Source organism: Manduca sexta, chromosome 28, assembly GCF_014839805.1.
Source record: "Manduca sexta isolate Smith_Timp_Sample1 chromosome 28, JHU_Msex_v1.0, whole genome shotgun sequence".
Taxonomy (NCBI): Eukaryota; Metazoa; Arthropoda; class Insecta; order Lepidoptera; family Sphingidae; genus Manduca; species Manduca sexta.
The window spans coordinates 6,048,907-6,193,085 of NC_051142.1; the positions used below are offsets into that span (position 1 = coordinate 6,048,907).

Sequence of the window (144,179 nt, forward strand, 5' to 3'; positions counted from 1 at the left end):
ACAATTAATATGTTATACTGAAGGTAATGTTTATAGAGCTATTGTTTTAATTTAAAATACTTGATATGAGTAGTGTATGATATGATTTAGTTAAAATATAAATGTAAGGAGGCATGTTGAATGGGTACATTTATATTTGTTTAGGGTAACATTTGTTAATATGTAATTTAATTTGTTTTTGTGGCAACACGCCTCCACTTCCTTCTTCCTGTCACGGGCTGCCGGCGAGCAGCCACAATAATGTAGTTCTTTAAGTTTATGTTTAAGATATCAAATTAAATAACAGTGATCCGTCATAGTGGTTTTATTAACAACTTGCAAAATGTGGAGCGATCCATGATACAGTTTCTCATAAAACTATTTTAACGACGCCCCGTGCTGAATTCATGTAGCAATATTACGGCCATAAAAGATGGCGGCCGTTTTGCGTAATAAGTTTCTATGAATATAAGGCGTTAATGAATGGCGTCATAATTTAACTGCCCATAAGCTAGAGTATACCCAGGTACCCAGGTGTTATATGTGTTGCAGGTGGAAATAACACCAGATCGTGAAGTGGGCGCCATATTGTTTGGGGCGGTCGGAGCAGTGGGCACAGCGGCGGCAGCGACGATGTGCGCGCGGGACAGCTAGCGGCGGGGCTCGGCGCAGCTCGGCGCCCGCTCGCCGCTCTGGGCCGCGCTCACCAGCCAGCCGCTGGACGAGGACGACGCTGATGATGATATTACCGTCGACGATAGCTAACAGCTCGACGAGCGCTCCGTCACCGACATCGGCGAGCGCATGAAGTTATTCTTGGACATTCCCCTTAGATTTTAGTTGTGTCACGACTGTGTTTTCATTACCTACGAATTTTGAGACGATCGTTAGTAAAGTTAAGGCAATTTTATTGCCTTGTAAATAGTGTCGCTATAAAAATGTAGCTATTTACATTTAAAAGCCAAAATTAGGTTAAATAATGCATTGTCGTTTGTACCTTTAGGTACCCATTAAATTGTTACCTAGATAATTGTTCATATAAGATTTAGACCTGCACATAGAATGATCTCAGCATAACATCATTATATATTAGATTACTTTTAAATCACTCGAATTTATACTTACTTATTTTGTTCTATGATTAACTACAATAGAAAACTCATAATTACACGGGGACAGTTAAATATTTCTTTAAGTTACTTCAAATTACAGAAATTGGTAAAATATAAAAGTTATTTTTTTTACGTGTTTCTATGACTGTATATTAGAATTTGTATACAATGTAAATAAATTTCCTAAAATTATCACCTACCTACTATAAATGTAAAATATGAGTCTGTGTTTTATGACACTATAACGTACTCCAAGTAAAGACAAAAGTATTCAATCTTACGTGGTCTTCATGTTATTTATTATTAAATGACTTATATAAGAATAATATAAAATTAAGGAGTAAAAAAGACCAACTTCATATAGGTAATTTGCATGTTATGTAGAAAGGTGTGTATATAATATTAATGCACTGTATCTAAAAATAAATACTTTAGAAATGTTTTTATAACAATTGCTGGCTGATATCAATTTACATACTCGTAATTACCATCGAGCTTTAACAACCTAGGATAGGTAGGGAGATTAATTTAGATCAAATTATTCTTACGCTGTCTTTACTGTTTAGTGTAAAAATAAATAATTATTTGTAAACAATATATTATGCAAATTAATAAATATAGTTTATTATTAATTCCTAAACCTATTATTGGAACTGTTTGCGGCAAAATGTGAAAAACACAATGAGCATAATGGTCGGTGATTGCCTCGGTGGTATAGCTGTGTCATGGTACTACACTGTTGCATGAGATCTCGGGTTCGATACCCGGGTCGGACAATGATATTGAGTTTTTCTACTCTGTATCAGCCTGGAAGGTAAAATTTGTACCCAATATGGCTATAGGCTCACCGCCTATCACATCATGGGACGGAATATACACGGCGGATAAAGGATGCATTAGTTGCGCCTCTGCCTACACCTCCGGGGATAAAAGTCATATGTGTGTATATAATAAGCATAATATATTTATTTATTTCTCTTTATTGTACAAAATACACACAAAAAAAACGATGCAAAGAAGAAAAGAGAGACAAAAGGCACATGTACAAATGGCGGTCTTATCGCTCTAGGCAATGTCTTCCAGACAACCATGGGATGGATATAAAAACGAGAAATAGAATATAATCTAGATAGATTATACTTTGCTTATTATATACCGTTATACTATAGTAAAAAATCAGAATCCGGTGTTTCCGTACCTACATTGAAAGAAAAGTAATAAAAAAACATAGGAAGTGACTAAAGAAGAGTAACGGAAAACAAATCAACGATTTTTATTACAATTTATTTTCTGTCTGTCTGTTTGGCCGTGTTTCTTTTTGTTTGTTAGCGCACCACAGAAATACTAATGTTTTTTATATAGTTTCCACAGGTGGACTGAGTATAATTGGGAGCAGAATATAGGCTTTGTTTCATTAAAACCCCTTATCGCATAATTATTGTCATTTGAAAATATTTGCAAGTTCTAAGTCCACGCAGACGAAGTTTGGGAACAGCTAGTAATTAAATAAACGACAGGCCCATCTAGCTAGAGCAGCGTCAAATGATTGTTTAATTTATTTGGTCTCGTAATTATAGTCAGTGTCACGTATTTGTTGTAAAGCAAAAAATAAATTATGTGAATCCACTGAATGCTTTATTGTTTTGCATCCTCTACGTGATATGTATTTATTTCTTGGTATCCGATATCATTTCTTATAGTGATTTAAGTTATATCATGATTCTTCTGGTATTAAATAGAACAAGAAATATTACTGACAGTTACTTAATTTTGGAAAGAGTTTTGATGTATATTTTTTTTTATATAGAAATGTGTTGTTGTGGCTTTCTTTTTAATAAGGAATTTATACTTCTGTTTGTAGAAGATGATTCCCTTATATATGTTTTATTTATAACGACATATTTTATTAATTTCCTATTGACTCAAGTTATTCCTGACTACATTCACGAACTACTTATTAACAGTGTCATGTGAGAATCGCTTATACCTGTATACACATTTACATGTTTTTGAACATATTATGACATAAATATTTTGTCGCCTTGACCCGCGTGTCCAGTTCTCAGGCAAGGTTATATTTTGAAATGATTTCAATTTGAACTACTACGACCAATCGTAAAAGTTACATCGCAATATTAATTCAGATTATTTATGAATTGGTAGAGCCATCGTTTAATACAATATGTTAGATAATATTATGTACGTATAAATAGGCTCTAATACATAATGCATTTATTTCAAATAATTTTATTTATATTTAATTTTAATTCCAATGCTTATCTATATGATACATGATTTTTTTTTTGTGAAACAGATAAATAAATAAAAGAAAAACAGCTTTGAATCAGCAAATAACAACTGCAGGATTAATTCGATTTTGTTTGTATTGGCCATTTACTTCGTCATTTTTGTCTTGTTTATTTCGTTACGATAAAATAGGAAGGGTAAAATAGACCAAGGCTCAATATATTATATACCATTACAAAGTATTAACAAAAAAAACTTTATACGAAGTGACTTGAATCAATGAAGCTACGTCTAATGCACCATACTCCCTATGCGTCCATAAATCTCAAGAAAAATGTCTGTACGACACGTTACTTTGTCTCATACAATATGAATATCGTCGAGAAAAGTCTGAATTCTTCAGAAATACTTTAAAATGTAGAGTGTTCAAAAGGTATGAACTCTATTACCCATTATGTATGTATTAATATATTATACATGCTTTTTTTAATTGTTTGTAAACTAAACCCTCACATTTACTTCAATTCAACAAAATCCTTACTTACAACCAAAAACGCGGATAATTAATATAACATTAAGTGTCTAATTTGTTGGTCTAAAATAATTTTGCAGTTATTAAATCGAACCCATACCTATCATCTCAACAATAAAAAATTGTTAAAAAAATACACTACGGGCACGAGATACCTTTCATAACTCCCATGTAAGTAGGACGCTCAATTTTTTCTCACGACATAACCACTTATTAAAACTTGTGGAGAGTCCATTTTTAAACCCTATCCGTTCGGTGGCCTTGCTCAGCCATTGAGAATTCAATATGGTATGTGGACTCCACGTTGCGACACACATATTGATTATCTTATTTATAAAAATTACACGCAGAATTTTTGTTTGCATGCATTTTTAAGGGCCCGTATTGCAAAGTAATTTCAAAATAAAACAAAACATGTTACTTCTCATTCCAAAGAACACATTTACCTTGCCCGGGATAATTCTTGTGCTTTATATGGAGATAAGCTCGCTTTCTTTGACATCTTGGGTCAGATATAAATTTTTCAAAGTAGATGCATTTGTAGTGCTTTCGCCTCCCCCATGGAGAAAAAGCGTGAGTATATATCTATTAATTTTATTAATAGATTAATATTAAAAGTAGTATTAATATTATTATCATTCGTTTTATGTTTATGTATCATTCCGTTTTCTCTTATATCCATCTCATGGTTGTCTGTAAGAGATTGCCTTGTGCGATAAGACTACCATACATACATACATAACATCACGCATTTATCCTCGAAGGGGTATGCAGAGGCGCAACTAGGGCACCCACTTTTCGCCAAGTATGTTCCGTCCCATGATGTGATAGGGGGCGAGCCTATCGCCATATCGGGCACAAATTCCAGACTCCGGGCTGATACTGAGCAGAAAAACCCAAATATCACTTTGCCCGACCCGGGATTCGAACCCAGGACCTCAGAGCGCTATTGTACCGGACATGCAATACAACTACGCCACCGAGCAGTCACCACCCAGACCACCATTTGTACTTTTTTCTCTTTTCTTGTTCTATTATTTTTATCCTTGGTGTACAATACAGTGTAATAAATAAATAAATATTAAATGTTAAAAAATATTATTCTATACAATGTCTAGTCTATTGATATCAAGAAATAGAGACCGATACTACTCAATGGCAGGATATGTTCTCACGGAATTTAATCACGTGTTTACTTTGATGTGCAAATTTTGAAATTCCAATCACCTACTACAGTATTAAATTGAAGGTCGCCGTAGTATATTAGCATATTTTTTATGTTTATTTCTTGAATAGCAAATAAATGGACAGTAACTTGATTTATCTAAGAATTTTCCACGAGGATGTCGAATATACATGTCTGATGGCTAACAAGCCGCATAAGGACAGCTTGCGTTGAAAAACTTAACTAAAATTAGCCGACGAGGCTCAACAATAATTAAACAATAAATCCTGATGCGGTAATGTCACCGGACAGAGACTGTCACTTAAATAATATTCTTTGATCCTTAAATGGTTCATAATCTTTAAACTTTCAAAAAAGAAATATCATATTTGATAACTTAAGAATAAATTCTTTATTAACATTGTAATAGTTAAATGTTTGAGAATTATATGAAACACAATACTTACAAAATCGAGTAAATTATTGGGTGAAGCATTAGCAAATATCAAAGTAATTAAAGTTTCTTGCAACTGATTGGACTCGTGAGTCGGGTAATCTATCTGGATCTAAAGAGCTGGTACATACAAAAGTTCTCAATGAATAGATCGATTGATATCACGGATGATAACAAACGAGCTACATTTAGAAATGAACGGTTAAGTCAAACCCGCATTGCTCAATCGAAAGACATATACCATACTACGTCTTAAAGCCTGCTAAATGAATTCAGTTAGCTTAACGGTATTACTCAACAAATAAATAATACAAAGATGAAATCTGTATAATTTATATTATATGGTTGTCATCCTTCCAAACCGGTCCTTGTACTAGTTGAGCTATGGACGTTTGCTGCACCTGAAATACGCAATCAATTTAGTACTCCCTGCTAATGTGTAGACGGAGGACGTTCACATACGCGTTAGAGTTATGTACACGTAACATCTGACTATAACATTAATTGCGTTTACGATTCGAAGACAGCACGTAATCAAGTGTAAGGCCTGATTTGTTTTGATTACATGAATAAAATTAATTGATAAATAGTTTCGAAACTTACCCAAGTGTAGAAAATAAGGAACTTAAAAAATATAAAATGTAGGCTCCAAAAACAAGTATCGAATTAAATATTTGAAATTTAAAACGACATGAAAAATATATGTTTTTGCAAGTATAATCTGTTTTATTATGTTCCGTGTGTATATCCAGTTCTTGCGAAATATTTTCGAGATACGTATCAAATTATTTATTATCTATACCTAAATCAAATTATACACGGGTGCATGGATCAATTCTCAATTAATAATAGTATTAAATTCCCTTTCTAAATATCTAAAGTAAATAGTAGTAATATATGTAGCCATTAACATACATAAATCACTGATAGACTCTACATAGCGCTTAAATTAACTCTACACTCAGAAGGTTTAGCTATTACCTTTGAATATCAAAATGGGGTAAAGGCTAAATTATTATGAATGATAAAATCTTAACAAATGCCTTTATACAAATTAAGAATATTTGACAAGATTCATGTCTGCGTGATACTACAATATAATCTACAAAATATACACATATAACTATATACAAACTACATGTATGTGTATTCTTTTATAACCAACAAGAATTAGCACAGATCTATCACTATTCGGCTAGCCTTATATACGCCTAAAACAGGTAAATCGATATTTTTACTTTACTGGAAAACCTAACTTATTCCTTTTTAATATTTTTCTGTTTTCTCTAAACTATATGTATGACACTTTTTAGTACCTTTTACCTTTAAATTTTTGTTTCTTTTCACGTCTACTTTAAAAAGTAGTAAAAGTAGTTATTTGTACAGTATTATAAAAAAAGAATCATCAAAATTATAATATTATAGTTCACCCAGTCAAAAGTTCTGAGGTAACAATAATGAAAATTGAGAAATTTTACTGTATTTTTTTTCATGATTACTCTCAACCTACTCCTTTTTTTGAAGTCGGTTAAAAAAAGATACCAAGCCTTAACAAGATAGAATAATTATGAAATTAGTCGATAGGTAAACCAAATATGAATAATCAAACAGATCTCATTCAAATGCATAGGTACTTAATGATAGATAAAAAATTACGATAAAATCAATACAACAGAAAATACTATAAAAGAAGTAAATCTTTTACCCATTCATTATATTTTTACACAAATATAGTGGCTTATATCATTTCAATGAGTCCACATTATATGTCACTATTACAAAATTTTGGTGCGTTCAATGAAATGATTCATGAACAAGGCCGTTTACTGGTTGGAGCTTAAAATGCGTGTGTCAACGTGCGCTCGGGTCTATGATATTCCACGCGTGTGCGTATTGTGTGCGCTATCATACCGTGCTAAAGTATTTCAACAAATAATGCGAAAATAATAGCATAATTACAAGTGTAATTGCATTGTTCGAGAATTATTATTTATTCAGTGGTTTCTAATAGTTGATTGTAGAGGTGTTTGTTGATAAAAATCAGGTTAAGGTAAGTTATTGTTACAATCCGATTAATCTGTGCTATATAATTTGGGTATAACATTATTGTAACAACAGTGAATAAAATAAATGGTAAAATAATTCAAAAAACCATATTAGCTAAAATTATAATTCAGACTCACTTTTGTCAACATTCGATTTATTATGAAATATCTGTTCAATCAATATTATTATTAAACGTACACTATTACCTACGTACCTATTTTAAAAGAACATATTTGTAATATTATTTCTTATATACCTAACTATTTAATATTTATCATTTATATAAACGACATTTTATCAAGTTTTTAGCCTCCACGGACAAAAAATTCTAAAATCCAATTTCACAACACATGCACGAATAACAATAGATTTTTGTTTCAAATGAAGTGTTTCAATCTCGTTACGCACACATTGCGCCAAAAAATGTAACATCCTCCACTATACCGCATTCAACACACTGGCGAATCAGCTTTTCCCATTAAATCCGCTACTTCACTGACATGTTAGCATTATTTCTTCTTAGCTTAGGAGTTGGTAGGTACATGTTTGACGCTAAGGTTTGCCTAGATCATTTTGTACCGTATACATTTACATAAAGATAAGACATAGCAAAATTGTATTTAAACAAAGTAATATCCATTTCTAAATAAAGCTAATAACCAAAGTCCAAACGGCAGTTAATACGCACGATAAAGTGTCTCCCCTGCACCTGATGTACATACATACATACATAACATCACGCATTTTATCCCCGAAGGGGTATGCAGAGGCGCAACTAGGGCACCCACTTTTCGCCAAGTATGTTCCGTCCCATGATGTGATAGGGGGCGAGCCTATCGCCATATCGGGCACAAATTCCAGACTCCGGGCTGATACTGAGCAGAAAAACCCAAATATCACTTTGCCCGACCCGGGATTCGAACCCAGGACCTCAGAGCGCTATTGTACCGGACGTGCAATACAACTACGCCACCGAGGCAGTCATGCACCTGATGTGGTGTAATAAACCGCAGTAAGAACTGATTGCTTCCAGGAGAACAATCCCAGTTTTTCATTTACTTAAAATCCATCTTGCGAATAGATAGCCTGCACCAATAAATGTTTACATACTTGTCTTAAATTCTAATGTAATTATAATGATATAGACTGTATGCCTAAACAATTCAAGGTGCACCAAGCTAATGCGATGCAATCTCAAAATTTAAGTAACATGAAATGCCTTGACATAAGCAATAATTATATACAATATAATATGCACGAGTTGTTAATGTATATTATATGATGAATGATATACGAATATACATCGTGGATACATTAACATAAAACCTTGTTGCTAAATTTGATGTAGGTACTAAGGCCTAAACACTATCTCTAGTTCAGGAAGTCCGTGTCTGGCTTGTGGTATAACGTATAACTATAACTAGTCAACTAAAACTCTCAATCACAATTTATAAATTGTATAAAAAAACCTCTGCATTATTATCTACTAAGACTAAATAGTCCTCTACTGAGTTCTAACAATAATGCAGCCGACACTTGAGACAGTTTATCATTGTAGCAGTGTTATTACAGTTTCGAAGTGTTTGATACCATCGCGTTTTGCAAAGAATCACAGCCTTTTAAAAACTTTAGTTTGCGAAATGCTGTAATTACCTATTTATTACAAACAAATTGTTTGAATAGATTAGGTAAGTAGATATTACTTATTGAAAGAATTTTATAACTTTTGATAGATTTTAATTTTGTTAGTAAATTTATGCATCCAATAACAACATTGGAACAAATCCACAATTTCAATCGGTCTCCATAAAATCTTATGCATCTATACACCTACCTACCTACCTATAATCAATAGTAACCTTGGGTATGGAATTTATCCCAACATAATTGTTGACAAATAATAAACGGTATATTATACTGACCGCATCGACCTTCATCTATTATGCAACGACATTATTTAATTTAAATTTTATATTACCATAATAATAGTAATTCTGCAGCATTGAATTCAAACTTCCAATTAAAAAAAATATGTATATTGTGTTTATTTCATACCTACCATTAAGTTCGTTTACTTAAAATTCACTTCCTTTGTATCATACAACCTTTCTGTAGAAATTTATTTGCAGCATAGGTATAAGTAGAACTTGATTATTCCTTAAGTAAGTAAATAAAAAATGTTTTTGAATCACAGATTAAATAAAGGGATTCTTGATTTTTGACTCAATAAAAAGGTGTCCGACAATTTCCTCGATTTACCCGCATCCGCTGCGGCAACTCACTATTAAGTCTAAAAATAGTCTGACTTAGCATTGTTCCCAAGAAACTCCTGTAGTACCTTTATTAGATAGGACTTCGGAGTTAGGAGTTAGGAGAACGAATCCGCAGTATCTAATAGGTATCTAAATGCATAAGCTGCTAATGGATTCTGATGAAATTTATACCACATATCATCCCACCCAACTGTTTGATAAATTTCGTTGAATTGGTCTCCACTGAAACCTGGATTGGTACATAGGTATTCTATCCCGTAAAAATACAGCAGGCAAGTGGAATACTTAGTTTTACACTAAATGGTAAAGTCCTATCTAAAGTTAGTGAAGAGAAATATCTGGGTTTGGTTCTTGACAGTCGGCTTTCCTGGAAGCCCCATATTGACAATATATGCATTAAGATTTCATCTCTCACTGGTGCCCTACGATCTGTCGCACAATCCCTACCACGGCATGTTAGATTTATTTTTATAATTCTTTAGTTAAACCACATATAGATTACTTAATTGAAATCTGGGGATCAGCAGCTAAAACAATATTACAAAAAATACAAATAGCACAAAAAAAAATATAAAGGCATTATTCCGATATACCTACCTAACTCCTACTGTCCAAATTTACAAAGATACGCAATTAATGAATATAACTCAATCATATAAATATAACACTAGTTTCCTTATCAGAAAGATATTAACGAAAGACATTCACTCAGAAATAGACTTTATTAAAAATACAGACCTACACAGACGTACTACAAGACAGGGAAATAACAACCATTTAACTTATCCAAGAACAAATTACGGAAAATACAGCATTTTATTTGAGGGAGCACAGGTGTACAATAAATTGCCAAAGAACATAAAAGATACCAAATCTATATGCACTTTTAAAAAACTATTGAAAAGCCACATCTTGAAGGATTTTTCGTTAATAAAACACTGAAATTAGTAAACAAATAACACTCAGACGTTGCCTTTGAACCTTAGACACCTTAGAATACCATAGCGTAGCTAAACTGGTTTAAATATTTCATTTCAATTTTTATATTTTCTCTACAAGCGATTTTTTTAATCTTTTGAGGAAATAAATGTCTATAAACAAAAAAATATTAACATTTTGTACAAAATCTGTGGTTGTATCTGAATATAAAATGATAAAAATATATAGAGTAAATAAAAAGTATTTTTATAGCTATTATCTTTAGTATACTTGTTCTTATTGCCAGATCTAGAAATGTAATCCGCTACGCATTAACCAAAAAATATGATTAAAAAGGCCCAATAACGAGCCAATTCGAACGGCATTAGTTATCTGATAAAATCCCTTTTTGTACTTTCATCCCCTATAAAAAGCATTCGTGTGCGTAATCGCATTAGAGCGCCGTGAGTCAATGTTTGGATGTGTGCGTGGAAGTGCGAGCATGTATTTATCCAAGAGACAAGAATAGAAAAATAAATAGTTTAATTTTTAATTGTATTTTGAGATTAGTTTATACCTACGGGCATAGTCAAATTTCATTAGGGATCTTCCGTCTCACGGGTATTATCGGATTTTCGAATACTGTTTAAAGCACGATGTTTAAACCATATTGAACTGTGTACTATAGTTACTAGTTTTATACTCGCTTATTTACTAAAATAAAATTCCTACTCCAATATTTCAAATCACGTCAGTATTGAAAGTCACCTAAAGCGACTATAATTTTATATGGATCGACAAATAATCTATAAAATATATGAACATAACAGAGAGCGTCCCCAAAAACGAGAAGGAGGCAGTTGTCCCTATTTACTTAAAAAGCAATCTCCTATATCTAATTATAATTCGAGCATAATTCATGCACGATATGGCGTAATATTGAAAACGAATTTATATTTCTTATATCTACACTTACATTATCTACAATATAAATCTTTAGACACTATTTGTTAAAGTGGTAGATCCTCTCTATAGCCAAAAATATTGTTCTAAGTACCTATTATAGACAAATGCATGCTCCTCATACATGCTATAGATTCTACAGCATGGGTCGGCTTGACCAGGGTCGATTTACTAGGAGGTGACAGTTGACTGTTTCATATTAGGTATATGACGATGAGTGATCATTTCGTAAGCCGAAACATTAATGGATAGGGCTTATACAGTGAATGTTTTGCGCGGTGGAAAATAGACATCGAACTGTAGATGATCTACTTGCATATTCACATTCACAAATACAAAATTCCAATAATTTATTAAATCAACAAATTTTGCCTTTTTGCATCTTATGAACGCGCTAAGGGACATTCTATAATCTATCTTAAGCACCACACTGAAGCGGGTAATAGATGTTCGAGTAAGTACACGTACATACTTATGTGTCGACGACCTTTTGGTCTATGTGTCACCATAAGTACGCGAGCTTAAAAATCACCAAAGAAGTTCGTAGACGATCAAACCGATTGGAAATTTTGCTCCTAGCTCGTCTAGGCTAGTGTCACAGCACTGCGAGCCGCGAGCCGCAATTTTGATATAATAAATAAGTAATCACATAGCTTCTCTCATACATGTATCGCCTTTACTTATATTAGGTGTATCTAATTTCAAGAGTTCTTCGTACAATGGCTCAGACATTCGTAAATAATTACGAAACTCTACTTCTTCTGACCTAAATCTTTAATTAAACTAATATGTGACTATCGCTTTCTTTTGGTTAAAGAATCCGTTACCAAGACTCTCCAATTACATCTTCATTCTTGTTTTTCACAAACTGTACCTACAAGCAAGTCTGTCGTTTGTCGCCGACGTCGAGCCGAGTCAGTACACGTTCTTGAAAACCGCGAGTTTGAGGCTCGTAAGTCTATCACCCACTTAAAATAAATTCTGCAATGTAGACATCCTAAAACAAACGCACGTGGGACATGTGTTTATGACGTAATACGAATTAGAGAGCTAAAGTGCATGTAGATAAGGACAGGTTACTTCTCCAGACTACAAGATGGATAAAGATAGAAAAGCAGACATTATTATAGTCCAGAGTAGAATTGTCAATATTGAATATTGTCACAGGACTGGAAAGAGTTGTGCACAGTAATGGATATAATAATATACATCTAGGTACAACTAATTTTGTAACACTGACCATCGAGCACTTAGCTTCAATGGGTTATCTCTACGTGCACAGGTATGTATTTTTTTGGATAGTAATTTTGTTATAACTAGTTAAATTTTTGCAACAAAAACCAGTTTTGGGAACGCTGAGTCAAACACACATAAATTAAAATCATTTTGCAACTTATACAGGTTGGCCAGGCTCGGCAACTTGTTACGTACGATAATGCAATATAACTTTATAGTTTATGTCGATATCCTCTATCATTTTACTTTATTTATGAAGCAATTACTAAAGCAAAAATCAAGACGTGTTGACTGATGTACGTAATTCGAAAGCAAAAATGTATGAAGTATGAACCACCCAGGTGCAGGGAATGATAAAGTAATTATTTCTCTGCTGCCGACATTTGAACTACTACCCTAAGTTCCGATATAATTACTTCAATTTATCAGATCACGTTACCGTAACGAAATGACTTTAAAAAAACTATACACATAACTTAAATTTTCAAAACCGACACAAGTCTACGAACATACTGAAATTACCATCATAAATTTGAGTATTTAATTTTGTGGTCACACAATAAAGGTTTTTAATAAAACTCATTTAATAATTGAGATATCTTAAACAATGAATAGGATTCTTATATTATTCTGAGAAGTTTCGCAGCCTCATGACGTCCCGAGAATTTTGTCGAGGGTTGCTTTATGTCCCGGGATTTTGAGACATCACAAATTAGGCATTATAGTAAAACATTTATCGAATCATCGGCGATCGCCGTGATCGCAATAAATCTATTTATTCCAGAGAGTATGATCTAACTAAATCACATTTAGTAGTGTTAGTGTACTCAATGCATTGGCATCTATATGTGAATGACTCGGAGTCTCGATTTTAACATAAACATATATATTAACCGCCAATGTCAATATGAATTGCAAATGTTGTATGAAGTGTGACTCAGCAAATTTATCGTGCACCGTCTGCGTAATCTGTATTTTTAATATTTTACTTACATACATAAACTTTAATTACATTTTATTACCAAAGAAAAATAGATACTTAACTTATAGAAACGACTGGGAAACCTTAATGGTCAATGAAAAATTTCCTTTGATAACTAATATCTACCGATATGTTTTTATTATATTAGGATGCTTTAACATTATCGTATCCATTGTACAGTATCAATAAAACACCCAAATCTAGTTTAAAGCTACCTAGTACCTACACCACCTACCTACAATGTCGTTATTGAATTCACACTTGGCTTTACTGGTTTTTTGATTGGATGTCGACCATTATGGTGCCGTAACTGATGATCACATCCTTGGCATATTAGGTGACGGTCAATCTCATTCTAATTCAACTTGACGACATCATAATGCCTAGATAATATTTTGCACTCGTAGTTCGTACGTCAGCGTACAGCCACACATTTCATGTTTTTATATGCTACCTATTTATATAAAAAGTTATATCTATAACAATTATAAAATAATATTGACTATTAGAACTATAAAGATACATATTAATCTACTGCCAAAAAGATGACCCTTAACATGAATGAAAGCTTACAATTTAAAGTATAACATGCGATTTATTATCGGTTTTATGTAGGTAACAATATTATAAAACAATAAAGAATTGAAATTGACATACTGACATAGCTATGTAGTACATAAAGTAGGTAAAGGGTAGGTAAAGTGATGAATTAATAATAAACAAACTTCTTAACTTTAACTAAATTATCTGAATTACTGAGGTGTCGGGGAAGATATTCTTTGGTTTCAAATTTCAACCAGGGACAACTTTTGATATTAATTTAACGTAGGCTCATAACTTTCTCTCTTATATTTTGCAGCAAACAAATCTCTAAAGACTGGGTAATCTGATATAAAAGTAATCAACTGCAAGAGAAACAAAAACGAATGAACTTAAATATTATATGATTTGCAATTTCAGGCTTAAACAATAAGAACAAAAATGCAATGGGCATTTTATTTTTTCTTTATCACATTTGCACAGGCTATAAACCCAAACAAAATATTGGATTTTTGGACTAACATTCTTCGTCCAATTCCACGAGATCCCAAAGAAGGTTTTATACCAGATTACACACCACGAGACCAGGAGCAGTTCGATTTTATAGTCGTTGGGGCCGGTTCTGCCGGGTGTGTATTAGCGAATAGATTAACCGAAGTGTCAAAATGGAATGTCTTACTTATAGAAGCGGGTGGAAATGAAAACTTTATGTCTGACATTCCAATTCTTGCCCCCTTGCTGTCTTTAACACCACTGAATTGGGGTTACACCTCGGAGCCGGAACCTAGAGCTTGCAAAGATTTAAGAGGACATGTTTGCTTTTTGCCTCGCGGTAAAGTTTTAGGAGGGAGCAGCGTTCTTAACTTTTTAATCTACCAACGAGGCCATCCCGAAGACTACAATGACTGGGCGCGAATGGGTAATGAAGGATGGAGCTACAAAGAAGTATTACCGTATTTCAAAAAGTCTGAAAACATTAGAATAAATGATTTAATGAACTCATCATATCATGGCACAGGCGGTTACATGGACATAGAACATGCACCATTTCATTCTCCCTTAGAGAATATATTTAAAAAAGCTGGTCTCGAGCTGGGCTACGAATGGAACGACCCAAATGGAGAAAATGTTATTGGTTTCTCAAAACCACAAGCTACTATGAGAAACGGAAGAAGATGCAGCACTTCAAAGGCATTTTTAGAACCGGTTCGTTTTCGAAGAAACTTGAAAGTCACCAAATATAGTACCGTTACGAAAATTCTAATAGATTCCCAGAATAAGAAGGTTTTAGGCGTCGAGTTTTTAAAAAATAATAAAAGGTGAGATGCTTTATATAAACTAAATAGCTTTTGCCCGCGGCTCCGCCCGCGTTATAAAGTTTTTCAGGGTAAAGTTTTCCGTTATAAAAGTAGTAGTTTCCCAGGAGCCTACGTTCTTCCCAGGGTCTCAAACTGTCTCCATACCAAATTTCATCTTAATACGTTGGGTAGTTTTTGAGTTTAACACGTTCAGACAGATGCAGCGGGGGACTTTGTTTTATAATATATTTTTTAGAACTTTTTAAGTGGAACAATCCCGTCATACATGATTGTTGCATAACTTTAACCGTTTACGCAGCGCAGGCAACGGAAGCTCTTAAAACTAATAATTTTCTCCGTTTTTGCAACATGTTTCATTACTGCTGCGCTCCTATTGGTCATAGCGTGATGATATATAGCCTATAACACTCCAGGAACAAAGGGCTATCCAACACAAAAAGATTTTTTCACTTCGAATCGGTAGTTCCTGAGATTAGCCATTACTGCTCCGCTCCTATTGAATATAGCGTGATGATATATATAGCCTATAGCACTCCACGAACAAAGGACTATCCAACGCAAAAAGATTTTTTCAGTTTGGACCGGTAGTTCCTGAGATTAGCCATTACGGCTCCGCTCCTATTGGGTATAGCGTGATGATATATAGCCTATAGCACGCCACGAACAAAGGGCTATCCAACGCAAAAAGAATTTTTCAGTTTGGACCGGTATTTCCTGAGATTAGCCATTACTGCTCCGCTCCTATTGGGTATAGCGTGATGATATATAGCCTATAGCACTCCACGAACAAAGGGCTATCCAACGCAAAAAGAATTTTTCGGTTTGGACCGGTAGTTCCTGAGATTAGCGCGTTCAAACAAACAAACAAACAAACAAACTCTTCAGCTTTATATAATAGTATAGATAAATATAGATAGGTACTACACCTTTTTATGTGTAGAGATTTCAGCCGTGTTGGTTTTCATCGCGAGAATATAACTCTTAACGATTTGTAAATAAAATGAAAGACGAAACTAAAATATTACTAAAAATACTCCACTAACTTTCCAGAGTACTAGTTCGAGCTCGGCGGGAGGTGATAATGGCAGCGGGAACCATCGGGACCGCACAGATACTGATGTTATCAGGGATTGGTCCTACAGACCATTTACAGGAAATGGACATTGAACCAATTGTTGACTTACCCGTAGGATATAACCTTCAAGACCACGTAACTTTTTCGGGGAATGCTTTTCTAGTCAATGAATCTGGTCTGTGTCTGAACGATGTAAGTAAATCAAATGAAAAAAACAATCGCGTCTCTCTCTCTCTCTCTCTCTCTCTCTCTCTCTCTCTCTCTCTCTCTCTCTCTCTCTCTCTCTCTCTCTCTCTCTCTCTCTCTCTCTCTCTCTCTCTCTCTCTCTCTCTCTCTCTCTCTCTCTCTCTCTCTCTCTCTCTCTCTCTCTCTCTCTCTCTCTCTCTCTCTCTCTCTCTCTCTCTCTCTCTCTCTCTCTCTCTCTCTCTCTCTCTCTCTCTCTCTCTCTCTCTCTCTCTCTCTCTCTCTCTCTCTCTCTCTCTCTCTCTCTCTCTCTCTCTCTCTCTCTCTCTCTCTCTCTCTCTCTCTCTCTCTCTCTCTCTCTCTCTCTCTCTCTCTCTCTCTCTCTCTCTCTCTCTCTCTCTCTCTCTCTCTCTCTCTCTCTCTCTCTTTCCTACTCTCCATTAACTACGTATTCCCATACTAATATAGACCTCTCGAAACGTTGCAGTATCACTTTTATATCGCGATAGATACCTCAGTACCGCCATCTACAGGCAAGTAACAAAATGAACACTATTACAATCATCAATACTTTCACACCATTATAATATGACAGCAGTGGCGAAAGGTCCATATAATCCAATTCGTACCGGCTTCCCTTTCGTAATTGATGTACAATCTAATTTTGAGAACGATTTCCAGAACACATTTATGCATATTATTGGTATCTATAAGGTGCGTCGGGTTCCCTTCCCGAAAATTGTTATCCTTCGTGTCACAGTATTATTATTAATCATAAACATGATGTGTTTTGAATAAATAGAGTTACTACTTTTATCTCACTAATATGCAAATACTATGTAGTAATATGTATATAATAGTAAAGCTATTTCCGTAGTATTTACCTATTATGTAGCCATTTAGTAGCCATATTAGCATATGGCTAGACAAAACTACTATATGTACCGAATTTGATAATAAATTAGATATTCGACTAGGTAGTATCTCACCAGTACCCAGCTACAAATCATCGGTTTTAACCTACTTGTGAATGACATTACTAATTCTTTTCGTATTATCTATTTCAGATTAGAGTCGGGTCACCAGAATCAGCGAAAGCGTATTTTTCAGGGAAAGGACCTTTGACACTCCCTGGCGGAGCAGCCGGCCTGGCTTTCGTTCGTACAAAGATAACCGAAGACCCTGACGAGAGTAGGCCCGACATGGAGATAGTGATGGGGGCTGGCTCCCTAGCTGGAGACATGCTTGGTATTTTGAGATCTCTTCTAGGTGCGTTTACTAAAAACATGGCGCTATAATTACATATTAGTACTTATTAGTAAATACTACATATAACTCGACATTAACGTATTTCAAATAACTTTTACTATTTTCGTACATTAGACAAATGAGCAAATGGCTTGGATGATGATGCCAAGGATCACAACGTAAATTCATTAGACTTCTAAAATGTCTCTAAATGTGATTAAAAATTAACTTTTCATATATTTTAATAAAAAGTAATCGTAATCAACACGATTTCATAATCAGTATAGATCTCAAGTAAGTATCTTAAAGTTTCTTTAGTTTTAGGATATTTTTTAAGTCAGGTGGGTCACTTGCGAAAACTCAACAGGCAGTTGGGTGACCAAGACAATTATAATATACCAACTTATTTTTTAGGTATAACCGATAAATGGTATTGGCAAGTCTATGGCTCACTGTCATCAAAAGCAAAACAAAATACTTTTGCCATGAACCCGGTTCTAATTAGACCGCGGAGCGTCGGTCGCTTGATGTTACGGTCTGGCCATTTCGCTGACCATCCCAAGATATACCCCAACTATTTCGACGACCTAAACGACTTACGGGCTATGGTAGACGGCGTACGTTTGGTAAGGAAAATTCCTTACAATACGTTAAGTATTCTTGGTCTTGATTGATCTCTGATTCCCTCATGTACAATACTTGGGCAGTTTAGTTTTAAAATTATTTTTACTATAAACTGTTTAATGTTTATAAGAAATCATGACATACTATTAAATTGCTTATTCGTCTTGTTATGAAGTTGCATTAAAAATATTTTGGTTCTCCTTGTATATAAATTGTTAAATATTTCAGGTACAACAAATTATCAACACGAAGGCATTTCAGAGTTATGACACGCGGCTTCATGACTCTCCTTTTCCTGGTTGTGAAGATCTGGTTTTCGATTCAGACGAGTACTGGAAATGTGCTATTATGCAAACATCAATAACGTTGGATCATCAAGTAAAATATATTATTTACTCTAATAGCAACTCAATTTCAATTCAGAAACACATAATTTAATTTTATAATGATACATGTAAATTTGTTTTGTAACTACTGCTGAAAAAATTGCGAATTTGGCATCGCTTTTTATTGTATCAGCATTGATTATATAAGGAAAAAAAATGTACTTATCCAATATTATAAACTAGCTTTTGCTCACGGCCCCGCCCGCGTTAATGGCCATTCCACGGATAAAAAGTAGCTTTAAGCGCTCAAGGGTAATTTTTCGTACTATATTATACTTCTTGTGGGTAACTACAAGTAAAATAATTTTAAAAGGCTGTGGGCCCGTAATATTCTCGGTTCGAACCCCAGATCGGAGAAATTTTAACATGGGGTTTTTCCAGGCTAAGGACCCTACAGGATTGCCGTCAAGCAATCGCCGGCCATAAAAATAAGGCAATCTTTCTTTTCTATAATAAATGGGATAACGACAAATAGTACCTATAAGACTACGTAGCAGATGTACCCAAGAACCATTTTTTTCACTATCAATTTTATGTTTTCAGGTAGGTACATGCAAAATGGCTTCGCCGGGCGATCCGACAGGCGTAGTGTCTCCAAGGCTACTTGTGTACGGTGTTACCGGACTAAGAATAGCTGACGCGTCTATAATTCCACGAATCCCAGCTTCCCACACCCACGCTCCCGTCGTCATGATCGCTGAAAAGGCCGCAGATCTGATCAAAGAAGACTGGGGCACAGATATAATCGAAAAAGGCTGGGGCACAGATATAATCAAAGAAGACTGGAGGAATTTCTAAATATATATACTAGAACTATCACAACATAAATAGTTAAATAAACCAAAGAATCTTTTTGCATAAAAAAATATCTCAAATAAATAACGGAACTAGTCATAAAAACCTAAACGTACCAAAACATAATTTCATTGCACTGTAAATATTAAACAGTAAATACATATTAAGGTTATAGCTTAAGGTCCATTTTTCATACATTTTGTTTCACCTTTAATCTGGGTAACTAAACAAGTATTGACAAGTAAAGAATTTAAATTCACGTCTAGTTAGTGATTAGTTCTCGCAGTTGAAAGAAAAACGTAAAAATAATTAATATGCATGGATATTTCGGCCTTTAAAATTTCGTCGTATTAAATTTTAAAGAAAGAACTAATCACTAACTAGACGTGAATTTAAATTCTTAACTTGTCAATACTTGTTTAGTTACCCAGATTAAAGGTGAAACAAAATGTATGAAAGATGGACCTTAAGCTATAACCTTAAGCAATATTTTCGTGTGTAAAGTTAATAAAAATATAAAAAGGTGATGTTATATTAAATTGTCTTTCAATAACTTTATCACACCAGCTATCCAAATATTATCATTGCTTTTTTTTTCACAGTTATAAAAATATAAAATATATTATACATATATTATATATAAATATATTATACAAATAACCCTGTACAGCAGAAAAAAAAGGCGAATGAATGTTCACTTTTTTATTACTCATCTAATTCATTGATTAAATTCTACCTAGAAATAACATAAATAAATAGTTTAATCAGGAGAGTGACCTGTCTTAGTTTTCCTATTCAGTTTTCTGTATAGAAATGATAATCTCTTTTCAATCTCCTTCCATTTTGTTGGACGGGCATAGGGTGTGGGTGTCTTAGCCCACATTTTCTTTTTTCGTAGCAAAATCTGAAAATAAAAATTATTTAACAAAGTTAATACTCTGAGAATTTCTTGCCAACTACATACATATCTTCCAATACTTAAAAAAAATATTCGAATAATATCCGTAAAATAATTAATAATGATTATTATTGGACACCTGATTTCATGCAACTTAAAAAGTCCGAAATATTCATGAAGACATGCATGAAAAATGCTTCAAATATTAATAAAAACCATTGAAACATGCAACTTTCATTAATGAAACTAACAAAATATTAGGTCCTTTCCTAAAAACAAGCATTAATTACATTACAAAGTCATAACATATAATTCCTATTAAATATATATTTTTTTTTTATCTTCATAATCGGACAGTATGGCCTAGGTGGTGTACATTTGGCTAACAAGCAAAATTTCAAATCCTGGATTATTTTTCATATAAGGCACTTTAATAAGCTTGGTCCGCGACAAGGCAATGTAATATTGCCTAATAATGCGAAAATATGCAGTAACCCATGATTTTAAGCATTATATGTAAAAACCAGTCAAAATGGCCAAAATATGCAAACGCATATAATTCAGTCTCTACTTATTATAAAACTATAATTATATCATAATTAAATGTTGTATATTATCTAGTATGTATGTTGAAAATTAAAATAAGGGTAAATAAAATCTGAGTGCTCCTGAGAAAAATGGTCTTAACGGGCAGATGGACAACAGAGTGATCCTATAAGAATTCCTTTTATAGCATTACACCCTAAAAATAGTTAACTTTTAATATAAGTTATTATAATACAAAAATTAAATCAACAAAAAACAGAAACTTACAGCACTTTTATTGTTGTTTCATAACTTATTAGTTTCATATCCAATGTAAATGAGTTAATTTGATCAGGATATTGCTATAGAGATCACTTCATAAAAAAGAAATATGTGCTAACTACTGCCCTGTTACATTATAAATCAGCAACCATAGTTGTGATACAACAGAACTCTATATAATACTCACATGATATTCATGTCCACTAACGCCTCTGATCCAGGAAGGCACATTGTACAATGTCTTAACTGGATGCAAATCACCTTTACCTAAGATGTCAATGTAATCATTCTGGCCAAATAGTGCCTTTCGCTCTGACCACGCATTAGCAGGCCTGCAAATGAAAAATATAAATCACTGCAAATTAACAAAAATAATCAAGAAGTCAGACAACAATCTACATGAATCTATTTGGTTTAAGAAAATTTGTTTGTATTTTATATTTATTTTATTTTTTTATAAAATGAAATACTTTATTTTATAACGATAAAATGTTAACCATTATTTAGATTCAGTAAATTTTTACAATACTTTATGTTTGGTGAGCAGTTTCCAACAGGTAAGAACAGGCAAGAAAATCTGCTCTTTTTCAAAATTAGTTCATAGTTTTAAAGTAGGTACAGTGATCCATAAAAAAATTACATTTCCCTATTAAAGTAGGTTTTGTTTAGAGTAGTTCATTTGTGTTGTTGCAATATAAAAAATATATAATTTTCAAGTGAGCAAAACATTCTTAGGTATCATAAAATAATTTAATGATCTGAAATGTTGGTAACATTAGTAGTAAGATATGGTGAGCAAAATGGACAAAGCAGTCCAAACAAGAACAGTTGCAGAACCCATTTACAAGTGTATTAAAGTATGAATACTGTAGAGTATACATAGCAGTCGCAGCCTAAGGGCATAGTGAATAGGTTAACCGTCCAGGACCACCTGCATGAGAGTGGCACAATGATAAAAACTTTACCCTTCTTTAGCAACCTGTTAAAAACCTTCACCAGGATTTATCGTCCAAAGCTTCACAACCGTCAAGGCCACTATTGCTGCATAGTTGTAACCTACATTCAGCAAATTAAGTTCTTGTAAATATTCAACTTGCTAAGAAAATCTACTTAATATGTATCCATCTACTTATATTTACTAAAATTTTCAGATATTTTAAAAATGTTACTTACCTATACTCCGGCATAGGCATTCTTCTTCCTTCGGATCTAGGTAACAATCCACCACTCCAAAGTTTTTCCTCGTAGCCATATCTTCTCACAAGTCTTGTTTTGTCAGCATGGTAACGAGTTCTATAATATAATTGTGTAGATGAGTATACAAACTACAAGAGTTGATATAATATTATGGTTATCATTTTGAATATCTTTAGATATAATAACTAACCTCACTATGTTTACTGTGGGTTTCCAAAAGGTATTTAAAATAGTAGACCTCAACAACTCCATAGCGTACAATTCATTAATAATCTTGTATCTTGTAATTTAAAAAACACTTGTTTTATTACATACTAATTATCTATCTATAAATTATATATCTACGATTTTATATAGGTAGATCCTAGGTTAGGTTGATTTTTTTTTTTTTTTTTTATAATTCGTCCTTAGAGGACAGGCTATAGTCTTACGACCATACTGCCTAGTCTTACGTATTTCTTTTCTTCAAATTTAAATTCTTAATATATTGTCTTTCGTAAGTATTCCAATTAGTAGTTTTCGTAAGTATAGTCAATTCCAGGTAAAGTATAATCCATTTTTCCAAATGTCAAATCCAGAGTAAATATCAATTCAGTACGATTTTCCTTGTCAGTGAATATGTTTTATACTATCCGTAAAATATGTTTTTACTATCCTCTTCTTAATTTAAAGCTTCATTGAAAGATATAGAATTTGCAATTCCACTATTTGCTCTTTGCTCCATGTATTGAGCGTGCTTCAAAATTTCAAAAACTTAGAGTAAGTTCTTCCTCTAAGTTCAAATATAATCAATGGCAGATATTATCTGTCAGACTCAGCTGTTAAAGAACTGATTATAATACATTTTATAATATATGTCTGAAACCAATATCCTGTAAAATAGTTAACAAGTAAGACTTAATAACAATATTTACAATATTACTACGTAATAGAAATTTCAACGAAACAAACAAAAAACAACTAAATATCATTTACAGTGTCTTTTATAAATTTATACAAGTAAACATAAGTTGAGGCATTCTTAAGCAACTCTTTTAAACATTGCGGGACCCGGTTAGGCTTCTTATAGATTTTTAAAAGCTCATCCGCCAACACAAGGCGCTGAATGTTGAAAGATGAACATTCGAAGAAAATGTGATGTAGTGATTGAATTTTTTGTGATTGACAATATTCGCAATAGGGAGAATTAGCCATTTTAATACGATGAAATTAAAATTTTCTATTGATAAAATTATTTTTCTTGCAAAACCAAGGAGTGGAGTTTATTTGGACATCCATACTAGCAAACCAGTTTCCTTTATTTTCATGGTGTGTGTATTGATATGAATGTCTCCCCCATGCTTGACACATACGCTGTTTTAAGAAACTAACAGCGTCTGTGTGTGGTATGGATACAGTCATATCAATATTGGAATTAGGAATTAATTCTTGTAACTCAACAATTTTTTTGGCCAGGTAATCTGCCCTTTCATTTCCTATGACGCCAATATGTGAAGGAACCCAAACAAAACGAACTACTGTATTTAATTTGGACAGTTCGACCCATAGTTCTTTTATTAAATAAATGACATAATTAGTGTTAGCATGAAATTGATTATTTGCAAGATTTTCTAATACACTCCTGCTATCACTAACTATTATCCATTTAGTATGGTCAGAATTACAATTTTTTATGTGTTTTAAAGCACTGAAAATGGCGACAGCTTCAGCTGTGAAGATACTAGCAGCTTTATTAATTTTTTTACCGATACCTATATTTGATGAGGGCTCATATATGGCAAAAGACACAGCCCTATCATTTTTGGAGCCATCAGTATATATAAATTTATGGTCTGAAAATTTTAAAAGCATATTGTTTACTTCTTCTTTCGAGGGCAGGTCCTTTTTTTGATTTAAAATTATATCAATAGATGGAAACTTACTAATGTAAGATCCTTCATAGCAAGGCAAAATGTGTTTTGATTGATAAATGTTCATGTTTTTAATAAAGCTCATGAACTCTTGAAGACCTTGTAAAATATAAATTGGTTTAACCCTTTTCTTGACAATGTATCTCGTCAGATACAGTCAACTTTAAAAAATGCTTGTCTCGAAAATAAACTGAATGAAATGAAACCTCACATAACAATTTATATTTTGCATGATTCCAAACGATTTTTTAGGAAAAAGCGCGGGAAACCTTTGAATTTGGCGGGTGTCTTTTTTCATCTTAAATTGAAAATAATTATTTTTATTCAGAAATTTAGTCAGTTAAGTTGTAAATTGTATATATTTTTTCATTATTTATTTAATTGTAGTGTAGTGTATATAGAAAACAACTATTGGTAAGTGTATATTTTATTAATATTTAGTTGGGGGTTGGGGATGGACGAGCCCCCAGATCCTGGGGTGATGTTCCCCAACCATCACATTTTGTAACAATAGAAACTGCTTCAAGCATAGACACAGATTGTTCAATTTCCAATACAAATAAAAGAAAGCGCATACGATTAAATAAGGTGTGCAAAACATGTAATAAAAAAAAACGCAAAAATGCAATGGCTGTAGATTCAGGTAGAAGTGGATGTCGTTGTGAAGACAGTGACGAAAAAATCACTGAAAATCCATCACCTCTTATAGCACCGCATACACAAGTTCTTCCATCTCAGGCCTCCCAGTTACCTCCCAATATATCTGATAGTATTAGAAAAGAATATACTGCATTGGATGCTTCACCATTTATCATTCATGTTGCTAGGTCTAGTACAGGAGAGGTAACACAGGATCTTAATTTGCATCCAATATGCTTTGGCAGATTTTTGTATAAAAACCAGGTGCCAAACATAGTACAAGGCAGTTTGAAGCGTATCGGTCGCAACAAAATTTCAATGGCATTCACAAGTCACTCAGCTGCAAATTCTTTCTTAAAACATCATGCCTTATTGGAAAAGGTTATGAAGCTTTTATTCCATCTTTTAATGTTACCAGGATGGGGCTCGTAAGAGGTGTACCGGTGGACATGTCTGTAGAAGAAATAAAAGAAAATATTAGGGTTCCATTAGGTTGTGGTGACATAATAAAAGTAAGACGCTTAAATTTTAAAACAATAGTGGATGGCTCTGCTACTTGGAAACCATCCCAGACTATAGTGCTTACTTTTGATGGTCAGGTCCTTCCCACAAGAGTATTTATGTGTTTTAATTCCCTCAAAGTAGAACTATACATTTATCCCGTCAATTCAATGCTACAATTGTTGCCGGTATGGACACACTAAAGATACATGCAGATCTAAACCAAGGTGCTATAAATGTGGGCAAGGGCATACTGGTACATCTTGTGATTGCGACCAAGATAATAGTTATTGTTGTCTTTGTGGCGGCCCCCATATTGCAATTAGCAAGGTTTGTCCAGAAGCCAGTAGGCAGACAAATATAAAAAAGTATATGGCCCAAAATTGCGTTTCATACTCAGAAGCATCAAAGATACATCCTCCGGTGACAAAATCATATGCTGACACATTAAAGTTTACACCCCCATCTTCTTTTGTAGCCAACAGCCAAGATATCAAAACTCCAGCCACTCAACCATTGCACAGTAACTCTTATAAAAAAACTGTTTTTCTGAAGCCCCGTTCTCCGCCTAAATCGATACAAGGTTATGATCGTGCAGCCCACCAAGCTCTTGTGGGTGATTTCAACTCTCACACTTATGCTGATGGGTGTGCACTTCCTAAAACTGGTACCCTGCCAGAACCACAATCGGTGGCTGATATTATTATAGCTTTAGTTTCATCACTGTCACAAACAATTTTACCGTCCAACGTTGCCCCTTTATTGAAAATAATAACTGACATATTTAACAATGGCTCACTTAGGCAAAGTACTACAATGGAACTGCAGAAGCGTAGTGAAGAACAAATCTGATTTAATTTATCTTATTAACAAATTTAACCCTTGTGTTATAGCTCTATGTGAGACGTGGTTAAAACCGGAATTTTGTTTTAAAATTCCTGGTTATTCCTGTCTCAGGGAAGATAGAGCCGATGGGTATGGCGGTGTTGCCATACTCATCAAAAAGTCCCTTAATTTTTCCCAGTTTGACTTACCATCTCACCATAATGATTTTTCCATAATAGCATCCATTGTTAATAATATTTGTTTTGTATCTATTTATATCCCGCGTCCGTGTCCTTCTATATTTAGAGAAATAAACAACATTATTTCTATTTTACCTAAACCATTTTTAATGTTAGGAGATTTTAATTCTCATCATGAGTCATGGGGTTGTTCTACAACTAAAACTTGTGGAAGAGACCTTGTTGATATTATCGATTCTCATAATCTTTGTATTATAAACTCAGGTTCTCCTACCCGCCGTACCAACCCTGATGAAGGTCAAAGTGCCGTAGATTTAGCCATTAGTTCACCGAGCCTAGCTTCTTCTCTTACTTGGGAAACTCTCTCTTATTCTTATGGGAGCGATCACCTACCAATTCTGATTAGCTTTCCTCATAGCAAAAGCCTTCTGTTTCGCGGTCACCACGTTTAAAATATATATTAAAAGATGTAGATTGGAATGAATATAAAAACGACTTGATAAAAAAATTTCAAATCTTCCTGACATAGAAAATAATAACGAAACAGTGTGTTCTGTGGCTCTCGCTAAAGTAATGACGGAGGTTGCGGATGAGATATTTCCCATTAAAAGCACCAAGAACAGTAGAATTCCTTCTCCACCATGGTGGGACCGAGAGTGTACAGAAGCTGCAAAGAAAAGGAGAGAAGCCGAAAGGGCTTACTGTCAAAACATGACTTCGATAATTTTGATTACTACATACTGATTTCTAAACAGACGAAAAATTTATTTCAAAAGAAAAAATCTGAAGGTTGGAAATCATTTTGTCATTCTATTTCCCCAGATACTCGTCCATCTATGGTTTGGCGAAATATTCGAAGATTTCGATCAGCTTTTAGTGATAATTCCGTCTGTTCACTCTCGCCTTCCCTAACAGAAGATATTTTAGATCATTTGGCTCCTCCTACTGTTCCACAACAACTTTGTCCATCCGCAGTCCTGAAAATAGATGATGACTTAAACTCCCCATTTTCACTATCAGAGCTAAAAGGTGTTTTAACTAGCGTCAAAGATTCTTCCCCAGGTGAAGATGGTATTCCCTACTCTTTTTTTTGTAATCTTAGTGAAACAGCATTACTTTATTTTTTAAACATTGTTAATTCTATTATGATAACTGGTAACATACCTGCCTCATGGCGATCACAAATTGTAATTACCTATTCTGAAACCTGGTAAAATTGCGTGCCAGGTCTCATCTTATCGTCCAATAGTTTTATCCTCCGTACTGTTAAAACTCGCTGAACATATGGTTAAAAACCGATTGGAATGGTATATCGAGGGTAACCGCCTTCTGTCAGATAGCCAATATGGATTCCGAAAAGGCAAAAGCACGATAGATAGTATTAGTATTTTTGTGTCCGATATCCGCCTAGCTTTTTCTGAGAGCAAATCAGTGGTTGCCACATTTTTAGATATTAATTCAGCATACGACAATGTCGTTCCCTCCATTCTAAGCAAAAAAATGCATGATCTTAACATCCCCGGTATGCTATCTAATTTTATTACAAATTTAATAAGAGAACGATGTATTCATATTTGTCCAGATGATGCTACCAAATTATCTAGAACCGTATGTAGGGGTCTACCCCAGGGGTCAGTGCTAAGTCCCTTACTATACAATATTTACACATATGACCTGGAATCAGCTTTAAAAGTTCCGTAAAAATCCTACAATATGCAGATGACCTCCTTCTTTATACATCAGAAAAAATTACTTCTAGTTCTTGTTCCTCTATGTCATCAGCTATGAGATATTTAGAGTCCTGGATGACTCTAAATGGATTAGATCTTTCAACCTCTAAAAGCTGTTTAGTTTTGTTTACCAGAAAACGCCAATGTCCTTTAATAGAAGTAAAATATAAACATGTTATGATTCCGGTAAAGACCGAAGTGAAATTTCTTGGTGTTTTATTAGACTCAAAACTTACAGGTTCTCAACATAGTGATTACTTAGTTACTAAATGTGAACGGAACTTGAATATTTTACGTTGTCTTACAGGTGTTTGGTGGGGGGCGCATCCGTTTTCTTTACGACTTATATATAATGCATTAATTAGAAGTCTTTTAGACTATGGTACATTTATCTTGGAACCGGCTAATTCAGCAGCGTTCAAAAAACTTGATGTAATTCAGAACAAGGCTCTTAGAATAATTGCTGGTGCGATGAAATCCAGTCCAATTAACGCCCTAGAAGTTGAGTGTGTAGAACCTCCTCTTAAATTGCGAAGACAGTACTTGTCAGACAGATTTTTGTTTAAAGCCTTGCAATTTTCTAATCACGCTCTTTTTCCAATTCTTCAATCTCTTTCTCAATATATTGCAACGTCTTCATCGTGGAAAGAAAAATCACTTCCTTGTTTAGTTATAAGTTTTCGTAAATTTATAAGTTTTCAAGCGCCCACTTATAGATCAGTTTCTCTCCCAATTTTTATGGTTGGGTTTAAATCACTTTTGCTTTCGCCGGTGATATGTTATTCCTTGGGCGTTGATAGAGACCACCCTAACACTAATACTCAGTTTAATGAATTAGTAAGCATTAAATGGCCTGATTCTCACCACATATTCACTGACGCATCAAAACACTCTTTGTCAGATTATACGGGCGTGGGCGTTTACCATACTCAGTATAACATTATACAAAAAATAAAGCTTCCTCCAGAAACTTCAGTCTTTACAGGGGAATGTTATGGAATATATAAAGCGTTAGAATTTATTCTTATTGCTAGACTTAGTAAAACTGTTATTTTTTCAGATTCATATAGTGCCCTTCAGGCCGTTGAAAAATTTCCTTTCAAATCAAAATCCCACTCAATTGTGATAATGAATATAAGAGAAAAGCTCATAGAATGCCTTTCCAAAAACGTAATTGTAGTTTTATGTTGGGTCCCTGGTCATGCTAATATAAAAGGAAATGTAAAAGCCGACCTTTTGGCTAATGAGGCGATAACAAGTGGTGATGTATATCCGTACATAAATTATTGCAACGATCTGGCTGCACTTCCGAGTACTTTTCTCAGGGAATCCTGTGAAAAATGCTGGGAAGAAAGCAGTCAGATAAAAGGCAAATTGTATTCGAAAGTCCAATTGGGTATACCGGAGAAGCCATGGTTTTGCAAATTAAATCTTGGTAAGCGATCTACTAGTATATTAATGAGAATGCGCTTGGTCATGTGTGTTCGCCAGCTCACCTTGCTAGACTTGGTATTATTGGTAGTAGAACTTGTGAATGCGGTGAAGAGGAGGGTGACCTCAATCATATCTTCTTCGCTTGTCCGCTTTTTGATAATGCTCATTTTATAAGTCAACTCATTTCCTTTGGTGTTCCTTTTCCTTGTTGTATTTCTTCCCTCCTCTTATTTAATGTAAATATTTATAAAGCTATTTCCTCATTTATTGTACATAATAACATAAAAATATAGTTTGTATATACTTATTAATATATTGTATTGACGAATATTATTATTAATATATTATATCTTGACAACTTTCCTGACTTAAGGTGGTAGCTCAAGGTCCATTTTCATACATTTTGTTTCGGCTTTAATCTGGGTAACTAAACAAGTATTGGCAAGTAAAGAATTTAAATTCGTCATATGAAATTTTAAAGGCCGAAATATCCATGATTATTAATTATTTTTACGTTTTTCTTTCAACTGCGAGAACTAATCACTAACTAGACGTGAATTTAAATTCTTTACTTGCCAATACTTGTTTAGTTACCCAGATTAAAGCCGAAACAAAATGTATGAAAATGGACCTTGAGCTACCACCTTAATCCTAATTCCGAAACCAATTTCCTTCCTGTAATATGTTTCCCTAGCTTTATTGACATTGGCGTAGCACAGCAACATAGTGCTTGTAGCCATAAAAAAAAAAAAAAAAAAAAAAAAACGATTTTTTATCTAGCATGATGATGTTGGTAGTACCGTTAAATTTTGAATCCAAAAACTGTTTACCGAATTGACACGATCCCATGCAAGGAGGTAAGTATATTGTTATTTTTTTTTTATTCTATGCGGATATTTATGGAGTGCGATTGTTTTCATATTCTCTACGAAGTAAACATGTGTATCAAATGTGTTTTCACACCATATGTTCATTATTGTATAAAAAAACGAATCTTATTATTGCATGTATCTCAAGGTGCACACCACCAAGTAATAACAGAATTAGGTGATGCATGTTATGTATCTCATGATGCACATTGCCATATATAGGGATATTCATGCATTAGCTTTGCACGTGTCTCCGCATGCATTGATGGTGTGAGTTATTGCTGTAAAAAAGTAGTTTATAGTCTTGCTCATTTTTCTAAACGTTTGCTCAATGGTCCTTTTAATCATATTTGTGTGAATACTAGAAGTGCAACTACCGGACCCCTATTTTTGCAAGGAAGATTATAACAGGCCGGTGTTTATGCTTAATGTTGGTGGTGAATGCATATTTTCTTCGCAGAATACCATGGAACAACCGACGTGGCGAAGGTACCGAGCGAAAAAAATTTTTGCTTTAGTACCTAAGTCCGGCCGAAAATCAGACTTAGATGAGATTTCAGATTCAGATAGTGAAATAGCCCCCGTCTTCATAGCAAGGTCGGAGAGTTATTCATCGCCTAATCTGCCTTTGTTACTGTCGTCGTTTGAAAATCTTAATTTATTGTCCGATGAAGAAATTACGCCTGTTCAAGCAGCAGTAACTGGGTCTCCACTTTTGCCATCGCCAATGATTCAACAGCCGTCACTAATTGTTACACAGCCATCGACATCCGTTTTATTTCCGTTCATTATATATGTGTAAATATAGCCTCTTCACATACACCAAACTAATCATCATCTGTAGCGTCGTCTTTTCGATCTAAACGACTAAGGCTTGTAATTACACGCCCAAAGCCTATCCGCTAAAACCTCTTATAATTAACGTGGACGAACAAAAGCTATCAACACTGTGCAGGTATATTTGACAAAAAGTTTTCAGAAGAAGCACCCAAAACCCCATAAGAATATTTTAAATGCTTTTATACCTATGATATCTTGGGTATGATATCTGTTCAAACCAATTTATATGAAGGCACAAAAAGGAGACTTCATTAGAGGAATTAGACGCGGCAGGGCCTACTCCAGGTAAAACAATTAAAGCCCCTGTTATACCACACCTTATGTCAGATTGGACATTTCCCAATATTCAGTACCAAGAGGGGGTGCAAGTTATGCATTAAAGGACAAACCACTGTTATGTGTTCAAAATGCGGCCTAAGACTTTGTCTTCTGCCCAATAGAAACTGCTTTTTATTTTTTCAAACCGGAACTGAATAGATGTATGTTTAAGTTTGCATTTTTTTTTTCATTCTGATTATAATTGTTTTTTAAGTAATTTGTCGTTTTATTTTATTTGAGCATTGTATCCACTCGGATACATTGGCTTATATGGGGAAAAGTACAGATACTTGGCAATGTATCTCGTGGGATACATTGTATATCTTCAAAACTAGATACCCAGGATTTTTTTTTCCATTTTTTATATCATTAATATTTATGCTCAAAACAGAATTAAACAAAAAAAAAAGATTTTCCATAGATTTTTTTTCTTGCCAAGAAAAGGGTTAAGGGAGAATTGAGTAACAGAATGCAACAAGTTGGCCAAAAGATTATTATTAGTTACACTAAAAAGTTTTAATATGAATCTTTCTTTCAAGTAATTAAATCGAATACTTAATGGTGGGACATTACATTCTATTTGCATTGCATTTATGGGAGTGCTTCTGAATGCCCCGGTAATAATACGCAAACACTTGTTTTGCAAAACATCTAAACTATTTACAATTCTAGCATCTGCAGCAAAGCAATAAAAACCATATTCAAAATGACTACGAACTAACGATTTGTACAATAACAACAAAATTTTGGGGTCAGAACCCCAATATGAACCAGACAAGGACTTTAAAATGTTACATGCTTTATTTGCCTTATTAATTATATGTTTTAAATAATTATTCCAGGATAAATTATATGAAATATGGACACCCAAAAATTTCACTTCAGATGTAGTGGGTAACAAACAATTATTATATTGCACAGCAGGTGTACTGTGACAATGTTTACCAAATACAATAACTTTAGACTTGGATGGATTCACACTGAGATCAAGGTAAGAAAAATAGTTGTACAGTTTTGCTAATGCATCATTAATTGTTGAAACCACTTGTGATACATTAGTTCCAGATGTATAAACAACCAAATCATCTGCGAATTGTAAATTTTTAACATAAGGGCCCAATGTTAGATTTAGTCTACGGATATACAATATGAATATTAAAGGCGACAATATACCCCCTTGACAAACTCCTTTTGACGAAAGTCTAGGACCATAAAGGTGTCTATTAAATTTAGTAAATACTTCTCTGTTCATTAAGAAATTTTTAATCCACTTTATAATTTTTTCAGGAATCCCTATTTGTAATAACTCAAGGCATAGAATATCTATATTTACACTATTAAAAGCACCTGCGATGTCAAAGAATACACCGACCAAGTTTTCATTTGCAGATATAGAGTTTTGTATATCCAGCTGTAACTGGCAAACGCTTTCTCTAGCAGAACGATTTCTACGAAAACCAAATTGATTGGAAGGTAATATATTATATTTTTCTACATAGAACTCTAAACGATGTTTAAGCAATTGTTCAAATAATTTACCAACACAAGAAGTAAGTGCTATAGGGCGATAAGAATCGGGGTGTAACTTTGGCTTATCAGGTTTTAAAATTGGTACAAGGCAATCCATTTTCCAGTCTTGTGGTATTATGTTATTATCCCAAAGAAGATTCAAGATTTGTAAAAATATCTCTAAACTTGTAACACTGAGCTTTTTGAATAAAATATATGACATTCCGTCGAGACCATAAGCAGAATCTCTACGAGATGAGATAGCTGATATGAGTTCTTTTATCGTAAAAGGATTGAGGAGAAAGCTATTGTTGGTATTTACATTATTGGTAAAAAGTAATTCTGAGTTATATTGTACAGAGTCCGGAGTATATTTCTTTAAAAAATCAGATACCCATAAGTCATCTTCATGATTATTAAAATTATAGGTTTTATTAAATTTTCGCATAAATTTCCATATGATAGACAATGGTGTGCATCTATTAAAGGTTTCACAAAGAGAGAACCAACTTTTTCGCCTTTCTATTTTTAAAGTTAGTTTTTAACTGCTCTAAGCCTTTTGAACTGTAAATAAGTTTCCTGTGTGGGATTATTCTTGAAAGATATATATGCAGTTTTGAAATTTGATACAGCCTGTGTACACTTTTGATTCCACCACGGAAGTGTAGGGCTTTTCCTATTGTTTCTCTGACATGAATGAGTTGTAATATTTGAGTTCTCATACAAATATGATCTATTACAATTGGGAATAGAATTCGCAGCTGCAGTGCGCAAAATTTTGCAAAAAGGAGATATGAGTCAAGAGGAGTTGTATCATCTATTACAAAATCTACTAATAAAACATCAACTTGTTTTTCTATACATTTGCCAATCCACCAGTTTGTAATTTGGGTAAATGGGCAAATGTACAGCATTAAAACAATTTCCTTGAGTGTGAATGTTGGGTTGACTAATCATTACTTTTATGATTATAGGAATATGATAACTAGTACCAAGAGGACAATCATGTACAGACCAGTCACAGTTGAGAGCCAGTGATGAAGATACCAATGATAAATCCAAAGCATTGGGTCGCCATGTTGGAGAACCGATAGTCGTTGCTTGCCCATCATTAAGGAGAACCAAATTATTATCCTCAATAACCTCTAGAATATTTCGACCACGCGGGCTGTCGGAACCACAGCCCCAGCAAGTGTGATGAGCGTTAAAATCGCCCGCAAATATGAAAGGACTAGGAATAGACTTAACCAATGTATCAAAATTGTTTTTGCTGAAGACTGGGTTAGAGTTTAAAGGACTATAGAAACTAACTATACATATATCTTTATTATTAACTGTTATTTTCACACATACATTTTGTAAGGAATTATCGAAATAGGTGTTAATTCTAGAATAAATAATGCTTTTATGTATTATAATTGCAACACCATTGTGTTTGTTACCACAATCATTCCTTTCAACATTGTAATTTTTAATTTTAAAATTTTGTTCAGGTTTTAACCAAGTTTCACTGATTATAGCAATATGAATATTGTGTGTATAAAGAAAATTAATAAATATATGTTTGTTACTATTCAGACTTTGGGCATTCCATTGTATTATATTTAAATACAAATCGAACATACTTCTGCATTACGGCAGAATTTAGCAATATGTCCATATTTCAAACATTTAAGGCATTGCTTAACGGGAGGAATATATTTACTTACCTCGTGTCGCCACGAGTCAAGATATATGTAGTTAGGGAGGATGGTGGAGGCGAAGGTTACAGCCACTGCCTGGGTCGGAATAAATTTTACCACACCGTCGTTCCCTTTCACCCTGCGCATAAAGCGCCTGACCTGCACTACGTTTTTGGAACTACCAATCAACGAAAAGACCTGTTTATTGGACATATCGATAGGAACCGAAGTGAGAACTCCAGTGACCTCTGTATCTCTAGCGGGTATAGTTGCGTTCAGAGACAGTTGGTCGAGCAATTTTTTATTTTGAATGAACATGTTAGCATTGTTAGGCAAATCAAATGTTATTCCAACCTTGTACTTATTGATGGAGCGCAAATGCATAACACCTGATACTCCATGCTCCCGTATACCTTTTGAAAGGGCCATGCGATCCCTATCACTGAATACTTTGTTCTCGTCCAGGTGGTTAAGGAAGACTATTAGTTCGGTTTGATTTGTATCCTCGGGATACTTACGTGTGTACCCTTTTACCTTGTATATTTTATATTTGTCTTTGGGATCTTTATGTTTTGATCCTGCAGCTCCAAGAGACTCCGACGAATCCGTGTCTGAAGATCCGAAGCTCGATAGGTCTGGATCCGGAGGTTCAAGTTCATCTTTTCTCCGTCTCTTCCTGCCCATTTTGATGGACTAACTATTTATGTAGACACTTATTTAATAAATATGTGAAGGCTAATGTACAAAATATACTAGAAAAGCTTTTTTAAAATAAATAATTCAAAAAGGGCGCCTTTGCTTATTCACAGTTTCCCGCCATTTTTTTCTAGGTTAGGTTGACAAAATATGACAAACGTTTCCATATCTCTTGGTCTCTCGTGGCTCGCCGGCGAGCCAAGACAGCTACATGACATTTGCGTGTGTCACGGGATTATAACCTTATATACTACATAATAAGGTTATTTTTCCGTCACACGCGTAGCTGTCAATGTTTGGCGGCAAACATTCAGCTACCTGTACATATATGAAAATAAAATTTTGACAAGTCATGACGGGATATATATTATAATCATGTTCTCTTTGGACAAACGTCAATATTTGATTTCTTTTTTTTTTTTTTTGGTTTGATTTACTCCTTAAGGAGAAGGCAAAGGCTCTTAGCCATACAGCCTAGTCTGTCTTCTTTTATACTTCTTCTTGTTTGATTTCTTATTAATTCGTCCAGAGAATAGGCTGTAGTCTATTGATCATACTGCCTAGTCTTAGGTATAAATGTAGATAATGTTTGATAAATTGACAATAACTTAGGATGGACTTATACATCCGGAATTGCATTAGAGAGTAAATGATATATTACATCTGACCTGAGAATCCGAAAGAAAGATGCCTCACATATTTATAAATAAATTCATTCGTATTCCCTTATTGTAAAAGAGAAAGAAAAAGAGATAAGCTTTTGTTAAAAATGATTAAGTACATTACAGATTTACCTCGCACTCTTTTTGCTTATGAATGAAGAAACGTACCTGATAGTACATAATTATTTGGTATTCATTCATTACACAATGATTACAAATTTACTAAAGTTAATATTAAAATGTTTTATCAATTGTAACCTTTTTTTAGTTTATTACTTAGTATATAACGTATTATAAAAATATAATAACTAATTATTCACCCAAGGGACAAATTATTATAGAATATACTTAGTTGATTGAAATTTGTGAGGTCCATTGAATCATTGCGGCGCAATGTGAATGACTCTTCTTTACTTTATATAGAAATAGTAGTTTACAATATACATATTTCTTACACTCGCTATAAATCATATATACCTACACATTGCGACGGTTCCACGAATGGTTTTAACGAGCTAATGATGCGCCAAATAAGAAAAAAAACAGTCTTATAAATCGGTAACTAATTCGCAAAATGATTCTACTCACGTATGAAGCAAGTATCCACTATCCTCTATTTATATGGACAAAATGTCCAGTCCGATCCGATAATCTAAACACCTAAAAAGGCCTAATGTCGCATAATGATTTAAAAGAAAAAAAAAGAAAATAATCAAACAAAATGGCTGGCTACCAATGAGTCCAATGAAATAATTTTGTAGAAATTATACGGAATATTCTATTTTAGTATGTATTACGACCATGCAATTAACATTCTTTTAATCATTTTATTATTAACTGAAACTTGTAAATGAGTTTATTAATACAAAAATTGTGACAGTGATATTCCAGCACAGTTGTTTGTTTATACTTATTAGAAAAAAATAAGAATTATTATTGCAACTTTCTATGTTATAAATGTAAAATGTTTTACCTAATTACCAAATAAATAAGATAGTTTAAGTGTATCCAAAGCATTCATATCGACAATGATTGGGAAAAATGTGTACAAACTATGGCGCTGTATTCAGGCGCGCAATTGTCGCGTTGTTTGTTTACTTTCGTACGATATTTGATTTCGCGTAGGGCTAAAATATTTGTATTTATTTTTCAGAGTTACACCTTAAAATATGTCTAAAAAAGAGCAAGGTGAGCGTAATGATAAAAAGTTAGACTCGAACGATTACGAAAATTTCATATCTCATCACAGTATATTCGAGTCAGCGCGATCGAAGCACCAGGAACTGCCCAGTTTTCCTGGCTACTCTAATGCGGAAACACAAACCAAACCGGCTGATATCAAAGGACAAAACGCACAGTCGGGCCTGGGGGCGTGGCACTATAATCCCTGGTGGATGCTTGCTAGCACTTCAAGATCTGTTCCCTCACAAGAAGATTTTCAAGAAGGTAGTGAGCACGCCAAAGTGAAACAAGAGCCTCCTGGGGCAGGAACCCCCGACCATGATCCTCTACAAACTGAGATTGACCATTTCCAAGCAGGTACATCCACTCCACCAGCTGGTATAGATTCTTTTTGTGATGATTGCTCGGATCCATTCTGTGACTCAAGTGTCTCTGTTTGCCGTAAATTGTTTCATTGTCCACACTGTAGGAAAAGCTATCCCACCATTTTAGAATTTAACACACACTTGACAGGTGTGCATCCGGCACAAAAACCGTTCAGATGTCAAATTTGCTTAGAGCCCTTTAACAAAAAATCGTATTTGAGAAGACATTTAGATGCTAACCACACACGCAAAGATGTAAATAAATGTTCAGTGTGTTCAAAATATATAAAAGATAAAAGTAATTTGCGTAAACATATGCAGGTGCACACGGGGCGTGTGCCTCAAAAACAATTCAAGTGTGATCTGTGTAACAACAAACGTTACATGTCTCTTGACAGGCTTAACAATCATAAAGTAGTGTGCACTGGAGAAAAGGTGTTGAAATATTGTGACATGTGCACTAAAGTTTTTGACAACTCAAGATCACTTAACAGCCATAAAAAAGTCCATGCTAGAGAACTGAAATGTGAAAACTGTGGGGAGCAATTACGTTCACTAGAACAATTCACAAATCATAAGATGATTTGTCAAGGAACAGTGACTGAAGCAAGCGGCAGCCAGACCGAAGCCATAACAGCCACTACAGGCACTTCTATGAACCGGTGCTGCCAACAACCAGGCCTATGTGGACATGATAAACCTGCATATCTTAATATACCAGGCTATGCAGCAGGCAGAGTACTTGATGCAACATTGTCTTCTTTAAAATCAGAGCTCAACTGATTACTCTGACCCAAATGACATATAATATTATTAAATTAAACTGTTTCTTTTTACAAGATTACCAAATAGATAAATGACAGTAATGATTTTCACAATTGAAGATTTCACAAGACTGATGCAAATATCCCGCCTCACGACTTGCTTTATTATTACCATTTAAATTTAGGCTTTAGTTTGTAGGTTAATATGTTAGAATAAGCAAAATGCATATTTGAACATATTCCAATATCTAGGGGACAATGTTTTAACACTCTGTGTATGTTCAAATTGTTTCATTTTTATGTTTTAACTGTGTTATAAGAACATTTAATAGCCTTATGTACCACACCACATAATATGCAAGAATTTATTGTACATTTGTGAAACAATGAATATTTTTTATTATTTGATTTATCTATAACAATATGTTGACTGATTTAGATTAAACATAAAAGTGCAGTATTACATATATTACACATTTTTTAAATATTTTTTTTTTTTGTATTTTCGAAAATTTTGTAAGAACTATATTATTTTTATAATTTTTAGAACATAAATTTTAGTTATAACTTTTGTAAGTTTTACATACAGGCTGAGGAGTGTACAGACAGCACCTAATATTTTCCAGTGCTGTGATGTACTTTATTCTCCAAAGACAACTGACTAACATGTTAACATTGCCTCATCCACACAATCATATTGAGTCATCAACTGTTGATGATACATCAGCAGTTCTTCATTATTACTTACATTACAACAAAATTATAACAAATGCTACAGTATGCTTAACTTATAATATATCCACATATTAAGATATTTGCAGAATATAAATTAATGAAAACTTGAATGATTGTGTGGATATGCCAGTATGAATACATTCATGTGTATTTCGAATATTTATTTTTAAATTTGTTTAACTGTGCATAAGTGAATTTGTTTGTGTTAAATTTATACTTGGATAGTATAAGTTACATTTATAAAGTGCAATCATCCATTGGCAAAGCCTTGAGCATGTTGTGGCTATGGAAATATTTGTTGTGTTCTTGTTTGTAATACTTATACATTTATACATGAGATGTGTTATACACAAAAAATAATGCTGCAATTTATGAAAGTAAATCAAAACGATGAAAGTTTTGTCATAAAAGATCATGCAAAAATAATGGATGTGGCAAAAATATATTTAAGGATAAACTTATATCTATGTATAATATTATCTATAACACTTTAATTTTAAAGTATAGAAGTTTTACATTTTAAAACCTGTTTTGTCTGTCATATTTTTTTATTTATTTTACATGTTATTTGAAATGAAAAATATTTGGAGGCTTTTTATTGATAAATTAGTTGTTGCTATTTAATACATACTATTATTGTTTTGTAACATTTCTAATGGTCTGGATTATTTTTTTATTTTATGGTTTAGGTAGCTTAGATAGATTAGAATATATTATATGATAAATAGATGTGTTAAATATTATACACTATATAAATAAGGGAATCCACCTTAAAAATTCCCAGAAGTTAGTATACCTGTTCTAATAAATGTATCCAACCAGGCTCATAAAATGTTATAGTGATTTGTATTCTGAATACCGTTTTTTGTTAAATATGTCTCTGCAATGGATATCAGGCTCTCTAAACGGCCTATGGCAATCTATCAAATAATAGGTGCTATAAAGAAAGTTAAAGTACTATATGTTTAATTAACACTTTGATACACAAACTGTTAACAACAATTGTATCAAAAATATGTTTTATGATTGCTGCAATATCCAGATTTACTGCCGACTTTTATGAACAACCCAATTGCTAACTTTAGATCAATAGCAAAAATTTACCAATTAGAAAAAATATATTTGACATGCTGGGCCCTTATTCTGTATGATAGTGTAAACGCGTAACGCGGCCGTGTCATGTTATATTCGAGAAATGTGCGTGGAATGGTATTCTGTAAGCCAAATTTCTATAGTCCTAAACATGATGCGTTGTTTTAAGTGCTTGTTACGCACTGTCAAAATAACGTGCGGGATAGAGAATAAGGCCCCTGACTGGTTTATGATTATACTCATTGATCTGAAGTGGGCAATTCGGTCGATGATATCGGCTGTTAATAAAGTGTCCATTTTTATAAATACTTAAGGGCCATAATTTTGGTCTTTCTTCCCACTCATATTCAATATACATATATTTTTTCTACACAGGTTTCGAAATTTCACAATATTCTCCTGAAAAGATTTGTTTGAATAATCTATTGTTGGAAATTCGTAGCCCAATATGGATATTGAATCGATTTTTAATAGCTACGGCAATACATAGGATTCAGTGTGTGTTTTTTTTTAAATAAACATATGGGGCATTCCACGTGAAGCGGGCACGAAAAAAAACTCGATGTCTCAGATTTTCGTAATATTTGATTATCTTATACCCGTATATGTCCTCGATCCAGATACAAAATATTATTAAAGTATAAAGCCTGGTTAGCGAGTAAAAGGACTTTGAAGTTTTGACTGGCCGGCTGGTATACGCCACTTCGAATCCAATTATCAAGTTTTTAAATGTTACAATAAAATAAATAAAGCAATGAAATAAATACTTCATTTAATGAGCTTTTTTATTGTATTTTTGGAAATTGAAAAATGATTTTTTTTCTTTGAAAAAAATGTATTTGAAAGTTTCAAACTTGAATTTCACAAAGTTGGCATATTTATATATTTCTTATTTTTTTTCTAAAAATAGCTACTATTGTATAGATAATCCCTGCGAAGTTTCATAATGGGCTGAGAAGTAGTTTAGGAGCTAGACCGATTACAGTGCCGAAGCGCGGCGGTCGCCAGAAAGAGCGAAGTAGTAAAAACTTTCAATTAAACTAAATACTTTCGATCAGAGTATGTTACCATGTTTTGCATCGCTCTAACGATTCAATTACATCTGATTATAATATTAAAAAACATATTTATATTACTGACGGTGCACAACAACATTTTAAAAAGATTTAATTGTATTAACTTGTTATATTTCAAACAGGATTGTGGTAAAGATGCAGAATTTCATTTTCATTTTGTGAAGTGGCACGAAAATGAAATTCTGCATCTTTACCACAATCCTGTTTGAAATATAACAAGTTAATACAATTAAATCTTTTTAAAATGTTGTTGTGCACCGTCAGTAATATAAATATATTTTTATATTATAATCAGATGTAATTGAATCGTTAGCGCGATGCAAAACATGATAAAATACTCTGATCGAAAGTATTTAGTTTAATTGAAAGTTTTACTACTTCGGCGACCGCCGCCCTAAACTACTTCTCAGCCCATTATGAAACTTCGCAGGATTATCTATACTTTTAGAAAAAAATAAAAATATATAAATATGCCAACTTTGTGAAATTCAAGTTTGAACTTTCAAACACATTTTTTCAAAGAAAAAAATCATTTTTCAATTTCCAAAAATACAATAAAAAAGCTCATTAAATGAAGTATTTATTTCATTGTTTTATTTATTTTATTGTAACATTTAAAAACTTGATAATTGCATGCGAAGTGGCGTATACCAGCCGGCCAGTCAAAACTTCAAAGTCCTTTTACTCGCTAACCAGGCTTTATACTTTAATAATATTTTGTATCTGGATCGAGGACATATACAGGTATAACATAATCAAATATTACGAAGATCTGAGACATCGAGTTTTTTTTCGTGCCCGCTTCACGTGGAATGCCCCATATGTCATGAAAATGACCAAATAACTTCGCATATTTCAAAAAGTTTTCAATCAGTGCAATAATTTCTGCCTTTTGTCTTTATTAAATACAGCAATGATTTATGTTTATGTGTAGAAATTGAAAATATTGTCGGTTCTTTTAAATATCCGGGTATATAAATGTAAATCACATGTATAGGCCGCAGTAAATTTCCATATTAATGTTATATTCGTATAACTAGATTTCAGTATTTTTTTGTATCAGAATGTACATTATTGATGGATTACGAAATTATAAGAAATGTTAAGAAATTATATTTGTACATATTACTTATAACCACTACTCAAGAAGTTACATTGAAATTCACGCAGCACGTCATTTCATAATCCTTCTGATATCCTTTCTAATGACTGGCCCTTTTCTAACCGACCGTACATTTGGTATGATATTATATTAAACAGAAAGTATATGTTAGTAAAATATATTATAATTTTGTCATCTTAGTTTTTACCATGGTGTGTAACTTTGGATGCACCTAGAATAAGAAAAAATGTGTTCATATAAATTTCTTTAGGTACGTAGAATATAGTTAATCTTTTAGAAATTAGACTGTAAAACAGTGTTTTCTACTCCTGATTCGAATAATGTATTATTTCGCCTTCCATTCCATTCCAAAACGTGTTTATATTTTATAAAAAATAAAAAAAAACTAAATTGGAAACTATTATCTTTCTGGCATTCAGCGTTTGCCAGAACATTATTTCGGAACATTTTTTGAATCAAATACAGTAGTGCCTAACATGACTTATTATCATCAATAAATTACATTTTCTGTTTATAGATGTTTCTTTTATAAACCTTTTTCATAAACCTATACTTACCTACTAAGCCTATTAAATGTGTCCCAGAAATAAATTCAGATATGAATAATTTCAATTAAAAGAGGTTCGAGAAAGAGACAAAAGAAGGGGAAGCCATCAATTATTGTGCAGTTGGCGGTGATGGAAAACATCGTAAGGAAACCTACACACCTAAGAATTTCCAAAAAAATATTTCGGACGTATTGGAAGTTTGCCTTCTTGCACCAGGCTCATCGTAGCGGACTAAGGCATTGAACCGTCCAGTAGAGCAGCTCTGATTTGGACTGTATTACGTAGCTAATGCATATTGCATAGACTGCCCCCCCCCCCCCCCGTGGCAATTCTTGTGCGCTCAGTGTCCACATGGAATGCACGCCCGTGCTTTGACATCTGTCGCGGCCCTAGGCCAATGACTAAATATAAAATTTTATCATTGCCCTAGGCACATAGTCAAATTTGTATAACTCATGGTGTCCCATTCCCTTTTTTTCCCCCGGCGTTGCCTGCGGGGTCTGTATCTATAAAAAAAAAACGCATAGACTAGGAACTAGAATGAACGGAAAATCCGCAAATGTTGTCTCGATGCCGAATGAATTGCGTGTCTTACCATCCATCGAGTGACATGTTTGTCTCAATATTCAATCATTCTTTATAATATGTACTTACATAAACGCAATTTTTAATAAAACAAGTTTATTTGTCCTTTTAATATGTCACATAGTATATTTGTTTATATTACTACACGCCCTCTCTTGACTGCTGCTTTGACTATTTTAGATTTCTTCTCCTTTTTCTTTTTCATGATGTTCTCTTTCCTCTTTTTCTGCCGATCCTCCTTCTTCTGCTCTACACTGCTGATTCTATTATCCCATTGTTTCTTACTTTGTTTCTTTTTTTGTTCCTGCAAAATAAAAATTTCAGTTATACACTTACACTCCAGCAATGTATAAAAAAAAATGTGATAATGGGTAGAAGTAACCAATGACTAGGAAAACTCAATCCTCTTTGATTTAATAGAACATTGAAATCCAAATACTAGGAAGATCATTAACAGAGGCACCTCACAACGCCGCGCCGATTTCAAATAAACTATCTCAATCAAATTTTTAACTAATCTCGAAAATAGACCAATCAGGAAATAGTTTTTAAGACATGCTTTATTGGCTTATTTCTTTTATTTATCTATCGAATCGAAGATCAGCAATTAGCGAAGGATATAACGAGTAGCAATCAATTTGGAAACCTTAAAGCTTGCCAGTGTACTCGTATTTGTCTACTGCACGTCTGTTATCCGCTGAGATTATTGCCAAGTTCAGCAAGAGATCTTAACCAAACACGTGAGTAGTTATGCTCTATAAACACGATTGCCAGGGCTGATGTTCCATTTATAATCTCCGACAGAAAAATATGGATGTTGTCTCTGTCTGGCAATCTTAGTTCAAAAACAAATTGACCGATATTAATGCTTTTTTTGTCTGAGAGCTAGCGTGTTTCGAGATGGTTTTGGCTATAAATTAGGAATATCTATTATTCAGGGGTTTCAAGATCATCTGCTCTTTTCCTACTATCTCAGTCTGATTAATTTTCTTTCTACTAATAGTTAAAAGATCATAAATAATTCAAATTTGTACATTTACATAACAAAAACTGATCTACTATTATTAATAAGAAACACAAGAAAAATAGTAAGTACCTATGTTATCATATTAAGTGAGCTAGGTTTTTCTTTCAACAAGGTAAGTAAAAATATAGGGCACTTGTATATTTTTTTGGATAGCAATATAAAATATGTACAAACCATTTTCTTTATAGACTTTTTCAACAATAGTGGATCGTCTTTGACTTTTTGTCCTTCAGCTTTCTGTAATATTGTTTTCCATGCCATTTTTTCTTTAATTTCCTTAACCTTTTCGCCATCTTCTTTTTCTTCTAGTTTTTGAAGTCTTTCTTTTTGTTGTTTTAGATTTTCTAGTATTTTTTTGGGATCTTTTTCTGTTTTATGTTCTTTACCTGATACAAATATATTACATTATTTAATAATTAATACACACATTTACTTCATCCAAGAATATGGTTTCTTAAATTATACCTTTTTTTTTATTATAAAAATGTTTACTACATAATTTTTATATATTGAAAATACTCAGCACCAAATAGATGGTTAAAATAACATATAATGTTAATGTCTATAAGAAAATATTTAAAGTTTAGTATGCCACTTTCAAACAATATAAGAAACATTTGTCATTAAAATTCACTAATAATAATGGACAATGGTTGACAAATGTTAGACATTGAATAAAACTATTTCTCAGATTTTATCACCTTATTATATTATAATTTTCTCAAAGCGTTTTGAAGACTTTGCAGCCTTCATGTTCAAGGAAGCGTAAAGCCAAAATTACAACATCTACCTATATTTTACAATTATATATATTTTCTCATTTTTCATTTTTGAGCTGTTGACGGTCCAGTCTATGGAGAATGAGCTTGCAGTGTCTAGAAGTCTGGAAGAAGCCAGTCTTTTGGGATCTGATTTAATATAGGAAATAAAGAACAGAACACCAGGCTTTTGCAAGCTTCCAGCCATGTTTTCTTTTAAATTTAGATGTTTTTAATGACAAGATAAGTCACAAACCTTTGCCAAAGAACACAGATTCTTGCCTAAGAGGATTTGTAAGGCTATTGAAATTAAAAAACATCCAAATAAATAATTATGGATCCTATGCTTACCTCTGTGTCCAATATTTGCAAAGTCAAATTTAGAGAATACCAGTTTACCATCATTATTGAAAATAGGCTTGGCATTGATAGCATTATTAACTTTAGGTTTCTCCTCAACATCCATTTCTTTTTTTTCTAGTTTTGTGTTAATGTTCATTGATTTTATTTTTGATTTATTCATTCTCTCCTTTTTCTTAATTTTTTTGTTTAATTTACTGCTCAAACTCTTTTTTACTAATTTGTTTTTCAAGTTGAATTTGTTCTGAGATTTCAGTTTTTCCAACTTTTCTTCCAGCTCAGCTATACTGCGGGCACGTTTTGGCAACTCTTTATCATCATTACTTTTTGTATCATCAGCTACAATTTCATAATCTACATTCTCCTCATCTGAAAAAAACAATTGAAAATTTTACCATTCACATCAAAGTTATTGATATGCAATTTTTAAATAGTCAAGATAAATTTCAGAGGTTTTATAAAACTTTTGAATATAATTGACACATAAGGTTCATAACTAACATGGTTAATTAAAAACATAGAGTTAAAATAATGTAATTGACTTTACATTCAAATAAAAAATGATATTTTATTGTAGGAATTTTTATCAACTCGTAATTGAATTAACACTTTTCCTTACTTCTTGACTGTGTAGGCAGATGCATTATAGAAAACAATCCTTTAAGAAAGTTTAGCTCTTTTGATAACTCTGCTTTTATCTGTTTATTTTTAACAGGTTTCTTTTGCTGCATCATGTTAACTTGATAAATTCTGGAAATAAAATCAAAGTTACTCAGATAAATTTATTTATTTATTGCACTTAATATACAAATGTATACAGGCGGACTTAATGCCATAGGCATTCTCTACTAGTCAACCTTAGGGTGGTGCAGAGATAATCAAGATAGGTGCATCACTGTAATATGACACTGAGAAGAAAAAAAATAAGTATATAAAAATATATATATATAAAAAAACTACCTATAATAAATATAAACACAATATAAGTATCATAGCAACTAACAGAATCCATATAATACATATTATAAAGAAATACATAATATATATATAATATATACATATATACAAAAGAATATAATGTAAAATTATAAGTTAAGGTAGTGACTCTTTCGCTTCATTCAGCAGTAACTGTCGAACTCTCTTCTTGAAGGCAAACCAAGTGGTAAACGATCTGATTTTGGTTGGGAGTGAATTCCATAAAAGAATAGATTGGATAGCGAAAGAAGAGTGAGTGAAGTCAGAGCTGGGAGGGGGCATTTGAGGAGAAGATTGCTAGATTAGCCAAGGTTCCTATTGTGACTATTGTAAAGGTATTGGAAATTTGAAGTTAAGTAAGTAGGAGTAGGGGAGTTAAGAAAAGAGAATAAAGTTGTAAGTGCTTGTAACGAACGGCGCTGACATATAGGCAGCCATTTTAGTTGTAGACGATAGGAAGAAATGTGATCATTTATCAAAACATTATAAAGTAAAATTGTTACAGGATAGCTGTAACGGTAAAGACAAGCATATAGTGCAGGTTGCAGAGAGCAAACTAGGTAAGCTACTTAAGCAAAGCTCCCAAACCTTAGATATTATTTTACACGTGTGTAGACCACAAAATATGTTCAGTAAGCTATGTTCAATGTGTAATTTTCTCAGTTATAGGAGTTGAACTAACATAACTTAGTTTGCAGTCTATAAATTTGGTTTACATATTCATTCATTAATCTATCACTGTCAATAGAATATCACTGTTAATTAACAGATTCAAATGAATCTATTTGTAAATATTTTCTTGTAATAGTTGTATTCTCTTTACACTTATTCATTTTGAGGTTATAATAATTCTGTTTAATTTATCTTGAGTGTGAATTTAAACATATTATGAAAGAACACTAAGATATCTGGCGAAAATTCTGCTATTTTTATTGTTTTTGGTTTTGAAACCGTACAATATGCGGTATATTGCAGCCTCTCAATATATATTCACGCAATCCGATTTGCTTAAATTTTTATATAAAAATTTTGGAATACTTACATTTTCTTATGTATAGTTGTGATTTAGTACTTTTAATCCCAATTTCTTTATGTTTATGTGCTCGCTATCTAGAAACCTATTTTAGTCAAAGTGTTTTATTATATGCGACTGAATACAAGCATGAAGCAAGAACAGGGGTATGTCACTCTCAAACAGTCACTCTATTTGTTTTTGGTCTAACCTCAAATTAATTTTGTTGTAAGATACTTTCAGTTAGATGACACTGGAGAATAAGTTTTCAAAACACTAATCATGCCTTTTATCCCTATTTATAAAATAATTATGTACGTAATTAAATTAGATAAGTAAAAACATAAAAACAAATGTCAGAGGCTATTTTAAAAAATATGCATATATATTATAATTCTCTTTGAGCAAGAATCAGGCAAGAATTATGTGACAAGCAGTGTTGCCAGGGCCCTTGAGTCGTAAGTTACGTTTCGTTTCCTGAAATGTTACATTTTTGCTGCAAAAGTTACATTATTGTTTTTTAATTTACGCATTTTTGGCAAGCATTTCTGTAGCTACGAAACCGCGGGGACTCATGAAGTAAAAAGTGCGCGCGCACACTCAAGCAAAATCAAGTTTTAGTATATGCAAGATACGTTTAATTTTGTCAAGGCGAGCCATCCTAAGTGTGATATGGAGTGAAATACTTTTTAGACCCGCCAGTTTTAGGTGCGTTCAATTTGGATGCGTTGAATAGAAATGCGTTCGTAAACTGATTATAATAAATAATTTATATTACAAATCTCGTTGTTCTCAAAAGTTACGAAAATTGTCTTAAATATAAAAATTACTTACATGTTACGCGAGAGGGTCAAAAGTAACGAAAAATGTAAGAAATGTAACCTTCTGGCAACACTGGTGACAAGTGTAATTTTTTTAATTCTTAGAGTACAGGCTATAGTCTTTTGACCATACTGCCTAATCTTGAGTATGACTTGTCACATAATGTGACAAATAATTTTATTTTTTATTCTTTCTACAGGGAACCTACTAAGGTAAAGACTACGCTGCCAAGTCATACGTAAAGAAGTGGCACAGTGATACCGACATCGAGTCTCCGAAACTTAGCTGATTCCCTGAGAAACGAATTAAAAAAATGTGAACTCACTTTCCGTTAGTTTATAGTATTTGACATCATGGCGGCATGGTCTCTGACTTTAGCCAATTCTCTGTGCAAATAATAAAAAAAAATATTTGACAGTCCATAACAAAGTTCTTTTTATGCAAATTTTCAATAAAAATATTTACGAAAATGCATTCCTTAATAATATTTCGACGGTGCTCTAGTCACATAATGCGAAATAGCAGTTTTTATGAAGAAATGCAAAGGAATTTTATCCCTACATCTACGTTTCAAAAAACTTTGTTATCATGGGGATCAGCTGCTGTAGCACTCTTAGATCCCTATCGGGGTGATATGATTGCCTGCATGGGTGAAGTCACAGGAGAAAGAGCAATCAAATACATGCGACAAAAAATGCTAGACACGACTGAAGGTGCGGAAATTCTAAAAGAAATGCCGCGCATAAATTCTCAAACAGTTTCTTTTGAAAAACTGTCACAGATGCCTATTAACACTTTAGGACGAGTGTATGCAGATTTTATGAAGGAGAATAACATAACTGCGGACTCAAGACTACCAGTCCAGTTCATTGCTGATCCTGAACTAGCATATGTTATGCAACGGTATAGGGAAGTTCATGATTTAGTACATGCTTCCCTATTTATGAAGACAAACATGCTGGGTGAAGTAAGATCAATTATACCGAAATACCTATGTAACTCATGTTCATTGTACATGTTATCATATACAATGAAAATGAGTTACAATGACAGTGCAGAGACCGCCTTATCATATTCCATCTTCCAATAATCTTTATAAGCTATACCTATTGCACATGAAACAGTTTGCAAACAAAATGCCAATAAAATCAAATACAAATAGTTTATTGTGAGAAAATCTTTAAATATGACAAGGGGCAAATAAATTGAGTAATTTTATAGATCATAATAAAATATATCCTTGTAATTATGGCTTCTTTCACTGCAAGAAGTGTTACATTAAAATTGGTTTTGTAATAAAATACGACAATTGCTTGTTATAGTCCATAAATTCTGACAATATTGGTCACTTTAAGCAATACATTGCTTTATTTGGTGTCATTATGTAGGTACTGTTTGTTCACATAGGTTTGTATATAAATATTTAAACAAGACCTGATACATTGTTCTAACCAATGTGAATGTTATTATAGCAATTGTTGGCTGTACCTGATTATACTAATAGGGAGGCACCAATTACATTGTGTACCATTATACATAATTATAATAATAGTGTAACCATACACAGAGGTTTATTTGTGCATACATTTTACAAGGCAAAGACAAAGTATAGAACAGTAGAATGAATATATTTTACTTTTTCATAAGTTTAACACTTAAGTTATAAACATTTTTTAGGTAACTGTAAAATGGGTAGAAGGCATTCAAACAAAGTTACCCATGTGTGTTGGTGGTGGCATTTGGGGTGCTGCGAGACTACGAACAAAACATCGGCAAATGTACTTAAAGTATTATTTGCCTTGGGCAATCAAGACTGGAAACAATGCAAAGTTCCTGCAAGGTATAAAGTTTAAAGACATAACAATAAATTAAGACAAACAGAGGTGCAATCAATTAAAGTAATTGCATATTTTTGCAGCAAGTTTTGCCAGAACTTATGATACAATGTAATAAATGTATACGATCAAGAGTACACTTAGTTGTGAATCTAACATAGAAGTGATTGAAATGCCTGATTCTAAAATAATATTCTATTTCAGGTATTTACTTTGAAAAGCGCTGGGATCAGGATATTGATGACTTTCATAAAGAGATGAATATTGAAAAATTCATCAAGAAATAGACTTCTGTGTTCAATGCTGAAAATAATTTGTTATGATTGTTATTTGTTATTTATGTGTATAAATTAGAATTAATAAGACATAATATAACCTTTTCATATTAAAAATTTATTCTTAGCACAGTATTTACAAAAATATAAACACATCAGTTCTTAACCAAGTAGAAAATGCAGAACAAAAAACCTTTTATAAATCAAGGCTATTATAACACAAGGGAATCACATGTAAAAAAATATCAGATACTTCATTGAATATAAGTCAATGATTGTCTCTCAATTAGCATTTGCTGTATCTTATATATTTGTTTCTAATGTGCTCTTTTTTATCTGACTACCCAGGAATTAGGGTGTTGTTGTTCTCAACGTAGCTCAATCATAATAACATTTCTGAACTGCGCCCATTGGGGTTGTGCAGGGCAGTAATGTGGCCACCAACTTCAGCATTCCACTCGTACCATACTCGACGAGAATCCACGCAACGCCAAAATGTTGCCTTTATCACGTCACCTTTTTGCACCCTTAGTGGTGTCTGTAATAATCAAACATGACATTAGAGGATTTAAAAATGATTACATGTATATTATCTCATTATAAAAAAAAATCTTAAATCCAAAAATAAACAATTTTCACTATCAGTGTTGTGTAATGGAAAATGTTAAAATATAAAGGGTGGATGGAGTATTTAATGAAAATCCACCCGTACATACCTTGATTGGAATGAACACTGGGAACCATGATATCATACCAGGACTGTGTGTGGAAGGTACTATGCTTATCATTTCACTACCATACAATGAACAGTCAAAGTAACCACCAAATCCATGCATCACATTATCCTGTTCCACTTTCCAGGTCAATGTAGTTGATCTTCTGTTATCTGTCAGTGGCAAGCCCCTGTAGTCACTCAACTCTTGACCTTCTTGATCCTGTATAGCTTTTGCAGGATGTTCAAATGTAAACACCAACTTAAAATATAAATAATTGGCTTACATGTGAATCAAGTATTTACTGTAAGTATTACATAATTAAATATTAAAATGGTTATTTATAATACCTTGGTGTCAGCAATATCATGTTTATTCTGCATGTAAACAACCCAAAGAGTTTCTAGGTTCTTCTCTTTCTGGGGCGTGACTCCCGAGGAGGCAGCTCGGGCGGCTGCCCATAGTCGCGGAGAAGATATCGGCGCAACATACGATCTGTATGAACATGGTATTGAAATGCCGCCTGCTTTTAGTAGACCTGCAGCGCCGTCTAAGCATTCCGGGGATAACTCATTGTCTCCCCATGAACCTAAAACATTATTTTCACTTATTTTTTGTACAGGAAACAAATAGTGTTCAATTACACTTCGTTTCTATTGTGACATGGCAATAACTAAACCGCATCTGATGATAAATGTAGTGTGTTTTAGTTACAAGATTGACCTGATTTTACGTTATGTATAGTTAACTTTTTCGAAAAATTTAAGCCTCTTAAAGTCACATTCGAAGTACTTTCTACTTACCCAAGAGTTCTGAAACAATAATATCGGCTTTAGGTGAAAGTTTGAGTTGCCTCATATCACCCGGTATGACTATGACATCACGGTCTCGCCAAACTTCCCTTACTTGTGCCGCAAGTACTACCACTGCACAAGGGTTCTTCTCTACTGCTATCACCTACAAAGTGGTAGAATTAATAAAAATCATGTTTAATATACATCACAGCTTTATTCCTTTTCATGTAAAGGTGGAATTAAAAAGTGCCCAGCTATGATAATTTCTATGTAACAGGAGACTCGCCTATTGCCGTTTATTAGAAATCATTTAACAAAACGGTTTAAATATAGCAAAATGTCTTTTATAATGATTTCTTTTGTTAAGCGAGTAGTAGACATTGAAATGAAATATATTACTAATTTTATCGCGGCGTCCGCTCCGATCCAAGGCTATATTATCCTCGAAATGTCGGGAGATAACCGTGATAAAATTCGTAAAATAATTTTATTTCAATATCCTTTACCGTAGCTGGACGTAGGAACCGGATATAAGCACGGCAGTTGCACTACATATGCAACAGAACAAAGCCACTGAGATAGATAAAGCAGAAATATGTTGTTTTTATGGAAATCGCGTTTATAAAATACTTGATTTAAAAATGCGTGGTGTATTAAAAGTTAGTACAACAACTGAGATTGTGGAACTATATGTTATAAGATTGCTTCTGTAGATATTGTCTATGTAAAAATTCATTATAATTTTAAATATTGTCGGCAATTAGGAACCTCGAAAAAAAAGCGTTTTATCACCATAAAACTGCAAAAACTGAAATATACACAGGCAATTTTCCAATACCTTAATTTTTGTACTAGTTATGTCAGCAGCATTAAATGAAGCCCTAACTAGTGGACCTCTCCCTGCTCCAAGCACCATAATTGTTATTGTGTCATCATTGTGGCTTTCCCCTACTTTGCCCTCACCTTGGCCAATATCTGATACATTTACGCCATCTACAACTTCATCCTTCTTACTTTTATTCTGCATAAAAAATAACAACAGAGGTGATATATTTTTGCATCAATTAATGTATAGATATCATAACAAATGAAAAATAAATATAACAAGTGTAATTTACATATGCTTCCAGTTTTTCTATTGCCTTGGCTTTCTGTAGGTTTATAAGAGCTTGTGCTATTGCTTTCTGATACTGGTCATATTTAACTGGATCTTTTTCAAATACATTGTATGTGTGTGTATCTAAATTATCTGCTAGTGGCTGTAATGGTGTTTGGAGATAATCTTCCCAACTGAAATAAACAAGAAGTTTACACTTGCAATTATCTTTGTTAATTGTATTATTTCAATGACACATAAAACAAGCACTACCAACCCTCTTGCATAACTAAGCATAGGATCATCAGCTGGATTTGGGCGTCTTTTCCAAATTCTGTATAAGTACTGAAGGTAAAATTCAATGTTTGATCTTCTTGCACCACTCACAATAACTTGAGCCTCACGTTCCACCATACTCACTACAATTTGTTGATGCGCTCGAGATAACACTGGATATCTGCAAATCACTATTTATGAGGCAATAAGAAGATGCAAATTTAATTTCTCACTATACCATGTATCCCTAATTAATATAATAGTATAGAATGGAGATGGCTAAAAGTGTTTAGTTCAAAAATAAAAAACCTCTATAGCATTTCTTTTTTTAATGAACCTGTGCACCTTTTGCTGTCTTTGTTACTCTACAACACTATATTCTTTCTGTATGGGTTCATATCACCCGAAATTAAAAATAAAAAACATCTGTTAATTACTTTTTCCAATAATCATCTTTTTTTAATAAACTGCTAATTATACTATGCACTGTTTAACTGATACTTGAACAAAACAACAATGACAATTAAGTTTTACCCCTTTTTGTTGTTGTGGAAAATTGATGTAGGCAAAATGATTGCTTTGACTGGTTCCCCTAGCCATCTTTTCACAATGTCTTGTGACGGGAGATCAGCAGACAATTCCAAGACAACACCAACCCGCTTGTCCCACTCTAGCCTTTCATGGAACCCTGACCACCAATTCCATGGCTCATTCCAAGCTTTTTCATCATTATCACAATTCTTATTATTGTCTTCAGGATTTGAGCCTCTCAATGTTCTGTTGCATACCATAGGCACACACGCCCAAATTAGAGACGGGTGATGACTGAAAATTATAACAAGTATTTTATTTGTAGGATTTCATATATTCATTATGTCATAGATGCAGTAGCATGCTATCTTCTTCAGATTTTTGTTTATGTAATGCTTGCAAAAAAAAAACTTTTTCTTGTATGTATCATCCTCACACCCACTTCCTTAGCCTTCCTGATTCCCAATAAACATGATATTTACCTTATAGACTGATTTAATGGTTTAACACCAAAAAAATAGGGACTACCGTAACACATACCATGCTTTCTATAAATCTTAACTGAATGGGTATAAATTAAAATTACTTAAAAAACATATATTTTTCTCATATTTTGTTATATATTTACCTGGTTTCATAATATGTCTGCAGAATTCTAGCCAAATTATTTGTTTGGCGACCGTGTATAGATAACATAATAGCAGGAACACCTAAGCCTCTGCAGTACCCTAACTCCTCATTCAAGCAATCTTCATGACGCTGCTTCACAACTAGTGAATCTGAGTCAACATTTATGTATGAAGAAACCTTCGCGACTATCCTACTAGTCCAGTCTTGCGGGGACAGTATCATATCTGATCGCGTAAAGCCGCCAACTCTGCTATTGATACATTGCGGTCTTCGAAAACGTGGATGTACAATCGGCGATACAATAAATGCATAATTACATCGTAAAGCTTCACTTAAACAATTTTGCAGATCTGGAGTTGTTATATATTCTAAGCCACATGATATGTCCAGTTGAGACATCGTTTTAGACTTAAAGTAAAACGGCAAGAATTACTTTAAAGTTTCTCGACGTTAGAGCAAAAACGAAAATTAACCCGCCACTTTGACAACTGACATTAACAAATGACAATTGAAGTAGGTAGTAGGCTGGACTTATACATCCGGAAATTCCGTTCTGAATTCAGAATGATCCGGATTTCATACAAAATGACGTAATTTTCAGTAGCATAGCGTAGGTTTTTGTCGCAGTCCTGACGAAATCTCAGGAGGTGGCATACACCTCCTGATATTCTTTTGTTTTTGAAATAAATTCTTATTATTACTATCCAGAGCGTTATGGATCCAGATTACAACAAATCTTATGACTAGGTTTGCTGGTGTTAGGATATTTTATATCTGCTCTGATATCGACCTCTGTGGCAACATTTTTTATGTCAATTATGACATTTCGCAAGACGGAATTTAATTTCGATTTTGGCCACACGATCCTTGTCGATATACCTATTTATCTAGATTCTAAAATCCACTTTACCAATTACCATTAGGTATCTACGGAGTCGACCATCGAAGAAAATAATAAAGAAAACCTTGATTCTGTAGTCTGCATAACACTCTTTGGAATAACGTATTGTAGACACAAAGTACAAGTTTCGGATTTATAAGTATTCGTGAATCTAAGCAATAAAATCAGGATCGTAAGATTTTAAGAGTATTAAATAAAATTCTATACATATACGTTTGTGAATTACAATGAAACAGCACAGTGAAGAAGACTTTAAAGCATGTTTAAAATTAATTAATGTTGTATGAACGAGAAACAATCGAAATATGTACTGAAGTTGTAGTAATGAATTGGTTTTATCTAATTTTAATTAAGTAGAGTAAAAACAAACTATATCAATTTAATACAATGGCAGAAAATCCACTTGAAGAACAGGCTAAAGACATGGTAAAACCTAATGTGTATACAACTAATCTGAGAGGCAGACCTACTCTAGAAAAGTCAATTGTATTTAGTCCTCAACCAAAATCAATGGTGGCGCAATTATTGAGCAAAAAGAAAGTGGTACCTTGCGATACTACAATATCTATTGTTTCAAATGAAACTTCAAATGAGGTACCATCAGTTTGTGACGAAAGTAAGCAACATGAGATTTATGCATGTGGAGAATGTTCATACAGGTAAATAAATATTTTATATGAAAATACACACCTTAAAATTCTGTTCCTATAAGCATTCAATATTATTTTATCTTCCCACCAAGATTGCTATACATGGTTTATAAATTTTACAATAGTCAACTATATAAACACAAATATTTCTTCACAAGATTATATATAACCATACAAGACACATCCAAAGTACATTGAGATGCATATGTATAAGTTCATTGATTAATTGAGAGAAGGCTCAAAAATATTTGTTTTCTCTTAAAATATTTAAATGACCCTGGCTTTTTACACATGAAATTGTTGAATCATATTTCATTTTTGTCTGTGTACATTTCAAATTAGATGACAAAATCTTTACAGAAATTTAAAGCCCATCAAAATGATTGGACATTTGCAAGATGAGTTCTTTAATTTAATAATGCTTCTATATCTAGGATGAGATGAGATGATAGGTCCACAAAACCAAATAGAAGTCCCAATCAGTGTTTAAAAGAGTGAAATTGTCCTTTTGTCCTTCACTGTACACAGCACCAGAGTTGAAGGGTCCTTATAACCCGATTCCTGTCATCTTACATTGTGTAGAATTTATGTAAAATCAAATTATTATTAGAATGATTTGCGGACCCCATTATGCATAGAAGTACCTGTATATTGTATTGAGTACCCTTTTGGAAAATTTCAGCTTTGGTCACTACACAGCACGTATGTTCATAAATAGGGTGGATCAAAAAGAAAAAATATCATTACTTTTGTATCTTAAACTAAGATATAACTATAGGTGTGTTTGCAATATACTGCCTTACGACTTATTCTATATAAGCTATATTCTAAGACTAAGCCATATGTTCGGGATTTTTATAAAAGTTTAACAGCACAGAGATGGACAGCATTGAATGATTACTGTTGACTTAACCCTCACATTATATATCCTATATCATTAGTAACTGCTCCAAATTACCTTAGCTTTAAATTTATAATACTAGCTTTTGCTTGTGCCTTCCATACATAGAATTTGGTTTGTAACAAATATTTCTTAACATCATTCTTCCTTCCGTAGCTTTGGTCTTACCAAAATCCCCTACAAACAGTACAGCAGTATAGCTGTAAAAGTATTACAAACAGACTTACTTTTGCTTTATTTATAAAATATCTATTAAGTATTAAATAATTAAGATAAATGCAAACTTAGTGACACAAACCACTAGTCGCCTTCATTAATTTAATCAATAAAATATTTCATAATCTTTTTATTCCACAGGAGTGAAAACATACAGGACTACAGAAAACATTTAACAAGTCACAAGCAATTTAATTGTGACTTTGATGGCTGTAATTATACATGTAAATTATTATCAAACCTTATAAAGCACAGGAGAGTACATACTGATGAAAGACCCTATCTCTGCGACAGATGTTCTTTTAGGACAAATTTTATAAACTCTCTTAAAGCCCACAGAAGGACCCATACCATGGAGAGACCATACCATTGTAAACAGTGTGATTATAAATGCAATAGTAGTTCTAACTTAAAGAAGCACTGCCTACAAAAACATCCAGAGATCTTCATTAAATGCAAATGATAATAGATACCTAGTACCTACATCATAAATATAATATATAATATTCCTAATAATATACTATTTTTGTATTGCCAAAAATATAGGAGCTTATGAATTATTAACTTCCATGCCAAATAATAAAAGAAAATTGTCCAAAGCATTTATTTCTATCTTTTAGAGTAACCTAAAAATTATATTCCTATAAAGTATATAACTGGTATAAATATTGCTCAAAAGTTTAAAACATCAGCTTTTTTTCTTAAAACATGATAATATTATTACATCATGATATTTGTATAACATTTTGAGCTTCTCAAAAAGCGAGGTTAAATGTTTCGAAAAAATAATACTAATTTTTCATTTACAACAAACATGTAAGTACTACATTATATCAGTGACAATGTTCAGTAAAGTCCACAACAACAGATTCTCGCCAGCCGAACAGGAAATACCCGGTGGCGGAGCCGAGCACGACGGCGGCACACAACCAAACATTGTATGTCATGAAAACTAACATGAGCATGTAGCTCACCAACACTTGCACACCATGGAGAACCGTTTGCCAGGCATGGGCCGTACTCAACATGGTTGGACTGGAACATATAACATAAACTGAGTCATTTTCATCACAAAGAGTCATATACAAAGTTATAGGTAGGCGGGTCTACTACAGAATTAAGTATAAAGATGGAGCAGCATCAGCTGTTATCTCAGCCCCTGCAGCTACAAGAAAACTTGCTCAGAAGACTGTACATCATTTTTGAAGATATTAAGATATGATTTCAAGATGTTTTTAAAAATTGTAAAGTCAACAAGACAAAGGGCAATTTAAGCAAAACTTTTTATGTCTTATCTATTCGGTTGCCTGTAAAGGTCATAGGCCTAGAGGACAATTAAAGGTTTGAGTGCTTTTTAAGATCAGTAATTGTAACAAACTCCATACATTTTGCAGGAAATGCGACTCCAATTCGCTTTTAAACATAACAAAACTTTGTATTCAGAGTCATCAATCTACAAATATTAATGAAAATCATTCATGAAATAAAAGCTAATTTGGATCTCATTTCCTACAAAATGTATGAAGAAAGGTTTTGTTCAATTTCTAACTTTCCACTAGTAGTACACTAACGATCCCACAGAGTCTTGATCCTGTTTAGAGACAAATTACATAAATACGAAAAAAAATGCATGCAGACGACGTTATAAGAAAAGCTAATTCCATAATTTGACAATAGATGGCGTTGTATAAAATCTAAAAAATTGTAAAACGCGATGTCAAGATTCTCTGCCCTATAAATATAAAGGTTCAGAACTGTCAATGTGCTAGTTGAGAATCAAAGTGCGGTTTAATTCAGTGCATAATCAGGAACGGATTACAGAAACGGCAGAGTAAGTGAGTTGCATAGAGGTGGTGAAAATATCGGAGAAATCCAATTATTCTAGTGTGTTCGTCTAAGTAAAAGTTACTCTAGTGTGTTCGTCTATGTAAAAATTACTCTAGTGTGTTCGTCTATGTAAAAATTACGGGTACTGGTAGAGGGACGGCATGTATGTGTTTTATATACTAGGTAACCAGGGCTTAAAAATACCAGGATTCGAAATACTTCCTAAATATTTAACTATTCCCATTATAACTTTTAGAGAATCAACAATAGCGTCCGAGTCCCCAAATAAAAACTTCTCCAATACTTGGATTCTCGAAACACCAATTATTTCCTATCTGTATTCTGTATAAGCATCAGGAACACAATCGTATTTCCATAACAATTGTAACACTGGCATAGGAAATTGTTCAATGGTTTCATAAACCATTATTGCATTTGCGGGATGACTACGCTTTAACGCGGTAAGCTGAGGCGATGCGACGTCACGTTTTGTTCTTGTCGCGAGGGAGTAGTCGAGTAAATTACTTTCAAGTCTTGCGAGTATTTCTGGTCGGCGTACTTGCAAAAACTTGGTAGTGTAAATACGCACCATCCCAAATTACCGTGATTTTATACAAAATAAATTACCGTTAATCAGTAAAACCAACCCGTAGTGAGATGGAACCTAAAAAAACACTCTCCAATGAATTGTACTTTGAGATCATTTGTAAGGGGTTTCCGGCAATGAAAAATCAAGTAATATTAACATGGAAATACGGTAAAATATGACACGATTAAGGTAATAGCTTATTACTTGGACGGGACATTTGAGCCAGATAACAGTGCATCTACCGTAATTACCGTGTTCATGAAAACACTGACCATTAGTATTAAGGTCAAATTGTTAGTAGTAATAGATTAAACTTTACAATAAAAGAGAATGCAAATCAAGTAAAGTGTTCCTCATTGCAAACCTTGAACCCACAGTACACACCAACGAGATCAACGTACAACCTTAACAGATCCTTATAAGCAACATTGGGCATAAGGATCTATAATAATAATTAGGATCGATTGGCACAAAAAAGTTTTTACATTGCCCATTTTCTTGCTGACATTTTATTTAATATAAATCTAAATGCCTTCAAAAATGATGGACAGTATCCTAACAAAGTTTATAACTACAGCGGTTAAGGCAAACGCCCTTGCTGTCCCATCTCTCAAATCCACCCGTATAGCTAATAGCATACAACAGTTTTTCATGCATGGTGATTGGCTTATGTTTTAAGACTGAGAGACTGCTTGTGGTCTACCGCTGAGAGCTACTTAAATAACAAGCCAATGGTGTAAAAAAAAACACACAAAGTGTTGTCCTAATCAGAAACCAGCTAACATTAGAACCTATAATATCTACGGGGACATATCCGTGTTTAATTACGGACGTAGTTATCAAATGACAATCTTGTCTGCCTCGGTGGCGTTGCTGTATTGCGTTCGCGGTACAAGCATTGCTCTGAGGTCCCGGGTGGGGCAAAAGTAATATTTGGGTTTTCTGCTCTTTATATATGACGATAGGCTCGTACCCTATTACATCACTGGATGGCACACACTTCGTGGAAGTGAGTGCTCTAGTTGCACCTCTGCCTACCCCTTTTAGGGATAAAGGCGTGATGTATATGTGATTAAAACATCATAGGCACGTCTTATAAGTAGGTATACTTACACATTTCTCTCAAGAACATGTGGTACAGGCCTTTAAAAAAATATAATATTATTATTAGTATATACTTCATTTTCATTATAAACAAGGCGTTCATTGAAGTATGTGAATCAGTTATACGATATTAATAGGAGTAAGGATATTAATTGGAGAAAGTTTTATTAGATATCGTGTGCAAGGCACCGTCTGAGCAGATAGGTAGTACAACAATGTCTCTACCGCCAAGCAACACGGCATTCACTGTTGTTTTCCAGGTTGAAAGACAATGAATCCAGCATCGTTACTGAGAATTATGAGATTTAACATCTTTTGTCCCAGGATGACGTGCTTAGTGAAGTGCTACGCATTATCTACTTCACAATTCAAAGTACTTTATGGCTTAGTTCTGTTTATAGATTTAAGTATTAAGATAAGAGTAAAATAACATGATGTAAAATATTATACTCAACTGTATAACTTGTGGCTCGTCTGTGGCACATATATTAGCGACGCCTTTGTCAGGAGGTGCCACAGCGCAATACTGGAGTCCGGTATATGTTTTCCATAATAGATGCTTTCTATAATATTTAAGGCTAAAAAAGCAATATGTGGTTTACTAGAATTTAATGCACAAAATATTTTACTGCAAAGGTAAATTTACTGACTAAACAGGACTGAACAACTTTTTGTTTATCAGTAAGTACACACAGACAACTTTCCCAAAGATGTTTTTTCGTAGTGTGAATTCGATTTACGGCGCTATGCCGCGGCTTTTGAAACGTGTTGATTCGCATCTGTTTTTACGTTTTTTAGAGTTCGATGTACAACCCAACCGGTCTTATCTGAAGGTGAGGTGTGCCTTTTTTGATTATGCATATTTTTTTTATAACTACTACTTACTCATGGTTTTTTTTCTTAAGTTAGTTTCAACAGGAAACATATAAATTTGTAGGCTTTAATTGAACTTTTATAGTAACACAATGCTCAAACCCGCGTTAAAAAATATAATCTTTACCAATACTATAAATGCGAAAGCTTGAATGAATGTTCCTTACTCTATCAATTAAGTGCGGCTGATCGCAGTTGGATGATTTTTTTAAAATTATCCCTAACGGTGAACTAAGTATTAAATATAATAAAATAAAATTTACCCTTCATATAACAAAGCCATAATGAATATTGCAAAGAAAGATCCAACAAATTCTCCAACGTCAGTTACTTTCCACCATGAGAATAGAATAGTTTCCAAATAGCCACCATGAAACTAAAACAAAAACAAAAGGACTTTTAGTAGCTCAATAAATTAAGCATGAATAATGTATAAAATTTATGAAAGTAGTCGGCCGATAGTGACGTAAGAAAGGGACAGGAAAACTTCGAACAATGACTTTTTTTCTTGTTCATTTGTTCAAACGAAGTAAACTCAATAGGAAACTTTGTTTGAACTATAGACCGAGAAAAAAAATGCAAATTCTACACCATGATCGACCACTTCAAATTTTTATTATCACTAGTAATTAAATTTTTGCCTACTATAATAATTACTATGAAAATATTATTATAAAATAAATGAATTTGTATATTTTACCAATTATAATCTGACTTAATCAAAATAACTTAAGCTTAAGTGACCGAATATTCGTTGCAAGTCTACATGAATAAAATATTTTCAAATAAGTACTAATTTACGTAGATTTATCTAACACGGCCCGATACAGGCTCATGTAATGTTCTAAATATACAGTAAGTTTTTTTGTCAAATAGTAAATCCAATGCAGCAAAATATTTTTTTTTATTAAAATCGGCATCGAGACACTTTTAAATGTTTATTGTCATTCCTTAAATAGTTCTGGATTTGGCATACTTAGGTAATTCACCAATATTTAAGGAGTTAAAAATCGGGCTCACCGGCAAAAAAATCGTTTTTACCTGTAATGAAATCACTTCGAAATCGTATAAGCAGTAAAAATAAGTAGATACCAAAATATAAAATTGTTTATATCTGTAACAAAATTGTAGACTTACAGTCATTGAGTGCATCATTCCACCATGGTGACCTTCGTGCATTGCATGGCCATTAGCGCTAGAACTGTGCACCATATTGTTGAACGAAGTATTGAAGACGTTCTGAAACATAAGTACACATTATGTTTTAATCACTTAAAACCAAAGTAAAAACTAGGTACCAACAATTTCTGGTTATTCGTATATGTGACGTTTAGACACGACGGATTTTATTAAAGACTAGCTTCCGCCCGCAGCTTCGCTCGCGTGGATTTCGGACTTCAAAAATGGAGCCGGTCGCGAACGTTCGAGAATGTTCGTTTTACGAAGCTACTCGCTAGGTGATTCGCTAGCCTCTAGGTGCCAAGCAAGCCGCCTGCCTGTGCGTTCGCGACCTTATATATATACAAAAATAATTCGCGACCTTATATATATATATAAAAAATCCTTATAGCATGATTCAGTATTCACGCGTGATGGCTTATTATTAGCGTATTTCATATATAACTTTGGTGTTTCTATACCGATTTCTATGATTCTTTTTAATGGAATATTTAATAATGTTAACTTTTTTAATTAGGGATGACTGAGAGTGTTATAAACGTAAGAGTAGACAATTATAATGAGAAAGCTTCTAGCTGCTAAGCTATCGGGAGTTACACGTGTTATTGTGAGTCAACCATAAAAGAAGACATGCTGTCGTGGGATATTTGTTATATAATTTTAAGGAGAACATTTCCGTCATACATGATTTCTGTGTAGCTTTAACCATTAAGGTTGCACACGCGACGGAAGCTTAAAAAATGGGGTAACTTCTCCCGTTTTCCCAACATTTCCCTTCACTGCTCTGCTCCTATTAATTGTAGCGTGATGAAAAGTATACTATAACCAGCTCAGGAGTATGAAAAATAATTGTACCAAGTTTCGTTAAAATCCGTCAAGTAGTTTTTGTTTCTATAACGGTTATACAGACAGACAGACAGACAAAAATTTTACTAATTGCATTTTTGGCATCAGTATCGATCCCTAATCACCCCCTGATAGTTATTTTGAAAATATATTTCATGTACAGAATTGACCTCTCTACAGATTTATTATAAGTATAGTAAAGATGATGCGACCCGTTTTTAACGAAGTTTATCATTTATTAGTATTTATTTATTTTTTCATAGTTTTAAATTATTTATCTTTTCTATATCAGCTCACTATATTGTATCTATAACCTGAGTTATCATCGCTCTATTAAAAAATTTACTATCTTTAAGGTTTATTCAAATTAACTTACACAAGACATTATTTCTGCTAACATTGAGACATTGTTTAAAAATATAGATATGGTACTCACAGCGATGTCTACGCCGTGTGACGAATTCATTACCATTTTGTGGCCTACATGTGCATTGTTAAGTTGGTTCATATTATGAGTGACATGCTCATGATTTGAATGGTCCATATGCATGTGATGATCATCCATTTCTCTGTGAACAAATTATTCTATTATTTTCCTTCTATGCCGCGAAGTCTGTTTCCAAGTTCTCGTTGTAAAATATCTTCTTGCGTATTAACATTATTTCTAAATGCTAAGTTTCATTCAAGCGTTCTCGGTTTAGTAGTGGCTGGAAGTTAATTTACTTCCTTGTTTTTGCAGCTATCTTAAATGACAACAAAATTGATTAAGTACTAAGTTCTTACTTACATTAAGTACTAAGTACTTAATATTATTGATGATTTTTATTACTTATTCTTATAAAACACGAAAGCCTGTTCAATACAAAACACTACCTGCTCTCCTATTAATCTTAGAAAATATAAATACAAGGTGGCTCGAACGAAAGGAAAATGAGATCGTAATTTCTTACCAAACATTAGTTTGGCTGGTATTTCACCTTCTTAGGATCCAGTAATACTACTTCATTATTGTGATTGTTGTAGTAATGCTGAGATCACCGAATATAGTGTATGCCACAATGTTTTTCAAATCTATCTCAAAATATTGATAGTGTGTTTATAAAATATGAACACATGTACGAACATATGCTTTGTTATGTAAAACAGACACAATTTGAGGTATAGAAAGATAACATACGATTGTTTGAACCACCCACTATAATTTTATCTGTCCCTTAACACATGAAAAATTGCTTACAATTGTTTAAACCGTCTACGATTAATACAATTTTAAACAAGTGTTACAATTGTCTACTGATATCATCACCATTATGAATGTCTAGAGACCACAATATTAAACAAAATGACTACATAAAGACAAGAGTCCAGAAATCTAAACATATGCCCACTTTTTAAAAAGGTTATTTATTTTTTAGGATCCAACAGTTCTCAACAAAATGACGTACGTTTGAATTTTAAACAAGCATAGCATTACATTGTGATATAAATTATAACGTCTGTAATATAAAAAAACACTGCAAAGTTAGGGAAAGGTGGAATAAGAGCGCTTCCCCACTTATCGGATGTCGGGCCGAACACTATTTTAAAGTCGCATTTTTGATTTCTCTTAGTTTGCTACATATGTACAGTGTCAAACATAAATATTCTTGAAAACCCACAAGGAAATAAGTATTTTCCTTCATTTTTGTTATCCAATACGTTAGTCATCTTTACCCTTCGATCTTTCTTGAGGTTCAGAGAGGTATAAAAGATTTTTTCTTGAACTAATATTACTTTTGAACCATGCGCGCTGATTCATATTTGAATTAGATTTAACTTTTTATGTTTTTTTTTTTACATGCAGTAAATAAAGATAAATCTTGATGCGATTATTTTGATAAATAAAAATCCTCAATATCGATACAGACAATCAGCACTACGTTTAGTCGAATTTTGGCCAATTTTAGATTTCATTCAGCTACATTTTTTTTTCTTTTCTAACTTCTTTATATTTTGAATATTAAGAAAGCTCTAGTGTTATAAAATTAACATTATTTTTCTCATCTTATTATTAGGTCCTTACATATGAAATTAGCGTTTTGTATGATAGGAATACAAAGTCCATTTTTGCATGCACCATTGTTATCAATGCACTTTTGCCGTCTCATAGGAAGTTCATACATCCCTTTACTAAAAAAAAACATGGAGGCGAGCATCAATAAACTCTGTGAAGGCAGTTTGGACTGCCATATCGGAGTCGAATTTTTTTCCTTGTAAAATGTTACCCAAATAACGGAACAAGTGGAATTCTATTTGAGTAAGGTACGGGGATTACGGTGAGTGTCGCAGGCATTCCAATTGTATGTGGTCTAGTTTTGTTCTGAAGCAGCAGTGACCTAAAGCAATTAGCAGCAAGTTTCTCCATCATGGTTTGCAGTTGCTGACAATAGATATCTGACTTAATCGTTTGCCCAGATTTTAGACAGCTGTAGTAAACGACACCGGCACTACTCCACCAAACACTCACAAGTATTTTTTTCAGCGTCAATTTTGGCTTCGGGTAGGATTTGGTTGGTTCTCCAGGGTTCAACCATTGCGACAGGCGCTTCCGATAATCGTACAGGATCCACTTTTCATCACAAATAATAATTTGATTTAACATCCCTCCATAATTGTTTCGGTTGGGCAATGTAACACAGCATTCGACGCGTGTTTGCTGGTTTGATTCACTCAATTCATGAGGTACCTATATATACCTTTCAAGCTTTTTTACTTTCCCAATTAGTTAGTTACAAAATAGATTGCAACTTTGGCCTCTCTTATATCGGGCAAACAAAAAAAAATATAGGGACCCGCGTAAAAGAACATATAGCTGACGTGAAACACTGACGCTCGAGGAAGTCTGCAGTCGCTGAACACTCTGAAGGAGGCGCCAATCATTATCTGCGACTAGACAAGCGGCAAGCCACAATTCCTCGCCAAAGAACACCGAGTCCTGCCTAGGATGATACGCGAGGCTATTGAAATTAAAAAACATCCTAATTTCAATAGGGAAGATGGTTGGAAACTTGCACAAGCCTGGGATCCAGTTCTACATTTAATTAAATCGGAACCCAAAAGACCGGCTGCCAGACTTCAAGATACTATGAGCTCATTCTGCATAGATCGGACCATGAATGGCTAAAATTAAAAAAAAAGTTGTATAATTGTAAAATGTAGGTAGATATTGTAACTTTGACTTTATGGATGAACAACACCTCAGTCCCCCCACGTGACCATGAAGGCTGCAAAGTCTTCACACGTCAGGAGAAAACTAAAATATAAAAAACTGCGATAGAATCCGAAAATTAGTTTAATTTCAATGTCTAACATTCGCATAAACATAAGAAATCATTACGAAGAAGAGATATTTCAGATCAAAGTGACCAGTATGATAAAACGCCAATTTCATATGTAAGGTCCTTATATCAATTGCTGGGATTGATATGAATGAATTACATTTCCACAGAGGTAATTTTATTGTCTGGAAAACCACTTATCAATTTACGTTTTTTTTTTAATTTTTCAGGTTTTGAAATAAAAACTATTTAAACGGATTTTATCGCGGTTTTTCAGGTTATTAGGGAACATCTTGTATTTATAGTCAATGTTACTATGGAAAATATCATGTAATAATAAAATGACATAAGAGACCATGACGGGCTTATTTTTATTAAAGCTTGCATTTATTTCTAATAAAAAAAACCCATACACTTTGGATGGTATCTTTTGATTTTTACTTAATGTTTGAATTATTGTAATAGTAATATAATCAAAATTGTTTCCTTCTTTGAAACTATGTCATTTATTTTTTTCCTTGTTTCTATTAATAACCTGACATGTTCAAATTCTTCATATATATAAGACCCCTCAAGTCTTCCAAGAACCCCTGGGGGTCCAGATGGACCACTTTAGGAAATAATGTAATATTTGTCTATATTATATTATCTACAAGACAATTGTCCAATTGGAACCTGTAAAATTGTATTGAATTCCCACTAACATGGTAGTTTGTAAATTATAGTTAAATCAATAATAGTATATGCATTAAAGCCATGCAGTGACATCACTTCTCTATGAAAAATCAATTCCTTTTATATATTTATAAATAATAAATATTCATTTTAATTGTTTTTTTTTATTAGTCATAACTAAACATGAAAGCCATTTGAAACATAGGTGTATTATGGCTAAGTATAAATTTAATATACTTGCCTCAAAAGGCTAAGAATTCTCAAATAAGTATATAATGTAACTTAAAATCAATAACATAATAAATGTTATATAGAACAAAAAATAAGCCAAACTATAAAAGATAAAACAATATATGTACACACATGTATATTAAAATAGAAATCCATCTTATTCTTCACAGCATTGAATAAAACACTTGAATAAACTCACAGAAAACAAAGAAAATTATTATCAACATTAAATCAACATATATTTCAATTGTATAATTATCACTATCCGGAGTCCACAAGTAATGTTGGCATATGAATAGTTTATAGAGACAAAATGCATTTGTGTATATAGATTATTACTCAGTGATTGTAAAGTAAACCAATTAAGATAGGTAGGTACTTATCTATCAATAACAAGGACTTACAATTTTAGAAAGTAAAGGCAATAATATTTCTTGTTCACTACATCAGGCCTGTGTGGTGAAAGTGAAAAATGTAGAGCAACTTCTGACCATGTTACTTATGTAACACAAAACTTAAATAATTTGTTAACCACTACCCCCAAAAGTATTGTCATTTAAGAATGATACTAACGTTCAACGCAAATTAAACTTACGACAGTGCTATATAAAATAAACAAATTATAATTAAATGGCAACGAAATATACAAATAACTCGAACATTAAAAAAAATATGAAAATTTTTCTATAACAACTGAACATATTTCTTATTAAAATTTTGATTTATTGTTAATAAGTATGACATTAAAATACTGATAATTACCGTATTCACTCACAAATAAAATTATACTGGGCTAACGTGGCACTTACATTCACTGGTTGAATATTTATAGGCAGGTACTGGTGCTGTGGAAGATCGTAGGTACTGTGTGAAGGCAAATGAGTTTATTTATATTGGAAAATAAAGTTATTTTACATATTAATAAAGATTCGAGTGCACTAAAAAAATGCCCACTGATCTATCTGTTATCGCAAAGAATAAACTATTTAGATCCTGCAGTAAATTGAAATGTTTATATTCTCTCTGGCCTGTTGATATTGCTGTCTACTCAACTGACAAATCTATAGTCTATAATGCCAAAAGTGTTGCCCTTTTTAAAATCAATCTCTTGTAAATGGACTGCGTCCACTTTTTTTTCTGTTATATGGTTACAAGCACTGAGTTGCCATGCTACTCTAATGTCAATAAAGCTAGGGAAACATGATATTACAGAAAGAAAATAGGTTTCGGAATTTGGAGCGTCCACTTTAATTTTTTTTTTAATCTTTATTTATGGAGCTTGGTCGTGTTGAGTGTTAAGCAGTGTTGAGTAGAACCTGAGAGTAGAACATACAAGAGGCCGCGAGGTGGTACATTTGTCACGTATATACATGATGTCAAAATATAAGTGATACATTCAATGAAAACAATGACGACGATGAAATTCGGAAACAGCTGATTTGGATGAATATTTTTTTCAATTTTCTTCTTTGCACATTAAGTTTCCCTAAGACCATTTTTGCGCTTAACACGGCAGTATAGTCCTCTGTAAAATTAAAGTTAGTTAGTATAAGAAATTCGAATAGGATGTACTGTAATTTACAATTAATAATTCGGCCAAAACCAAACGAGTCTAATTTATATTCTCGTCTCGTCTTATTGAATGCAAAGCCGGGCTTAAACATCCAGAAATTCCGTATCTCAAACTAGAATTTGGATCCACCATGCTTCGGATTCTATTCAAAATGGTGATACCCTATATAGTAATATTAATTTTATGTGTTTATATATCTATATGTATATATATTTTTATTATCTGTTATTTTAACTTTAAAATTTTCAACCTTTCTTTCATGCACCTACCATGATTATCTCGGCACCCTAAGGTTGGCTGGTAGAGAATGCCTAGGGCATTAAGTCCGCCTGTATACATTTGTATATGAAGTGCTAATAAATAAATATCCTGAAGATATGCGATACCCCCCACACACATGCTGTATATTGACTCTGAGATATTGACAATGCTATTTCTTTCTTTTATTGAGCTGGCTTTGTAAAGCTGAAATGGAAAGTGGCAACGCTACTGAATTTGAGAAAAGTAGAAGTATAAGTATCTCTTTTTCAGATTTTTAATTCACATTGCTAAATACATCTAAGGGCGGTTTTATAGATCCGGAATGCCGTTCTGAATTCAGACACGGAATACAGAATGAAAACATAACTTTCCTTGAAAATTAATCTACCTTGGTAACATCACAAATAAAAAAAATATTAAGAGAATTTCACTACTTCACCAAACAACTTACATCTTTTTGAAAAAATCATATTATGGTCAGTCACACTACTGATCTACGAAAATGATTTCAAACGTTGGGACATCATAGCATGCAGCAAAGATGCGGCGCGGGGCAGTAGCCGACCTGTCAGAGCCGACCGCGGTACTAGTGGCGACGTGACCGTAGAACTGTGTTACCAGATGTATAGAGTTAACCTATATTATTGGATTTTTTTATAAATCAATATCGCTAGCCATGAGTCGAAACCATTTAGTTTGGGAAATATCATACACCGGATACATTATTGGATAGTGTTGCTAATAAGGACCAAAGTCTGGGAAGTAATGACGTTCGGTTTAAATAAGCTCATTTTTAACATCATACCTTTTATTTTTCCTTTACCTCCAGTATTTCGTTACCGCAACAAAGGGCCCATGGCATTTTTCTCAAAGATAAACAAAATTAATTAACAGACGGAAAAATATCTTTTGACGGTAGAAATAGAATTAAAGATATATAACACAAGGAAAAGATGAAAATATTACTATAAATGCTATTAAAATATTACTTACTACCCCAAATGTGCACTCTGTTATAACTTCGATGGAAAGGCATCCTCCATAGCTACGCCATGCCAGATAGTTGCATTTTAATACATCACTAACGAATTCCCTTTAGAAAAAAACATGGTGACAAGAAAATCAGTACCCTAAAACGAAAATGAGTATCCGATAAAAAAACTTCCTGATTCTTCAGTAAGCCTCGACTGAAAAAGACAATCTTGAGCTGATGCTGCTTGTGAGATTTCCAACTCTTCACCATTTTTAGCAGATATAGGATGTTTAGGCTTATAAAAATGGTATCAATAAGTAGGTGTTAGTAGAAGGCTATAATCGAGGACCAAGGTGGAAAAAATATTAATTTTCAAGTTTGAAATATATATTTTCTAATAATCCTTAAAAAAATACCCAGTAATATAATGACCCAAACGTCGTCACATCGGGGGACGAAACCCCGGACCGGGGAGATGAAAGTACTTTAGCGGTACTTATAATATACAAAAGAGGACAAACTCATTTTATGTTTTTTGTATCGGAAGTTATTTCAATTTTCTTTTACCAGTCTTTAATGTTTTGATTATAAAATGGCGTTTTTTGTTCTAGGTTGCATAATTTTTCTCCCAAACTTCTCTTCCTCTATAATTCTGCTCTCGTTTTTATATCCCCCACATTTGACGGAATCCTTCCAATTTGGCAACTGACCTGTCTTTATTTTTCTCTTATTAAATCCGGCAACACTACTACCAAATGCTAGAATGCTAGCTAGTGACAGTGTGACCAGTTAATCTTATTTATCCGATTATGAAGTATTTTAAGTAAGACGAAGAACTAGAAAAAAGGCGCGGGTAACTTCGGATATGTGGCGGCTGTATGTTTTATATTTCTGATTTTTATTAAAATAGGTTTGTAAATAATTCTTATGAGTTGGGTTGTAATTATTGAAGTTATACTTTTGGCGCGTTACGGAAAAAATATGAGAGTAAATTTATACGATGCGCGCGCACACCATCCCGAAAAACCGCGATGATGAAATTAGTTATGTTATTTTAACGTTATTATTAAATGTAATAGATACAAATATATAATAATTACGTCCGTTAAAATAAAACGTTTTTTAATATTAACTTAACTAGTTTTTTTTCTATTATTAGTGTCGTTTTCTCTGCAAACATAGAATTACGCGAAGGATATAATTTTTAGAAAGATTTTTATCATGTTACACCAAAGAAGTATAACTTCTTACGTGCGTACAGAAGTATACACACACGTTTTTTGTAAATTTTGTGGCTGAGTGTTTTCTTTATTAGTTAACACAATATTTTTTATTCGGCACGTGTAAATATACTACTATGTATTATATAGTAGATATTAAAAATTCATAACCTGACTGTGGGGATTAATCCCCCTGAGGTGTAATTTTGATGCAATTTGAGTAACTGATTCAGATTAATTTCCTAAAGCGCACTACACTTTTGATCGACTATATGTTGTCGATAATTGGTCTGCACTCGATGCCACAAAAATAGAGGAATACAACTTTCTTATATTACATACGACATACGATTCTTCCAATACGTTTGGTTGTAATTGTATTGATGCTGCAACCGACGGTGATCTGTTGCATCCAGTCGAAACGAACAATAGATCGTAAAGTACTCTTTTAGTAATAGCGTCAATGAATTGTACACATATATTCTGTATACATTTCGTGCGTAACAAACAACAATATTAATGGGCACGCGACGAACACTGACCAGTATTTGTGCTAAGGCCACAGTCCTGGCGTGAGGCTGCGTGCTGATGTGAGTTGCACTCTGCTCTCACTGATGTTACTTGTTTTATTACGTATTTTGTGATGTTATGCAAGGTGTAAGCATGTAATAATAATGAGCTATTGCAATTTTATATAATCGATTTTATTATAGAGGAATTTATAGATAGAATAAAACTGCAGTTCTCCATTATCTTTCATAATGTAATTATAAAACCAGTGTTGTCTATTATTGCCACCTAGTAAAGGTATGTAAACATACCTGTTTCGGTTAAGAATATGTTAAAGTCAATGCTTGGGAATATTTACATTAATCATGAAATAATCATGTATTGGTCTTTTAATTTTGTTGGAATAATATTTTTTTATTTAATCCTTTGAATGGCGAGACAAGCTTGCCGATCGCATGGTGGTAAGCGATACGACAGCCCAAAAACAGTAGAAATACTGTTATTACTATAGCTGGTTTTTATTAATACTTGTGCAAAAGGTCAAGGTCAAGGTTGAATAAAAGATGGTGCTATTACTTCTACAAATTACTAGTATTAGTACATCCTCTTACATTCAGCATTTTTTAAAACAACGAGAATTAAACAATATTTTTAACAGGAGCATTAGAAAATTTCCGATTAGCATTGGGTTTATTTTAAAAGTAAAGTGTTTAAATTTCAAAGTAATCGTTAGTGCAGTAAAGCGTTTAAATTTTAAATCGTAGTGGGGAAAACATCTCAAACAGTTGTTTTAAAATTTGATGACAAACAGTTTTAACGTGTTACAGTGCCTTACAGGACCTCAATATTTACCATAAAATCTACTTGTCTGTTTGTCCTAATAATCTATCCTATAAATATAAACCCTACTGTTATGGGTGTGGAGACAATAACTCAGTTCAATCTTATAATATAGTTGAGGGAAGTACTTCCTGTTCCTGTTTCTTTCCTCCTGGATACTACTTGCGAACTATGTTCTGAATATAAACCCCAAAAGCAAAGCCACAAATAGCATAGACCTCTATTTCTTACGCTGAAGCCAGTAAACCTATTTCTAAATCCCTTACAGACATTTTTATTACCCGCCCACCTTATGATCCTATATATATATATATATATGCCTGTTGTCTATAGGCAACAACAGTTAATTTAAAAATGTATAACATCTTTTGTAATTAAAAATAATATTATACTTGAGTTACATAGTTCATTAACATTTTACCATAATTTTTTTTATTATAATTCTAAATCTTATCATACAGTGGGAGAATATTATTAGGGCTGGTATTATAATTCAAGATCAAGATACAAATTGTTATTCAACATAATAATCAAATAAGTAGGAAGACATAGGTGATATTTTAAATTCTGAGATTATTTTAAATATGTTTATTATTTATTATAGACAGGCAGATGTAATTATGAAGACTTACCTTGCAAACGTGATTTAGAGGAAAATTTAAAGGAAATACTGGCAACACCGACGACAAAAAACCCAAGCAAGCTGCAAAATTGAAAAATCTGAAAATATTGTACGATGCATCAAAGTCAATCTCTCGGCTAATATGAATGTTTCGTTAATTTATTAACGAGAAATTAAAATATGTTTACATTGTTCATTTTTCTGGTCTTATTTTATAGTAATATCTTTAATTAATTAATTATGACTAGGGACGCTCACCACTTCTCTTGTTTAGCCGCCATGTCTGAAGTTCGTCGTATCTTCGGAGTTCGTGCTGTGCTATTCTTTAATGTTTATAGATTGCAGTGGTTATAGTTCTCGAAAAACAATGAATTTACAAAGATTTGAGATAACTATGGTGTAGTTTTTTGTGTGGAGTTGATGCAAAGTTCCTGCACATCGATACTATTTGCATTTGAAGAAGTTACTCAAACATCGTATTTTTAGTTCATCCGCCATATTGGCGTTAATATTTCTTCGTAAGTCTTTTTTTGATAATTTTAAGCTTTTACCACATAATTTTGTTCATATTTTATTACATTTTGTTACTGTTTTGGTAATATTTCAATTTGGCATATAATAGATGCTGCATGTTATAGATCAGGCTAAAAAATCAACGATTTATTCATGGCCTCTTTATAAGTAATTTTCACTCGTTTCTTGACTTTGAAGCAGGCATTATTTGCTGGTGTAATTATCAAATAACTTGTTTGTGAGTCGCCAGTTGTAATGGTTCAACAATTTTTTGTTGAATTACTATTTGGGGTTGGTTGTTGATATGTGTTTGTTCGTTGCGTTTCGTCCAAATCAATTGTGAAATCATACTGTTCTTTGTATAAAATAATTAATTAGACGAACAGTCTTAGTATTTGTAGATATTTATTGTGATTGTTTACATTGACTCTTTACTGACATCAGAACTCTGATCGATTCTACATTAGATTACATAAAGCTTGAGAATGTTCTAGATCTTCAATGAGACCATTGCTTTGGGTTAAACACCATTATAAGCTGGATATTTTGCGGTAAAATTGTCCTGGGCTGTTATCAATAGGGTATTGAACATGAGTGTTATGCTGTAATTACATGTAAACAAAAGCTTCAATAATGTGAAAGAGAGCATGTGTTTTTTCTAATATTGCATGATATTAAGTAAGCAGTAAGAACTACTCCTGAGTCAATGCTTTCTTAGCTTGGGCTTATTTGTATCCTAAATAAATTGGCATGGTTAATTTATAAGGCCTTGGTAACTATGTTGGTTTACTATTTATTATTTACTTTCTTCATATTATGTCTTTCTCTAGTGCTCTTATAAATTAAGTAGTTCTCTAGGTTGTCTTTACATTATATTTGATTATGATCAAGTTTGAGCATTATTCCTTAAAGCAATAATTGGAATATTATGCATGTATACATTAGAGGTTTTAAATTTACTTGATTCCTATGTAAATACAATGATAGGCCGGACTTGCATACAGCATAAATTATTAGTTATCAGTAAATATGTAAAAAAAATACACATCGTTATAACAATTATAAAAGATATACTTAGTTTTAATAAAAAAAATGCAATTACTATTTTTTTTCAGTTTGGTATAGGAAGTTATGTATGAAAATATAATAGTGATTCATCTTCTCCAAACTTGCTTGTATTGCACATGACACTAACTAGAAAGTAATAGTTAAAATATTTCCTATGTGTATGATTTTTAGTTTGCAATACCAAAAGAGGGTGAAAAGAAATTACTCAGGGTAGTTAAACGCAGCAGCCTTATTTTAAGCATATTTACATTACAATGTCTAACCAGTATGGTTGTGAAGATGTTTTGTTTGTTGATAATATAGAACTATTCAATTGTGTTGAGAGTAGTGAGCCCTTGTTTTTTACTTAAACATTTTCATTCTTTTTGTAATTCAATAATTTTGTTGTATGTTTTATGTTTATAATATTAATTTTATCTTTACGTAATGTAAATCAGAACAATTAATAAGATCAAAATTTATGTACAAACTGGTAAAAATAATAAACACTTCATTTTATTACTTTCTGTTATTATTTTGATGTCATTTTGTACCTCTCAAGATTAAAAATATTATGATTCATGGTCAGTTTACAAAAGTTCATTAAAGTATAATATATTTTAGTAACACTCATATTTATGTTTTAAGTATAATAAGTTTCAAAACATGAAACACAATCTGTTATCTAGAAATGTGAGTCTTTCCACAATATCATTATTTAATTATTACTATATTTTCACATATATTCTTATAACTTTATATCTAGATATTTAATAATCACACCAAATTGTACAATTTTAAATTTATATCAACCTAACTTGATTAATTTTACTTTCACAACTATTAAATTTTTTTTGTAGTTGTGATATGATCTGTCATTTCTTACACTACACATTTGCTTTGCAGTTACAATATTAATGTCTTTCACTTTTTAAATTTTTCTTAACACTTAGAAGTGATGTAAATTAATAAAAATATGTGAATTATTACTTACATTTAAGTATAATAGGAAGTTTCATTGAAGAATGTTTAAAATTGACAAAAAAAATATAGATCTTAAATGATTACCAACAAATATTGCTAAACTTTATTTATGTATCTGGTAATATAGACAGTAGGGAGGTATGGTAATGATTGCAATAATATGGGCATTATTTGCATTGCAAGGGTTGATCTGTATCTGACATAGAGTGGCTATGATCACATGATTTATATATTGTACCCAATATTATAAATGTAGTATGTATTTCAGTTTCAAAATTTATAATTGATGATGCCTCATATAGTATCCACGTGACAATACCACAAGAAAATTTTATTTATTCTAACAGTACATTTACTGCTTTATTTGTGTTGATAGGGTAACCTTACAATTATTATGGTTGTAGCACACCAGGATAACTATAAATTTTGGTAGACTTGGTAGAAAGTATGCTTTTATAGTCAATGTTTTATCGGGAAAGCATTTTGTTAAACAAGGAAAAACAATTTTACATATTGACAGCAAAGTGAGACAATTGTTCTTAGTATTCCTTTATAAATGCAACTGTCTTCTGTAAAAAAAAAAAATATTTTATTAAAAAGTGTTAATACATGTTTAATTTAGTGGAAATGTGTATTTTTCCTTATTATAGAAACTGCAAAACTAACTTGTTGGAATATGCCAAATAGAGCATTTGACGCCTTTTACGTTGCTTTTATCAATGCCCATCATCAAAATGAAATTAAAATGAACATCTGCTTATTGATCACATGAGCAAACAAAGTTGAACTTATAATCAATATGACCAAAATCTATCATGAACAGAATTGTCAAAATCTATCCAAAAATGTATTAGCTATAAGCATTTAAAATAATAGAGGTGAAAGTCTGATATAATAAGATAGGCATAATGGCAGGAATTTGATGTCATCAGGCAGTACAATGCAGGTGTAAAAAAAGTTTTGTTGCCCTAAGGTGCATGTACACTTGTTCATAGTAGTAATATTTAAAATAATATGAATTAGCAATTTACAGTTGGATTATGGTTTTACAGTTGGATTATTGTTATGTTTTATTTGTCAACTATCTCCATACTAAATTTTATCAAAATCAGTTTGTTGTTTATTGTGTTCAAACAGGGAGATATAGAGGGGACTTTTTTATAATATTAAGGATACTGTTTACTAAAGTATTTTTTTTTTATTTATCAGGTACAAAAATACTACTGGACAGTAGCTTGAGACAATTGGTGCTTCAACAACCATTTCCACTCTTATCTGCACACTCATGCAAGGTAATTTGTATAACTAGTATATAATCTAATTAAAAAATAAAATATAATGTTTTAAAAAAAATATTAAAAATAAACTTTGCTTGATATTTCAGTATATTAACTATTTTGTCAATATTATGTTTTTTTCCCAAATTGTTATATATTCATAAGAATACTCCTCTTGCTGATGAGTTAATATTATATAAAAAGGTATAATTTAAATGGTATATTAATTTTCATTTATATTTAAATAGCATGCACAGTTTTATCTATTATTATATACATATTACAGAAGTACTGAAAACTAATATTACATAATATCTGTAAATCTGTATTCCATATTTCTTTCAGGTAGGATATTTAGTTTTCAATGAATGAGATGAGATGCTTCTAGGTGCACAGGCACCAACATATTTTTATTATGATAGAATGGTTTAATGTAATAAGAGGGTATAGCTGATGCCTCTTAGTCAGAAATTGGATGAGCCCCTTGTTACAATTGAGGTGAGAGTTAAACTGGGTAGTATTAATCGCGATATAATTAATTATATTGCCTATAAACACCTACTATAGTGTTTTGTCATTTTGGTAGGTAGATTGCTGACTCCAGCACAATGCAGCAGGCCGTCGATCCTCTCGCGACTACCAGCACGGTAAAATATTACATTTGTTTATTTTGAAGTTTTTTTTTCTTAAACTCAACTAGTAGAATTACTAATAACAATATACTACAGCCGACAGCGGAGCCCGTCAATGGCACTCCGCCCGACGAGGCATCGCGTCGGCAGGGCCGGATGACGAATCAGTTGCAATTTTTGCAAAAGAACGTCATGAAAGCTGTTTGGAAGCATCAGTTCGCCTGGCCTTTCCACCAACCTGTGGACGCGAAGAAATTGAACCTCCCTGTGAGTATACGTACTATTTACAATGTCACTTGGCACATTACATATAAGACGTTGAATGATTTTATTTACATTCTAGGATTATCACAAAATCATCAAAAAACCGATGGATCTTGGGACGATTAAGAAACGGCTGGAGTCCAACTACTATTACTCTGCACAAGAATGCATCCAAGATTTCAACACGATGTTCACAAACTGCTATGTATATAACAAGCCTGGTGAGGATGTGGTCGTCATGGCGCAGACTTTGGAGAAACTGTTCCTCAATCGAGTAAGAACATGTCAAAACTTGACTGCCTCAAAATCCTCGTTAAAAGAATGAAGTACTGACTGTGATTATTTGTTTTGGTATAGATAGCTCAAATGGACAAGGAGGAGAAGGAGATTGAAGTACCGTCGAAGGCTGGCAAGGGCGTGGCGAAAAAACGCGGATCAAGCGCGGGCGGGGGCGGCGGTGGCGGTGCAGGCGGCGGAGGCGGTGCCGGTGGCGGTGCTGGCGGCGCGGCCGTCAGTGCGGGCGCGGCGGTGGGCGCGCGCGCCACGCTCAAGGCGCCCGCCGCGCCGCCGCACCCCGCGCTCGTGGGTTCCACCAATACTACCACGGCGCCCGCGCTCGCCGCGCCGCAGCCAGCGCCGCCCGCCACGCACACCGGCTTGCCGCAGCAGGTCAGTTGCCTGACGCTTGCCTTTTCAGTTTTCCATTGTACCGATCTGTCGTTATGATTACGACTCTATTTACAGGTGGCGACGCAACCGTCGAGTTTTCACGTGGCACAGCCCGCTGCGCCGCCGGTGTCGGCGATCCCGGCCGTTACTCTATCGCAGACGCAGCCCGCTAAGGTTGTTTTTTCGTTATAGTTGTAAAACTGACGTAACTCTTAATGGCTGTTCTGAAATGCAGATTAGTCACTGGACTCGCCGTCTTTCCTTGTCATTTTTTATTCTCAAAAAACAATAATTGTCATGTCAAGCTAGGTAAACTGCAGACTGGCCAAGAGAATACACGTCAGCTAAACCACCAATGTTTGTTACTTAAATGTCTCATCTGATACTGACAAATGTTAAAGGTTAAGAAGGGAGTGAAAAGAAAAGCGGATACGACCACGCCTATGGGCAGCTCTTTTGAAGGAGGTTACACCACTCCAACGATTGATCAGCAAAGTGGTCCTAAACCCGCTAAAATATCTACAAGAAGAGAAAGTGGGCGTCAAAAGAAGGTATTAATGGCACATTAATCTGAAGTTAATGATTAAGGATGATGCAAATAAGTGACTGTTCCTTATCTTTCTGCTCAGGCAAATAGAACAGGAGATGATGGCTTCAAAATGGGCGGAATATCTCCGGGCGTAGGAGTCGCTGGTACCTCGCATCACTCAGTTATGACTCCACAATTAGCAAAGAGTAAGGAAAAACTCTCGGATGCGCTGAAGAGCTGTAATGAAATTTTAAAAGAACTGTTTTCAAAGAAACACTCAGTAAGTTGTTTTATATATTGCTGCAGCTTTATTATGTTGTTTTATATTTTATGCAGTTTTAGATTATTGAATAAAAGTTACAATTATTGGATGAGTTTACAATATTTTGCTATGATTCTTTCTATGAAAATTTGTATTAAAATCAAGCATAGGTTTACTTATAAGTACTACATTTTCTTTTGTCATAATAATATCATGAAATTGATCAAACCCTTTTTTATTTATTTCATGCTAGGAGTAAGTTGCGGCTTCGCCCGCGTTACCAAGCTTTCTTACTACAAAAAACTCGTAATCACTGTACCGCTAGTACATAGCGTTGTCAGTAAGAAGGCACGGTCATCTATTTAAAAAAAAATGAAAAAAATACTTCCCTCAGAATCTAGTTATCGGGATAAAAAGTAGGGCATAGTATGTGTTAAATCCAGACATGGTCTATGTGTTTCATCCAAATTTGTTTAACTGTTCTAAACAAAATTATACTGTTGAAGTGTTTTGACTAGACATAATATAATTGAATCTTCTAACTTATTACTTAATAAGTCTTCATTCCAGGGTTATGCATGGCCATTTTACAAACCGGTGGATGCCGAATTGCTTGGTCTACATGATTATTTTGATATTATTAAAAAACCTATGGATCTTGGTACTGTTAAACAAAAAATGGATAGCAGAGCCTACAAAACAGCAGCGGAATTTGCTGCTGATGTGCGTCTTATATTTACAAATTGCTACAAATATAATCCACCTGATCACGATGTTGTTGCTATGGCGCGAAAATTGCAGGACGTTTTTGAAATGAGGTAAGTAATGCTATACTGTAATTAATTTCACACAATATGATAATATAGTTTCAGATTAAACAAGAATCTGTATCATTATGTAGTCATTTTTTCAATATAAAGTGAATTTTTAACGGTAATGTTAACATATAATTGCAGATATGCGAAAATCCCTGATGAACCGGTACATGTAGCAGTACATATGGAAAAGGGAAGCTCAGCATCAAGTTCAGAGTCTGGCTCTGAATCTGACTCGGAATCTGATGATTCCGAAGAAGAGAGGAATAATAAAGTAAAATTATTAGAAAAAGAACTTCTTGCACTCCAAGAGAAAATGAGAAAACTCGTCGAAGAGTCCAATAATAAGAAGAAAGCTAAGAAAAAAATTAAAGACAAACAGAAAAAACAAGTAACGACGGCAACTACTACGCCTAAAGTACCTGTGACGCCTGCATACACAGCTAAAGCTAATAATATTGCGGAGACCATAGGTACATTGTCTATTTAATTCTTTATCACTTTGATATATTCTTATTTATTTATCTGGTATAATTCTGGAAAATAACCTATTTTGTTATTAAGAAATGAAATACGAATCATCGTCCACCCTCAATCAGATCCAATTAGAACAGCTGTAGTGTGGGATGTGTAGTGATATTTGTTGGTGGTGTGTACAGCGGGTAGCGGAGGGCCGCGCGGTAAGACGGGCGGTAAGCGCGGCGCCGCGGCCTCCGCCGGCGGCAAGGGCAGTGCGCGCGCGCCGCCGCCCGCCGCCAAGAAGAAGAGCTCCGCCGCCGCGCCCGCCGCCGTCGCGCCCCATCCGCCGCCGCACAACGACTCTGACGAGGAGGACGTCGCCAAGCCCATGTCCTACGACGAGAAGCGACAGCTCTCTCTAGACATCAACAAACTACCAGGTACTTAACCTCAATATTATAAATTTAAAAACTTGCTCGAGTTTTACTCACATCTGATTTTATACCACCTGTCAAGAATAATTTCTGTTGTGAATTGTAAAAAGAATTTATACTAAATCTACTAGACTTAAAGTTTATAAAATCCCGACATAGATCTTTTGTATTTAACGATAGAAAAATGGTTATACTAGTAACAATTTGTATTAATAGCATTTCTGTTTAACATAAAGCATTGCAGAACATTCTTTGTAAGTTTTTAATGTGTTTGGTTTATTAGGTGACAAGCTTGGTAAAGTGGTGCACATCATTCAAAGTAGAGAGCCGTCACTACGAGATTCCAATCCAGATGAAATTGAGATAGACTTTGAAACACTGAAGCCATCTACTCTTAGAGAATTAGAAAATTATGTAGCATCCTGCCTTCGAAAAAAGACGCGTAAGTATTAGTTATTAACGAAAAAAGACTCATCTACTGCACACTAGTTAAGGTGATTCATAATTTTAGTTTCTAAGTTAGACAAAATATAAAAATAATTTATTGTACTGTGACATTTTAATTATAGTTATTGATCCCAATAAGAAATCAAAAAATCCTATTTTATTATATTGGTATTTATTTCATAAAATATTAAAAAAAAAACTATTTCATTAATATTCGATAAATAATTGCTTCATTTATTTCTAGACCGCAAAGTGTCTGGTAAATCAAAGGATGAACAAATGGCAGAGAAAAAACAAGAACTGGAGAAAAGACTACAGGATGTCTCAGGGCAATTGGGAACCAATAAAAAACAACAACAGAAAAAAGGTAAGTTATTCTACACTTGAAAATCAATCCTAATATGTTAACAATATTTATTACGCATATAGTTAAAAAGAAAGACAAAAAAGTTTTTTTATAGCCGCAGTGGTAGAGGTAACTGTGCTAAAGATTTTGTCAAATAGCAGATGGGGAGGGACGGCGACGCTCGGCTGGCGCTCTACTGTTTAGTCGAAGGGCCGAACGCGACGGCATTATGTCACATTTATTATATACTAGCTGACCCGGCGAACTTCGTACCGCCTAACAGTCAATGAGTGTAGTGTTACCTTTTAGCTGAACTAATGTAGGCTTTGATGAACGTAATACAATGATACAAAATAATAGAAATATAAAAGTATTTTATTATGATGAATGAAGAACGATGATGAATACATACAGAATGAGAATAAAAATTAAAAAAATGATAATAATTAAATACTTTAAACACATGGCCCCAAATGAAGTTATTTGGAAACAGACATTGTATTTTTGAGTGTTCGCTAGAAAATGTCGTGATTCTAGTGTTTCAATTTCACTTTACCACTAAGGCAGCACAAACCAGGCGTTTCACCAGCTAACTTCAATGCGCCACAATGCTGGCAAACAACGTCCATTGGACCAATGCAAACTAAACGATGCAAGCTGTAGTCGATAGTGCAATTATATAGAAACGCTGCTCGATTCAAATCAATACTTGGACCATTTCTTCTTGCACTTCGAAGATTATTCCTCTGTTCATCTGAACGATAAGCTCGACGTTTCTCGTTTCTAACCTAGCCGTTTCACGGGCTGCCTCTCTTTGCTCTCGTGTTTGAGAAGCACGAATTAAGGCCCTTTGCTCCATCCTAACGCGGCGCTCTTCTCGTGCAATTTCTCGTTCTTCATCAGACGATTGACTCGCGATATTCCGTTGCCTAATTGCATTACGGCTTCGCTGGGAAAGATTAGATCTTCTAGGACGCGGCATTGTTATTAATAGTAATACAGAATATGCACTCCCACAGAACCACATAAAATCACCAAATATAATAACAGTGCCTGAAATTTCGAAACATAGACAATAAACATAGACAAAAAATCATAGACAACCTATAAAAAGATATTTACACTTTTGTTAACCTGTAGAATAAATCTTAGGTATTATTCCGAGCTATTTTAGATTTTTCTCGATTTGTCTATACACTTCTATTCGAGATGGTCCCTCTCTCCTCCACTCTATTCCTTTCCCTCTCTTACCATTTACAGCTAATATGCGTATGTTTTTTTTTCAAAAAAATTGAATAATTAATAAATAATTACACAAATTAATGTCTAAAACAAACAAATATAACAGTACCTAAACTTTCGAGACATTTTACACAAAATAAATTTCTGAATGCACATATGAATAGTTGTTACAGTATTTGACAGAATTGGACAGGATTGTTTGACATGTAATAAACAAAAATGAGCATTTATTGAAATGATTAAGTATTATTACACATATCGAGTTTTCATTGTTTTTAAGATGTATTCTGCTATTCGGGGCGGAGACAAATCCAACGAATCAATAACCATGAAAATTGGTTCAGCAGGTCTCGAGTTATAAGTGTTGTAACAAACCCGTCTTTGTTTTATATATATAGACTAGCTTTTGTCCGCGGCTCCGCCCGCGTTATAAAGTTTTTCAGGCTAAAATTTTCCGTTATAAAAGTAGTGGTTTCCCGGGAGCCTATATTCTTCCCAGGGTCTCAAACTGACTCCATACCAAATTTTATCTTAATACGTTGGGTAGTTTTTGACTTTAACACGTTCAGGCAGACAGATGCAGCGGGGGACTATGTTTTATAATATATTTTTTACAACTTTTTAAGAGGAACAATCCCGTCATACATCATTGTTGCATAACTTAACCGTTTACGCAGCGCACGCAACGGAAGCTCTCAAAACTAATAAATTGTCCCCGTGTTTGCAACATGTTTCATTACTGCTCCGCTCCTATTGGTCATAGCGTGATGATATATAACTAAGGGCACTCCAAAAACAAAGGACTATTCAACACAAAAAGAATTTTTCAGTTCGAACCGGTAGTTTCTGAGATTAGCCATTACTGCTCCGCTCCTATTGGTCATAGCATGATGATATATAACTTAGAGCACTCCAAAAACAAAGGGCTATTCAACACAAAAAGAATTTTTCAGTTCGAACCGGTAGTTCCTGAGATTAGCCATTACTGCTCCGCTCCTATTGGTCATAGCGTGATGATATATAACTTAGAGCACTCCAAAAACAAAGGGCTATTCAACACAAAAAGATTTTTTAGTTCGAACCGGTAGTTCCTGAGATTAGCCATTACTGCTCCGCTCCTATTGGGTATAGCGTGATGATATACTTATAGCATATAGCACTCCACGAACAAAGGGCTATCCAACGCAAAAATAATTTTTCAGTTTGGACCGGTAGTTCCTAAGATTAGCCATTACTGCTCCGCTCCTTTTGGGTATAGCGTGATGATATATAGTCTATAGCACTCCACGAACAAAGGGCTATCCAACGCAAAAATATTTTTTCAGTTTGGACCGGTAGTTCCTGAGATAAGCCATTACTGCTCCGCTCCTATTAGGTATAGCGTGATGATATATAGCCTATAGCACTCCACGAACAAAGGGCTATCCAACGCTAAAAGATTTTTTCAGTTTGGACCGGTAGTTCCTGAGATTAGCGCGTTCAAACAAACAAACTCTTCAGCTTTATATAATAGTATAGATTATCTGATAATATACAACTGTTCACGACCTGCTAGCATCGCGTTACCGTTCCGCCCTGTCCGCTGTTTGATGAAATCTTTCCTATTCTATTGCAATTCAAACTGTACACATATAGCTATACATATAATGGATATGACTATCCATCTGTAATTGAAAGGAGTTTTAATGTATAAGGAGTTATATTTCGGCTGTGGGGCACAGATTGTATGTGGGGTAAAGATTATAAAGACTACAGCTGCTAATTTATAGAATGAAAAATCAAACCAAATTGAATTATATAACTTAGCTACATTTCTGTAGATACTTTAAAAATATTTAAGGGCTTGTTACATAATTTTTGTCATTGAAACTTGTGTCATTGAAACTTGCCCTTAAGCTTAAAAAGACTTGTCATTACTGCACTCTCAGTCCATTGAACAAAAATTACATGCAAATTTAGAAGAGATCCTAGGAAGCGTTTTATTCAAAAAGATTGTACATACCTTTTAATTGAACAATAGAATCTATCTATTTTCATTGATTTTGTATTAAGTATATCATAAATGCCTTTAAAATCTGATGGAAGGGCAGAAAAATGAAAATGAAAAATAGTTGCAATGCTATCTTGTAACGTCATCAGGAATTACAATGAGCGCGAAAGAAAGTTATGCTATCCTCATCCTTGCACATAGAAATATTTACAAATATAAATTTGCCACCCTACTTTTTAACCAATGTTATTGTCGGTTTTTTAAAAAGGCTTATGTTTCGTATTCGCAACTCTGCTTATATTCAACCATTTACCCAGAATAAGAGTTTTACAATTAGTTCATAAAGAATATCTATAGGTGGACCATTCGCATTAAGAGAATAATGAGTCATCATTGTTTGTCACACTTGATTTAAGTGCAGTGATGCTCGGGTAGCATATAAAATGTTTGTAGTGGTGTCTTCAAAGGGTTTAAGAGGTTTTAGTGAACTTACATAGAAGTGATTTCCTTTACTGTTAGGGTCTCACATAGTATCTACTAATGTAGCAAAATAGGTATCACTTTGTCTTTTCTAAATCTTATGAGTATTTTAAGAATTTGTACCTACCGTGCATGCGCGCGACGTAGGGGATGTTTAGTTATGGGTACTGTGGTAGGGTTAGTGAATTAGTGTTGTTGATGTTAAATGTGTGTTGTGCAGAGGGCTGCAAGGAGGCGCTGGGTGGCGGCATGTCGTCGTCGTCGAGCTCCTCGGACTCGTCCAACTCGTCGTCCAGCACCGACACCAGTTCCTCCGACACCAGCGACAGCGAAGCAGGTTAGATACATTGCGGCACACTACTGACTACACCACGCCTACTTATGTTTTATATATTATACTACTGCTACTGTGGTACTCGCCAACCGTACCGCACTGTGTAAAATACGATTTTAGAGTTAGATTTTAATGATATTTGCATTTAAATTAAGACAAATAATTGGTATGAGTATGTTCAAAAGCTTGAGATATATATATTATGTATCATAAAATAAAATAGATTATTAGTATTTTTACATATGTGAATCCAAAAACTGAAAGTTTTTTTACCTTTTCCAGTATTTGTTAATGATTCAATTAAATGTTGGTATGTATTATACATACCCGTTTTGTCCTTTCTTTATAAATTATAGAGAAAAGCTGGAATAGAATAATGCAATTTTAATATTTTTACTATTTATTATTCTAGTCTGGAGTTGATGTCAGTGACGGAATGATTGACAGGAGTCTATCAAATGGCACTTGTAAATGATTGATTTGTAAATGTGTTGTGCGATTCATAATTGGATTATTGTGAGATATTGTTTCACTGGCCCTTGTTGGAACTTTTAGTCTGTTTATTTATTAAAAACTGATTATAACTCATGGAGTAGCCTCCGAGGCTACTTATAACTAAACTCATTTAATTATTGCATAAAAGAATAATGTATGCACTGAGATTAGGATGACTGCTGAGAATGTGATGACTGATGACCTATGGCACGTTTTAGACAGAAAATGATATTATAGGTCAGGTGCCCACAATTTCAAAGTTAGCTCCAAAATTCCACTTCTTAAAGAGATGAATGTTTTAGAAAGATTTGTGAAAATTGAATTTTTTATGTTGTGAGTGTGTTCTGTGACTGCTGCGCAAGTAATTTTGAATATTTTTACATTACTGTGATATTGGAGAATGGGATACCGCCAAAACCATGAATGCTATGTTAACGTAAAAAATATAAGAAACGAAATGATAAAAATGTTGGTAAAGGCACAAAAACAGTTGTTATTGAGGAGGAGAAGCCAGCTTTGGTGTTCGCCGATTCGTTTTAACCGGTGCTGGTAAGAACATTTTATTTGGTTTGCTTTCATGAACCAACAGGATATACCTTTTCACATTAATATTTTTAACTATATCATGTCCTCAAGTGCGATGTTATTTCATTTGCATCCTTAAAGTTTCAGTATGTTTAAATGATTATATTGAAAAGTTCAGATCTCACGGTACTAATTGCTTAAGAGTGTGAAATTTAAAGCTGATATATAATGATTGATTGAGCTCGTCCGAGACATGGAAGCTAGTCATAACGAACACACGAAAGAGGCAGAGAGAGGCTAGTGTCAGTACGCTGAGTAGATTTAGTGCGTCGAAGGGAAGAGGACCGACGAGGCAGCTGGCGAGTCGAGCAAGGCTTAGCGAGTAATGCAAACAATTGTGTAAGGACGGATACCATTTTAGCAAGCAAAATTGTACTTTCTGTTGGAAACGTTTATCATTTCGTTGCTACGAGGATGTAATGTGACATGTTGTAGTTAAAAATTACAAATTGAAAAGGTATGTTTTATTGGTTTTTGATGCTTAATAAATTTTGATGCTTGCTCCCAAAAACTTAATGTGACGTGTGATCAAATCTGTATTTTAATGAAAAAATAATCTAAAGCTGGCCTCCTTCCTTCACAAATTGTTTGCAAACTTGTTATTGAACATAACATAATTACAGGAATTATGTTATTGTTATCGTAATATTGTCATGTAATATAATTCTAAATACAAGACAGCTTAATATTTGTTATTACTATAAATAAATCCTCGCCAATTTATTTGTAAAAAATCAGCAACGACAATTAGTAACACCTATTTAAAATGATCTGAGAATTTGTTTTCACTTAGTACTTTGTGCTATAGGTCATATTTAGTATATCTGTTTAAACCAAGATAACAATTTTTGTCACAGCGGCCCATGATTGTTATTCCATTAGTCACAAGTGCAAATAGAAATGCATAAATGTAATATTACGTTAAGAGCATTCATAAGCTGTATGTGTTTATATTTTCATTGCTACATACAGTAGAGTGTTATTTCCGTGACATTTTCATACAATAATGGTACTTAAATATGATTTCGTTAATTAGATGTTTGAACTCATATTAATCAAGTAAGAACAAAATATTCAATACTGTATCACTGCTTAAGTGTATTTAATATTGACTGGAATATTAATTTTGTATAATTTTAAGTAGATAGCTTTGGATATAGTTGTGATAGTAATGTTTATTTTATTTAAAGACAAATCTAAAGTTTATTTTTATTTAAAATAGCAGTCCTTCAAATGCCATTTTAAGACAAGCATAATTAACTATGTAATACTTACTAGTACTATGTTGTGTTTCACAAATAACACACTGAAAAGTATTTTTATTAGTATCAAATATTTTATTCTACTACAATGAAATATTATTAGTCGCAATCTTTGTCGTAATAATATTGGTATCAGATATAATAACTGTTGCAATATAATATCAAAGATCAAATACCTTTACTGTTTTATTGTGTGTAGATTGATATATAATTTTCAAAGTTTATATATTTCAATTAATTCAGATTATGTGGAGAATGTATGAACTTATATATTTATATCCATTATAACATTCATTTGAGATAGATTGCGATTTAATAACATTTTTGTAGCTCAGTTTGGATTTTCTCCCTTTGGGTTATTGTTAACTGTTCATACAGAGATCTAAATAAACCTAACATCACAAAAGTAAATGAAAGTGCGTATAGTAAGATGTTGATCATTTTACTTTATATTATGTAAATTAGTCGTGAAGTTTTAAATAATTTGCAAATTGTTTCATGCGCTTCTATATATTATACATTTACCTGTAATTATTTGCGGGGTCGTACAATGCACGATCGGAAGACATAGTGTGTTGCTCCCTGTCTGTAATATTTGCAACTAATGATAGATGCGCAATAATAGCGATATTGATTTATTATCATTTTAGTTTTAAAAAATATTATTGGTTGCATTTATCACATAGAAGGGGTGGTGAGTTGTCACCGCCAGGCGACCTAGTGTAGACTAACGTAAATATTAATGTTAAGGGCGCTGGCTCTTAACACATTCATGACTGACGTCAAATGATATGTTTGCACAAGAAGTGTCAGTCAAGAATAGTGAACACCAACTTTAGCTTGCAGGCCAATACATTTTTGAGGGTAGATATAATTAGTATTTTAAGTATATAAGAACTTGGACTGCTGTTACATTTTCACATGGTTGTTCATTCCTCCTAAGGTCTCTTTTGTATAAATTCGTTGCAATATAGTATCCATATATTTTTAAAAGTACAATTCACCGGTTGCTTGAAGAGATCTTTTAATGTATAAGTTAGTTTAGAGTACTTTAACTTATTTTTCCTTGCTTCTCGAACGGGCCAGGAAAATGAGAACAAAAGAGTCTAAAGTATACTAATTTAGTTTGTCAATAAACTAAGAGACAGGCTGTCAAGTTGAGCCATAGTGTATTGTAGATTTATATTAGTAATTTTTTCCTCACTGGTAATACATTATCCAACGTTAAATCACCTAAAATCTGTAAATGTTATTATTGAAGTCAATCGTTTATCGACTTGCAATGGATAAAGCATTACATGAAACACATTGTTCTAATGTTCAATAAAAAGGCGTCAGATTATTAAATTCTTAAATTCAATATTTGTCAGAGCACACTTGACGGTCTCTTAGAAAATAATTATACACAAGGTGCAATTAGCTATTTGAGAGCAACATTTACTAAGTAAGTTGTATTTTTAATGTAGAAAGTTGCAGATTGTGTAAACAGAAACAACACTGTGTGTGTTAATTTTTACATAAGATTGATATAATCAACTCATGACTTAAGATGTAATAGATGTAAGAGTGAGTGGAAATAAACTTTGTATATAATTCAGTATATAGCAATATAAGTAAATCTTTTAAGTAACTTACTTTGGTTTTTATTTAGTTACCCTGAGATCTGAACATACAATACAATATATTGTTTTATAAGAAAAAAAATACACTAGGATTTTGCGTAGTCACATTATAGTATAGTTGTTTAATATACTAAAAGTTCGCTTCTCCTTTTTGAACTTGTGTAGCAGAATGTGGGACATGTCACAACTGCAGATGCCTGGAATTGGAGGATCATCGCCTATCCAGCGTGTTCAAGTTAATTTTGTTCATAAAAGTATCGTGCATGTAATCCGTTTATTTCAGGAACGGGTTCCGGCAGAACGCCTAAAAAGAAAGCCAAAAAGCTGCCACATCAACTTCCGCAACCAAATGTAAGGACTTGTGATAAATTTCTTTATTTTTATTATATATATTACTAGCTTTTGCCCGCGGCTCCGCCCGCGTTATAAAGTTTTTCAAGCTAAAGTTTTCCGTTATAATAGTTATAGTTTCCCGGGAGCTTATGTTCTTCCCAGGGTCTCAAACTGTCTCCATACCAAGTTTCATCTTAATACGTTGGGTAGTTTTTGAGTTTAACACGTTCAGACAGATGCAGCGGGGGACTTTGTTTTATAATATATTTTTTAGAACTTTTAAAGTGGAACAATCCCGTCATACATCATTGTTGCATAACTTTAACCGTTTACGCAGCGCAGGCAACGGAAGCTCTCAAAACTTATAATTTTCCCCGTTTTTGCAACATGTTTCATTACGGCTCCGCTCCTATTGGTCATAGCGTGATGATATATAGCCTATAGCACTCCAGGAACAAAGGGCTATCCAACACAAAAATATTTTTTCACTTCAAACCGGTAGTTCCTGAGATTAGCCATTACTGCTCTGTTCTTATTGGGTATAGCGTGATGATATATAGCCTATAGCACTCCACGAACAAAGAGCTATCCAACGCAAAAAGAATTTTTCAGTTTGGACCGGTAGTTCCTGAGATTAGCCATTACTGCTCCGCTCCTATTCGGTATAGCGTGATGATATATAGCCTATAGCACTCCACGAACAAAGGGCTATCCAACGCAAAAAGAATTTTTCAGTTTGGACCGGTATTTCCTGAGATTAGCCATTACTGCTCCGCTCCTATTGGGTATAGCGTGATGATATATAGCCTATAGCACTCCACGAACAAAGGGCTATCCAACGCAAAAAGAATTTTTCGGTTTGGACCGGTAGTTCCTGAGATTAGCGCGTTCAAACAAACAAACAAACAAACTCTTCAGCTTTATATAATAGTATAGATAATTGTAGTTCTTTGTATTGATAATTTATTTACTTTTTCGTAGAAAACAGCATCATCTACGGGAGCGAACTCTGCGCCGCCCCCTAGCGCGGCGCCGGACGCGGTGCCGCCCGCGCCCGCCGCGCACGCGCACGCCGCGCACGCCGCGCACCCCGCCGCCGACGTGAAGCCCTCCGCGCCCGCGCCCGCCGCGCCGCCCGCGCACACCGCCGAGCCCGCGCCACAGGCGCCGGCCGAACACAACCACCCACCCACACCGCCGCCTTCTTTACCATTGTCGGCCGCTCTGACGACGCTTCCCACCAATAATGTTCCTGATTCCTCGATAGTGCCTGTTGCGCGCGATATCGAAGATCAGAAAATGACTGTTAAATCGGAATCACGAAATGGTCTTGACAAAGTAGAAACCTCACATTATATAGACCCTATTGAGCGTAACCTGGCTAGCTTAGAACGTAGTTTGAATGCAGACGTGCCGAATCCAATGGATGTTAGCGTAGGAGTATCTGAGTCGTCGATGCGACTTGAAGAAGATTTTGCTTTGCCTAAACCGCAAATTATGCCGGATGCTGCACATCAGAATCTTATGGCTCAACTAGGCGGACTCACAGAAGTCGCTCGTGTACCCGAACAAATCAAGACAGATATGTACCTACCCTCTCACAATGGTTTTGTAGAAAAAAATTTACAACATGAGCGTGAATTATTACGAGGTGATGTAAATCCTAATATTCCAGGCATTACGAGTGTTCCTCCTGTCCCTTCCATATTCGACCCACTGCCTACAGCACCACATCCTATAATATCACAATCGCATCACAACTTACCTAATGCACCGTGTTTGATGACGCCAGCAATAAAGAAGGAAGATATGAAGCCTTTACTTACGCCGAAACCCATTGAAGACCTAATGGGCGTCAATGTGACGAATAATATATCCGACAGGACAAAATATGAAATGGAAAAGAAAATCGAGGATTCTAAGAATGCCAATTTTGCTCAACCTTTTAAAGTGAAACAAGAACAGAATTTAAAGAACGCGAGTTCATGGTCATCCTTAGCGCAAGCCGGTAGCCCTCAAAGCATATTACCTAACATGACCACTAATAATCAAATTAAACAAAAACCTGTTATGGATAGTTTCCAGGTAAGTTCTAATAGAAGCTACTAAAATAATTATCTTTTTAAATTCGCAAAATTAATCTTTAAATCATAGTTAGCTAAATATAGTATGGGGTTAAGGAAAATTCTCATATTTTTTAAGCAAAGAATCTTTTCACCACACTTTGTTAAGTAATTATAATTGTTCTCCGCGACGTAAAGTGTTCTTAATTCTGTTTTTATTTCTCTGAATTTGCACGTACATTTGCGTTTGTAGTGCAGTCAGCGACAAAAGTTGCTGAACAAAATCAAACTAAAACACTTATGTATATTATTTTGTGTCCTTAGTAACAATCATTTGTCTTTGATAAATAAACTACAAAGGGTTAACTTTATTATTAGATGATTGAAAGTTTTGAATTATACAGACAGTCGACATGCATGCCCGGTATCCATTGACGGCTACTTCATAAATGCGCGATAGATGCGTCACGCGAAGCGGCTCATTGTATCAGTTAGGAAATGCAGAATATTAGGGTAGTTAATATTGCACACAATATGCATAATATTTGCTACGCAATAATAGGTTGACAGTTTTAGGTGTACGCTCAGGCAATAGAGAAGTCGATTTTTCAGAATCAGGTACTTTAGCAAAATTAGATATACGAAACTGAATCCTATTCGAAAAATATTTTTATGGTAAAAAAGAAGATTTTCTTAATTTTCAGTGGCTCTAAAATCGTTTTGAATCGATATATCAAAATTCGTACTTTGGTATTTTTAGTAGATAACCTTAGGAGAAAATATGTATTAATAAAAAGCTTGAATTCCGCATATGGACGGAGATATATCGTATTTTCAAAAAACATGGTAACTTGAAAACTACTAAGTTAGAAATCCAGAAATTAAGATATTTAAGCTATTTACAAGAAATAATAAATAATGTTATTATACAAAAAATAAATTAAGTCGTAAAAGTTTTTGGTCATGTATTTTGTACATTATTTCATATATTACAGCAAATAGTACGAAAAACACCTTCTATGAGAACTGCACTAAAATTGGTCTTAACCAATTCGAAATATGAATTTTACTGCCGCATTTTAGAAAACGAGGCAGTAAAATTCGTATTTCAAATATTCGAGGGTAGAAGTGGGTGCGTTGTGAGTTATAAGAGGTTATCGCTTCGTTTCTTAGTTTTGCACGCATTACGCGTTTTTAAAAGAAACAATTCCGTCATACATGATTGCGTAAATTTAACCGTACGCAGCGCACGCAACGGAAGCTCTCAAAAGGAATGTAAAGGAGTCTTCATCGTTTTTATATCATTTTTCATTGTTTATAAAAAAACGTACTCTGATAGGATGCCTAGTTTCAGTATCGAACTCACGACACCTTGTGTTACAGCATTACAGGGAATTTAAAAAACTATTGAGTAAATACTCTTTACAATAATCCTTGGAGATATTTCAGTCAGACTTTTAATGCTAATTGCTAAGTCGCGGACTTAGACAACATATTATAAAGACGTAGCTTATTTGACCTTTTCCTCTGTCAAAAGTAAAGTTCAAATAATAATGTACACGTCTTTAGAATTGTAGTAGTGTGCGTAAAACGGACAAGTTTTACGGTTGTATGCGTTCATATCAACACAATACGATTTGACAATGCGTATGTACTCTACTTATATTGTAATAGTGACACTGAATGTGGCGGATTGTTTCATTCGCGTCAATTGGCTCGTGGCGCGTCCTTTCTAGATGCAGGCTTGTCAACTTAGGGCTTTTAGCCCTAAATTTAGGGCTAAAATAAGTGTAGTGGGCTTTTTTCAGGGTCCAAAAATATTTAGGGCTATTAGAGCCATAAAAATGTTTTCATGTATTACTGTTTGACTGAACTAAAAACGATTAAAAACGCAAACTTTCAAGTTTTTCTACAAAGCATAATGCAATAATTCCAAATACACCTCACCCACTATCCACGCTTACTCAGAACAATGCTTGTCATTGTTGCGTCTCAGAACAATGACAAGCAATGTTCTGAGACGCTGTATTATAATTCTCTTTGATCCTCACAACTACAGGCATGGCTTCGGCTTTTAAATTTTAATTAAACAGGGAACTTATTTCGATTATATTCTTAGATAGGCATACACATTGGGTATACACTACACCATACCAAATAACATTGACAGTACAGGGCTTTTCTTGGCGTTTTTGCATTTAAATTTAGGGCTATTTGGGGATATTTTATCGTTACTTTAGGACTATATTTTTTGGAGTTGGTAACCCTGTAACCTGTAATGCTGTAACACAACGTGTCGTGTCGGAAAAAATTATGAAATTTTGTACGTACGAAAATAACTACGACAGGTTAAAGTTTTTTTAATATCGATAGCTCGTTTTTTCTATGTCGTTAATTGTGTTTGTTTGATTGGGGAACTATAATTGTTATAATATTACTACTTCTACTATTTTTAAAATTATGGCACTTTGCAGGCGTTTAAAAAGCAAGCAAAGGAAAAAATCGATCGCCAACGGGCGCTCATAGAGCAACAGGAGCTCAGAAAAAAGGAACAGCTTGAACGTGAACGTCAAAGACAAGAGACTGAGAGAAGGCATCCAGATGAAGATAAAATGAGGTAAAGTATATTAAAAAAATACAGCAAGTTTTGCCTGAACTACCAATTATATAAATTATTCTAGAGGACATTTTGATTAATGGAGGTTTGTACAAAAATGGGAGGTCATTTCAAGGCTTATAAAAAAATTAATTTATGTATTAGTTGCAGTAGATTCGTGCAAACATTTTTTGCAGTTAGATTGTAGGCAGGATCGCAGACTAAAATCCAGATTTATACAGACCTTTGTTAATTTATAACTCGAAAATTATGAAAAATCGCGGAACATACATGGGGATGATTCGGATACCCCAAAGGGTGCTCTATCTCTGGACCTCCGCTTGACACTACTTTCTGGGACACCTGTATAATGGTCGGTGTTAAGTATTGATTAACGTTGATCTAAATTTGTATGTGTAGAATGTAGAGGATGTTTCGAGACGGTATATTTGTGTAAATTTGTGGAGTTTTATTGTATCAGATGTAAGTAGTTGTGTTGCGTGGTGTGCATAGGGCGGCAGCAGGAGCGCGCGGCGTGAAGGCGGAGAGCGCGGAGGTGTCGTCGCCGTCGGTGTCGCCGGTGGCGCGCGCGTCGCCGCCCGCCGCGGCCGCCGCAGCCGCTGCCGCCGCCGCCGCCAGCGACAAACCCGCCGCCTCCGAGCGCGAGCGCCTTCGCCAGCGCGAGCAGGAGCGCCGCCGACGAGAGGCTGTAAGTCTATTTACAGTTTGTACTACTACAGTCGGCATGTAATCTAAATTCTTGTGTTCCCGTAGTGGGTTGCGTTAATACATTTTTACACAATGATTTTTGTTGCAGATGGCGGGCCAGATAGATATGAATATGCAAAGCGATTTGATGGCTGCGTTTGAAGAATCGTTGTAATGTATTTTGTGAATGAAACTACTCCGTGTACATATTATGAGCTATACTTATAAATATTATGTCAATGCAATTAAAATGGTGATAACGTGACACCGAGGTGATTTTGTGTCGTCTTGTGCGTGAAACAGTTGATTAACATGTGGTTAAGTGCTGTGAATAGATATACTTGTCTTAAATTAAACTGTTGTACCAACACTATAGATATTGTGCTCGCGTATTTGAGCCTTATTAGAGGGTTGCATTTTAATGAATATGTATTATAAGTTTGTATCTAAGCTCTTGAAGTGAAACAACTCTCTTTACATCAGTAAGACTATATTTATATTGCGCTGTAGAGGTGAGTTCTACCTTCCATAAGTAATACTTGTTTTATAGTATGTACCTACTAATAATTACTAAGATGGTAGACATTAAAATTGAAAAATAAATCAAACATGTAATTGATGGTTAGGCAATCAATTGAACCATGAAATCTGTATCTACCTTTGACGCATTTTCTCATTGCATGCCTTATCATTTATCTATCCGCAGACAACTAGGTGACTAGTAATAATTGTAACTGTTTCTGTCGTTCTTGTTTCCCTTTTATTTCACATGCAATGAGTGAAAACGTTTTTATATTTATTAATAAATGGAATTTCTGTTACATATTCAATTTTCGATGAATATTACTTAATGTTAGTAGATTTTTTTATCAGTCTGTCGTTTGAAAACAGATCAAATGTCATACATTTGATTTGAAATATATTTATTTTAAATTGGAATGTCTTTTTATGTTTGTAGATAGATAACTCCAGTGAAAATATGTAGTAAAATAATATCCAAATTCAGCATATTTGTGTAAGGTAATGGCATGCGGAATAAAATAATATTACCAATATCAAGCTACAAAATGATCATTGTATATTGTTAATAAGTTTATAATTTCAGTCATTTACTCCAACTCCAAATCAAATGTAGATAATGAAGTAAAATATATTGACATTCCATATTGTATTTTGTTGTTTAAATTGTTGTCAGTATGATTTTAGTGAACATTGTTAGATTGTACTAGGGAGGCTTGTGGTTAACAAGTGTACAGGGTAGACTGTAACTAGAATAATGCGCTATGTGCGTTTCTTTTTGACTTGAAACATTTTTAAGGAATTGAAATTGAATTTTTATCAGAATTATCCAAAATGACGCGTTCTCCATAACTATTAAAATCAAAAATTTCTTTAAACATAATGTTTTTAATTCTAAATAACAAATACTTTTTGTAATAAGACTGGAGAAATTGTTAATTATTCTTTCATCTCTTAACGACCGGGTATAATATGATTCGGAATTTGTTCTGAAAAAGATTATTTTTGTTAACAATAAAATGATAGACGAAATTTCTGCAAAGGATTCCATGTTGTTTCTTTGAGGTTCGCCTTTATTTTAATCTAAAAAGACAAACTAGTAGGTAGCTATATGAATAAAGAAAAATATAAGGCGTAATAGATTAGAGACAAAATTACCCACAATGTAAAATTCTGAGTTAAATAACTAATTTTCAATTACCACTATACTAATAGCACATTAGTATCTATATTAAATCATTCAAAAATTTAAAGGCTTCAATAGTTCACTTACATTCTTTTTAAATCTCAGGAAGAAAATATGTTACAATATTTAAAAAATTATGGTTCTAAGTATTTTTTACCTAGAAGATTTTATGCGTTTTAGTCTGCAAAACGAAACGCCACTAAAATATGAGTTGAATACGCGGGAGTTATACGGTCGTTACTCGTTTTTTTTTTATATAATTTTAAAGACAGGTCCAGTTTCATAATATCTCAGTAAATTGTACTCATCACCTATCTATATAAGCCGATCAAATGAAAGAGTCCCCCCCTCTGATCTATGCTGCCAAATAACTAGTAATAAGTACTATCTACAGTAGCTGCTTAATACAATAACTGCCAAATATAATCACTTGAATCTTGTGCAACAAGGTCCAAATATTACCAATTAGGTATATATTTCAGTAATAGACGTTATGGTACAGTCTAAGAACAGCTAGATGTTGTAGTTCCCAAACTGGAAAACTAGCCATGCATACATTTTGATAGCTTGCAGTGAGTAATTTGCAAATTTTGCTGCCGACGGCCGTTAATTATTCTGTGTAAGTATTGAAATTTATTTAAGTAATAAATAGGTATACGATAAGTAGACAATAGGCTATTTTACTTATTTTTATATTATCACACCTGTTCTTGGCCGTAGCACCAGCTGCAGTATATAGGGTTAGGCAGAAAAAAAACTACGTCGCCGCCTCAGAATAAGAACAAGCATAGAAGGAATCTAAATTACCCTCATATACTTATCCTATTTTTTCAAATAGGCCAAAACCGTTGAAAAGAACGAGAGAAATATTATGTTGCTAAGGTTGGCTTGCGTACACTTTAAAATAATCAAATGGTTACCTTTGGTCATCTTTATGATGCCGAATTAAAAAGCAAATAAAATGTCAAATGTGCCCACTTGCCAACCTCAAAACAATGACACAAACGCGCCCACACAATTTAGTTACGTTATACTTCAGCGCGTGCTTTTCAAAAGTGGCTACATGTTTTGTAATATTTTTGTTGTTAATTTTAATAAATACACAGTGCTGTTTAAATAAAATATAGCCCTACGAACAAGCAATGGCCTGCGTTATTGTGGGATGTAAATCACATTCTTCTCGTTAAGAAAATGAAACTGAAATCATCAGCTTCCATCGGTGAGTAAACAAAAAACCCAATATATTTGCTTAAACCCTCTACATAAGTGCAAAAGTCATATTATAATCTGCTGTTGGCCATTCGATACAGTAATTATTACGTATTTTTCATTTTTACCAATTTACGTAGTCGAGTTCAATAGTGTTGTGCTGCATATTCTGTCGATAACATAGATGTTAGTATATTGTAGTTTACTATTTTGCATAAATTGCCTTTTACTTACAATATACGGTGGTGTAGTGGTAAAAGCCACTTGGAAACCGTGCGCGAAGGCTGGGGTCGAGGAAACTTTCTGATTTTCATAGTGTGTTTCATACAATTTGTTTCATTGCAGGAATCTGCACTGCAACATCATCTTTGGGGAATCCCAAAGATGATGTTATGAGGAAAAAATGGATTCCAATTGGCATTGGAAAAAACAGCACCGTGTTTGCTCTAAGCATATCGACAAAGTTTTATTAACATTGAAATAAGTTATCCAACATATGTGACATGAATGATACCGCTGTGTTTTAATTTTACTGTCCCATTTTAGTAGCTTCTGTTAAATCCCAGCTCTTGGGTATCTTTTAATGCCTAAGAAAGTCAGAAAAGAACAAAGGCGTACTGGCTTTCTCCTAGACAAAATTCTTGCCGATTTCTTGTTTGTTACTTACAGCGGTTTCCATTCCTTCCGAAATTTCTAACATTTTCTTAATTTAATAATCTAAATGCTAAACCATTTTTGTGTTTAGTAAATGACGTTTCGGAAGGCATGGAAACTGCTGTAAATAGCAAATGAAAATTGGACAAAATTTAGCTCGAAGAACGCCGGTAGTTCTATAGTTTATTGTAATTGAACGGCTTTTTACGAGTGCTTTTATATACCCAGACTTTTTTTGGTACTTGACAACCAAATCAGGGTTTTGATATCTTTTTTAGCCTTTATCTAAAATAGTAATTTGCAACGGTTTGTAGTTGACTGACTGAAAAGTGTTTATTTTAGCAGGTCTGTGAATTTACCATAGCCGATAGATAAAGCATCTATCGATATCGATAAGGTGTCAGATGGGATCGCAACACAATTAAATTTCTTGCTGTCTAAGACAGAGTACACTCAAATGTCATAGTTACTTCTATGCTTGTCATTGTTCTGAGGTCGCCGCCTATGTAGCCATAGCTTTGTGGCATTTTTGGTTATACGATCTTACCCGAATGCATGTTAGTAATTTTCTTTATATGGTACTGAACGCTGCAGTAGAACACGAAAATATTTATAAGGATTTCTGAAAAACTCAGATACTTATGGAATTCTATGTTCTTGCATTTACTCTATGCAATCAAAAAAGTTTGTTCGATAGATTTTTGGTAAGGCCCCCCCTCACGCAAACGGCATTGTTTAGGCTTTTGTTTTTAATTTCATCATCATCGGGTACATAAAGTCCACTGCTGATCATAGGCCTCCCCCACAAAAGATTTTCAGACGGATCTGTCGGAAGCGGCCTGCATGCAGCGTGTTCCTGCGACCCTTATCAAGTCTTCTGTTTAACTCCATCTGATGTCAGTTCTGCGAACTATGTGCCCTGTCCACATGTTGATTTGCAACTACCAAATTGTTCCTTATTACATTTTTTATCTATTATTGGTATATTAGTGTTGTTTGCAAATTACTATGATGAGTATTTTAAGAGACGCACATAATTAAGAACTTTGTAGCATTTTAATATTTTTTTTTATTGCCTTAGTAGGCAGACGAGCTAGCTGTCCGCCTGATGTTAGCAAGATCCGTAGCCCATGGACTTTGCAATGTCAGAGACAGTCAACTTTTTGTGCTCATAGACCCCTTTCAAAATTTTTCTTAGTTCCGGTGGACTTTTTTAGGTTTCTCAGAGAAAGTGCATTAAAACTATCCCTCAAGCCATGGTACGGCGTTATGTTGAGGATCACCGTATCTCTTACCACCTTTAAATATTATATGCCTACATGAAATGAAGTCAAGCCACTATTTTAGTACTTTATTATTAAACCAGATAAATTTTCGTGGACCCTCGCTTTCGAATTATACCCCTTGGACGCCTGGGGACCCACCTGGACCACATTGGGAATCAAAGGTTAAGACGGCACTTAGTAAGAACAATACCCACATGTATGTCCAATATGAGTTTTGCTACAAACTACTAATTGGAGCTCAATTTACGCGGGATGTTCATATAAGGTAAAGTAAAACAAATAAACCAAATGGAATAATAATATATCACATTCCTTGAACTTACTGTACAGCTAAACTACAGACAAGAAATTTATTTTATTACATACATATATAGATATTTAAATTAAACTCATTAAAACCATTCACATGTCTAAAACACACCAGGTGTTAAGTATGTTTGAGTTCATTTGAACAAACACTACTACATTCAATTTCATTATAGTCAATGACGCTATTATTTCACTGACGCTCTTATATTCCGCGTCGTTATTGATTGATGAGTAACACTGAGACGAGACGACATATTCCATTGGTTAGTAGTCAACACCGTGTACTTAGTTGTGTTGTTGTTGTTTGGCCACTATGACGGATTAGAGTCCCACTCTATGAGATAGGCGGGCTGGGCGCCTCGTGCGAGGCGGCGCGCGAGCACGTGGAAGGTCTGACCCGCGCGGAAGTACGACTGTACGCTGGACTTCAGAGCGGACAGTTGTTGAGCGTTCACCTCCGCTGCGTTGTTGTTCGCTTTGTGAGGACTAAGTTGAAGACTCTTTACACTATTAATACTAGTACTATTGTTTGTACTTCGCCGTGAATTTTCGTAGTAGTTTTTTTCTTGTCTTTGTCTCAGTCTTCTACCATGAAAATTCACGTTGTTTATGTGCCCACTCGGTGCGGCTACGTCACCGTTTTCTGTTGTAGATTGAGCAGTCTTATTGTTGTCTTCTGGCAGTGGACATGACTTATTCATCTGAAATAAAGTTTTGTCAGTGGATTTTAGGGTACATAAAAAACGTCATAAAGAGTTTAACATAATACCTATTTTCACTTGCATAGCTCTTCTTGTCTTACCAGGTCATATTCAGCAGGTAGTAATAATATCAGATGCTAGAGGTCTGTGCCTATTTAATGTGACTTTCAGGTTCTACCTCACATTTTTCTTCATAATCTATTAGTCCATTGAAAAGTTACATTTGGGGTTGCGTTTTTTAGAGGACGCAATTTTATTTTTTTGAAGTGTAGGGGGGTTCAGTGTAAAGCTAAAACCAAGTTTGTGGGGTCGCCATGCTTGTCCCACGGCCGCCATCTTGAAAATAGGGGCTGAAATGGTTTTTACGATGTATCTCATAAACTATTTATCTGACAATAAAAATGTTTAAACATTTTTTGTTGCAAATTAAATTCTCTACAACTTTGGTCCAGTAACTTTTTGTCGTAGAACTATAAATAAAAAAGTTATAAGCGAAAATGTTAAGAAATTAAATGTTAAGCAATAGTATTATGAACCTTATAAATACACGTTCTGATGACGTTGCAAGGGACATTGCTTAACATTGAATTTCTTAACATGTTCGCTTATAACTTTTTTATTTATAGTTCTACGACAAAAAGTTACTGGACCAAAGTTGTAGAGAATTTAATTTGCAACAAAAATGTTTAAACATTTTTTTCAGATAAATAGTTTAAGAGATACATCGTAAAAACCATTTCAACCCCCATTTTCAAGATGGCGGCCGTGGGACAAGGGTGGCGACCCCACAAACTTGGTTTTAGCTTTACACTGACCCCCCCTACACTTCAAAAAAATAAAATTGCGTCCTCTAAAAAACGCAAGGTAAGGCCTAAAAAATATAACATTTCAATGGACTATATGTTTATTATAAGTAGAATACGAAAGGTACTCTAAAATGTATATATTTTATATACTAGAGCGTAACAAGAAGTCACCTCCGTCCTTAAATAAATGATATATTGATTTGGATTTATTTACGATGTTTAATTGCAAAGCTTTGACTTGTGATTAAAGATAATACTTTGGTTAAATTAGGCCTCATTAACAGTAATTCTTATATAACAACAAACGTAGAGAGCACATCACATTTAAATAATAATCGTTATAATATGCGGTTTGCTTTCGGTAAACACTACCTAGACTTTAAATAAATATATTTTATTCTGGTAATGGAATTATGTACTTTTCTTTTACGGGTGCCATGTCATATCACAATGACAAACCCAGCTCAGTATTATATTAAAGCTTCCTATTGTTGACTTTTTTACTAAGAGATGAACTGGTAACCGCACTAACCTATTTGGTTTGGTGAGAAGTAATTTTTCTCTGTATGTTATCTTCACTGAATTTACAACCTTAAATCAAAAAGATTTTACCTACAAACGTTTTACATACCTGAAGTTGTAAATATTTACGAGGCCGCCTATATTTTCTACGCTTTACTTCCCCATTTGGCCCAATAATAATGTCTTTTTCACTAAGTTTCCTTTTCAACGGTCTTATTAATGGACCCATCAGTGGATTAAATTGAACAGGTAATGAAAACCGTGAATGGAAATTGTGTAATTTGCCATTTTGTTTATTATAAACATTTGTTATAGAAGAAAAATGTTTTTTAGTTGAATAAGTATTCTGCATCAGGAAGGGATTATTTTTCCCTTGGAAGTCTTTCAGCGGTGGTATGATGGCGTCTAGGGTGCCTCTACTGGACGTCTCGTCGCCCGAAGACTCTATGTCATGGACGAAGTTGCTATATGGCGGCACACTGTCCATATGCTGCAGCGACATTATTTTGGAATGTTCTATTATATTCTTAGTGGACAACTTAGACACTTCCAAGTTCATGGTGGCTATCCTCGTAGTGTGTGTGTTTACAATGACGTTACTCAGCTCGTTCTTGTTCATGTTACTATCTGTTATATTTTCTTTGGATATTTTATCTAATTTAACTGAACACGGTACTAGAGATGGCACGGTCGCTGCAGGGACTTCAAAATGCGATTCACTTTCATTAACAGTTGTTTCATTCAAGTCCATATTTTTCTCTAAGCTGTCGACTTTGGTATCAGACTTTCTAGCAGTAGACGTAGAAACGGCTGATGAATTTTGTTCATCAACTTCGGTAGGTTTAATAGATTCGTAGGAACTAGTGGAATCGTTTTCTGAATTAGAATTAGAATTGAGATTTTCGTGAAATCTTTTGCCCATCATTAGGTTTAACCAGTGACCATCAACTGGCACGATCATGCGTTGATTGTGAATTTTATAGGAACTTTTATCAGTGTTACTGCTAGAAGGTTGTGAACTGTAATGAAAAAATATATTTCTTTTAATAATGTGATGTCATTCGAAAATGTAGATATTATTACTTTAGTACGATATTACCTATCGTCGATAATTGGTATGGTCTGAGGTGAGGGAGCCCGCGGCAGGAATCGGAGCCTTGGCGCGTGGTCTTGCACCAGTTCGTCAGTCAATGGCTCTCCTTTCTTAATCTGTGAGTAATGAATATTTGTTCCTATATCTGAACATCTCTTGACTCCATTCATTTATATAACCTATTGATACATTGTAAAAATGATAAAGGTTATGAAACCTGTTCTAATGCAGACAGCTGCCGTGGCGGTGGCGGTGGGCGGCGCAAACGCAGGCCCCATATAGTGGCGCGCTTCTTCATTTCACGACCGCATTTAAATCGTTTGCGGGACGACGTTAAAGCTGTAAGGATTCGTTCTCGCCGCTCGTTTACCGGTGTCAACCACATCTGTGAAACAACAGTTAATATTCGAAAATAATGGACAATTCCGATAGCAATCTCTAGATCGATCCCTAAAATAAATCAATAAACCCGGTAAAAGTAAATATTATGATCAAACTTTATTCCTATTGATTTATAAGAAAAAACGATTCGCATATATAGATGAAGATCGTTTGTTAATTTTGGCCATAATCCAAGCGCAAATTTTTATCCAAAAATCCACAATGATGCTGTCGAAAATGATACCTTCTCAGGTAACTGTAGCGCATGCCAGTTATCCATGATGTACGGCATGATGACGTTGTCCAGGTCGAAGTAGTTGGGCGCGTTGTAGGCAGTGAGGTTGTAGAGCGCCAGGTGCGCCAGGTCGAGCCAGCACAGTTCGAGGCGGCGCAGGTACTCCGCCCCGCCGTTACACTGCGCGCACGCGAAGATGTACAGCCTGCAACACACCACCCGTCAGCTTGCGCCGGCCATTCCACCAACACTTACGAACACTGCATCTATATGCAACATACTTATCACCCGCGTACAAAGGATATTGTAAGCTCGACACGCATCTTTGGTGAAACCAGCGCGAACACCGACAACACAGTAACATCTGAAATGAATTTAGCAGTTAATATAGTCTTTTATTTATTTACTTGTTACATATCAAATAATTTTATTACAAATTGATTTTACTTTATCGCATGATACCTGCGCAAGCCAATCGCTCTTTTCTCCGCAATAACAATGCGCCTCATTTTGATCTTTTCCTGCTTCGGAAGCGGTGGATGAGGTAGTTGATGCAGTCTAAAATAATAATAATAGGGATTGTTTTGTTAAAAGTATTTAGAAATTTAAATAAAGTATTATTTCATTAGCTCAGAGAGATGGTTACAACTACGTAAAACGTAAATGAAGAAGGCAAGGTTAAAAGATTCATCAAAAGCAGAAATAAAGTATTTTATTTAGCAATGACAAATAATTAAGTGCAATTGGATATATTATTAGAACTTCTGGAATAGAACACTCATACTTTTTTACAGACGTTTACGTTACATTGAGAGCGCTAAGGAAGGTTCAAAACGACGAATCTTCCAAATAGCTCGCATTGTTACTTTTTTTTTATTGTTATACGAGTATTTAAATATATTGGAACGTTAGTAAACCTACATCACAGGGTGGGGTCAACTCTTGCTGCTGCCGTCTCTGCTGGCCTCCTTTAAATCTGAACAAATCAGATCTTTTCAACGCGCGATTTTCGGCTGCAGCCACTCTGTACCTTTGGTCCACACATCGCTTGCAATGCCAAGATGCACCTGCATCATAATACGTTTAATTTCAGTTATATACTTACCTACACTAAATAAACTATGTTGGTATGGAACTGTATCCGGGGTATTCGATATACATATGTATAGCGTTATCGTTTTCCTGGTTTTATCTGCATAATAATTATGTGTATGTTAGATTTCTATAATCATGTTTTCGATTTAAATGTTATTTTTTGTCAAATAAAGCACCAAGCGGGTGACTTGACCGAATCTGATCACATATCACAATCACTCAGGTTCACCCGCATTCTACATTCATCACTGAAAAATAGCAAAATATATTGGTAAAAATATAACAGTACAGTAGGGCCTCGTTAATCCAGACTCCCGCTTGCCTGGTTATCGCTGTAATCCGGTCGGGCCATGGGATTCGTGGGACAGGTGGGTGTACCTAGCCGCGCTGCCGTAAGTCAATCCCTCGTCAGTCTTATGTTTATCGCCTTCCGTCTACAGTGTCAATTTACCGCGCTCGCTAACATCATGGTGCCGCCACGTGAACATTCAACATTTACATTAAAAGACAAATTGTGGATTATAGAAATGTTAGATAAAAGTGACAGTTACCCTATCATTACTCAGAAGTTTGGTATAGGCAGGTCAACTGTAAGCGACATAAAGAACACAGGTAAAATCTTAAAGTTTGTTAGCCTAACAGAACATGGTAACTAAGGTTAAACATTACCATTAAATATTTTACACTATAATCCGGACGCCTCGATAACCCGCAAAGGGTCTTGTTTTTGCTTCTCCGGATCAACGAGGCCCTAGTGTATATTGATGGTGAGGTAAGTGTAGTGTATACCATTGATCCAAGCGTCGACGGGCGGCGAGTGGCACTTGGCGTGGTAGCCGCGGCCGCACATGTCGCAGGCGATGATGGCGGCGGCGCTGGGCGCGGCGGGGTCGCGGCGCTTGCACACGACGCACATGATGCGCCCGTCGTCGGCCGGCGGCGCGCTCAGCAGCTTCAGCGTCGCCACCGCCGCCCACGAGTGCGTGCCGTCGCCGAACTTGACCAGGCACCGCGCCACGCCCGTGCCCACCTCGCACGAGTCATTGTCGTTCGACGTGCTCAATTCCACTATTGTCCCTGGTTCACAAACACATCTCTTTATGTGGCTTGTATGTATTGTTAATGCAGAACTATGGAGTTTCTGTGTCCTTCACGAGGAAACGAGCGTTTCATCTTTGCAGTGAAACATTTATGAATAAAAATTATTGATTTAAAATATACGTGTAAGAAAAACACTTTAGAATGAATTAATTTTAATTTACGATTTTTATAGAAGTCCTATAGGTCATTAGGCGACATTTTTAGCTTTGCCAAGGACTTAATTAACAATTTAAAAAGTAAGAGAAAATAATTGTTGCACCCTTGCATTAAGTTGGTGAAGCAGCATACCTAAGTAATATTTTCCATCTTTGTTGGGCACAAGCACATCATCACCGCAGTGGAATGGGTTTCCGTTATTTTTCTCCGTGTTGGTTGTAGAGTCTGGCATCGCATCTTGTGTTTCTTCTTCTTTGTTCTCATTCTTTTTGCTAGCGCATGGTGTAATGGTCTTGTCAAGGTCGCTTAGAAGTGCATCGATCAGGGACAATTGTGCTGAAACCTCTTTGAAAGAAAATTTTATTTATAAGATATTTTCCCCATCACCCTGAATTGTAAAGATATATAATCCTATTAATATTTTTACACACTCTGCTGCTTATGGATATGAAACAGCTAAAAATAATCATACATTTGTTGAGTTATAGCCCGTCGTATAAAAGTCTAAAGTCCTATGATTTACAAAATCATATCACCCCTCTTTTCCGTCGGGGTTTTTTTTTAGTAGGCGTCCCTGCAGTCTACAATGCCTGCCTCAAACCTGCGAATGGGATCCGCCGACGAAGCGACCGCAGGGCTCCGGAGGAGAGTTGGAAGGGAAATTGTTGGGAGAGGAAATATGGGGAAAGGCTAGGAAACCCTCTTTTTCTTTCTTTTTCGGGAGCCACCGTGTGTATCACCGAGGGTATCCTTCGAATGGTGTACAGGCGATCCCCCGGCTTAACAACCACGGCAATCCCTAGGGGAATACGGAGAGGATAGCTGGGAAACAAGTGTGGGGGAGAAGGAACTATATTTGGATGGGCGGAGGTGAGAGGGAAGTGAAATGTTCGCGAGCCCATATAGACCTCAATGTGAATTTGGTAACCATGAGGCATACACCCTTAACTGTGTATCCAGTCTCTCCATGCATGTCCATGCATGGACGTGATTTCGGTGTGGAGACCGAGCGCACAACAATTTCCATGGGGGTTAAAAATATACTTAACGACTTAACGCTACTTCAGCAGTTGAGTAAAAATTTTTAACATAAGAATTTAAAAGATCATGATTATTTACTATAGACATATAATATTTCTTCAGAAATTTTGATGAATAAAGATTATAGCCAGCTCATTCGATCAATCTAAAGTAAGAGGACAATATTATGTATGATTTTATTTTAGTGCTTAACATGAAATTTATGTCATATTAAAAATAAAATAAAAAGCAATAAAGAATTTATTAATCGCAAATATTATATATCAGGGATATTTTCGATACCTAAGAATAATAAACGCAAAAACACTGTTCGCAACACTATGTCATGCCATAAATAATCCAAAAGCGGTATAAATTATTGTACTATTAGTGCAATAAAATGCATTAAATAAAATATTAACCTTTATTAGCCATTAAATACATAACATATTCATTCTATAATTCATGGGAAATACGCAAACTTACAGAGTCAGGAGGGATATGTAATGTTGAAATTATGTAGAAAATATGTGTACAATATATGTGTATTTTCCTGGTCAGGTAATTGTCAAAATCTTAATTTCAGTTTTAATTTATGAAAACCAATAATTAAAATATTACTCATGCACCCCCTATAAATAAGGTGATTAAGATCACTTTTTAATGTACCCATCCATATGTTTTTGACATAATATATATCAATAATGGTGCAAATTAAGCATAATACATATTGTTTGTTTGACAATTAATGTATGCAATAATATGAACATAGATTAAATTCTTATAAAACAAATGCACTGTGCATATGCCTGTAATTTCATGCATCTACAAGAGCTAGGTTTAGATTAGCAAGAAAACTTGCAAAAATCTCCCTCTGCAAGCAACACAGGAATTATCTACAAAATATGTTAGTCTAAACTTATTATTAGAGTACACAACATAGAGATATAAATTAATTATAATTTTTATTAAAATAAACACAAAATACGAATACAAATAAGATAATACTAGTAAATATAATTTTAATTAAACTTTATACTTACTTGATACATTCCAGTGTCAGTGGGTAAAAATAAAAAAAAGCTACATTAGTATATTTACTAACTTTCAAATTAAAAACTTTTCACTGTCATATTATTATGGTAAGTTAAATTAGTAATAGGACTTGCAGAATAGTAATAATATTTGTAGATAGTGAACGACATGTGAAATGTTTATGAAACAACAATGTTACAAGCTTTTTAATTTATAAAATATAACTGATCTAAGATTTTTTTTAAACTACACACATGTTATAATAGCATCTAAAATAAACCCTTAGAATAAAATTCTACCATTGCACCAATAACAGATTAGTACTATCAGCCATAGTAGTAATATAGTGCATATTATACTTAACCTAGGAAGTACAGAGCATAAAAAATATTTGGAGTAACCATAGTTCAAAATTTATAAGAGCCATAAGTAAGTACAGCCATAAGTAAAATAGTTTACTAAAAATATATATAGTCATTTGGACAAGCTTTGTGGTTTAATTTATAATGCAATGTCAAAATGATCTGATCTGTCGCCATCCAGTACTGAATGTAGGCCTCCCCAAGTAAGCGCCAATCATCCCAGTCCATACTTTCATTACCATCTGTTTTGTGTAGTGTCTGCATAAAACTATTTTTAAAAAATAAACCAACTTTATATGTACCTATTCACATGGTTATTGACTGATGGTATTATAATATTAAATAGCAATCTGTAAGAAGCCTCAAGGCAGTTAATGTTTAATACTACCTTTATTTCATGTATATACTATTAATCACTGAATATTGGCATGAGAAAGTAATGGAATTTTATGTGTATGCCACCAGCCGTACACTGCCTCTAGAATATAGGTAATGTATGTAAAATGTTTAAACCTATTGTGGAAGTAAATACATAACCAATCAAATTGATTTAGATTAATTTTACCACATACATAGGTCAAGTTACAAATTATCATTACAGAAACCATGAGAGTTCCATACTGGAAAAGGACTTCCATATAATTACTGGAATCATAGACTATGGCTAATGTATGTTAAGGTGTGTGGTATTTTAAATTTGCCTTTAGTAAGTGAAAGTTTGTAAACATATTTACCACTTTACATGAAAGATAATAATACTGGTAGGCAAAATAATGTCAGCCAAGCTGTTTGGTAATGAAAGTGACCTATGTATTACCAGAATGATATGTGCATGATTGTCATGCACTGGATGACTGGATGTATGCATCTTTAAGAACTTATGCCAATCATCATTATTGATATCATGTATTTGGCTCTTTGATAACAGTTATGGTTAGATTGGGTATTAACTTTATTGTTAGTGGAGGAAATGAAGACTACTCACTGGCATTCTTTACTAGTTTTTTTAAAAGAAATCAATTATTCACTGATACAAGTATCATGGGCTAGCATAATCAATCTTTGATGGCAACATGTGTATATTGGAAATTGTATGACATGGACCTCAAGACAGTTATTTTCAGGAATTCTGATACATAATCTTGTCACTTTGTTGAAGTTTTAAATGAAAAAAGTGAAAATTTCATAAATTTTTAGATGATTAAAAATTTTTGTGACATATATAATGACACCAATTTTTTTAAGGTACTGTCACAATTCATAGACATGAGTACAAGGAGAACATATAATTTACTCATATATTTTTTTATCAAATTATTTGACAAACAATGCTGTATTGTGTATGTCACTGAAAAGAATGTGCTATCAATGAAGCGGAATATAATGCACATAAACTCGGCAAGATCACTGTTACGATCGTAATGCATTTGGATTACATGTTGGGTATGTACCCATAGTAGGATATATCAATATCTCACGAACCCTGGTAGATGTTTTGTGTCACAAAAACCACAATTTATTTACATCATTTCGGTGTTAATTTGAACGAAAGAATTTGCAATTCAAACCACATACCTACGTTGGGAGTAGAAGAAAGCAGCTATCATCATCATTCATCTTAGCATTACCGAGTAACAAGTATAAACTATAGTAAAATAGTTATTTGATACTCACCAGCGTTGATGTCCATCTCAAATTTGTTCCTTTAGCTCAAGTTAGAGATTGGAGAGACATAATTAGACACAACATTCACACTATTTTAACAAACACGTAAAGCATTGGCGCTATTGCGGCCATTATAGTCAAACGTTTCACAGTTTTCCCGCGGTAATGAAATTTGTCATAGAATTATTAACAAATACAATTTATAAAACCTCCATTAAAAAACTATATATTTGTGCAATTTAACTAACATTTTTGGAAGCTGAAATCATTCAAATATACATTTTACAATAAGAAAATATAACCTTTGAGGTTTTCGATTCGAATTCCTTCAATCGTTCAATCAGATTTTTTTAGTCTTCATATTTATGATTGTTTATGGTAACTTCTTGTCAAATGATCCATTACTCTCCGGCTGCCCTGCAACACAGGATTGCAAGGTTATTATTTATAGAATTCCAAAATAAAAGAAATGTAATAAATTTTACTAATATATTTATCGGTTGTTTAGTAATTAAAAAAATAGGTATGTAAAATACGTATATATAAAAAATATATACATATGTATAAAATTGCAAAGCTTAAGCTAGGTGCATACATCCGTTTTCCATTTTTGAATTAGATATGCAGAACGCTCCCAATTTTACAATTCTGTATTACCTTATACATAATTTTCAGTTTTTTTCCTATGCATATCATAATCATATTCACATAAGGAATAAACTCGGTTTATACTATTATTATTTCTACATACATACATTATTGGTTATGTATTAATACTCGGCGAGGCGAATTTTGTTTAGCAACTCTTTTTCCAATTTTAAATTCTGTCTATGAATTCAGAGTGCAATTCCGTATGTGTAAGCCCAGCCTAAATTTTTGATTAGCACTAGGTGAACAGACTGAATTTTAGTTGGTAATTGTTCGTGTAAATTTTATTAATGTTTATTTAAAATGCAGAAACAACTGTACAAACATAATTTCGTGTTGAGTGGCTTACATAATAGCTATTCCTAGAAATATTTTGACGGCTTATATTGACGACAAACTGAATATGTTTGACGGATTTTTGACGGAATTTATCCTTTATTTCACAGATTGAAAAATTATTGTTTGCAACTCTGCACCAGCTGACATTTGACAGGTTGTTGACAATAGGGAAAAAAAGTGCAAACGCTAGTTTCTATACCTATTACAATAAAAAATATTTTGAGACTTTGTAGTTACTCATTATTTAATGTAACTTTAATTGAAATACTGTGGTGAATATAGTGTTTTTTGCAATATACGTTGAAGCTACTTATTCACTCGTTGCCATGGGTAACTCTGGTCTAAAACAACACTACGAAACTGCAGCTAAAACAGGTGTTTTACAAATTTCTGAGAATAAACTAAAAGAAATACCCAATGATGTATTTAATCTATGTGATGTTCTTCGGAATTTGGACTTATCAAAGAACAAATTAACATATCTACCTGAAGATATATGCAAATTAAAACATTTGAAACAACTCAATTTGGATAACAACAAAATAGACACAATACCAAATTTCTTATATAATCTGCAGAAATTAGAATTACTGAATGTATCTAATAACTTACTGGTGAATTTACCTCAAAATTTGAATAACTTGCGTCATTTGAAACAAGTTTATGCCAGCCACAACAAGATTCAAGATTTCCCTAAACAACTGCTGGGATTACAAACCCTAGAGGTTGTGGACCTATCCTACAATAAAATAACCAGTATTCCTCCAGGAATGTCCCAATTTTATGCGGCAGAGTTGAATTTAAGTCAAAATGAAATATCACAATTAGGTGAAGATCTACATCAGGCGCCAAGGTTAAAAATTTTGAGATTAGAAGAGAATTGCTTAAGTGTAGATGCTATTAGTCCAGAATTGTTGAGAGATTCCAAATTACATACAATTCATGTAGATGGAAATTTATTTGAACCAAAACAGTTGGCTTCTGTGGAAGGCTACAATGAATATACCGAGAGATATACAGCAATGAAAAAGAAGATGTTTTGATTAAAGCTTGTATTTTATGAGAAATATTGCACTGAGACATTCATAATTGGAAAATATTAAGCATCATGAGTATTTTTGTGCTCAACCAATGATATTTAAATAATAATTATATAATTACACTTTTATAAATAAAATGTTATACACTGATTAATTTAAATTTTCCATAAATTTAATAATTTTTGTTAATTATGTTTATATTCCGGTAATGTAAGCTTAAGTGTGCATGTGGCACATCACATGCTTACAATTATGGCAAGTCTTGGTGTGCCTTCATTGATAACTTGTGCAAGGCTTTTATAATGCATGGGCTTTCCATGCAGTTGGAACTTGTGCACATAAAATTAACTTCAGTGATGGCACATTTGCTACATAATACTGTGATGTGTATGTGAAGTAAGGCTCAGGTTATGTGTATTTTATATAAAGTCTATGTGAATATTTAGTATTGTTACCATTTTATATATTTGCTTGAGTGTAAAATTAAATCTGTGATTTGTAAATGAATTCAAAATACAATAAATAAAAAAAAAATAATTATTTTTATAATAGTAGCATGAAGATTTTATTTTACTTATCTCATTCTCTTATGAAAAATGAATGTAATAAAATTGATTTCATTTGATTATTATTTTTTTAGCATGTTACTGTGCCCTGGCACTTATTTTTATATATTATGTTAAAACAACAATATTTTGCTTTTACGTATGCTAGCGACAGGAACTGACGAGAGCATTTTAAGGCCGGTAAATACATATTATGTGTATTATAGTTTGCAAACAATTCGAGCACATTGCCATGTGGTAAAGTTGTTAAAATAGTTATTCCATTTGTATTTTAAATACTAAATACAAAATAGGTAATTTCGAAATACTTTTTCAAATTTGTTTTTATAAAAACAGTTATCAGTTTCCTCTAATGATAACATTACACAAAAATTTTATGAGACTTTATAGAGATAAGTAAGTACTTAATAATATAGAGACATATTCGAAAATTTAGCGAGCTAGGTTTTGCTTTCGAATCAACCGCGTGGAAATTGCAGTTGTTGCAACACTAATGCAGGCGACTTCCGGCCAGACCCTTATCTTACCTTACTTCTTACTAATATTATACGTATTATAAAACCGGTACTTTGTGAAAATGTTTGGATGTTTGTATGTTTGTTAGAAGTAAACACAGAAACAATTGATCTGGTATGGATGAAATTTGGCACACCGTTAGGCCGTGTTCTGGACTACTTAACACTTAGGCAACTTTTTATCCCATTTACTTTCATTGCAAATAAGATTTTTAGCCTGATTTTGTATGCAAACATGCGAGGCTGAAGACATGGCAAAAGTAAAATCCATACTAATCATATTGTATCCATACTCTGTCTATAAATCATACTTTTACAATTATAAGGTCAGGTGGGGCAAGTGCGCCGACGGGGTAAGTGCACCTACCCTAAAAAAATCGAGAACTATTGATGTTATACAATTACCGCAATCTTACATCTATGCTACTAACTGAAATACAGTTCCATTAAAAAACATAAATGTTAAATGGCTTTGTTCATTTTAATACGATTTATTCGCCATTTTATTTTAAGTGTCATTTAGACCTGTAAACCGAGATGACCCCGTGAAAGATAACATCAAATATTTCAAGATATTTAACATATTTCTGTAAACCAGTAAGGTGAATACATAGTTTAAACCTTTTATTTTAACTTCCTGCCTGAATTTTATTTATATATACTAAAATAAAGGATTTTTTTAGCAATGCGAAAAAATGTACCTAAAATTAGTCGAGTAGGGCAAGTGCGCCACAGTTAATAGTCGTATGGCGCACGTGCCCCCGCTCCATATATAACCAACCTTTTTTGAGAATAAGTTTTACTAATATGAATTATTATTATTAGAATGTTATACTTAACAGCAGAATTTTTTGTACTCAAGGTATTTTGTTTTGAGCCGACTTAAATAAAAGGGCGTATTAGTTAATTCGTTTTTACAAAAAGAAAAACTGAAATACCTTGGTCTAGAGCAGTTTTAGTTTTTAGAAATAAAATGGATTTTATATTAGGGCTAGCATTTTTTTATTCCAACATATCCGCACGCAAAACTCTAACATAGCAAAAAAATTATATATCAAAAAAAAATCTAAAATGTTTTCAAGCCCTGATTTACATATATATGGCGCACTTACCCCGAATTTGATTTGACAGCCATAGTTTGTTATAATATTGAGTGATTAAAAATTATACAAGAGCAATGCGAGTAAAACTCATTTCTCTATGGACTAAAGTGAGTGTTTTCTTTATAATGTTTCATATTGGCGTTTTTTTTTACACAGGCGCACTTACCCCATTTCCGGAGGCAAGTGCGCCTACTACCATTTTTTTTTACTTTGAGCAAAATATTATTAATTTATGGTCCGATTTCCTTGAATGGCTATAGTTTGTTATCACAAAATACCAAATATTCTTAAATTAATAAATTTACATTCTTAAGTCAGAGAGAAAATTTTATGGCGCACTTCCCCCGACTGACCTTAGTACTTACTGATTTGACTTCGTACGAAGTAAAGTCGATCCTCAACAAAAGATAAGTAATGCTTTCAGGGATTGGTGGATAAGGATAATACTCATGTCTCTTTTTTATAATAAGTACGTTTTTTACTAACCCTATTAAACGTGCAAACGTTCAAAGAAATCGAGAGTAAATCCTTGTTTGCAACAAGTATGTTGAAATTGTGCCTCTTAAAAGTTCTAAAAAATATATTATAAAACATAGTCCCCCGCACCAATATTTGTCTGCCTATATGACGCGTTAAATTCAAAAAAATACCCAACTGATTCAGATTCAGATTCATTTTGGTATGGAGATAGTTTGAGACCCTGGGAAGAATATTGACAACTTTCTATGCCGGGAAAATATATAGCGTGACTTTTATAACGGAAAACTTTAGCCCAGAATAACTTTATCACGCGGACGAAGCCGCGGCCAAAATCTAGTAACTATTATGATCACACAATGACTTTTTTATGAATTGAATCTTGCCTCGACATTATTTGCTGCTCCTATTTAGGTAAGTACTAGACTACTTTAGGATTTAAAGATGTAAGTATAAATATGTACTTACAGGAGGTTATAATATGGAACTCGTACCCAAGTAAGTATACGCCACCAGTGCATTTATTTTTATTAAGCCTTTCCCACGAACAAACGGTCCTAAGCGATTCGTTTCATACTAGAAGGCGCGCGAAACGGGCGCCAGTCTACAGATTGAGGAATAATTTGTAAAAAAGAAACAATTACTTTCTCAAGTATTTGTCTTTTTGAAAATTTTTAGCTAGCAAATTATTCCATAAAGTGACGTCTCCCTACTTTAGGAGAAGATGCATGGAATCTTAAATTTTATGGCATTTTCGTTATGAAATTATTAAAACAATAATACTGAATTACGCGTAAAAAATATCAAAGTTAAGATAACATATTGTAGAAATATTATGTTTAGATTTTTTCTCGATTGTACTTTTTATAATAATATGTTGAATACATAGCTTCTAAAAATACGGATTACGACAACTTACGGCCTAAAAATTATTCCTCAATCTGCAGATTGCCTCCCGTTTCGCGCGCCTTCAAGTATGGAACGAATCGTTTAGGACCGTTTGTTCGTGAGAAACAGTGGGAAAGCCTTAATGCGATGGGCATTCTCTCCCACTAACCTTTTGGTAATGTAGAGAGAGACGAAGCACCTGCATAATAAAAATAGATAATAAGGGTAAACGCACGAAATAAATGTATGACATATAATGAGCGCAGGTGTTGCGCGCGCTGAGTACGACGAGCAACCACCCGGCACTTAAAATTATTACAAAGCGCTGCACGACCTAAATAAATGCACTGGTGGCGTATACTTGGGTACGAGTACCATATTATAAGCTCCTATAATACACATTTATACTTACATCTTTAAATCCTAAAGTAGTCTAGTACGAAAATAGGAGCAGCAAATAATGTCGAGGTAAGATTCAATTCATAAAAAAGTCATTGTGTGAACATAATACACTAGGAATGCATGTCGTCCACGCGCGTATCGTATGTTTTATCGGATGGCGCGCTGACGCGGCTATGCGTTCCGTGTTCGGTATAGTTTAGAGGCAGTTATTCGCTTTACTCCGTGTTGTCGACTTCAGTGTTATTGTCGAGTGGAGCCGCGCCGCGGAGGTCGCGCCATACGTTCGGATCACGCCACCGCGTCCTTTTGTAATTTAAACGTTCGTTTTCCGATGAGTTAAGTGAGGTTCTATAGGCATTTGTTTGTGTCACGCACTTTGAGGTTTGTTGTTTAGTTATTTTTGTTGTATTATTTAAGTACGTATATATTTTTTATATGATCTGAATTAACGGTTGTTCAGTGCTTATTACTTATACTTAAGTACGATTAGGCAGGTCCTTGTTCAAGTTACTTACCTGCTATTACTAAGCTTTCACGTTTTATGGGCGTCATTAGGTATCTACTTATTACCTAAAAACAAAAAAAATAATACTTACACCAGATCTTTGCGATAAGTATGACTTAAATATTTTGTGAGTGATTTTTATTTACTTACTTGCGTCGGTACTTACCCACTGAAAAGCGGAAAATCATATAGGGTACCCTGGGGTTAAATCGGACGTTTTTTCAGCGTGTTAAAAGATGTTAGTGAATTGTTTTGTTTATAATATTTTATACAAAACTACTATAGAAATTATAATAAATTATAAACTTAGCTATAAGTACTTATATGATTAAATATAATACTAAAACGATATTTTTTTATTTCCTTAAAAATAACAGTTAATGTTTTATAAGGCTTTAAAAGGGTACTTACCTACTTTTAGAAATGTGTGGGAAAGACAAGAACTTCACAGGTATATTTGGAACTACTCACTAAAACCGTCTGTATTACGAGGATTCTAAATACCATGAAAGGAGCATAATATTCCGTACTAGGTAGTAATTTATACAAATTCAAAAATTTTATATTTGTTTTAAGATATTATTAAAAGCTAAGTTTGTTTTATACATATAAGTATGTTTTTTATGCATGCGATTTTATCCCACACGCCTCACACTGTAGAATTTGTTTTAATATTAGAAGAAATGGTTGGTAAGTACACCAGTAAATGAATAATAAATCGACAAAGTCAGTTATTCCCGAGCTAAAGAATAACAATTACTTAAGTACTGAGTTAACATGTCTTCGTGTATAAATTTTGACAAACACTGTCCATATTTTTCAAGTGCATTTAATCTGTTCTTTAACGACAAATAATTGTATGCGTATAGATCGTATCTCAGCATATACTTAATCATGTTTCGACAAATTTTATTAAACAATCCTGAATTTTTTGCTTTATGATACTATAATATAACTGGAAAATTTATTGCTGAGTGTGAGAATTATCAAATCAGGACGTTAACATGGAGGTAAGGAAGCAAGCTGCTTAAACGGTTATTAATGATGAATTCTATATGGAAATGTCATGAAATTTCCTCCTCCGTTTCTGAATGTTCGTCAAGATTATTTATTTAAACTGTTTCCAATAGGAGTGAGAAAGAAGGAATATTTGGAAGTACCTCTCTACTTCTTCATCAACTAATTATCGCGGCTAGTAGTGCACGATAGTCTAATTATGAATAGAATGGACTGCCGAAACTAGGTTCAAAACCACACACCGCCCACACCTCTATATTTTCTAAGTTTCGTGTGTACAATACACAATTTTCAATTACCTATCTTTCATTTTAGCGGTGAAGGTATACATCGCGAGGGAACCCATTAAACTGAAAATTCTCTATAAAATTTCGAAGGTATGTGAAGTTTGCCAACAGGAACTGAGCCAGCGTAGCGGATTAAGCCCTTATCCTTCTCAGTACTGAAATGGGGTCCATGCTCGACAGTGAACAGTACACAGTATATTATAAACTAGATAATATTACTTGAAAAACAGGTGGAAAGCTAGTAAACACCTCAAGGGCAGAATAAACAAACAAGCAACCTTTGTTAGCTGCTCTATCGAAAATATATTAAGGGAAAAAATATTAAGGCTGACATGCGAATTACTGGCCAGTGTTGGTATAATTATTTAATCATTAAACCGATAATTACTATCATACGCAATTACTTTGAAAATCGTGCTAAAACCTGAAAATAGACAAAAACTTCAAGTATAATATGGTAAGGCATAACATGCCTAATATAATCTTTTTTTTTATTTCAATGGTAACTTTTTTAATAAGAACATTGACTAAGGACTTTGCTTAATTAAATCATAAACTCGTGATTATAACAGTTGCATTTATAATTGATAATTTTCCACTGCAATCTTGCTATTGGTAATTATATTTAAATACATAGATAGATACCTAATAGACGAGGAAAATCGTGATTGTGGGCATAGGTTATCTTTGCTTCAAAAGATTAAGCGTTGTGAAAATTAAACAAACAAGCAATCGATTTCGATAAATTAATACATGATTGCATTCTATGATTACCTATCTAAGTATGCATATTTTTTTTAATTATTTATGTAATTATGTTCTGACGGAACTTTAAAAAAATTTTGGTAGGTAGATAGTTACTTAGATATACATATTTGGAGTCATTGGCATTTACTTTTGTGTACCTACGCTAACCGTTAAAAATAAAGCAATGTGTATTAAAGAACGATAATATATTATATGGGTTGAGCATTATAACTATCCAGTACAATTATATTAATTATTTATTTACGGACAGAGTATTATTTATTTTTGTTTCTATAGATTTTTTTTGTGGCCTTATATCTCTACCCTAACCTGTTGTAATGTTAAGATTTAGGTGTACTATATTCTAATAGGTATTATAATCAATGTCCTTCAAATCTCCTGAGAGGAATAATTGGTGCGTTACGGTTATAAGGGCAGCGACACATTATATTCCATACATGAAAGTCTACAACTTTTATTCTATTGCTATTTGAATGTGAAGTCGCATTAGAGCAACAGTCTTTCGCACATAGATAGGAATTGTAGAGACGATTAGGCAACATTTTTTTTTTATATATCTGATCGCGTGCCTCTGCTTGGAGCTTCATCAATTCGCTGAAAATATTATATAACACACTTGTACAAAGTTATGCCCAATTTGGTACTCGAGCCAAAAAAGTTCTTATCTACTCGTCTGAAAGTAGTTGCACGATAAATGTTAATAATATAGTGGCATTATGCAAAATAGGACAGTTTTTGCGTTGCCAGTGTCCAGGCAATAAACATATTGACATGATTGGTGTTATCTAGTATAATTAAGTTCTCTAAGAGCGTTATCTTTGCCTGCGTGCATATTCAGCGCGACCCACATCATAATCTCTTCTCTATAAATAAATAGGTACCGAGTTAAGTACTTGATATTTCGTTGCGGAGATAATGTAATATATACATAAAACAGTTCCGGTTGCACTCCATATATTATTATTATATAGTATACTAATAAGTTATACTATTTCTATACAATATAGATCCCATGTTCTAGACAGTATTGTTTTGACGTAACCCAATCGAAATTCGTGTCGGCGTAATTTAATTTTGCACGCATTTTGAACTTTTTTTGATCGCCTGCTTTCGTCAACCTTCTGGATTACAACTTGGTACCTACCTACTATTATATAGAATTATGTAGGTAGGTACCTAACAAATAAATATGTTATATACAAATTAATATCACCTGCTATGAATAATATTATTTTGGTAGTTACATAACCGTGGCTCACTATTACAAAGTGCTATGTTAATTTATATCTATATTGGAAAACTGGGGTTTAAAATTTTCAGGTTGATAAAAACTAAAAACACAAATATTCATGTTTCTCCCCTTTATTTATCCTTCGGAATATTGATTGTAATGAAAACAAAACATTTAATCATGTTATATATACATATAATTCAATTTGTGCAAGAAATATAACATACAACATTGTAATAGTGAGCGGGCGATATACCTATGTTTATAATAGTTTTTTTTTTTATGCAGGAATAACTGTAGTTGCAACGATGTCGGCTTTTAACGTGGTACTGGGGTGCGTGATGGCGCTTCTACTTATTCTGTTCACAATAAGTTCAATCGCGAGGTACTATATAAAGGTAACTAAAATAATATATTTATTCATAATACAACGCAAGCTTCTAAAATATTTTGCACAATCCCACACAAAACACTATTAGTACATTATTATTTAGTCTAGAGTTCACGAATAACCTGCTATCTCCAAAAGATAATTTCCTGGGATAACAGGGTGTTCATGCCGTAAAAAATGGTACGCTTTGTAAATATTACTTACTTAAGTCCTTAATTTAATTTTGTAATTATTTACAAATTATATGTCTTGACGCGTTGGGGTGCGCACCACACATATTTGCCAATTTGGAATCGTAGTCACCCTGGGGTAGGCAAGACAATTATAGTGTTGTACATATATGTGCTTAAATGATTTAAGATTTTACTATTTGGGTGTTTAATTCATTTCCCTACGTTTTTTTCTTGGGCATAATTATTTTAAAAAAAATATTTAGCTACTATTTTATAGTCTGCTATGGATATGAATATGTTTTGAGGATATTTACTTATATATTTTTTTTTACTAATAGCTTTCTCATGTTTACAGTTCACAATATTCACGGTGTTGTGTTTGATATTCGCGACCGCTCCAATGCCATTGATGTTGTTCAGACCATTTAGTCCGAAGAATGCTCTGTGAGTATTACCTATTAGATTTACAGCTTACAAACACCTACACATTTTCTCTGTGTTCCATTTATAAATTGAGAATTACCGTGTTATTAGACAAAAGTAGTACATTGAATAATAAAAGCAATCCGTAATGAGGCGGGAGCTAATAAAATGGCTGCTAATTTAAATTATTGAGTACTAATTTTTATTTGATCCATCGATTTGTTTGCAACGCCTTGAGTGTAAATTTGATTTAAATCGAAGGATTCTGAATTCAATTACTAGTTTAAGCGTTGCTTTGTGTTGTTGTTATAAGGAGGTAACTAGGTGTTTTTCTGTCGTAAAATTAAATTTAGGTATAATCTTCAGTGCAGACAATGACATAAATATTTAAAACTTGGGTACGTACTACGTATATATAAAATAGTGGTCGTTTAGTAGTGCTAAAGAACACCGATTCTTACCTAAGATAATTGCCGTGGCTATTGAAATTAAAAGAAAAACGAATTTCAATAGAAAAGATGGTTAGAAGTTTGCACAAGCCTAGGATCCTGTTCTACATTTAATTAAGTCGGAACTGAACAGACCGGCTACCAGACTTCAAATCATTGTGAGCTCATTCTGCGTAGATCGGACCGTCAACAGATAAAATTATTAAATATATTTAGATTAAAAAACAAAATTGTACTTATATTATTTAATTGTAAAATATAGGCAGATATTGTAACTGTGACTTTTCGGATGACTAACGCCTTATTGCGCCCCGTGATCACGGAGACTGCAGTCTTGCAAACGTTGGGGAAAAAATACAATATAAAAACCGCGATGAAATTCGAAAAATAGTTTTATTTTAATTGAGAATCCTTTTAATATTGATGGTTTTAGAGAGTAGTTCGAACTATACCTGTGAAAGTCCTACCTTTATCAAACATGCTGGGGCGCATACAATTATGTTGGGGTGACCGTGCTTTACGGCCCGGCGTTGAGCCGCCCGGATTTGATGACGACCTTCGGGCGAGCGCCGGGCCGAGTTCCTAACCCTATGTACAACTAACCTGTGCACGGTCTACCAGCTAAAATTCCGCGGTGGCCCTCTTCGGCACATTAGGGACGGCTGCGGGCTTCCTCTGACGGGAGTGTCTTTGTATGTCTTCGTCCACAGCCGCCCCTATGCGGTTCCGCCTTGCGGCCCGTCTCCTATGATGCCTCAGAAGTGGAATTCTCCAAACGCCTCCAATCCACAGGGCGGTTCGTGCCCCTGCCTACATTGCGCGAACGAACACTTCTTATCATTGACGTTATGTTGCCATACACTAAATAACAAAAACAAACATTTCGTATACACTTTGTATATAACGTTTATGTTGTGAGTAACTCTAGCCTGTACCTAGGTGTGTCATGTCATTGACGTCGCTAAAAAAAGAATACACATACGATGTAACACTTACGGCAAAGTTGCGAAATAATCTGAGTTAGCGATAATGATTATTTTGTTTACATAGCGTGAAAATGTATGCACACCATTACTGTATCGTGTATGTGTCAAGTCCAAGTGTTTGATTTTGTTTTATAAACTTTTAAGGTGGCCAAAATACGGTCAGTGGGTAGATAAATACTTATTAACGTACTTACTTGCCTATTTAATTTTAAAAAGGCAATTGTCGAAGTATGTACATGTTATAGTAACTAACTCTTTGTCTAGTATTTACCTATTTATTTTTATGTAGAGTATCTTATATACTTAGGTAATAAGAATGTAAATTAGTTTAAGTAGCCAATGGTGTGCGTTTACTTTCATAAAATATTTTTCTACAAAGTTTCTAGCAAAAGATGTTTTTTTGTACAGGATACCAGCAGCACTGTTACGAATCTCCGCGCGGATGCTCGGCCTTCGCTGGAAAGTGCGGGGGTTAGAGAATGTGGACAACTCGCGCGGAGCTGTAATTTTGTTAAATCATCAAAGCGCCCTAGACCTTTACGGTAAGTTATTATTATAATTTATAATAAACAACCGAGTGCAGTCAATACCTAAATAGTGGCCGCTTTAGGTCCGGTACGAGCAAGTTCTTCAATAGTATGAATCCTATGAAATATACATACCTATAGCGATTCAAAATCAATGAAAAAGTGATAGAAACTTATCGATTAAAAATAAAAAAGGGTAGAATAGTTATTTTTGCCATAACGTAGTACGTCTTAAGGTAAAGTATATTCGCGTTCTAAGGTTAAAACTATTTTACCTTACTATGTAAACCCAGTACCAGAAAGTTACTTTGACTAATCACATAAACTTTTGGCTTCAATTATAGTGAATGGGCGGAGTCGTTACCATTATCAGGCAAGTCTTAATATTGATAAAGACACTACACTGGTTATTTAATCAATGAATAAGAATGTAGTGAAATCACAGAGTTGTTACTCATTTTATACTTACTCAGTATTTATTAATAATTTCTATGAAAAATTAAATGGGTTATGCAATATATAATCCAAACTGGCGTATGTCATCGTACGTTTCATCTGTATTATATTTATTTTATTAAAAAATAATTACCAGGCGTATGCGCTTGATTTTCAGCATGTTAAGCTCTAGCTGGACTACTGAACTGACTCATATATCTTCATAAATGGGTTGCGTATGTTTTTATAGCTACATACTTATTTAACCTTATAGGTACTCAAAATACGATATCTTATAAGAATAATACATCCAATTACACAGGTAACGTTAAAAAAAAAAAAAAAAAATGTTTGCTATTTCCTATAAAAATGCCGAATTTATTAAATATAAAAGGACTGCATTATCTGCAGGAATACTCTTTGTTGGTGTTAAATAAAATACATCGACATAATATTATGTTTTTTAAAAACAAAATAGTAACAAATCGGCCCTTATCGTGCGTTGATTTATATAATATACTTTTTTTTTATTAATAAGTAATATGTAGTCATTGGTAATATGTCAGTCACAAAGTGCATCGTTTTTTTGCAACGTAAGTATTTATCTCTCGTAATCTTCCGCAATAATATACATAAAAACGAAATCGTAATATATATACCAGTAGATATTATTTATTTACTGCACTGCTGCAGTAGGTACTCTATCGCTTGTTGTACTAATATTACGATGTATTGTCATATTAGCAAAGTTGTTGCAAGTATATTATAATATACTGAGCCAAAAGTTAAATTAAATCTAATCAATTTATCAGCCTGTCGTCTTCCACTGCTGAACATAGGCCTCTCCAAGTGAGCGCCAACCATTCCGGTCTTGAGCAGTCCGCATCCATAGGCTACCCGCCGTCTTTTTAAGTCGTCTATCGTGCAGCAAAAGCGTTCACCTAATGGCGGTTTCCACTCCAATATAAATGAAATATCTCCCGAAAACACCTCAATTTTTAATAATTACTTAAGTAGTTCCTTATATTCTCTTGAGTTCTTTATCAGCTGTTTTCTTCTATCACAATCTTTGAAAAATTCTCTAAAAAAAAGACAATAAAAGTAAATTATGTGTAAGAATGTCAACGAAAGCTTCGTTTTGATTCTTCCAATTTCGCAATCGACCGAAAAACTCTATTGGGATCGAACATTTAAAACTGCAGTTGTTCTATCACTCTGCAAATAATTTATGTAGTCTGCTGCATTGTCTATTCTCACAAGTATTACTTACAATAGGTGTGTCTAGCGTTTTAATTACCTTACTTTCTAATATTGTAAAGTCCACATGTGTTCAGACGTTTGGATGTTTGTTTGAAGTAAACGCATAATTCGCTGATTAGATTTGTGTAAAATTTGGCATTGAGATAACTCAAATCCTTGACTAAAGCAATTGTCACTTTAAATCTCGTTGTATGAGGAGGATGGAAATAAAATGTAGGAATGTACCTATCTAAAAAAAAACAATTTTGTTTAAATTAAACGACACGTGTAATGCAGCTCCTTCAAAATCTATTTACCTGCAATAAGCAGAAAAGTAGGTATTATTAATTATAAGTAATGAACCGCTCTATCATCAGGATTGTATTTTGATTTTATTCCATTTAATCTTTAAACTTACAAATTCAATACAGGAATACTGCCGTGCTAAGCTCAAAAGCGGTATCTCAAAAAAAATCAAAATCTTGATTTTCATGTCATCAGATACGGTATCTTATTTAGAACTTGTTAAAAAAAGCTTAAAGAGTGTCTCTATCTTAGTTTTACATACAAAACTATAAAACGATCTTTACAAAACTTCGATTATCTCGAAATAAGGTTTCACTGACATATTGCTTTTGCGCTTAGCACGGCAGAATATATATATATATTATAAAAGTAATATGGTACTCGATACAGTTCTAATAGGTATTTATTTACATATTATTGTTACCTAATAGTAAAATGTTCATACTTATACAATAGTAAATGTCATGACATTATTATGCAAGTACGTTTCTATTTTGGCGTAACAAAGTAATATATTATACTTAAGTAAGTAGGTACCCATATAAAATAGGAACGTTTTGACTTCGAAACAAAAACTAGATACCGCTTACTTTCAAATTCATATAAGTCTGGTCTTTATAGAATGGTCCATATTTTTTTCGACTCCTATCATTTTGCTGAGCTTGTATTAAACTGGTTTATGAATAAAGGTAAGTATATAAGTAAGTACTTTAAATAGGTAGTTAGTATCTTACAATTATGACTTTCTGATTTCAGGATTTCATTAAGTTCAATACTTACCTATTTACTTACTTAACATTGGTATTTTCTCTTGCCCTTACTGAAATTTATTCTATGTAATTATTAGGTATGTTATATGTGCCATAATGTGTAGTAAGTACGTAATACTATAGTTTTAACTTTACTAGTAGGTTTAGGTAAGGTTTCTATGTTATAAATCCAAGTTCTTTTTCTTTGTGTAATGGTAGGTGCTCTATGCTTTAAATTTTCGCACGAATTCCATTTGTAGACCTTGACAGTGACAGTGTGTTTATTGTTTCACAAAGCAACGGACGTTCGAATCGAAATAGTTAATTATAAGAAAAGCGCAGTAATATAGAATTTACACTTATATTATTTACGATCCAGTTGTTTTGTTTGATTCGGAAGTAAGTATTCTATTCCGGAAGCCTGCGTGGTCCCTGTGAGGTTTTCTGAAAAAGACTCATGCGTATAGAGCCCGAAAAAAGTTATTTTATATTTGTATTTAGTAATAATGTTTTACTTGCAGTTCTCGCGGTGTTGTGGCCGCTTATGGAAAGGTGCACGGTTGTGTCTAAACGCTCCCTGCAATACCTGGTGCCGTTTGGAACTGCCACCTGGCTCTGGGGCACAGTGTTTATAGACAGGGGGGCACAGTCCGCGCGCGAGGCCCTGAACAAGCAAGCAGAGGCTATTCAAGTTCATAAGGTCAGTTTAAATACGTTAATATGATGTTAATGTTAATCATTCTCATACTTTGGACTTCGTACATACGTAGGTATTAAATGCAGAGTGCCGCGCTTAGTAATTAGTCATAACAAACATGTAGATTCCACTTGCATCCTATAAGTGAAGACACTGAGGCAGGAAAATGATAATAATTAATTTACATTTAACGCGCTGCTGGAAATTTTTACTTTATTGCTTTATTGATAGTTTTGAGTAGATAACTTTGATATGTCTTTTTTCTAAGCTGCCCTCCCTGTAGTCGGTGTTATTGATTACTACCGACACTTCCATCGCCACCAAAAAGCCGTAGTTCTTATTTTAGTTCTTCATGTCACTGTTTAGTTTAACATCTCGGCTATTTACACATCTAAAGAGGAGAGTGGAGCGAGATACTATTATACCGCGTATGCTTTTACTTTCATGCTTCTACATTACGGGACTTTCACTATCATACGTATGCATAATATAAATGCTAGCACTGTGCATAAACCTTCGACGAATAAGTCGTGGCTTGTTGAACTTTCGACTATTCCTAAAGGTGTATATCGCTGTATGTATTCGGTTATGTAATACTTGTCTCCTAATCACTGTGGTACTTAATTTCTTGATTTAGTTACTTACATAAAATTGTGAGACATCGACATGAAAAGACCTACGTTTATTTATTGAACGCTATCAATTTGGTGTTTCGACTATCTTTTTCTGCAATACAATGCAGTTATAAGCTAGTCATACTAAACATACTGGTAAATTAGGATTTAGTACTTGTAATAGTAAAACCAAAGTGACAAGTTTTTTCGAGTTTTAAGGTGCGAAGTGTCAAAATAATATATTATTGCGCTAGAGTCTAGATTTATTAAAGCGAACATATATATTACGTTTTATATTAATCTTAACGCGCAGGAACGTACTATAAGCCATGTTCATTTTTATGTTACTCTTTATTACAATGAATATAAAATAAGTTTTACATTAGCAAGAAAACTTGATACGTCATTTAACATGTAAACTATTACAGCAAGTTGACTTCTGGTAATTTTAAATCTTGCAGGACTTGCGATGAGCCGCATATGTAAGTATAGAATTGTAATATTGGCGCTAATGAACACGCACCAGTATTTCACAATATATTGCTGCAAAAATTTGCTAGTACAAACTTTAAGGATAGCTAGGTATAACGATAACTTATCTACCCTAAATTCGCCATAGGGACATTCACATTCCTAAAATTGTTTTAAGATGTATTTTGTTCATGGGGATAGATAAATGAGCCTTGATAATATTGTTGTGTGGCAACCAGATACTGAGATAAGGATTTCATTGCTTTTTCGGTTGGCCTTGGCCCTAGAGTCGAAAGGACAAGTTTTTTTTACCTTGCATTATTTTTTTACTAAAAAGTATGAATGAAATTTATCTCATATCACTTTAGCGAACATGCGGCTAGTACTTAGTAGGCATAGTTACTAGTTGCCATTTTCTAGAATTTTGATCGTTGCGCCTCGAATATATATGACCGCATAATTGTTTAGTCCCTTACTACAGAGTACTGATTTCATGGGAAATATACCTTTTATTACAAAGTTCCTAACTTTACACCCCCCTCGCAATTTTAACAAAATCACAATGTAATTTTTCAATTGTTTAATCTTTAAATACATTAGGTAGTTCGGTAAGTTATTTTTAACAAATTAATTCTGCTATAACTATACATCTCATAAATATGAAAGAATAGTAAAAACAATGGATCTTGAAATTATCATATTAGATTCAAGATTAGGTTTGCCAATTCCTGTATTATACGTTTTATTATTTATCTCGGTCTATTGTGTGAATTCTAATGTAAGTAAGTATAGGTAATTGTTTATTCACAAAGCTCTAGTTTATTCCAATTGTAAAAATCGGTTCGGTTTTATGAGGAACTTTGTATCGGTAACTATTTTGTCGAACGACATTTTACCTTCACTAATAATGTCAAAGACAATCGTTAGTCAATATCGCATTGTATTCTGCGAGCGTGCTTCTCTGGCAAGTTCCCGCCTGTAGCATAACCTTTATATCACCAATAGTACCTTGTACTGGCACTGGAATATTATGGAAGGATTGCACAATGCATATAATACGTTCCGCTGCAGACTAGGCACGTGTGCGTGGGGACTAATGATAACCACCAATACCAAATCTTTATCTGTGGAAATTTCCATGTTAAATGATTACCTATTTTCAAGAAGACCTTAGCACTATTGTAATGTATACTAAGATTAAAGATATTCATTGTCGACGTGATGCAATGTGTAGTTTGTAATAAAAATACTGGACAATTGCTCGTTGTGCCTATTATGTTGAAGAGTGTTCTTTTAAGCATATCTTTATTACATAAATGGTCCATTTAATTTTGAAATAATGAAAATAAAATGATGTTTTAACGTGACTCTTATGAATGCTAACACTTGATTTCTTTCCTATTAACTAGTCGAACAATTTATTCAAGTTACAAAAAAAAAAAATATTAAAACTTGATTTCTTTCTTTATTTGGAATTAAATCAAATAATTTATTTAAATTCCTAAAAGTATTCTAGAATTTATATATGTAGCCATATTTACGCGCACTATCATTAAGGATGTTTATAAAAAAAATCTAGTCGTGACCTTGAAGTAAATCGAATTTAAAAAGAACTAATAAAATACTAGTTTTGTAAACTCGCTTTACCTAATATGCTGATCCTACTTCGTCATTTATACTTGTACAAAATTTATTCATATTGTATTTAAGTACTACGTTACGTAAAATTATTATTAACTCGTGAGTTCATTTTGCCACGTGTATCAATCGGTTTTTAGCGGTCACGAATAAGAACAATGTCGTTAGGTCATGCCCTAATTTAATTACTTACCTATTCAAATAGAGTTCAACGATCTCATTTTTGTGTCGAAACGAATTTGAAGCATACATTATAGGTGTATATGTACTACGTACCTAATCAAATTTACATTAAACTATGCAATTTGCAGCATATTTTACTTATATCTCTAATGAAGTAGTGTAAAAATTAGTTTGTTGTGTTTCGCAAGATATTTTAAATGAGCTTAGGCTGGATTTTTTATTAAAGTAAAATATAGGAATAGTTTAATATAAGGATTAAATTACCTACCTTTTCTCCATATAACTTCTATTAATTTAACATATAATGTTATTTTCTTTCTATTTATCATGTTAAACAATGATAGTATAAAGAGGGATAAAGGATTAAAGCACTATTAAAACTATCCGTGACTATGTTTAGGATAAGTACTATTCAAAATCTTATATTTTCAAAGAAAACTTAATGAGGAAAGTATAATGTTGGCTTTAAAATAGAAATGAGTACATTAGAATACCGCATTGTTTTCGTGGTGTAAAATGGATTACCAGATCGTAAAGTAGGTAGGCACTGCAGCAAGTGGGCCGTAAAGATTTGAACATTTAGATTCTATTTACAATTACGTAATCGATGCCAAGGCCACATTTGTTTACAAATTATCCTCGCGTTATTCGAAACAAAGGTAGTATTGCGCGTATTAGGCTATCTACTGTGTAATAACTATGTATCTAGGAGTGACAATGTCGTATTTTTTGTGATGCCTTCGTTAATCAACGATTTCGCCAATGTCAAAGTAAGGAAAACCATAGTGGACACTACTACCATTAAGTATACATTATGAATGAATCATTCTAAAATGATTGGTGTAGGTAAAAAAACAATGTATTTGGGAGCGACATTTAATGACGTACCTATGCTTCAAAACATAATGCGCTGTTTACACGGACAGTGGTATTTATTGAAGTGATTTTATTAGGTTTCAAGTGATATCTTGCATGATTTTATGCTTTGGGGGAAAAATACAATATAAAAAGCCGCGATAAACTCCGAAGTTCTATTTTAATATCTAAGATTAGCGAAAACATAAGAAATCACCATTCACTGGTAGGTCAAGTAGTTCTGACGATTGCATCATTGTATACCCTCTGTTATACAATACCTATACCCTCTACTTTAATACTGGTGCGAATAAAAATAAAGGTGATTAAGCAGTCCGTCAATAATGATTAAAATTAATGAGCATTGGTAATCGTTAAAATGTTCTTAATATCAACATGCATGCGTTGAAGTTATATTGTCACGGACCATACAATTGTTCAACATTATATCCCATAACTTGGATATGTTTAGATTTAACCTGCGAGAATTCACAGAAATGGTTCATTGATGTATTGAAACCATTTATTACGATTAATAACTAACTTCTTTGTATGTATAACATCGCTTTAGTACTATAACTGTATACAAATAATGATATAATATAACACAAAAATAATCATCAAAGTTACATTATTTTGAGGGGTTCGTCTTTGCATTATTGGTATCCGATGAAGATGAAGATTATTTCGAAGCTATACGTAATCTAAAGCAAAAAGAATCGTTTCAATCGGATCATAGGGTCATAGTGTAAAAAATTATCGCTGAACCAATCACTATTTTACGACAAATGGATAACCTTCTCTCCCTTGGAGTCGGTTGAAAAAATAATTTCCTTCTGAAGGAATGATGGGATATTTACATTGACATTTTATTATGTTAACAAAAATATTATTGAAATAAAACAAATTTGAGCATTTTTTCGCGGTTTTTATAATATTATAAATTTCTTCCGACGTTTCGAAGACTATGCAGCCTTCGTCACTTTATTTCAATGTCTAACATTCGCGTAAAAATAAGAAAAAATATAATTATAAATAAAAATAATTATACACACTCATAAATAAACCGTTTATTCTTTCAAAGTTGATGGATCAGTAAGTATGCTGTTTAATGAATAGAAACAAAACGTATCTAAGGAATGCACGCTGTAATAATACTGTCATTAGGGTAGATAGGGTGTAGGAGAGGCCACTTGGAAGATAAAATTAATGTCGTCATTTGTTTTTTTTACATAAGTATTATATTATGCATTATAAAGTACTCCACGGTAACTCTACCAAAATGTTAGTACTTGACTTGATAAATAAATTAAGATAACATAAATAAATATGATGGTTATCTACAGGCTCAGATCTGACCGTCGAAGAATTAGAAAATGAAAATCATTGTTACTTTTCACTTTTGAGAAAAATATTGTTGGACAATATTCGCTAATTACTAGTTTATGGAGATTTGCGATAAGACAAATTTATGTTATAACACTAAAACTGCGCATGCGCAGAATATCAGGGCGCGGGTAAAATAGATCTATCGTGCAAGATTTTTCAATATAATATTTATGAGGAACTATTAAAAAAAATATTAACTATAAAAAAACCTCGTTTGACGTTTGAATGCCAATGGATTACAGGTCGCGTCTCATCTTTCTGCGGAGAGATAACTTACGTATCGGAGAATGTAGTATAAACTAAGTATATTTTAATTTAGAAAATCTGAGTCGCTAATACCTACAATAGTAAAGTGCGAGGTATTTTTTACATCCAAATTTTTTGGGTAGATTTAAATATGGGTTTTCTCACCGTGCTTATCTCTACCAACACTAAGCCACAAAAGTATCTTAACAAATTCAAAACTTCAAATCCCCTTTAAATACACGTTAAGTTTATTTGAAATATGTTTTGTTGTGTGAACTAAAGTTTTAGTTTATTTTATTTATGTAAAGTCATACATATTATGTTGGTGTCTGTACGTATGTACATACATGGATATCAGGCATGTAACCACTATTTACACAGACCACAGTATTCTGAGACATATTGACTTGTTTTTATTTGCTAATATATAAAATAATACCAACTAAACATTACAACTTATAAAAGCGTCCGATTTTATCTTAACTCACCTTATTATATAAGCTATAATTGTATTATCTACGATAATGGTAGAGAGTTCGATGATTTCGACAATAACCTTAGAACATTTTTCTATCTCAAATGGTTCTATAGGGCTCGTATTGTTTGTATATCTATGAATTTATCAGCTCTATGTAATTTATTTCAAAATACATCTTCGTAAATCGTAAGCAAAGATTTTCCGTAAAAGAAGCAAGGTGACAATATGTTAAAAATGCTATCATAAAGTTGAATCGAGTTTGGTATACCTGCAAAATATTGTGTTTACAATTTTGCCCTGTGTGCTTATTATGCTCTAAACCGTAGAGCTGGCGAAGTTTGCTGGATCGATTTCCGCATTATGCTATTTGAGTACGGATGTTTGGTTTATGATTTTTTCAAGGTTTTGAAACTCTTTCTGTATAGGATGTAGATATGCCAATAAGTTAAATAAACAAAGGCAGGAATATATAGAAATTAAGTAATGTCATGTGTACTATTTTATGTGTCCCGCTACATAAGTCGCTAAAATAATGTAAGTACAACAATCAGACATCTGATTCCATTATTTCCCGTGGGAGAAAATTACCGTGATAAAAGTAGGTAACTTATGCGTTATCCAGGACATGGTCTACCCGTCTACCCGTATGCCAAATTTTATCTTTATACGTTTCGTTGTTACTGCATTTACTTCTAGTAAAAAAAAAAAAAACAATTATCCAAACCTTTTCACAAACTTTTGCATTTCTAATATTGGTAGGAAGCATACCCAATGAAACAATGAGACTAGCATATTGCATAGGCAAAAGGTAGCAAGTAGCAAAAATAACCTGATCCTAATTTGATATTACTCACTATACAGCCCTTCAATATGCTATAAGTCCATAGTAATAAGTCTTAAAATGTTAAACAATACACTGTGTTATTGACCTTCAAAATAGAACAAAATGTTACAAAACAGAGATGTTATCTTAATATTGTTATGCTTCACCAAAATGCAAATTCACATGGTCATACACATATCTTTTTACTTTATCATTATGTTGAAATAATGTCATTGTTTTTAAAACAAGGTCAGGGTATCTGGATGTCAAGTTCAAGGGTTATTTTTTGCTTATAAACGCGCAGTACAATACTATTAAGCTATAAACGTTTTAGCGTTCAGTAAACATTTTTTTTAATTATTGGTATTAGTCTTGTGGCCTTCTTGCAGCCAATAGGTAGGAACGAAGGTATAGTCCCCCATATAAGTAGATGAACAAACACAAAAGTGTAAATTGCCTACATAAACTTATTCAGTTAAATTTACTTTATTTTCTTTGTGTGAAGTAAATGCATTTTTTATTCTGTTTTTGTGACAAAAAAAATGGTAAGAACACAAAAGTGTATAAGCGATTTCAAGTTTTCGATTTGCTCAGTTACTTATGATGATGACTGTACGTTTCACCAATGAAAAAATGCCAGCAAGCTTTCTTTTTAATGATCGTGTTGTAATACCTATGTTACAAATTGACACAGGTGGCGGTAACGGAACTTAATATGGGAGCTCTACCTTATGAATTTATTTCAATACCGTAATCAATAATAACTGTGTAATTATTACAGTAGATTATACAAAATAATTGATGGACATTGATGTCCAGAAAACCGGTTTATTCTAATCGAATTGTATACTTTTATGTATGTATGAGTATACCAATAAAAACATACATACATAGTATCACGCCTCTATCCCATAGGGGTAGGCAGATACTATAGATTGCCACTTTCCATGATTCTGGCTTACGTCACTCGTTCCTCCAACTTTAGCAATCTTTTCATGCATTCCCGCCGGTACAATAAAGACGTTTATAATATAAATCTTGAATATACCAGAGTGGTAAGTAGGAAATAAATTACAGATAAGTTTTCTGTCGATGCAAGCCTACCTCTTACGCGCGGCTGTTACGCAATTTTGCAGGATAGATATCGGATACTGGTCCCTTTCATCTTGAACTTCAAACCATCACAAGGATCGCCTTGTGATGGTTTGAAGTAAAATGTAAACACATAAAAATGAGAATTAGGTGTTTGGATAATTAACGCCCTACTGAAATAATAGTTTTTGGGAATAAAACATCTTGTATTTAAAAATATATATTTTTTATTCCAGCGGAAATTGCTGCTGTTCCCGGAGGGCACGCGTCATTCCGGTGACAAGTTGTTGCCATTCCGCAAAGGCGCGTTCCACGTGGCGATGAGCGCGGGCGCCCCTATACAACCGGTTGTCGTTTCCAAGTACCACTTCCTCGACTCCGACCGACACCGTTTTGGGTCAGGTAAGTAAAAAGTGGGACAAGTATCACCAAGCCGACATAACTTGTCAATTAATATTAACTTCTTAGCCTATTTAGTATGTACATTAATTTAGGCATCTAAGTTTACTTACTAAGATTAATTGCAGTAGAATCCTACTAAAATAATAATTTGCTTGTACCACTTACAGACTTGGGTGAAATACAAAAAATAATTTAAACGTATCATGTACTTAAATAGATAAGGGAGTGCAAAATATCTAACTCAAGCCTAGGATTAGATAAGGCAAATTATTAAATTAATCGTTATTTTTAATTCTTTATTCACGTAAATGGCTGCAATAATTTGCCATTGGCACCTATCTTTCGCGTACGGCGTACCGAAAGACTAGCTGGGGCCGTATACTTATCGCTTGGATATATATAATTTCCACATTAAAAAAAAGTCTATTGGCGTTTATGACCGAGGCCAGACATCTTTTCTACAGCCCCTGACTAAGCATGCCCGTTTCGTTCCATAAAAAAAGCGTAGATAACTCTACCATATTTTTTGTGATAATAGCAAAATGTAGAGTCGCATTCCTAGTGTAAATATAGGATACAAATATCGTATTTTGATATTTTCATTCATACACAAACTAAAATTGCTTTAATATAAAGTTCAGTAAATTATTATTATAGGTATCTGACAAACACTAGAATATAATTTGTACGAAACGTCATTGTGCATCATAATGCATCATAGACCACAATGACGTTTTGTAGCTGGGAACGGAAATGGCAGGGGAACTTAGCGGCGTGGTGGCGAGTTCATCTCCCAAAACCGGTTTGGGCAACACCACGTTATATTTTCTGTTGACTAACACTTTAAGTGCATGTACAACATTGACTCGCCGATCCCAAAGAAAATATACTCAAACGTAGGTAAACAGCTTTTCTGTATTTATGCCGTTTCCTTTGCCAACGAAAAAAAAATTTTTTTTACTTTCTTCATTCTTACGTATGAACAACACCTCAGTCCCGCCGTGACCATGAAGGCTGCAGTCTTCGAAACGTCGGGAGAAAATAATAATATAAAAACCGCGATAAAATCCGTTAAATTGTTTTTAGTTTTATTTCAATGTCTAACATTCGCGTAAACATAAGAAATCATTATAAAAAATTTTTTTTTGCTGTTTTTGGGCAATCATGCAATTCTTATTATTTTTTTGCAATGTATGCACACATTACACCAATACCTACGCTATGATTACCTACATCATATTTGAATATTTCGTATATAAGTACAGGTACCAACTTAAAATTAGTCTTATTGACGCTGTAATAATGCATATTATTAAGTAAATATGTCTGTTGCGGGTTTTTCTCATTTATTATTCATGATTGAATTTTTATAGTATTATAGTAATGATAAGATCATGAATTTTGAATAGGTATAATCCATTCTGTTTTAGAGTCGGTAATTGACAAATATATTAGTTTACTGTAAATGGTAACAAATGATAAAAGCTCTTTAATTAGCTTCATTTTAAAAATATATAATAATTTAAATATTAGAATTTGCTCAATACTTAAAATAGCGGAGAAAAGACGATAATAATTTTAGATCGAATATATATCTCTTCACTTTCGCATACCAGGGCCCAATTATAAATCACACCTCATTTATGACCTCTATTTCGTTTTTCAGGAGAATATATTATTACTGTATTGCCCTTGATTGAGACTAAAGACTTGGGAAAAGATGACATAACTTCACTAGTCGAGAAGACTCAGATGAAAATGCAGGAAGAGTTCGCGAGGAGTTCGTCGGAGACACTCCCGCGCCGTGTCCTTCGGTCTAGAGCCGATTAAATGGCAAATTAATGGGTAAGTCAGTATATATAATGCCGTTTGATACTCTTACGCCCGAAATCGCTACACGATCTCAATGGCTATCTTTGGATTTATCCCGCGAATTAATCAATTAAAATTTTTAAACATGGTAAACAAATTTTATTCTGAATGGTCCACTTTGATAATCGATTTGAAGATAACGATTGAGTAACTCTTTTGAAAGCAGTCATTAGTCGGTTACCACCGACAGTACTGTGGAACCCTTCTGCAGTATCGTAGTTTTTTACACCAAAAATTTTTGGTACTTCGAATAAGTTTGAGGGGTAATGTAGCCTACCTAATAAACTGACTACCGGTTACGAAGAATTCGGTTTATTAAAAATGGTCGGCGGCGGGCAGTATTGCTCAGTATAATAAGCTCGACGTAAGATGCTACGAAACAAAAATAATTTTACATGCATGTATGGGTCATATCAGAGACTTTTAATGACTTATGGAATTGTACCCAGTATTGTTTAAGAACTTTGCTTTTCGGCTATTTTCTCCTTTGGCTTTGAAGAGATCCCCGCGTACCTATATTAGTATATTGATACCCTATTTTTTTGTATTTTTCACGCGTTTTATCAACTTAAAATTTTCTAAGACCGTTTAGTCGAAACAAATTTAGAAATCGATTTCAAATTAATTTCTCGATAAGCTAGAGAATTGGAACAAAACATAACACAATAGGTACCTATTCGAAACACTCGACTAAGAACAATGAAATACCTAATTACATTGAAAAAGGGGCGCTGTTAATAAATGAAAATGATAGCTGATAAGCCAGATACTTTTTATATACGGCAGTTGTGACAACATATTACATAATACAGTTCCGGATATAGGGTAAACAAAAATAATAGAATTAAGGTGTAAATTTTGTTATGAGGCCTGCGTCAACTCAATTAAATAAATAAATGTTAAATTTAAAAAGTAGACCTAAGTTACTAATTGCACTCTGACTTCTTAATAGGAATTACAGCTGTAATTATATATAAGACTAGTTTTACAAATACTTTTCTTAAAACGAGCATTATATTGTAGTAGTCGTGGTTCTAGACCGGAAAATGTTAATTTATTTTTTGTCTTTGTCCCACCGTTCGCCAATATTTCTAAATTTCACATAATTTGTTCCAGGTATTGCGGGAATTATGTACCCAAGTGTAAAAAAGCTGTGATAAACAAAGTAATAGAAAGAACTACATTATTTACTGATGAAACTTCGATGTTGAAAGTTGTGTTATAAGTATGTATTTATTATACAATAAATTTAGTTAAAAACATAAAAAGGCTTTATTAACCCAAATGTATAAGGACTTGCATCATATAATAAGTCATAATATTGTTTAATGGGATTTCAATTAGTAGGTATATTTACAAATACAAATACAAAAACATTTATTCGCACACCATGACACATTCAATTTACAAAACAAAACAACGAGATGAAAAAAAAACATTTAGGTAAATCTCACTTAAATATTTATCAATTAATATCCTTCTTCAGGAATTCCTTTATCTAAAATACTTATAATTAGGCCTCGCTTATGTAATATTTATGGCTAAGTGTAACGTGAATGGAATTTGGGAAGGTATAAGCCCGCAGCTTAAAAAGTAATACCCAATACTGTGATATAAAATATTAATATAAAAATACTTTATCAGCAATCGTGACAAGGTAATCCTCACGCCTACCTAAATACGAAAAAAAAATAACATGACTTATCAAAAATGCGAATGACATAAGCTTGTTTTTTATTCTAAACTGTGCAAAACTGCAGAGAATATAACACTACGCTAGACTTAACTGCGTTGATCTGTACTGGACTAGACATAGTGGCTGGTGGCTGTTTCATGGTTAACTCTGAACTTCCTCGTCAAATGACAAGGTTTCTTTATATATATATTTCTTTTCCTTATTATATTTCTTAATTATTTTTTATACAGGCAACTGTCACGCCACTAATAATAATTATTTGACATCTTGACTGGTTTTGCATAATTATTATTTCAAAGTATGTACCGATTTCGTGTATAAATATTATAAACTTTCACAACTTTGTCAAGACGATATATTATATTTATTGGGTTTTTATTGCAGTGACGTGACTTAGAAGCAAGATGTGTACACGATTTTTTTAAAACATTGTATGTAACCCTGTACCACTTGCGAGATCCATATTTTCATGTTTCACTGATTATCTTTTATCACATATATAACATATTCCCAGTGTATTTCGTAATGAGTCAAGAGAACAGGTGGACTCTACTGATTAAATTTTATTTTCAATTGCACAATAGATTTATAATAATTATTGAAATAGATAGAGTTTTCGTCGTTCCAACATAGAAAATTGTGTCTATGGATATAATAAATAGACGTGATGGTTACCTAACTTTGATAAGTATCTAGATTGTACACCAAAATAAGTTAATAATTACGCCTATAATGTTATGTAATTAAAAATAAGTTAAAAAAAACTTTGCTTAATGTCGCGCAGGCGGACGGACGTAAAACAAATGCTAATTTGAGGTTTAGATGATGATGATTTTGCTATTTTTATGTTTAGCTAATTTTAGATAACAATTAGGTGACAAAAACCTCAATAAAACTAATGTTAGCAATCAAAACAAAAAAAAACGTTCGAAGCGTGTGGAGGTAATTCTCCCAAAGTACATAATTGTATATGTCAAACAAATAAATGGCGGAAATATGGATGTTGATTATATTGAACACAATTAATAGGTCACACACACACACCGCCTTGAATGTCGTACACAGGCAACATATGTCCCAGAGTTTAAGAAATGATAAACATAAGGAAAAGTTATTTCATGCAACGCCTATTTTTTTGCCCATTATTTGTGTCTACTATACAAAATGTCTCCTCTTTGAGAATAATTTCAAATTACACCTGCTTATCTTTAACTACAATTTACTAAGGTCAATACTAGTTTGATCGAAACAGTGTGATTAAGTATGAGTCATGAAAAAATGATTAGATAGCAGTCTCATAATCAATTACGAGAATTCGCTTACCATCGATGTAACAGTTGCAGGTCAAGAAAAAATATTTTAAATATGTATATAGAATTGCCGGTCTCCGCTGTTTTGGTATAATAAATAAGAAAGGGTCAAAATGGGGCACAATTCAGCGGGAGTTATAAAAATAGGGTACTTAATTAAAATAAACAATAAAATCGTCTAGTAAATTTATTATATTTGTGACTAAACATACCACAAATAGATAAATCCAAAAATATCGATTTGGTACCAAATAAGTGAAGATAAATAGAATAACAAAATTGAGCGTGAAAACATTTCATCTCATTCGATTTATACATTGCTGTAAGAAAATTCTTTCTTCATTATATTACATTGTGTATTCTATATGAAATTGTTAAATAATGCGAAATACAATCTTAAATAAACTAGATTATTTTTGAGCCCTATTGGTTCTTAATACAACATCTTATATGGCTCATACATTATGTGTAAACATTTAAATATACAAAGCTGAGTCACGAAAAAAAATGTTTATGTAAGTTGTGGTCAAACAATAGAATCGAAATTTTTGTTCTTAAAAATAACTGTAAACTGTAACTTAAAAGTAAGTTGGGACACCTCAATCAAATATACTTTAGAAAGCAAATAAAGTAATATGAATATTGTAAATTCGTTAAACTCAATAAAACAGAAATCTAGATTTTTCATAATAATGGCCCTTTTGTTGAAACCTCTAATACACGTTAATATTTCCAATAATATGAGGCACTACAAAAACAAAGTACTTTATAACTCTACAGTTCCAACATCAAATAACTGACTCAATTTAGATAGAAATTGAGTCTTTACTAGACAAAAGTTAAGAACTTAAATTTATTTTACATACCTCGACATCTTTGCTAATCTTACAACCGAATAACTGGCTATATACCTTCATAAGCTAGTTATCCAGGATTTTAAAATTATATATAAGTACTTATACAGGATCAATTTGTCGTTGCGTTAATGAATGAAAACAAATATTTAACTATCTCTGCTAACATTGCGCCCAAAATCATGTTTTCGCCAAAAATCCATGTTTTAGTTTTCTGATTTATTGGTCAGTTTGTAACTCAGTGCGAATATGTTGTGTGGTTATACACGCAGTATTTTCGACTGCGAGTGTGTTGTTGCTGCAACGAGGGATTCTCTTGAAGTAGTAGTGGCATTAGGGCGTGTAAAATTTAAATTGCGTTTTGTTGATATATATTTTCTTCGAAACTTAAGCTTTATTTTACATCTATAGTAATGAGTAACTTATTGTATTTCAAGGAGACAAGAATGTGGTTTCACTAGCGCAATGTCAACGGTCGTTTGTATGTTTTTGAAATTTTTGGACAGTGTAGAACAATAACATTTACTAAAAATAACCATTACAGTCTTTGTCTGGCCGTCTTGTCTGTCTATTATAAAGTTTACATAAGGAGTGACAGTTAAGTAGGTAGGATGTGTTGTCCAGGTAAGCTTGAATGAAGGATTTTAAAATTACAAACTGAAGTTAAAAATACTTGAAGTGGGGTCCTATTTTTAAAAACAATAAGACTTAGAGAATATTGCATTTTTTACAAAAACAAATGGTTTTCCAGCCAGGGAAATAAATATCCTCGTGTAAACTTACTGTTTTACAATTCGATCCTTATATCATTTTTCTATTTTGAGTTGTTCCTCGTAGTTTCGATTTGATTATCAAATCGTTGAAACGTTATCCCTTGTTATATTTATAAAATCACAAATATATTGTGTTTAACACGTTCTTGTTTTGAATATGTGTAGTTTATTGGTCTGAGCGAGAATACTACAAGGACCATATCACCAGTACTAAAAAGTAGTGTAGAGTGGTAGTAAAAAATGTTTTGTTTGAATTTAACACTTTTAAAGCTGTTGTTCTTGTTTGTTAAAAAACAAGCTGTTGCTTCAGAACAGTATATTTGAGGAGGCTGTATAGTATAGGTTTGCTCAGTACTACTATCACACTACTACTCGGCGGCCAAAGTACATAATATTTGATGTCATTTATAAATTATAAAAAAAAGGATTTACTAGAACTTTGTGCACGCGAAACATTAACATTGGATTCTATCGCTCATATACGTCCAAAGCACGAGTTTTTAATTTCCTACCTGACTTTTCCTAAAACATAACTTTGGACAATAGGAATATTCAGAGAGTAAATAATGCATAATCACATTTTTCCTTAATTAAGTGCGCGCTCACACGTTTTTAAGACGGGGAATACATTATAGTCTAAAATATAAGAAAAATACAAAATATAGTGACGCGCGATACAATTACGATTATAAAGTTGGTATATTTTTTCCCCGTCTTAAATAAGACCGTGTCTGCGAGCCTTAACAGTGTACAATTAAAAATAAGTAATAATACATTTTTAATAGTTGTTAGGAAATATTACAACTGACTAGGCGACAATACAATATTCGAGCAATTTTGTGTCACTTTTAAGCGTGTGTAAATACTTCTTAATCTAAATGATAAAACTAAATTAAGAGTAACTAATAGACTCATAAAAGTAG

At 33.5% G+C, this 144,179-nt stretch overlaps 14 protein-coding genes and 1 long non-coding RNA gene across 29 annotated transcripts in view; 8 read left to right on the top strand and 7 right to left on the bottom strand.

Annotated features, from left to right (window-relative positions):
* Nucleotides 1-1,707, top strand: part of LOC115441868 — an 18,163-nt gene extending 16,456 nt beyond the window's left edge. For all 3 annotated transcript variants that reach the window (XR_005113343.1, XM_030166781.2, XM_037444775.1), the window contains one exon: nt 532-1,707. Coding sequence is in view for 2 of the 3 variants with exons in the window: in XM_030166781.2 (XP_030022641.2) it covers nt 532-633 (102 nt within the window). In the remaining variant the exon portion in view is untranslated. The remainder of the gene's footprint in view (nt 1-531) is intronic.
* Nucleotides 1,708-5,938: 4,231 nt separating this feature from the next.
* LOC115441854 (glucose dehydrogenase [FAD, quinone]) lies at nt 5,939-20,313 on the top strand. 5 transcript variants are annotated; one of them, XM_037444715.1, is made up of 7 exons: nt 5,939-6,029; nt 14,868-15,766; nt 16,817-17,033; nt 18,092-18,293; nt 18,687-18,898; nt 19,125-19,274; nt 19,826-20,129. In XM_037444715.1, the coding sequence occupies exons 2-7, from the start codon at nt 14,889-14,891 to the stop codon at nt 20,078-20,080; spliced, it is 1,914 nt and encodes a 637-aa protein (XP_037300612.1). In that variant the 5' UTR covers nt 5,939-6,029; nt 14,868-14,888; the 3' UTR covers nt 20,081-20,129. The 5 variants fall into 5 exon arrangements, with proteins under 5 accessions (XP_037300612.1, XP_037300611.1, XP_037300610.1 ...); XM_037444714.1 differs by lacking the exon at nt 5,939-6,029 and adding an exon at nt 6,971-7,539; XM_037444713.1 differs by lacking the exon at nt 5,939-6,029 and adding an exon at nt 6,972-7,539 and having other exon boundaries at nt 14,767-15,766.
* A 451-nt stretch (nt 20,314-20,764) lies between these two features.
* LOC115441882 (39S ribosomal protein L51, mitochondrial) lies at nt 20,765-23,377 on the bottom strand. The gene is made up of 4 exons (XM_030166799.2): nt 23,170-23,377; nt 22,956-23,075; nt 21,970-22,114; nt 20,765-20,981 (listed from the first exon to the last, which is right to left on the bottom strand). Exons 1-4 carry the CDS (start codon nt 23,229-23,231, stop codon nt 20,838-20,840), a joined length of 471 nt encoding a protein of 156 aa, XP_030022659.1. The 5' UTR covers nt 23,232-23,377; the 3' UTR covers nt 20,765-20,837.
* A 2,086-nt stretch (nt 23,378-25,463) lies between these two features.
* Nucleotides 25,464-26,189, bottom strand: LOC119190939. The gene is made up of 2 exons (XR_005113296.1): nt 26,115-26,189; nt 25,464-25,981 (listed from the first exon to the last, which is right to left on the bottom strand). It is a non-coding gene; the product is annotated as an uncharacterized LOC119190939 (long non-coding RNA).
* Nucleotides 26,190-37,436: 11,247 nt separating this feature from the next.
* Nucleotides 37,437-39,618, top strand: LOC115441883 (zinc finger protein 62). The gene is made up of 2 exons (XM_030166800.2): nt 37,437-37,580; nt 37,948-39,618. Exon 2 carries the CDS (start codon nt 37,964-37,966, stop codon nt 39,122-39,124), a length of 1,161 nt encoding a protein of 386 aa, XP_030022660.1. The 5' UTR covers nt 37,437-37,580; nt 37,948-37,963; the 3' UTR covers nt 39,125-39,618.
* Nucleotides 39,619-44,343: 4,725 nt separating this feature from the next.
* LOC115441885 (surfeit locus protein 6 homolog) lies at nt 44,344-48,823 on the bottom strand. The gene is made up of 5 exons (XM_037444679.1): nt 48,427-48,823; nt 47,029-47,159; nt 46,401-46,778; nt 45,466-45,677; nt 44,344-44,568 (listed from the first exon to the last, which is right to left on the bottom strand). Exons 2-5 carry the CDS (start codon nt 47,141-47,143, stop codon nt 44,398-44,400), a joined length of 876 nt encoding a protein of 291 aa, XP_037300576.1. The 5' UTR covers nt 47,144-47,159; nt 48,427-48,823; the 3' UTR covers nt 44,344-44,397.
* A 762-nt stretch (nt 48,824-49,585) lies between these two features.
* Nucleotides 49,586-51,449, top strand: LOC115441886 (ubiquinone biosynthesis protein COQ4 homolog, mitochondrial). Its single transcript, XM_030166804.2, has 3 exons — nt 49,586-50,185; nt 50,896-51,058; nt 51,258-51,449. Exons 1-3 carry the CDS (start codon nt 49,688-49,690, stop codon nt 51,338-51,340), a joined length of 744 nt encoding a protein of 247 aa, XP_030022664.2. The 5' UTR covers nt 49,586-49,687; the 3' UTR covers nt 51,341-51,449.
* Nucleotides 51,426-55,867, bottom strand: LOC115441884 (protein arginine N-methyltransferase 5). Its single transcript, XM_030166802.2, has 9 exons — nt 55,367-55,867; nt 54,742-55,032; nt 54,209-54,388; nt 53,954-54,125; nt 53,674-53,856; nt 52,845-52,998; nt 52,392-52,630; nt 52,045-52,302; nt 51,426-51,866 (listed from the first exon to the last, which is right to left on the bottom strand). The coding sequence occupies exons 1-9, from the start codon at nt 55,765-55,767 to the stop codon at nt 51,711-51,713; spliced, it is 2,034 nt and encodes a 677-aa protein (XP_030022662.2). The 5' UTR covers nt 55,768-55,867; the 3' UTR covers nt 51,426-51,710.
* Nucleotides 55,868-56,173: 306 nt separating this feature from the next.
* LOC115441888 (zinc finger protein 271) lies at nt 56,174-58,638 on the top strand. The gene is made up of 2 exons (XM_030166808.2): nt 56,174-56,928; nt 58,178-58,638. Exons 1-2 carry the CDS (start codon nt 56,657-56,659, stop codon nt 58,497-58,499), a joined length of 594 nt encoding a protein of 197 aa, XP_030022668.1. The 5' UTR covers nt 56,174-56,656; the 3' UTR covers nt 58,500-58,638.
* LOC115441887 (high affinity copper uptake protein 1) lies at nt 58,627-69,173 on the bottom strand. Its single transcript, XM_037444680.1, has 8 exons — nt 69,082-69,173; nt 64,891-65,023; nt 63,567-63,668; nt 63,450-63,470; nt 62,693-62,805; nt 62,012-62,134; nt 61,566-61,595; nt 58,627-59,071 (listed from the first exon to the last, which is right to left on the bottom strand). The coding sequence occupies exons 2-8, from the start codon at nt 65,017-65,019 to the stop codon at nt 58,870-58,872; spliced, it is 720 nt and encodes a 239-aa protein (XP_037300577.1). The 5' UTR covers nt 65,020-65,023; nt 69,082-69,173; the 3' UTR covers nt 58,627-58,869.
* Nucleotides 69,174-74,764: 5,591 nt separating this feature from the next.
* On the top strand, nt 74,765-98,628 carry LOC115441889 (bromodomain-containing protein 3). 5 transcript variants are annotated; one of them, XM_037444875.1, is made up of 21 exons: nt 74,765-75,194; nt 78,430-78,512; nt 78,843-78,995; nt 79,084-79,144; nt 79,226-79,396; nt 79,473-79,667; nt 79,751-80,062; nt 80,138-80,236; nt 80,464-80,613; nt 80,692-80,871; nt 81,412-81,671; nt 81,810-82,141; nt 82,328-82,567; nt 82,845-83,003; nt 83,253-83,375; nt 87,287-87,403; nt 91,648-91,715; nt 92,679-93,782; nt 96,235-96,377; nt 96,870-97,065; nt 97,174-98,628. In XM_037444875.1, exons 4-21 carry the CDS (start codon nt 79,106-79,108, stop codon nt 97,237-97,239), a joined length of 3,954 nt encoding a protein of 1,317 aa, XP_037300772.1. In that variant the 5' UTR covers nt 74,765-75,194; nt 78,430-78,512; nt 78,843-78,995; nt 79,084-79,105; the 3' UTR covers nt 97,240-98,628. The 5 variants fall into 5 exon arrangements, with proteins under 5 accessions (XP_037300772.1, XP_037300769.1, XP_037300771.1 ...); XM_037444872.1 differs by having other exon boundaries at nt 79,088-79,144; XM_037444874.1 differs by having other exon boundaries at nt 79,088-79,144; nt 81,424-81,671.
* Nucleotides 98,629-102,202: 3,574 nt separating this feature from the next.
* Nucleotides 102,203-112,759, bottom strand: LOC115441877 (metal-response element-binding transcription factor 2). Of its 4 annotated transcripts, none has more exons than XM_037444488.1 (11): nt 112,409-112,759; nt 108,450-108,662; nt 107,850-108,137; nt 106,887-107,032; nt 106,413-106,523; nt 106,247-106,329; nt 105,975-106,170; nt 105,567-105,734; nt 105,356-105,465; nt 104,366-105,275; nt 102,203-102,928 (listed from the first exon to the last, which is right to left on the bottom strand). In XM_037444488.1, exons 1-11 carry the CDS (start codon nt 112,422-112,424, stop codon nt 102,539-102,541), a joined length of 2,631 nt encoding a protein of 876 aa, XP_037300385.1. In that variant the 5' UTR covers nt 112,425-112,759; the 3' UTR covers nt 102,203-102,538. The 4 variants fall into 4 exon arrangements, with proteins under 4 accessions (XP_037300385.1, XP_030022650.1, XP_037300386.1 ...); XM_030166790.2 differs by having other exon boundaries at nt 106,428-106,523; nt 112,409-112,758; XM_037444489.1 differs by lacking the exon at nt 112,409-112,759 and adding an exon at nt 111,720-112,355 and having other exon boundaries at nt 108,450-108,660.
* A 745-nt stretch (nt 112,760-113,504) lies between these two features.
* LOC119190944 (leucine-rich repeat-containing protein 57-like) lies at nt 113,505-114,980 on the top strand. Its single transcript, XM_037444491.1, has one exon. It carries the CDS (start codon nt 113,713-113,715, stop codon nt 114,427-114,429), a length of 717 nt encoding a protein of 238 aa, XP_037300388.1. The 5' UTR covers nt 113,505-113,712; the 3' UTR covers nt 114,430-114,980.
* Nucleotides 114,981-118,283: 3,303 nt separating this feature from the next.
* LOC115441879 (1-acyl-sn-glycerol-3-phosphate acyltransferase alpha) lies at nt 118,284-139,891 on the top strand. Of its 2 annotated transcripts, none has more exons than XM_037444368.1 (8): nt 118,284-118,443; nt 122,474-122,583; nt 123,105-123,193; nt 125,016-125,149; nt 128,385-128,563; nt 136,586-136,751; nt 138,418-138,596; nt 139,740-139,891. In XM_037444368.1, the coding sequence occupies exons 2-7, from the start codon at nt 122,494-122,496 to the stop codon at nt 138,579-138,581; spliced, it is 822 nt and encodes a 273-aa protein (XP_037300265.1). In that variant the 5' UTR covers nt 118,284-118,443; nt 122,474-122,493; the 3' UTR covers nt 138,582-138,596; nt 139,740-139,891. The 2 variants fall into 2 exon arrangements, with proteins under 2 accessions (XP_037300265.1, XP_037300264.1); XM_037444367.1 differs by lacking the exon at nt 118,284-118,443 and adding an exon at nt 118,557-118,758.
* A 1,911-nt stretch (nt 139,892-141,802) lies between these two features.
* The window catches only part of LOC115441878 (1-acyl-sn-glycerol-3-phosphate acyltransferase alpha), a gene marked incomplete in the record, with an annotated part of 8,615 nt that continues 6,238 nt past the window's right edge, over nt 141,803-144,179 (bottom strand). The window contains 1 exon segment of the mRNA XM_037444369.1: nt 141,803-144,179. This exon segment is cut by the window's right edge and continues 2,054 nt beyond it.

Bases quoted from the DNA above. Each gene is read 5' to 3' on its own strand.
- LOC115441886 (XM_030166804.2), top strand. From the start codon at position 49,688: ATGCATTCCTTAATAATATTTCGACGGTGCTCTAGTCACATAATGCGA. The intron at 50,186-50,895 runs GTAAGATCAATT...AACATTTTTTAG, and splicing joins AGACAAACATGCTGGGTGAA to GTAACTGTAAAATGGGTAGA. The intron at 51,059-51,257 runs GTATAAAGTTTA...ATTCTATTTCAG, and splicing joins CAATGCAAAGTTCCTGCAAG to GTATTTACTTTGAAAAGCGC.
- LOC115441885 (XM_037444679.1), bottom strand. From the start codon at position 47,143: ATGATGCAGCAAAAGAAACCTGTTAAAAATAAACAGATAAAAGCAGAG. The intron at 45,678-46,400 runs GTAAGCATAGGA...TATTTGTATCAG, and splicing joins TGCAAATATTGGACACAGAG to GTAAAGAACATAAAACAGAA. The intron at 44,569-45,465 runs GTTTGTACATAT...TTTATTTTGCAG, and splicing joins AAAAGTCTATAAAGAAAATG to GAACAAAAAAAGAAACAAAG.
- LOC115441884 (XM_030166802.2), bottom strand. From the start codon at position 55,767: ATGTCTCAACTGGACATATCATGTGGCTTAGAATATATAACAACTCCA. The intron at 54,126-54,208 runs GTTGGTAGTGCT...TGTTTATTTCAG, and splicing joins ATGCTTAGTTATGCAAGAGG to TTGGGAAGATTATCTCCAAA. The intron at 51,867-52,044 runs GTATGTACGGGT...TGATTATTACAG, and splicing joins CAGTGTTCATTCCAATCAAG to ACACCACTAAGGGTGCAAAA.
- LOC115441877 (XM_037444488.1), bottom strand. The intron at 108,138-108,449 runs GTATGCTGCTTC...TTTGTGAACCAG, and splicing joins AGATGGAAAATATTACTTAG to GGACAATAGTGGAATTGAGC. The intron at 105,466-105,566 runs GTTTCATAACCT...CATTACTCACAG, and splicing joins AGCTGTCTGCATTAGAACAG to ATTAAGAAAGGAGAGCCATT.
- LOC115441887 (XM_037444680.1), bottom strand. From the start codon at position 65,019: ATGGATGATCATCACATGCATATGGACCATTCAAATCATGAGCATGTC. The intron at 61,596-62,011 runs GTTGAGTATAAT...ATTTTTTTAAAG, and splicing joins GACGAGCCACAAGTTATACA to GCCTGTACCACATGTTCTTG. The intron at 59,072-61,565 runs GTAAGTATACCT...TATATGTTCCAG, and splicing joins CATGTTCTTGAGAGAAATGT to TCCAACCATGTTGAGTACGG.
- LOC115441882 (XM_030166799.2), bottom strand. From the start codon at position 23,231: ATGGAGTTGTTGAGGTCTACTATTTTAAATACCTTTTGGAAACCCACA. The intron at 23,076-23,169 runs GTTAGTTATTAT...ATTATATTATAG, and splicing joins CCCACAGTAAACATAGTGAG to AACTCGTTACCATGCTGACA. The intron at 22,115-22,955 runs GTAAGTAACATT...TTTCATTTGCAG, and splicing joins ATGCCTATGCCGGAGTATAG to GCCTGCTAATGCGTGGTCAG.
- LOC115441889 (XM_037444872.1), top strand. From the start codon at position 78,951: ATGCCTCTTAGTCAGAAATTGGATGAGCCCCTTGTTACAATTGAG. The intron at 80,614-80,691 runs GTATTAATGGCA...CTTTCTGCTCAG, and splicing joins AAAGTGGGCGTCAAAAGAAG to GCAAATAGAACAGGAGATGA. The intron at 82,568-82,844 runs GTACTTAACCTC...TTGGTTTATTAG, and splicing joins AGACATCAACAAACTACCAG to GTGACAAGCTTGGTAAAGTG.
- LOC115441888 (XM_030166808.2), top strand. From the start codon at position 56,657: ATGGCAGAAAATCCACTTGAAGAACAGGCTAAAGACATGGTAAAACCT. The intron at 56,929-58,177 runs GTAAATAAATAT...TTTATTCCACAG, and splicing joins TGTGGAGAATGTTCATACAG to GAGTGAAAACATACAGGACT.
- LOC119190944 (XM_037444491.1), top strand. From the start codon at position 113,713: ATGGGTAACTCTGGTCTAAAACAACACTACGAAACTGCAGCTAAAACA.
- LOC115441883 (XM_030166800.2), top strand. From the start codon at position 37,964: ATGTCTAAAAAAGAGCAAGGTGAGCGTAATGATAAAAAGTTAGACTCG.
- LOC115441879 (XM_037444368.1), top strand. From the start codon at position 122,494: ATGTCGGCTTTTAACGTGGTACTGGGGTGCGTGATGGCGCTTCTACTT. The intron at 123,194-125,015 runs GTGAGTATTACC...TTTTTTGTACAG, and splicing joins TTTAGTCCGAAGAATGCTCT to GATACCAGCAGCACTGTTAC. The intron at 125,150-128,384 runs GTAAGTTATTAT...TTTTACTTGCAG, and splicing joins AAGCGCCCTAGACCTTTACG to TTCTCGCGGTGTTGTGGCCG.
- LOC115441854 (XM_037444715.1), top strand. From the start codon at position 14,889: ATGCAATGGGCATTTTATTTTTTCTTTATCACATTTGCACAGGCTATA. The intron at 15,767-16,816 runs GTGAGATGCTTT...CTAACTTTCCAG, and splicing joins TTTTTAAAAAATAATAAAAG to AGTACTAGTTCGAGCTCGGC. The intron at 19,275-19,825 runs GTAAAATATATT...TTATGTTTTCAG, and splicing joins CAATAACGTTGGATCATCAA to GTAGGTACATGCAAAATGGC.